The 144,179-nt window shown below is 36.5% G+C and overlaps 1 long non-coding RNA gene and 1 other non-coding gene across 2 annotated transcripts; both read right to left on the bottom strand.

Moving 5' to 3' along the window:
• Positions 1-54,005: 54,005 nt before the first annotated feature.
• LOC111756728 (small nucleolar RNA SNORD82) lies at positions 54,006-54,075 on the bottom strand. Its single transcript, XR_002791140.1, has one exon. It is a non-coding gene; the product is annotated as a small nucleolar RNA SNORD82 (small nucleolar RNA).
• Positions 54,076-67,042: 12,967 nt separating this feature from the next.
• LOC134475349 (uncharacterized) lies at positions 67,043-139,082 on the bottom strand. The gene is made up of 4 exons (XR_010046470.1): positions 138,905-139,082; positions 135,830-136,427; positions 97,725-97,829; positions 67,043-67,479 (listed from the first exon to the last, which is right to left on the bottom strand). It is a non-coding gene; the product is annotated as an uncharacterized LOC134475349 (long non-coding RNA).
• Between the last annotated feature and the right edge of the window lie 5,097 nt (positions 139,083-144,179).

Genomic DNA, 144,179 nt, shown 5'->3' with positions numbered 1-144,179 from the left:
AGGGGCAACTCTAAAGAATTTTTGTATCTCTGAAAAATTGGAGGCAAGATCATTTACTTCACTCAGTCTTTGGGAAAAAAAGAACAAATATTAGAATACAAGAGGAAGAAAGCTGACAAAACTGATTCCCTTGAGGATGTGATAAAATCTAGGATTGAGCTTTAGTGCAGTTTGATGTTATTTATCTATGTTAGGGTTACAAGTAGCAGGTGACAAGTTCTCCAAAGATAAGTTCTTATGAGAAGCTGAAACCTCAATTGCATCGTGAAATTTTTCTTGATTATACCCATCTCTCTATACATCAATTGGTCACTTGACCTTTGTGTCTTTACCTCTTCTTTATTTTTTTCCCTACGTAATCTGTGACTGATGGTGAGGTACAGTGGAAAGTGTATAGACTGTGAAGCAAAACAACAAAGAATTGTTCTTCCAGACTTAGCCTTGGCTAATGTTTTACCTTCATTATCCCTGTTTCTGCTACTGAAAGTACACACACAGAGCCAGTTGATGGGACAGAAACAAGATATTCTCACAAGTGGAAACTAGAATTAACACCATTAATGGTTATTTCTCTGCCTCCTAGGGAGTCCATGGCACTGACCATCTGCTTGGGACTTACTGCTGAGCACTCCAGAATAACTCGGTTTCTAACTCTTCCTACTGATATGATTTCTCCCCTGATGCTGCATATCCTGTCAGTCATGCCATGACTTGTTCTACCTGTCAGTTCCTGGGATTGGTTTGCCCCAACATTCTTACTGCACCATTCTCTGCAGCCAGTTCTATCTGACAGGTTCATGTTTTGTCCTAATGAAGTCCCACAAATCAACCTTCATTCCCACACTTTCCTTGACCCCACTAACATGAAAACCTACAAGATATACTACACAGAACAACTAATTTTCATTTTCAAATGTTTTCCTTCTGTAATATTCTGTGATCAAATTTATATTCTTTAGTTAAAATTTCAAATGGCATATGCCTTTAAAACTGTAAAAGTTTTCTTTTTGTTCTTGTCAAAGCTTTGAGGCAACCTCTGCTATAGTTGAAATTGCAAAAATATTAGTTTCTTTTATAATTACCAGAGAAGTAAATACCAACAACCATAGAGCCTCTGGGTAGTAAGAGAAAAGATCTGAAAACCACTTCATCAAATTAAAACTGTAAAGGGCCAGATTTAGAGTTGATGTCATGGTATTCCCTCCCCAACAAAAACCTTATAAATCTAGACTCCCTCATGTTTCTGATATTGAAACTATTAAAACTCCCTTTTAGAAACATCTGATCTAGATATAGCAGAGATGTTTAAACTAGCTTAACTCATGGAAATTATTAAACTCATCATGTTTTGCTAAAGAAAAGTATAAAGAGATCTACTGCTTTATGATGTCATTTGTATGAGTCAGCCATAGAACATACTAGGGCTTTGAAGGTGGTGCAACAGAATGGCACATGCTGTTGTTAAGGGCAATGTTTGGACCGGGAACACTCAGTAGTGAGAACTTCTGAGTTAGCAACCAGACAAATTACCTTGCCCAAGACATCACAGACACTGAATCAACCTGTACAGGTATTCTTTGCCAAGGAAGTTAGCTCTAGTATGTGGCTGTTGTAGTCAGGGATTGTGAGGAGAACAATTAAAATTAGGACATGGAGTTTATAATATTTTTTTATGATGGTCACCCAGAGTTAACACAAGAAAATGCAGGAAATCGATCTACAACACTAAAGACATAGAATATTCAGCCAAGGGCCTGAGTCCCACAGCATTGTCCCACATGAGTCCAGATGAATACCCAGAGCTCATGACAGTGCCTCCCACAAGTCCAACTGGAGGTCTAGAGCCCCAAAGAAGGACTCAAGACCAGTTTCTTTTACAGATCTGTGCTGGGAAGGCCCAAAGATCAGCGGTAGATGCTAGAAAGTCTATGCCAGCAGGGTGAAGGAGGAGGTTGAGGGCTCTATGCTAGAACCAATAAGTCATGCTCAGAACAAATACCAGGGTTGTCCTGGAAAGCACCATAGCCATCCTCCCCATGGCCCCAAGTTCCTGGATGATAAGCACAGTCAAGTACATGCCAGGAAGCCAGCGTGAGGAGCTCATCCTGGAGATTAAGTGGCACATGTCTTCCTCTCCAGAGGCAGGAAGTGATGCTTAATGTATGCCCAGAGCTCCTCCAGGAGACCCAACAACTCAAAACAGCAACATGTAGGAGACCCCTCAATGCCTCAATACCTCAATGCCTCAATGTCTAGCTTGTCCTTCTCCATGCCTCTATTTATACTGGCAACTTCCCTCAGGTGGAGCATCTATGCTCAGTGCCCTGCTGATTTAATTCAACTAGCTTTAAGTTGGCCACTAGTTTTTAATCCATGACAATGGCCAAGGTGAAAAATTTGTATGCATATGAATTTGCGTTAGCCAGATCCTGGTAGGTAAATTCAACCCAGATAGCTGAAATGAAAAGACTTTAATGAGAATTTCCTTGCAAAATTGTGAGCAGAATTCAGGGAACAAACAAGGAACACTGAGTTACCAAGAGATGAATAACAGCCTGAAGCCATTACTACTCCTAAGCCTCCAGCTCAACATAGCTGCAGCCTTGCAAGGAGGGGGCTGTCTGGTGTGAGCTGTCAGCCAGGAGAGATATTGCTGCTGTTAGAATTGAGCACCAAAGCAGGGAACTCCCGCCCTCTGATCTAACGTTGGAGCTTCTCACTCACCTAACCCAGATAAATATTTTAGGCTTCGTGGGCCACGTAATTTGTTACAAGTATTCAGTTCCATTATTAGAATATGAAAGTAGCTATAGATGATTCATAAACAAACAAAGCTGTGTTTCAATAAAACTTTGCCTAAAAACATAGACAGTTGGCTAAAGTTTGCTTGTGAACCAAAATCTAGCCCAAAGAGACCTGGGTGGAGCAGTCTGCCAGTCACCCTTTTGTGACGCAGAATAAGACAGAGAAGCAAAGAGTGAATGCACCTACTGCCAAGGGAAAGATACAAACAGAATAAGCAGCACGAAATTCTTCAGGAGGTCCATTTGAGATACAGCAACAACTCAGCCTTCACACTGGACGTGAAGAGTAACATTCACTGGCACAGGTGAAGGGTTAGATCCGAGAGGGTTTGGAAACGCCAAGGCCTCAGTCAGTAAAGTTGAGCTCTGGATGGCATCCAGAGCTAAAACAAAAAAGCAGCCTCCAACTCAGGAATCAAGTAGGAACAGCCACCCACACAAGGCCTACATGGAAAAGCTGACAGTAAAAGTTACTGCTGCATGAATCTAGGGGGACTTGGAACTCATGCCAGGCTAGTGCTTCCTAATACCTAACAGTTACTAGTTTCAGAGATTCAGAAATGAGAAATAAGAATTCTCAGGCATTCTCAAAATCCCAAGCTAGTCTTAAAATACTTCCATCATCCTCCAAATTCTTTATTCATTATTACTTGAGGAAATCTGAAAAACTTTAATATAAATATTAAACTGTATATTATATATACAACACTGTGGCCAATAGCAGATATTCAAACTGTGAAATGCTAGAAAATATTACTAAGCAGTGTTTAAACAATATTGTTTTTATCTCTTAGCAAGTTTAACAGCACTACATAGAATCACATACCAAAAATAGCCAATTTCAGGATTTGTTTTGCTCCCTAAACTTGTTATTTCTTGGAACAGTGCTCATGGGATTTATTTAAAGTGTGTCTATAAACTAATATTTATTTTATTTGCAAGCATGACTCACCATTGGCAGCAAATAGGCCCACAATACAGTTATCAGATAGCAAGAGTTACAAGCAAGACTGACTTATTGTGATGATTTCTATGTGCTTCTGACCCCAAAATGTTGACTTTTCCCTCCCACTCACCAGTACAAAATTTCTTCTTGTTTTCCATGTAATGGATGTGAACTCCTTTGCAAATCCAATATTTCTTTTTTTATTGTGAAACTTTAATTCTTGCAGGAGAATTGAGATATTATATTTCCTCATTTTCCTGATTCTCAACTGCCTTCTCTGTGGATGGAGATACAGAAAAATATGTAACTTTCTTGAGAAATGCAAGTAAAGAACTCCTACATAGAAACACTACCAGGCATATGCAGAGCTCATGTCAACTATGCTTGTTTCCACCCCACCTGCCTATGAGACAGGACTGAATGAATTGCCAGGCTGAACCTTGTGCATTTAGAACTTTCTGGAGCAGCCATGCAAAGGCTTGATTGGTTCCGGGGCTAATTACACTTTGGATATTAGATTTCTTGATGTAGAAAAACTCCTGAAAGGAAGATTACAGAATGTTGATTTTTATTGCTGATCATAAGGTAGAAATACATATGAGATATAGTGTTAAGAAGAATTCCTATCTGGACTCTGCCCAACAGTGGTTTACTGGACCTCAAATATATGCTCAATTCAACATTAGGAAAATAGAGATCTTAGAAAGGTAGAATAATATGCAATTTAAATTTCTGAATGGGAAATCATGTGATTCATCATCAAGAAACCAGCTCTACACAGTAGTTGAATGTGGATTTAAATGACATTCTATTTTTCCACTGATACCCTTCTCCCACCTCTGGTACTTCTGGACCCTATAGCTTTCAGTAGTCTTTTCAATCATTCACTCATTCATTCATTCAACAAATATCTATGGAGCATTTATTTTATATTAATGCACCCATGATGTCTAAAGATTAACTACATAAAAAGCTGTTCCATCGAGGTTATGGTACAGTGGGTGAGTTAATCCATACATAAATAATTACGCAGAAAATTTGACAAATAACCTATTCCTCTAAAAAGTACAAATTATAACCTATGAGATGTGCTATAAGAAAAAGAAGTATAGTGAAATCAGAGGGAGACCTGGAGAAGAAACACTTCAAGGAAAAGGAACAATAGGTGAAAAACTATAAGGAAGAGAAATACTCTGTGAGTCCTGAAAGAAGTAGAGAAATAAAATGGGCAGCATACAGAGCAAGGAAAGATATGTCCCAGCTGTCAGCTCCTCCAGCAACTGCCAGGGCTGCAGAGATTCATTTTGCTCAAGTTCCTTCCTGGAGTAATTTGTGTGTCACACTGAGCAGGATACAAAGGCCCAAAGCAGGACTACTCTGATGAGCAAAACTCAGCCTGGAACTTCCCGTAGAGCTGTCTGAGGCATTTTTGAATCTGCACCAAAGTTTGACTTCTTCTACTCCATCTTACTTCCTCTTTACTTTCACAAATACTGATGTCTATTAATACTGGTCTAGAATAAGGTCAACCTAGCAGAGAACAAAGAAAATTACATTGCATTTCTTTGTGATAATTTGGAAAAACACAGATTCAAGCAAACTTGACAATGTGGTCAGAGATTTTATAAAATGGTAACCCTTTATAGCTTTAAACCTCCAGAGGATTGGTAATTATATCATTTGTCGGTTTATAATTATGATTGGTGCTGACAGAAGTTAAGCTGTTTTGTAAGAAACAGATTGGTTATGATCTCAATCTCTCAGTTTGGGAGAAGTCAGCTGTAGCATAAAAGAATACTAAGGAAAGATTAACAGTGTTGCAAAGGTCAGTTATCAGGAGTGGACATGTCTACAGACCACTTCAAAAGTTCCACTGCAGAGGTGTCTAAAATCTGATTAACAGTGGCCTCCTGACTTCATCTTATGTGTCCAAACCAATGCTACTCCATTTTGCTTTTCCTTAGACCAGGAAACTTCATGTACTCCCAACTGTTTCTGTTGTGAGCTGCTGAAAAATCCAGATAGAGGAAGGTAGGCAAGCTTGCAGAAATCATCAAAAGTAACACATCAGTCAGTGGCTTAGAGTGCACTCTTAAAGATTTGGGTCTTTATTCTAAGGGCCACTGGAATCCATTTAAAGGCTCTTAGCAGGCGAAGAATCAGATCTGATTTAAATTTTTACTGTCTTTGCTTTTCAACTTTAGTTGTGGCATAAAGGTTCAGTAGGAAGAACAATAAGAGTGGATGTTTGGGAAAGGATACATCAAGATTTTTGCATTGGAGGTGCTGGGTTTGAGGTATCTTTGAACTATCTTGATAGAGGTACCAGTCTGGTTGATGGATCTATGGATCTAGAGTACAGAAAAGTCTAGGTTAGAGATCAGAAAAGTGCCTGGACTCATATTTGCCCACTTCAACCAAAATTATAAAACAAAAGTAAAAATGAGCAACAAGAGAAGACAGTAAGATGGAAGTACCACCTACTCATACTCTCTTTTACAGCTTCCTTCCTTCTTTGCCTGTGAGCCCACAAAATCTCCAGAATAAACCTTCAAAGTCTCCAATATTAAATTGCAGTATTTTTTAAAATGTAGAAAGAGAAGCTAAGACAGGACTCATAATCTCTTGAATTCATTATGTCTTTTATAAAGGATCAGATTACTTTTTATCATTCAGTGGTAGCAGTAGAACAAGGTGAGCTAGTACCCGTGTCTTTAAGTAAACATGGATTTTCATTAGCTGGATATAGGTTGTTTGAGGAATTTCCAAAGTAAACAGATTCCTAGAATAAATTAGAGACCAAAACAAGTCTTCAAGATGCCATGAGAATTGGTCTGCTCTGTAACTTATAGAAGCTTTGCTCAGGAGAGGCCCCGTTGAACCAGCTTTTGATTTTTTTGAGCCTCTGCAGAACCCAGAGCTGCTGTATAGTCCCTGTACTAGGGTTGCAGGGATCATCTCAACAGCCTTGAATGAGCAATAAGGGCCTGACCCTCCACTTTGGGTGGCTTTTCTTAAGAGGTGGCTTCATTTGCAAATGGATCAATTGAATACCCTAAAAGACAGCACTATAAGCCCTTGAGTTTACTATTTCTTCCAAAAAGGACCAGATTTTTCACCACCCAATGGTAATTTTTCCCTCTGAGTCCAAAATTTTGGGATGCCCCCTAACTTCTGAAATTCTTAATGAGAGTGTCAAATCTCACAGCAGATGAGTAAAAAATCTTCTTCTAACACAAGGCAGCTAGCCAGTTAGGAAAGCTATGGGCCTTCCCAATGAAGGGGAGAAAATATAATTTTTTCCTGAACTGTCGTAAATCTGTAATGAAAACAGATTCCTATAACAAAAGATAGATTAACTAGAGAAAAAACAAGCAAGTTTATTAACACAATGCAGTGCATATCATGGGGGAGAAAGTTTAGTTCAAAAGTAACACATCAGTGGCTTAGAGTCTGGCTTATATATTGTCTTCAACAAACAGCAATAAATTTGAGAAGTGGAAAGACAAAGAAAATGTAGCCCTAAGCTTCCAAAGGCAGAAAAACTGTGGCGGGGAATGAAGTAGGCTCTCAGCTTCCTCCAGAGTCTTCTCTGAGCTGATATAGATTGTGTAAGAGAATTTACCTCCTGTCTTGAGGGAAATGGGGGAGGGTAAAAAGATCTTTGGTCTGTATAAATCTCTGATCTGCTTTTAGGCAAAGTGAGAGAGAAGGCAGAGTTGCACCGCATTGTGATTATCTCCAGCTCAGAAGTCGTTCACATTTTGAGAACTGTTTCACTTTCCTTCACCACCATGAGGCAGCTTCAGCTCTCTAATAGAGACAAAAAGACCCACACCCCATAGACCTAATAGCACTGTGGATCTTCATGGTTCAGATATATCTCTGTCTCTGTCTGTCTCTGTCTCTCTCTCTCTCTCTCTCTCTCTCTCTCTCTCTCTCTCTCTCTCTCTCCTTCTCGCTCTCTCTCTCCTGAACCATACAGCTTCTCCGGTAGTAAATGAAGGCACAATTCGAGCAATCAGTTTTATAGTCATTTTGATTTGGTCCATGAGGTGATGAAGAAAGTCAAATCAATCATTTGTTCAGTTTGGTGTTTTTAAACTTACTGCAACTGCTTTTCTGTGAGAGGAAGGAAAATACAGTGGTTTGGTACTCATAACGAATTGCATGTACCTTCAGCCACAACCAGGATAATTACAACATCTTTCAACTCCTAAGGACTAGCTTTCTAATTTCATGATTTTTTCTTGTATCTTCATTTTTTGCTTCTAAGCTTCAGGGACATTCTAAGCATAACATATAGTTTGAACATAATATTGCTTTGAATCTCACTTCCCAATCTACCTTATAAACTACCACCATTCCTCTGTTAGACTGCTCATAAATATTTTTCTTGGGGCTTGAAAGTTCTTGTTTAGTCCTATCTTAAAGTTACATTTTGGGTAGCATAATCTGTGTTGATTGTGCCATAAATATATTTAGAAGTGTAAAAGAAGCTAGTGGTCCTTTAAAATAATTTAGTTTACTTTTCCTCTTGTAAATCTAAAATTAGTTTACAAATTGACAATTTTCCACTTTATTATTTCTTGATAACTAATGGGATTCTAGTGTTTCAGCTTATTTAGGCAGAAAACCAAATTCCTTCAAAAACTTAAAATATTAAATATAGTAATGCTGAGATTTATTTCATCTATCTGCATATTGCATTGATTGTGCCTATATTTGTTTTAAAACATTTAATACAGTAAGTCTCAGGATTACATTTTATTGCTAGATAAGTCTTGGAAAAGTCACCAAAGTCATAATTAGAACTGTCTTAAAAGACCATTGTCCAGTGGCCCTAGGTCCCCTAGAAAGGATTTCTGCAGGAAAAACAGAAAATTTCCTCAGGATTGTTATCTCTCTTGGTAGCACAAATCACTCCTATGTCTTACCAGTTCATCCTCCATTAAAAAACTTTTAGTAAGGAAATTTTATTAACACAAAGAGATCTAATCTGGAAGCCTTTGCACAACAAATGGTGGAACCGGGACTGGCACCAAACCAGTGTGCATTGTCCTGAGATAAAAGACTTTCAAAGTGGGTGCTGATGGGAGGAGAGAGCAATGATAGTCTTGCTGTGAATTAGCTGCTCCAAACGATGTAGCCTCCTTCCACAGAAAGTAAGAAAGAAGAGAGTGGAGGCGGCCATGGAGGTAAACATTGCACATGGAGAAAAGATTAAATCTCTCTGGTTCCTTGAGTTAGAAAAAAGCAGCAGGGCTAAGAGGGGTAGCAGAGCCTTTAAGTGAAGAAGATAGCATCTCATGATACATGCCTTGAAGGACATTAGGGAGCCTGGGATGAGACTAGCCAGGAGTCTTTACAGAGTCAATTTACATAGACAGAACTATGCAAAAAAAGAAAGTCATTATGGAAGTTTTATTTTTGTGGCCATGAATATTTTGACACTATTTTTTAAGCAGTAGGATGTTTCTCAAATCTGGACAGGATTGTGCCTCATCTGTACACTAAAGGATGTAGTACAAGATGCGATACAAAAATATGATGATTGTTTAAATTTTTTAAATATTTGCTACAGTAAAAGACATTGCCATTTATGTCTTTAAAGATACTCTCCCTTGCTTCAGAGGAACTTACCTTTGTTATTGCCACTTTCTGAAGCAGTTCTGGAAGTCCTGGGTTCTTCATCTTCTACTAAGCTTTCTTCTCCACACTTCCTTGATCCCATCCCTACATACTAACCTTATTCCCTTCCAAATCAATGCAACAAATATGAGAAGTGAAAACAACTGTAATAATAGTATCATTTATTAGGTTAATGGAGCACTCTTCTAAAAGATTTATGTGAGTTAAATCATTTAATTCTTGCAACAACTGCAAGAGATAAACACTATTTTTATCACTAATTTTACAGATGAGGCTGCTACTTGGAGGTTAAGATTCACACAATTAATAAGTGATAAAGTTAGAATTTGAATCCAGGTTATACGTTTGAGCCAGTATACACTAGTAATGATGCAAAAAAACATCAAGTCTTAAAAACTTTAAACAGAACTTTACCTAACAATTAGTATGTGAATTGAATTAGGCCCAAATCTTTTTGATTCAGTCTCCTTCATGACTTCACCATTTTTTTCCTCTGCTCAGAGGAATTGTACTAACTTTCTCTCCCACACTTCAAGAAGTTGCCATGTGTGCCAATAAAGCAGACCTAGCTCCTACAATGGTTTTCCTCCTCTCTCTTAGTGACTCTTTCAGATTGTCAAAATTCTATCAGTTAGAAAAAACAGAAACCCAACGCAAGCTAGTTTAAGACAAACAATGGGAGGGGATTCATTGGCCTGGTATCTGGAAAATCCAGGGAAAAGAGTTAGATTTAGGGGGCTGCTTTCAGGAGTTTAAACAATATTCTCAGCTTCTCTGTCTCTCTCCCCCTCTCTACTTCACTATCCTCCTAGTGATTTTTAGCCTTACTTCTTTCATTTGCTAGAATTTACTCTCATGTTCTCATTGATAGGTTTAAAACAGGTAACTGCTCTATTCCCATTCCTGCCTTATCAGCCATCAGAGCAAAAATAATGGCTTCTCCTCAAACTTCTGGAAGAACAAATACAGATAGAAATATAATTGTACTGACAGGATCTCTGGCTTGACAGTGAACCAACAATCACTGTAGCTTAGGAGGTGGGCTGGTTTGTGCCCAAGGTCTCCAGCAGTCAAGATCAATGCCACTAAAGTTGACTCTTGGCTGACCTACAGATCCAAAAATTGAAGACACATTTATTTTCAAGTGACTCAGCTTCAACAAAACTTTATAGAAACCATGCTCTGACATTGCTCCACAGGTCTCATAATTCTGCTTAATTTCTGCAAGCTGTATGGTATCCAAGTTTCCCCAGTTTAACTCAGTGACAACTGATCTTCCCACAGCTGGGAACACCTACCAGGAAACACAGTCTAGTGACTACAGAGCCTGTGGATCTGTGAGTCAGCCAAGAATCAACTGACCTCAGTGGAGCAGCTCTGCTCCACATATATACATTCTAACACAAGGCTACAGGAGCAAAGTTGCCCAAGAGAAATTTTTATCATTAGAGGACAGAAGCACAGGGAATTGAGCAAAAACCCATAAAGCCTCTTAAATTCTTGGCTCAGAATGGCAAACCCAAAGTCCAGGATGAGAAATCACTCTATGCCCATAATGAGACCATAAAAGCACTTAGATGCATGCAAAGAAGGGTGAAAAGTTACAGCTAACTGAATCCTTCATGATGAAAATATGATTGGTTAGGCCTGCTTTATAGAGTCAGAAAGAAAATGCCTAATTCCAGTCAATTATATGTGATCAGAGGAAAATTGGAAGCATCCTGTGAATGTAGGGTGAAAGGCTAGGGTGGAGTAATTTAATTAGAATACAATCTAATATTGATAAAAATATTACTGATATGATTATTATGGTGATTTTTACTTTCCATTGGACCAAATTCTTCTCCATAGATGAGTAATCTGTGTTTGAGCAACCAGAGGCTCTTTCATATTTCAAAGAAAAAAATCAAAAGGATCACATTCATTGTAATTTTACCTATTTATTTCTAAGTTCATTTTAGTTTATTCTTTGAGAGGTTGAATACTTGCCCTTCCTCATTCATGGAGCCATTTGAAGACATCTGTAAAGTTCTATTACAGATCCTTTGAAAACTTGATAACAAATAAATGAATATTATTTTTATTACCCAGATAAATATTGTCTTTGGCTAAGATTACAAGTGGACGATTATTGTGAAGCTGAATTTTTCCTCTGTGACATCATTTTTAGACTAGATCTTACCTTAATATTATCCACTGGTATGATATTTAACTTTGATAATTATCTTGATTGGGTTGAGACACACCTAGGAAATTAGTAAATCACACTTTTGGGTGTGTCTGTGAGCATGTTTCCAGAGACATTTGGTCTGTGGGACAGCAAGTTGAGGGGGAAGACTCACCCTAAATGTGTACAGCACCATCTAAAGATAGCACAGATGGAACAAAAACAGGATGAAGCCCACCAGCACAAGTTCTTAGGTTCTTGCCTCCTCTCTGCTTCCTGGCGGACGTGAGATGACTATCTCTGCTGTACTGTGCTCTCTCTCTCTCTCTCTCTCTCTCTCTCTCTCTCTCTCTCTCCCTCTCTCCCTCTGTCAATGTTTTGCCTCATCAGAGGCCCACAATAATGCAGGCCGCTGACCACAGACTGTGAGCCAAAATAAACTTTTCTTTCTTTAATCTGCTTGTGTCAGGTATTTTATCACAGTGATGAAAAACTGACTAATACAAGTGGTCAAATATGCTTTGTCTCCCAGTCATAATCTGGGGTTCAATGTAGATATCACTTCTTCTGCAGTCTTTCATAACCTCACTGTCAAGCCCAATTTGATTCTCCTGATTTGTGCATTTATAAACTCCTATATGCCTCTTTTATATGCTTTGGTATTCATGCTTTATCTATAAATTTTCCCATTCCAGTTCTCCAGTCTTTGAAGTAGGCAGTCTTTATTATATTGAGCATTGAACCTAAAATGCAAAAGTAGCCTAACAATTGTCTGAAGACTGAGTGATCCAGCCCAAAATGAAGTGTTCAATAGCACAATAAATAACTCATTCACCATGATCAACTAGGGTTAACTGAAGAGTTGCAAGAATATTTTAACATATACAAATCAATAAAAATAGTATCATCTCATTGACAGAATGAAAGGAAAAATCATCATTTTGTTAGATACAGTGAAAACATTTTACAAATTTCAACATCCCTACATGATAAAACCTCTCAACAAATAAGATATAAAAGGAATGTGTCTCAAAACAATAAAGGACAGACAAACCCACAACTAATAGCAGGGTAGAAAAAATTGAAAGATTATTTTCCTCTAAATTCTGGTACAAAACAAGGAAGTCCACTTAGCCACTTGTATTCAACAAAGTACTGAAAGTTCTGGCCAGAAAAATTAGGTAACAGAAAGAAATAGTTATTCTAATTGGAAAGGAAAAGGTTACAGTGTCACTATTTTCAAGTAACATTCTCTAATATGGAGAAAACCAAACAGAATCTACCAAAAATCTATTAGATCCATAAACACCTTCTGTAAAGTTATAGAATACAAAGACAATATACAAAACTCAATAGCATTTATGTACACTGTGAACTGTCTGAAAAATAAATGAAGAAAATAACCTCATTTACTACAGACAGACTCCACTAAAAAATGTATACTCACTTCAGCAGTTCACTGAACTAATAACTGTCTGGAATCTAATGGCTACCACTTTGAGCACCACTTATAACTGTAGAGGCCAAAGGTAACTTACATGAATCTCAGATATCTCAATAAATTTAGTATTAAAATATTTACACAAGTTGTATTAAAATATTTATACAAGTTTTTCTTTTTCCTGATGTATACATTTTTGGCAAACTGTACATATCTGTATATGAAATCTATAGATTTTATGTAATCTCTATAAAAACACCAAAGGCATCCTCACTGAAACAGAAAAATAAATTTTAGAATTCATTTAAAACTACAAATCACTCCCCAAGTACCAAGTCATTCTTGATCAAAAAAAGCAAATTTGGAAGTATCAAACTACTTGGCTTCAAAATAGACTATACTATATACTATGTACTAACATAACTGTCTAAACTATACAAAGTTTATTATCTCCATTTTTTGTGTGTTGCTAGAGATCGAACCCAGGGCCTTGTGCATGCAGGGCAAGACTCTAATACTGAGCTACATCCTCAACCCAAATTGATAGTAACTAAAACAGCATGTTGCCTACACAAAAAGCCAAACTTCAAACAATAGAATAGAACAGAGATCTCAGAGATAAATCCACGCATTTACACTCAACTGATGTTTTTAAACAAATATATCAAGAATATACACTGTAAGAAGAACAATCTCTTCGAAAAATGATGCAGGTAAAACTGTATCTACATGACAAAGAATGAATTTAAACACTGAAACTCATCAGCCACAAAAAATCAATTCAAAAGTATTAAAGACTTACATGTAAAACTCCAATCTATAAAACTAGTAGAAGAAATCAAACAGCAAATTCTTCATCATACTGCTCTGGGCAAGGAATTTTTTTTAGATAAGACCTCAGAAACATAAGCAACAAAAGCAAAGATAGGCACATAAATTACATCAAACTAAAAAGTTTATGCACAGCAAAGAAAATATCCAACAGAATAAAGAGACTATATATAGGATGGAATAAATATTTGCAAACTGTACATGTGACAGTGAGTTAATATTCAAAAAATAAATAAAACTCAAAAATCTACAGAGGAAAACAACCAAGTAAAAATAGGCAAAAGAACAAAATTGAATAGATATTTACAAAACCGAATAGGTATTTACAAAACTGAATAGGCATTTACAATAGTTATATAACAATGTTCAACATAATTAATCATCAGAGATATTCAAATCAAAACCAAAACAAGTTATCACCTTACCCTTGTTAGAATGTCTATTGTCAAAAAGACGAAAGATGGTTAGGGCTGGCAAGTGTGTGAAACAAAAGAAAGCCTTACAGTTTGTTGGTGTAAATGTAAAATATTAGTCATTTTTCTCAAAACTTAAAAAACAGAACAAATATATAATCCAGTGATTCTACTACTAAGTATATGTCTAAAGGATGTAAATAATAATCACTTTGTAAGAATACGTGCACTCTCGTGTTCATTGCAGAAATGTTCAAAATAGTCAAGATACAGAATTAACATAGTGTCCATCAATTTATGTGAATGGATAAAAAGGAGCAAAGTTATGCTGCCATTTGCAACAGGGAGGAATGTAGAGTACATTAAGTTAAGGGATATCTTGTAAGCTCTCATTTATGAACTCTTCAAAAGTTGGTTCCTTAGAACTAGAGAGTATAATGGTAGCTCTCAGGACCTGGGTTGGTTTAGGGCAGGGAAGGGCTGGGGATATGTGAATCAAAGTATACATAGCTAACTTAGAAGTAAATTTTGAGAGATCTGTTATACAGAAGTCATAGTTAAGGATGATATACTTAAAAAATGTAAAAATATTGTATGTGTTCCCACTACAAAATTGATGACTATGTGAAGTGAAGTACTGGTTAAGTGTATTTAACCATTCTACAAATCACATATTCCTTGAACTATCATTTACACATGACAGCTATATACAATGTTACCAGCTAGTTGAAAATAAATGAATGAATGAATGAATGAATGAATGAATGTCAAATAAGACATAGAACTAACTGTATCACAAAAAGAATGGGTTAATCAATCACATGTGAAGAACTCAGGCATCCCTTGGTTACCATTTCTCCATTTGTTTTGGCTATCCTCCTAGCTTAGATCTTTTTTAAAAAATGACATGCTTGCATAGACAATAATAAAACTGTTTATTCACTCTGTTTGACTATCAGTGCATCATCTTGGATATGATTTTCTTTCTCTTACTTCTACTGAGAGAAACACAGTCACATCATTCAAGTGAAAAGCATAAATGAGACACAGAAAATGAAAACTATCTTTCATAAAAATATTAAAATTAATCCCTTAGCATAAAACTGTGTCTAAAAATAGGTTTTCTAAAACCTTTGATTATGCCTGATTGACTATCTTAATATTGGTTTAATCTACTGGTTAGGATCGTGGAATAGGAAATCATACAAATTTGAGTCCAAGCTGATTTGTATCTTTGTGTCTGCATCACCTTACACAATTCTTCTCTGAGTCTATTTTTCTTCTTTTGTGAAATGGAGATAATGTTGCTCTCTTAAAATTACTTTGAAAGATATATAAAATTAAAACAGCGCAGTGCCTGGAGCTTAGCATATAAGGCACTCTTTATCCTAATAAATACCAAGTGAATCTAAACAAATTGCAGAAAGATGATATCACCAAAAATGACAAAGTAGGTAGCTTCTTCAACTGTTTGTCCCTCCACAAAGATATCCACAACTGAGTAAAACTGATCAGAATCACATTTATACACATCTATAGTCAAAAACTTATCTCAATCCCAAAGCTCTGAATTTAGAATGGACAATTTTTAAATTGTAGAAAAGCTGTGCAATGCTTTTATTTGCCCTTGTCCCATCCTTTCCCTGGCTCAGTGATATTTGTTAAGACAATAGCCTGTGGTCCCAGTGTGGAATACTGGTCACTTATTTCATTGAGACACAGCAGATGTTGTTCTCAAAGAATTGTGTTTTGTCTGTTTTGTCCAATAATTCTTCACAACATGACATAAAACACTTGTCTTTGTTTAACCAGACTCCAAACTTCCTCAGGAAGGAAAAGCAAGCATATTCTCTAAAAATGTCCAAAAACAAATGAACAAAACACTGCTACCCTACCCTGGGTGAAATATTACACTGACACAAACAATATGCATAGGAAATGACTGGGATGAAAGTCCAGCTAAAGAGATTCTCTGGAGAATTAAAGTACTGAAAAGGGGGCTAGGGATTTAGCTCAGCAGCATAGGTGCCTGCCTGGCAAGTGTGAGGTCGTGAGTTTGATCTCTGGTACCACAATCAATCAATCAATCAATCAATCAATAAAAAGTCTTGAAACGTTTCTGCGTATATTACAAAATTCAGAAACTATGCTTCATAGGACAAAATTCTTAGTTAGAAAAGAACTGAGAACACCGTAAGTTTTCATCTAAGGCTGATCCTTGGGATCAATATGAACAAGAAGTGAAGCCAAAGGCAGAGCTGTAAAGAACCTGCATAAGCATTGAAGAAATGCCCTGATAGAACCAATCTTCAAAAACCAAGAAAGATTTTTTCTTTTATTCTTTTTAAATACTATGGGCATTTAAGGAAATCTCTGTCAAAATACAAGCCATATCAGGCACAGTAGCACACATGTACAATTCCATCATTTGGGAGGCTGAGGCAGGAAGATCTTGAATTAGAGGCCAGCTTGCATTGTATAGTGATTTTAATGCTATCCTGGAATACATAGTAATATTGTGTTAAAAAAGTGTGAGAGGGAAATGGAGAGGGAGAGAAAAAGAGGGGGGTTAAAAATAAAGTAATACACAAGCTAAAAGAGCAGAAACTGCATAGATTAATCATGAAAAACAAAAGAGTCTTTGGAAAAATAGTTTAGAAAGTCACTAAGCAAAGAATCATCTACAAATCAGAGAAAACAATACAACAAACCTTGATGAGGAGGCAGATTCATTCTAGAGTAATTACATTATTATTATCAATTTTTCCAGTTTTACATCAAAGATTACAGAAAACTGAAAGAAGAAAGTACAGAAGAAATTAGTGGAAATGGTTCCAGGGGAAACAAAGTTTCCAGATCTACTAGAAAATTACTTTAAATCAGCTATCTTAAATATACTCAGAGCTAAATAAAATTAGGAAAATCTGTCAAACTTCTCTAATGGCCCCATGAAAATTGGCCTCTATCAAAAGGGGTTAGGGGCTGAGGATGTAGCTTAGTGGGAGAGTGCTTGCCTAGCATCTGCAAGGCCCTGGGTTCCATCCTCCAGCACTCCAAAATAGGAGTCAACCTCTAGAGGAAGTCTATGTGAATCAGCTGTAGCTCAGAAATAAGCACAATCAATTCTGATCAACTGCAGTGCCTAGACTCTGACTGAGTAGTTTTGGGCACTCCATCTGAACTGGAGCAAAGAAAATGAGAGAGATAAGAAGGAGACAAAGGAGGAGGCCTTTAATGTGGGCATGGGAGACCTTCACAGGACAGGGTACAGAGGCTCTCAAATGAGCATGAAGAAGTGGTACTACTTTTATCAGTTTTGGCTGGGGGAGGAGTTTGGGAGGTGGGGAGCATATGCCTGTATAAAACAGGAGATAGAAGGATTTATTGGAGGCTGGATGCGGAGGCTTGGGTGTTTGTGGTGTCTTAGGATTGGAGAGGACTCAGTGCACATGCAAAAAAGGAGCAGGAGGTCTATCTCTGGAATGAGAAAGAGAACATAGCAGTTACTCTTGGAGAGATAAGTTGTTTCTCTGGGTTCGGTACCAAGTTGGGAGAATGCACCTAAAACTGCAGCCTAGCGGAATCTATCAGACTCCATTTCTCTAATTATGCCATAAAAGGGTCTAAGTTTTCCATAATCATGAATAATAAATTGGTGAAGACTGGCACTAGTTTGTCATGCCATGAACCTCTAACTGCAGATCTTGGACTTCAGAGCTCTTGTCACAGCAGGGGAAAGACAAATATTTCTCCAATTGTACTAATCAGATCAGTGGCCAAACTGAAAAGAATTAGCAGGAGATGTTAACATACACTCTGTGTGTGTGTGTGTGTGTGTGTGTGTGTGTGTGTGTGTGTGTACACACGCGCGCGCGCGTGTGTGGTAGTGGATCCTTTTTATTCATAAATTCCATACTCACAGATTGAACAAACTGTGGATTGAAAACCATCAGACAAAATAATTGCATCTGTACTGAATGTGTACAAACTTTTTCCTTTGTAATTTTCCCTAAACAATTCAAGTAGCAACTATTTACATACCATTTACATTTATATCTAGAGATGATTAAAAATATATTTTATTACCGTATGTGAGTAGAACCTTTGTCTTTTCCCAATGAACTTGAGCATCTGTGGATTTTGATATCTACGGGGATTCTGCAATCAAATCTTCAGGAATAATGAGGGATAACAATTTATACATGAATTTATTACAAGGAATTGGCTTCCACAATTGTAAGAGCTAGTTAAGCAGTCTCTATAAAGCTACCTTTATGTCTAATGCTAGATCTTCATATCTTCAGGGAAAGAAGTTGGGAAGGGAAGAATACGACCTGGTTGATAATCCATGACCACAAGTCGTAAACATACAGGGAAAGACACAAGATAGGCTGAAATCGTGTTGCCTCTGAAACTAGGATATCCTGAACAAGCAGGGCTCTTCATCAAATGGTTAAACAGTCACACCTCATCCAGCTGCTATCATGTCAAGGAGATTAAGTCAGTAGATCAGCAAAAGTATGTGTACTTCAAAATGGCAGCTGCCTCCCTTTAGCCTTTCAAATCTCTCCAGAATCTCCTGTGTGGATCATTTTAATCAGAAAGATATAGGTAAAGAATTCTGGGACATGTAGTTTAGCCTAGCCAAGTTGGCTAAACTCTAACATTAATGCCTTCACACTAATCATGCAAGATTACACCTCTACAAACAAGAGTCAGGGCGCCTCTCTTGGAATTAAGTGTCTGGCTCTGCATGATCATCTTGCACCGCTGGAAACAAATGCACGATACAGAACCTGTAATCAGCCACTGATTCCAGGTTCCTGAGATTCCCCCAATTATCAGGAATCTAGCAGGGCTTAGCATGTATACTGTGTGAACACTTCTCTTTATCTGCATGACTACTACATTAATAAATTTGATGCAAAGATTAAGAATTTATATAAAGGCATGATACTGAGTTTGGCACATAGTACATGTTCAATTAAAGTTATCTGGGATTATTGTCATTTTTATTTAGCTTTACCAATATAGAGGCTTATCCAGGGCATATGGAATTTTAACTACTCTTATTCTTGGATCAGATTTTGTCCATTTTCAACTCATCAAGGTAATGTTAGTAAGTCTTATACCAGGCATTCAAAAGGTTTGTCATGAAGGCATCAAGTTGCAACATTTTCTGACATAATTGGGATCCATCATGTAAGTGAAAAATTGACATTTAGGATTTATAATGTCAAGATCATGGAAAATATAGATTCCTTGGCACCTGACTCATAAGCAATTTGAGAAATCTTCCTTTAAGAGGACAATACAAAAGAAAATAAAGTTGACATACAGCAGAAAATAAAGCATAAAAATACAATAAGATGTATATTTTAAATACCTAGAAAATATCATAAGTGAGACAAAATCCAGAACATCATGTGTTTGCAACTGAAATCCAGAACGTTATGTGTTTCCAAACTGAAAGCCTGACCCAATTCTCTGATACAGTTTTCTCACATTTTATGCACTTTGATTGCCTTTTCCTGGGTTAATTAGTTGGTGGTATTTTTCCAGTAAAGAAAATTGAAAGATAATTCAGTTTCCTAAAATGACTGTTTAAAAATTTTTGTTATTAACAGTTTGTAAAAGTTTTAGTTTGCAACTTAGTAATGTCATTTTTTAAGTAGGGTTGTTAGATTTGGGGAACATTCCTTTCAAGGAGGAAACTTCCATTTTTGATTAGACGTTAATAAGATTCAAATCCTTGGCTTCAATTTTATATATTTGATGATTAGAAGAATTTTCTACTGACTAAGAAGCAACTTCTGGACTATTGTGATGGATGTCAGTCTTTGAGGATTCTTAAGGGTCAGTTGGCCAACCGGCCAGCCTTCCTCTTCAAAGGAGTTCACAGTTAATGCTTGTTCTACAGCATTCTGTTGTGTTATGCAGTTTGCAAAGTGTCCATAAACATGTTATTTTAGATGTAACATGACTGGCAAGATGACAAATACCACACACAAAATATTTCCCAATTTCTCTTTTCAAGCATTTGATCATCTTAATGTCAGTGTTAAAGACAACATTTTGCTATATTGCTATTCTTCGTTTTCTTCAAAGTTCCAGTGAACAATTTATACAGATTCCAGAGAAATTGCTTGTGCTTATGAACTTTCATTCTTGCTGGAGAGACCTCAATTTATCTAACTTCTAAACTTCCTGACTGCATAGCCTTAACTTCCTGTAAATTCAATCAATGAAAATCTAACCCTTGTCTATCTCCTCTAGTGCAGCTCTTAATCTGTAAGTTCATGAGGTCATGTTTTTGTAAATTTTACAACAGTAAAATACTTTACATATAATCAAGATCATGGTGTTTTTCCAGTCCAAGGTCCTGACAGGAAGGGAGCTTTGCATGCTCTTGGAGTTAGTAGACAACAGAACCAAAATTAAGCAAGAGCGAGGCATACAGATTTCCTGTGTTCCTTCTCCACAAATTTTAAATTATCAGACCCCAAGTGGCAGGGTAAGTGCTTGTGCCAAGTGGCATGAGCCAAAGGCCTACCCAGTGAACTCAAGCTAGCCATGCAACCTCAGCACCTCACTCAGAACCTGGTAGGGCCCACCCAATGACCCCAAGCAGCTGGGGAGCTTTGATGTGCCATATGGCACGAGCTGAAGGCCTGCACAGCATACCCAATCTAGCTGCTCAGCCTTGGTATACCACTCAGAACCTGCTGGAGTCCTGCCCAGAAACCTCAAGCAGCCAGGGAGCTTCAGAGTGCCACATGGGATGTGCTGAAGGTCCACCCAGCGTAGTGTACTTCCCCCATTCCAGGACTTTTATAGGTAAATGGATATGACTTGCAATCATACTCATAAGTGAAATAAACCAAAGTCACTTGTGTAAATACCATGTTGTCTCCCTAGCATAAAAAACAGAAAGAGTAAATAAGATACAAAATCCTCAGTAAATATTGTGAAAGGGTAAGAAACTGCTTAAAGGGGAAAAATAACTCAGATGAGGAAAGGGAGAAAAGAAGGAAGGGAAAAGAAAAACGATATAAATATGTATATATACATTTAAGATAGCTTAGATGATTGTACTCCTAATTCTATTAGTTCATGGAGCAAAACACTTAACATTCATAGGATTTTATCAATTTTGCACATTTATATCTGATAATCTGAGCAACTCTTGAAGATAACCACAAATAACAACTTTAGTTATGCTCCTACCACCTAGTTTTGAAAGCCTATATTGTCAGTTTCGGGCTCTTTCTTGTGGTTATTTATTTGTCTCTTCTGTTTCTTGTTTTTCCTTTATTCTGTTCTATTTTGTTTTGGTTTTTTTGTTTTGTTTTGTTTTGTTTCGTTGTTTTTCCCTCTAATACAGAAAGGATAGATGTACATGTATAGGCTTACACATGCCTAGAAATTCTTCTAAAGAGTTGACAAGAATTTATTTTATTATATGTAATGGTATGAATAGCTACTTTGAAGAAAATGAGATATTATGTAGCAATTGCTGATTTCCTATCATCTTGTTTTGAAGACAAATAATGCTTTTATTCATTGTTTTGATTGGTTTTAGTCTGTTTTCTATTATTTGATTTCAATATGTGTGAAGGTATGGACAGCTATTTTGAAGATAACAAGAGACATTATGGTAGCCATTGTTGATTTTCCTATTGTCTGATTTTGAAGACCTGTAATACTTTCATTCTTTTGTTTTGATCAGTTTTATACTATTTTGTTTTATTTGAATTCATTTTGTGTGAAGATATGGACAACTATTTTGAAGAAAACCAGAGACATTATGGTATCCACTGTTGATTTCTTGTTGTCTTGTTTTGAAATCTTACGTTGCTTGCATTTTTTGTTATCTGCTTTGTTCTGTTTTGCTTTGTTTTATTCTCTTTAACATAAAAAATGAAAAACTTCAAATTATCTAAGATGGTATTTAGATAAAATGGTATTTAGTTAAAATTAGGTCAAAGATGGTATTTTACCTAAATAGCATCTTAGATAATTTTAGTTATAACATCACTTTTTTAAAAAATTGCAAAGCCTCAAATCATAAGAACAATATTCTCCTCGTAACTAACAACTTAACCATCTCTTTCCTTTCTTTTCTGAAATTATGAAATATTTTCAAAGATATCAGAAATATAAAAAGTTCAGTGCATAAAGTAATGAATACTCATGATACAGACTAATTAAAACATAGCAAATGAAAATTTAAAGTGCCATATGTAATCTTTCTCCATTGTTTCCTTCCTTCCAACAAAGGTACGCTCCAAAGTTTGGCACTTACCATTCCCATGAGATAAGTATTTCTGCAAAAGGTTGACATCATCAAACAAAATGTAGTATGTTTTAAAACAATGTAATCTGGTCTTCTCTAATTTATTTTTTTCCTTAATATCGTACTTTTTTGAGACACGATCTCACTATGTAGTTTAGTTGAACTTCCTTATGTAGCCAAGCTAGCCTTGAAATCACAATGGTCCTTTTGCCTCATTTTCACAAATTCTGGGATTACAGGGATTTGCCACCATGGCTGTTAACATTGTATTTCTAAGATTTATTCAGGTTAATATAGATACGGATACTTCACTTATTTAAATTGTCATAAAATACTACATTATATGAATTTATTATAAATTATCCATTCTCTCACTGATGATTGAAAGCTGTATGATTCATGTCTTCAGAAATATAATTAAGTTCTAGGTATATATGGTTTCAAATATATTAGAGCCAAATTGCTCTCCAAAGTGATTATACCAATATGTACTACAAAGTACTGGTAATCTCAGGCTTTTTGGTCTAATGTTACAAGTCCAATGTTAGTTAAGTGGAATTCTGTCTTTTATTGCTATTTCATTTTCCAAATCCTAGTGAATTGGAATAGCTTTTCAATGGGTTATTACCTCTTCTGTGAATTATATGTTCTTATGTTTTCTCATCTTTAAACTGTTGTTTCTATTCCATACTCTGTACATATTTATTACCAGTTATATATTCATTGTAAATGTATTCAATTTGACTTGTTTTTTCATTACTTATGCTAATTTTGAATATAGAAGTTAGAAATGTAACTAAGTTCACTAGTTTTTTAGTATGTCTGTGTTTTGGGGTCTTGGGGTCTTTGAGGTCTGTTGATTTTTTTCTTTACTCTTTCTAGTGGGTCAAGTTGTGACCCCCCCCAAATATGCATAAGTTCTAATCCTTAGTAGCAGTGAATGTAATCATATTTTTTAAAAAGTTTTAAATGATGGATCTTAAATAATAGAGATATCAACCTGGATTAAGCTTGTGAGTCATAAAGGCAATATTTACTGTTACTATGAGAAAAATACAAGATGCAGACAAATAGGAGAAAGACCATGTAGAGACAGAGGAAAAGATTGTTATTATGTTGCCATTAGTCAAGGAAGGGACCAGAAGATCCAAGAGACAAGAAAAGATTCTCCCATAAAGTCTCTGGAAGGAATGTAATTGTGCCAATACCTTGGTTTCAGATTTCTGGCTTCCGCAATTGTGAATTATTAAATTTATGGGCTTTTTAATCCCCAAGTTTGCAGTAATCTTTTACAGGCGCCTCAAGAAACCAGTACACTGTTACCAGGCAGGTATTGCATCCAGCACTTGGTAGGCTGAGGCAGGAGATCAATGGGAGTTTGAGGCATAGCAAGTTCAAGGGCAGTCTGAACTACAATAATGATACCTTGTCTCAAAAAAAAATAGTGCACTGTTACCAATCTGTGGCTTCACCTCTGTCATGCATTAATTTCTCACACATGTGAAGGCTATTTCTGCACTCTTAATTTGTTGCAATGCTGTATTTCCAAGACAATATCATGTTATTTTAATTACCATAATTTTAAAAAAAATCAAGTTATCTGGTAAGACAGGTCTTCTCAATATTTCTTCCTAACATTGCTTTGACTATTCATGAGTCCCTTTTATCTTCTTGTATCATTTTGACAAGGTTGTAAAATTCCATGAAAATCCTCTATTCTATTTGAATAACACTGAAGTTATCAAATAGCTTGGAAAAACTGATGTCTTTGAAATATCAATTAGTATTATCAGTAGTGCCTCATTTATTTTGGTCGCCTTAGTTTTCATTAAAGTTTATATAATTTTCTTAAAAATACATTGCATATTTAGGGTAAATTTTCCACTAGATATTTTCTTTGTTGTGCTATTTTTGAGGTTGTTTAATTTAATTAATTTCTTTTAAATTTAAAGAGGGTAAAACCAAGGAAAATAAAACAGAATAAAACCAATCAAAAAACCAGTGTAATTGATACATAACTTCAGAACAATACAAAATCAACAATAGTTACCATAATACTTCTTGCTATCCACAGTGAAGCTGCAGATACCTTCAGACATAAAAAATCAAACAAAATATAACAGAATAGAACCAATAAAAACAAAACAGTGAATGCAACAAAGGACTTCAAAATAAGACAATAGTAAATCCAAAATGGCTATTATGATATATCTTTCTATCTTTGAAATAGCTGCCCATGCCATCAGATGTAACAGAGTCAGACAAAACAGAACAGAATGAAACCCAACTCAACATGACAGTAAACATGATGTGAGACTTCAAGGCAAGATGATGGGGAATTTACAATGGCTACCACCTTCAGAAGGAGATCACCCATAGATGCCCTGTGTACCATGATCCTCTGAGTAAATGGTCAGAGTGCTGGCCCTAATCCTGCAAAGTCAGTGAAACACCAAACGACAACCATCAAATTGCATTTCACCTCCATAGCTATCATTACAGCCTGTGTTTCTCCATATCAGCCAGTTGCTTGAAGGGGTAGTGGGGTTGGCTCTTTTTGTTTTCCGGCCCATGTGCTGGAAGGGGCTGAGGTCTGTCCCCCCCGCTGGCAGCAGCCCACACATGGCGCTGGTCTCAGGAAAGGCTTGCTTCTTGGTAAGTCCTTGTTCTTTCCCCACATCATCCACAAATGGTACTGACTCACAGGGAAAGGCTTGGGTCGCACTGTCCCCCACCAGTAGTGGCCCATGCATGGCACTGATTCAGAGGGAGGGCTTGCTTCTTCTAATTTAATTAATTTAGAAATTCAATTTTTATTTTATGATTTTATTTCAAACAATATTGCTGAATTATTTTAATTCACATAATTTGTTCACAGATTATCTTAGGTTATTTATATTAATATATATTGCCCAATTTGCATTTTTCTTTTAGATTCATGTATGACATTGAATAGAAGTAGTGATGGCTATTTGTCTTTTTCTTGATTTCAAATGGAATTCCTATGATATGGTACCATTAACCCTTTGGGTTTTCTAATTTTTTTTTTTTTTTTGCTATGCTGGAATGGAATTTAGGGCCTTGTGCAATGTTAGACAAGCACTTTACCTCTGCACTACAACTCTAACCCTCTTTCTTTTTCAATCTGATAACAATCACTAGCCTGAGTCATATGAAATTTCCCTTTTCATGATTACAAAAGTTCTATGTCAACCTTCTCATATGGTACAATCTAACATAGTAATAGTTTCTATTGCTAAGCATCCCTTTTATTCTACCATTTCATGAAGGTAACTTGGTTAAGCTGGGTTTATTGACGTTAGTTTGTTGCCAAATTAGCCTGATGAAAAAAGTTGCAAAGTATGTTCTTTCTTCTTGTGTTCCCATATTAGTTTGTTTAAAATAGGAATTGTGTGGTCTTTGGGAATTTTGCAGAAATTTCCCTGTAAATTGATTTTTGCCTGATATTTTTTTCATGTAGTATATTATGGTTTAGATCTAGAATGTCCCCCAAAAGTCTCATATGTTCAGAGGTGGGGCTTTTTGAAGGTGACTGGATCGTGCAGTTGCTATACTGACTACTGGACTAATCCACTGATGAGTTTGTAATTAAATGTGATGCTAAAGAATAGGGCCTTGCCAGAAAAGATAAGTTACTGGTAGTATAACCTAAAAGTGCATATTCCCCTCCCTGGTCGTCCCTTCTTTCTCTACTTCCTATCTTCCACCGGTTGAGCACATTTTCTTATGCCATAACCTTCCACCATCCCATTTCTACCTTGAAGCCAGTTCACAATGGACTGAAACTGTAAGCCAAAATATACTTATCCTCCTTGAAACTGTAGGTGTTGGGTGTTTTCTTACAGAGATGAAAAAGTGCTTAAAACATGTAGGAATGGGGTAGATTTTTCTTAGTTTCAATTTCTTTAAACTTATAGTCCTGATTAAGCTTTAATATTGATTTAGACTTGATAAATTATATTTTCTTAGAAATTTCCCACGTTGTCTAAGTTTCCAAAATCATTGACATAAAGGTTTTCATAATATTTTGTTGCATTTTAGTCTCTGTTCTATTGATGAATATGTCCTTCTCTACCTGCCTCTAGTTATTTCTTTGTGCTTTTTTCTTGACCAATATTTTCAGTGATTTCTCTGTTTATTTTGGCTGATCACATCTACTCATGTCTTTGTTCTCCACTTGTAAAAGTTTTATTCTCGTTCCCTTAATCCTGTGTGTATATTCTTTGGGCTTGTACTAATTTTTGTAGTAATAGTAGTAGTTATAGTATTTGTTGTTTTTGTCTTATAAATTTCTTGAGTTGGATACATGATACAATAATCTTTCTTTACTAAATTTAAATTTAAAAAACTAAATTTCTTTTTAGCATTGCTAAAGACCATATTTCACAATGTTTAGTATTTAATTATCTTTTAGTTCATTTTTTAAATTTAATTTTTCTTTGACTCATGAATTACTTGGGAATTTTCCAATATCTGATTATTTCATTTTTATTAGGTTTAATTCCACCTTATATATTCTACTTTAATGCTGCAGACACCAAGGCCCCAAGATAAACACACATCTCTTCAATACCACTTGTTATATAGTATTAAAATGATGCAGGTATCTTTCTGTGTCCTAAGTAGATGGCTGTCACCCGAAGTTAGGGACTATGCCTTATATCACTCCAACACTATACTTATCAAATGACAGTGCAGTGAGCATTTATTTAATAAATACATTTTTATAAAGTAGTAAGTGATTATATAAATTGTTACTAAAGTATTACACCCATTTTAGGTTCCCCAGGTTCTATTTTTTACCAAAAAGAAAATTGTACATATCATTAAATTGTTTTACAGTAATCTAGACAAAAATGTCTATCTTAAAATTCAAGCAATCTTAGAATATTCCATTATTTAACTATAATTATTAAATAAGAAATGATTGATGGGGTAAGAATGCAAGAGTTTCTTACATATACCACATTGGCACTTTTGTCAAGAATTACTTGTCCAATCAAGCAAAAAATACTTTAAAAATCATGATCTTCTGAAAATAAGATGTTACTTAAGAATTCTCAATTGTTAGATGACACCATTAAGAGAAATGGTACAGTGGCATTAAAATGAGAAAAGAGAAACTTCCAGATCTTTAGAACATTAAAAAAAGCATTTGAATTAGTAGACTGTTTTCTTAGTTCTAAAATACATATGAACAAAAATATCCTAGTGTCTAAATATGTGTTCTATAAGGACAATATTTTAAAACTACAGAATAACCTATTTAATGTGCATCACTGTATTAGTCACCCTTTCATTGCTAAGACGAAGTACCTAATTTCAAGAAAATAGAATTTATTTTGGCTCATGGTTTCAGAAGTTTCAATTCAATAAGGAAGAAGAGCTGTGGTAGAAAAAACTTGCTCAAACCAAACGGTGCCGGGAAATGCGGCAAAAAGGCAAGACAGTCAATGGGAGGTAGATCCTCCAAAGGCACGTTCGCAGTGACCCACCCTGTTTCCCCCAACCCCTCTTTCTAGCAACATATTTAGCTCGTCAATGGATTAGTCCCCTGATGAGTAGAGCACCTCCATGATCTAATCACCTTCCAGTAGCCCCACCTCTGAAAACATGAGATTTCTGCAGGACATTTTAGATCAAATCATAACAGTTAACATAAGACATTATAGAACAAATAACTGCTCTTAAGTATCCAGAAAAAACAGTTATGAATAAAAGACCATTTACTTCTTCAGTTAAGAAAAAATGCATCATCTATCAAACAGGGAGATCAAACACTTTCCACACGTAAGCTAGAATCTAACACATAATTAAATTTCAAAAGTTTTTATACATGCAATAATTTCCTTCTGTATTAAAATTCTTCCAGGCAACAGTTTTCCTTTTTAATAAGTGTCAAAACCATTTGAAGTTATTATGACACAGAACTACCCCTTTCTACTGCTGGAAACAATAAACAGCTCTGAAAACTGAGTAAGCAGTGTAATTCTTTTTAATGATCTATCTCAATTCTAAGATATTAATGGTAGACTCGCTGGATTCTACTTACGTTTCCAATTATTTCCAGTAAAATATTCATGATTGAAATGGGCCTAAAGGAAGTAATCATCAAAATATGTTTTTGTGTTGGGGAGTTACAAGGTCAGCATGTGTGTATGTGTGTGTGTGTGTGTGTGTGTGTGTGTGTGTGTGTGATCTAATCCACTTACAACTATTTCAAGAAATTCATGGACAAATTTTCATTTTGAAAAGTTATCAGATTAACGGGACCATTTCTTATTGTGAACTACATTTGATCATAAAACAACTAATCAACAAATATTTTGTGGAATAAATGCAATGTACTGTAATTAAAAACAAGATAATGTGAATTTGTAACATACTCAGTTCACGAGGTTACTCATTATTCTTCACTGTTCCTAATCTATATGAACATAAGCAATAATTTCAAGAAACATGAAAAATATACACTGCAGTTGCTGATTCAATTATGAATGAAGAAATTGATGTTTTCAACAAGCATTTCTTGAGTTCTCATGGTGACCTCACCAGAGTGTGAAAATGAATACTTTTCCTTGAAATTTTATAGTACAGGTGCTGAACAACCCTGAGCTTGGAATGTCCTATATATTTTTGCATGTCATTCCCTACCAGGAACACACTGTCTGGAATATCCATGGAATGGATGTCAGATAATAAATAGTTTAGATACTATGGACATGAAGTTGCTGTTGAAATTATTCAGCTTTGTCCTTGTAACATGAAAGCAGCCATGTACAGCATTAAAAATATAGATGTGGCTCTGTTCCAATAAGACTTTACACAAATTTATAGGAAGTTCTATATGGTCTGAGGACTAACTTCTTATTTAAAGTCCTCTGCACATTGCAAAGAATGCAATCGCTAAAACATGTTTTTGGAGGAAGAAAATCTGATTTCTAATTTGGATTTGTCACATAGAATTTTGGTTACCTTGAGAAAATCATATAATCCTCTACATCTATTACTTCATTTGCAAAACAGATTATAATACCTATGTGTGTATGGAGCTTTTGTGAGCTGTAAATAAGTTAACAAGTATTAATGAAGTTACAATAAAGCCTGATATATAATAAATAGAATATTGCATATGAGTTAGCTATCATGACTAGCATTTTCCCTGTATTTCTTAGATTTCATTAACCACTTCTTTAGGACAGGAATGCAGCATTGAACACATGACATAAAAAGAGTTAACTTTAATTTTAAAAAGCATTAAAAGGTTTTAAAAGAAGAACACTCCGCTTAATCTAAATAAGTATACAAAAGTGTAACAATAAATAACCAAACATTCCATGTGGAATGTTATAAAAACAGGATAAAGAATAAAAGCATAGGAAGATAACAAATGCCAAAAGTGACTGAAGTAAAAGAAGTGAGAAGAAGCAAACAAACAAACAAAAAAACAGTAGGATAGAATGTAAGATAAGTGGTAATGTAAAGTCTAGACCAGCTGTTGAATTTAGGGTTTCACTGGCAAGTAACCAGTTGTTCTAGCTCTACGAAGATCTGCTTGGTTTCCTAGAATTCATGCTGGGTGTAAAATTTACAACTAACAGTCAGGCCTTGGAAACTAAGACTTAAATTCCAAAGCAAAGCATAGACAACTTTAACTTCAATGAGGAATGCCTAGATAGAGAACTTACAATTAGCTGGGGGCAAATCAAGAGCTGTGTCTCTGCCCTGGGATTCTTATTTGAAATGAGTAAGAGAAAATGCTCTTTAGTATGATGCTAGATAGTACTCCTCCTGTGGTTTCTGTGTCATAAACTAGGCTAGGTCAGATAATGCTTCACCAACAATAAGTCCAAACTTAACAATTTAAACCAACAGAGATTTATTTTTCACTTATACTACATAGTTGTTGTAGGTTCTGTTCCACATGGTCATCACTCTGAGACTTTGTTTGATAGAGAAGCCAGGATATCAAACATGATAAGTCATTTTGAGAGAAGGAAAGAGATCTCTAAGAAGATTCACAATAACAAGTTAATGTTCCAGCCTATAAGTAATGCTCCTCACTTCCAACTCAACTTATACACCAGAAGTAAACACATGACCCAACCAAATCACAGGAGGTCCCATAAGACAATCCTACTAAGTGCTAAGAATTTAGAGAGCTTGATGTACTTGATGAGCAAACACAGGAGATGACATTTAAAAACACTGAAAGAGCCAATGTGGAGAGTCTACTAAAAGAATTATAAGTACTACCAAGAAGAAACCTTGGAAAATTGAACAAATACTATAATCAAGAGCTGCCATGAAGTCACCACAATTGGATATGACAATAGCACTAACTACACTCCAGAAAGAATTAACCTACAGTTATCCAACACGCATCAATAACCCATGAAGAAAATATATGAATTAAGTGCAATGTGGAGTCTCAGCATTTCTCTTGGTATGACATTGAAGCCACTGGTACAATATTTCATCCATGTTCTTAAGGTAGTAGATTCCTAGGAAAATGATTAGTTTGTTAATGCTCCTTCTTAGTAGACACAAGACTCTTATTTGTTCAAAGAGTGTATATTGCCTAAAATTTGGCAAGTGACAGTACAGCAAACATGAAGTCTCTGTTCTCTTCTTAAAAGCAACATGAAGAGACGTCCAAACCAAGATGGACTTAACTACTGGTAAGCACAAAGCAAACAAACACTAACTAAATACTCTGCACAAAATAACACAGAGCAACAATCTGAGGACACTGAAAAGTAAACAAAATCTTTTAAATTGGAGACAGAAATCATATCTTGAAGAAGTAAACCATGGTGCAATGTTTTTCAGCTTTTTTCTTAATTTTTTTTCATGACACAAAAGTCAACATTAGTTGAGATCTGTGGGCAGAGCTATGTAAGTAATGACATTTCCAAGAGAAATATCTTCCTAGACATAAGACCAAGAAAAGAGGCTATGAACTGATATGTGTGTTTGGAAAGGGGCAGATGAATAATTCCAGAGGAAAAAAACTGGAGAATATGATTTCTGAATTTTGTGTATCATCTCAGACAAGATTTGTGCTCACATTTGATCTGTGAATGTCTGGGACAGACCTAAATCAGTATAGCGACTATTTTGAGAAGTGAACTAAGATATAACTCACATTTGAGCCTGAGAATAATCCCTGAATGGCTAACACATAGGAATAGAACAAAGCCAGCATAGCAAAAACACTTTGCAAATTTAAATACAATTGAATCATTTCCCAATTTCCAGATTGGCCCCAAAGTGATGCATTCATGAGACTGACCCGAAGAAACAGAAAAAGACTTTGAAAATAGGACAGGTATTATAACTACTGCTGACAGAGGATGAGACAGAACTTATGGTCTAAGCCTGAGTCAATTTCCTATTAAAATAGAAATTTCTCTCACTCTCCCCCTCCTTTCTCTCCCCCTCCCTCTTCTGTCCTCTCATCAACATTTGCTGGATAAATTTAAAATAAATCAGTTCCAGAGTAATATTCAAGATGTCAAGGATGTTTTCCCAAATTATTTAGTACGAAAAGACCTAGAAAAATATGACCAATTATCAAAGGAAAAAACAAGCAACAGACATTAATACTAGGTTCCATAGAGCAAAGGCAAGCACATTTGCTATTGAAATATTTTTTAAAAGATAGACTTTGGAACTTAGAATATAATACCTTAAAAAATTCAGTGGTTGAACTCAACAACAGAATAAAATAACAAAGGAAACAGTGAACTTGAAAATGACTCAATAGAAATTGCCAATTTGAATAAGAGAAAAAGATTTGAAAAGTGAACAGAGACTTAGGTGCTTATGGGCAACAATGAAAAAAAAATTCCAATCTGTGCCAAATAGCTCCAGAAGAAGAAGAAAATAAAGAAATTGGTGCAGAAATAAATTTTTAAAAAACAATTACCTAAAACCATACTACTCATACGAAAATCAAACTTCTCCAAACCAAAAATAGTAAAGACTCATTTTAAAATCCTATTTTATTATATACTAGTAGATATCACAAAGAAAATACAAAAAGCATTTTTCCTACTTCTGTGAAAAATTACGTAAAATTCAATAACAAAATACAGAATAACAAGAGTTCAAAAAACTGAGAAAAGTTCTTGAAAGTAAGAGTGAAACAAAACGCATCTAGGAGAATAAGTAATCTGAATTACTACAGATTTTTCACTTCAAACAAGGAACTCACAAATCAGTGGAACAAGATTTTAAGTTCTAAAAGAAAATCATGCCAACCTAAAAATCTGTACAAAATGAAATCAAAATAAAAACATGCTCAGAGGAAGGAAAACTAAGAAAATACACACAAGCAGACCTGCTTTTAAACGAATGTTGAAAGGAGATTTCTAGACAGAAGTAAAATGACACATGAAGGGAACTTGGAACTTTAGAAATGAAGAAAGGTAACAAGGATCATAAATACTGGTGTCATCGTAAAATACTATTTTTCTCCTCTTAGACTGCAAAGTATATAAGACTGTGCAAGCAAAAATTATCATATTGGTAGGATTTTCAATACGTGCAGATAAGATTTACAAGAACTATAAATTATAACATAAATGGGAAAGGAATATATTATGGTTGGAAGGCTTTTACATTTTACATAAAGAAGTGAAATATCTTAAATTCTAAGTAGAAAAATACATCTTGGTGTTTTCAAAGTGTTTTGTTTTTGTTTTGTCTTTTTGAGACAGAGCCTCTCTATGCAGTTCAGGCTGGCCTTGGGCTCACTTTGTAGCCCAGGCTGGTCTTGAATTCTCCTGCCTCAGCCTCTCAAGTACTGGGATTACAGGAGTGCACCACCACACCAGGCTTTGATTTTTGTTTTGTTTTTAAGAGATAAAGTCTTACTCTGTTTCTGAGGCTGTCCCAAAGTGTTGGGTTCAAGTTATCCTCTACCTCAGCCTCCCAAATAGCTCAGACTAAGGCATGTAGCACTAGGCACAACCAGGGGAGCAAATAGTTGGGATAATAGGCATTTACCACTGTGTCCTGCCTGTCTGTAGCACAGGCATTCTACAAAATATGATACAAAGAAGCAGAGGCAAAAATACATCCAAATGAGACACCAAAGAAAGCTCAAGTAATCCAAAAGAAGTTAAGAAAGAGAATAGAGCTAGAGGAACAACAAAAAGGTAGTGAACAAGTAAAATAGAATAAGCCTGTGCCTCATTGTATCTATATATTAAATTAAATTCTAGAAAACAGCAAAATATATATGCCTTTAAAGGAGATGTGTAGTTGAGTATTTTTGCCTCTGCTTCTTTGTATCATATTTTGTAGAATGCCTGTGCTACACACAGGCAGGACACAGTGGTAAATGCCTATTATCCCAACTATTTGCTCCCCTGGTTGTGCCTAGTGCTACATGACTTAGTCTGAGCTATTTGGGAGGCTGAGGTAGAGGATAACTTGAACTCAACATTTTGGGACAGGGCAGACTAGCCAGAACAGGGCACTGCAGTGACTTTAGTCGCATATTCCCCTCTCAAGTGGGATTGGTGTGGAGTGCTTGGCCTGGATGACGCCACTGACTAAGACCCAGTAGGCTAGCCCAAACCTGATCCCAGCACCTGGCGGTGCACCTTAGCAGTGAAGCCTTCACTAGGTTGACCTGGAGGGGCGGGCCCAGCAGAGGCTGCCCAGGTCTGTGTCTCCCTAGTACACTGCAGTGGGCGGGAACACCTAGCCGGCAGATTCAAACAAACTGTAACCAACAAAGAAAAAAGCTGGGCCTCCTATATACGCTTGCATGGAAGGAAAAAAAAGTATGGGAAGAAGGAGCAACAAGAAAGGGTCCTCAGTCCCCAATCATGAGAACACTGATCCAGGAAAGGTAAATGCAAAGGAGAAGGAGGACAAAAAACATGCAATATCAGACACGGCACCAATAGACCTAAAGCGATATCTCCGGGACCTCATAGACGAGTTCAAAACTGAAGTATTTAATGAAATAAAGCAAGATATAAGTTAGAGAAATGCTAAGCACCACCCAAGAAAAAACAGATGGTGGAATGGAAGAACAAAAAAAAAAGGGGAGAATTGTTTGATGGAGAAAATAGAGAAAACATAGAATATATGAAGCAGGTTCAAAGAGATTACCAAGAAACTAAAAACTCTATCGAAAGCTGGCATAACAGCTTGAAAGAAACTAAGGATAGATTGTCTGAACTGGAGGGCAGATTTGTAATGTGAGAGCATGACATGAAAAACTTCTTAAAAATAACAAGAAAACAAACAGCAATAATACAAAGGCTAAAAGATGATAAGAGGATCTATAACTTAAGAATTAAGAACATAAATGAAGAAGTAGGGACACAAACAAATGAACTACAAAAGCTATTCACAGAAATAATACAGGAGAATTTCCTTAATTTAGCAAATGGTAAAGATACTCAGATGTATGAGGCATACAGGACCCCAGCCACCTACAATCCAAACAGAGCTATACCCAGGCATATATAAATCAAAATTCCAGAAATCCAATATAAGAACAGAATATTAAAAGCCATCAGAGACAAGAAACAGATCACTTACAAGGGAACAACCATCAGAATTACAGCAGCCTTCTCGGCACAAACCATCAAATCACGATGAGCATGGAGGGGGAAATAATTCAAGCTTTGAAAGATAATAACCTCCAGCCAAGATTGATATATCCTGCACAACTGTCCCTAGAAATTGATGGAGAAACAAGGTGCTTCCAGGATAAAGAGGAACTAGGGGAATTTGCAACCACCAATTCAACTCTACAGAGAATACTGCAGGATATTCTAAAAAAGAAAAATACCAAGATTCCAGAAACAGTGGCAGAGAGGCCACAATGAATGGAGCAGAAAGCAAAATGAAGAGGACAAACTGACAACTAATGACGAAAAAGAGCTCAACAGATATTAAGCAGAGAAGGTTGGATGGTAGGAACAGCTGTTTTGGAGAAAACAAGACATCATAATAGCTAGTACTGACTTAGCATCATCTTGTTTTGAAGTCCCATCAAGCTTTTGTTCTTGTGTCTCTATCCATCTTAACAGGTTGTATCTTACTGGATTTTATTATTTGTGATAATAAAAACAAAAACTTTTATAGACAAGGAGATTATACAGAAACTGTTGTTCATTTTCTGATAGTTGGTTCTAAATACCCTGTAATACTGTCATTCTCTTGAATGGTTTTACATTGTCTTGATATCTTTGGTGCTACAGTATATGAAGTTATACTCAAATATTTCAAGGAAAGAGACACTATGGTAACTACTTTTATGTCGGACTATCTTGTGGTGAAACACCATTTTGCTTAAATGGTTATGTTTTGTCCTGCGCTGTTTTGTTGTTATACCCTCTTTTATCTCAATGTTATTTTTTTATTATTTATTTTTTTATTTTTATCTTTTTAATTAAGGTAACAATAAATTAAAAATAGCAGGATATACTATAGTAACCCACTTTGATTCCCTATTAACTTGATTTGAAACCCTGTGTTGCTCTCACCATCTTGTTTTGACTGATTTTCCTCTATTCTGCTTTGCTTGATAGTACCAAGTTTGAAAGTATAGGCAACAACTGTGAAGACAATAAGGTTCAATATAACACCCATTCTAGTTGACTATTATCTTCTTTTGAAATTCTGTAATGTCTCCAATGTTTTGGTTTTATTCTTTACTGTTTGTTCAATTTTATTATAACTGATGATATAGGCAATTCTTTTTAAGATAGCAAGAGGCAGTATGGTAACCATTGTTGATCACCTTGTATTTTGTTTTTACATTATGTATTATGTCCATCCTTTTGATTTGACTGACTCCATTCTGTTATGTCACATTTGGTTTTACTCTCTTCAAAAAAAAGTAATACAAACTGTGGGAGTAATACAACCCAAAATGTGTAATTGGCATTGTACAAAAGAGAGGAAAAGAAGTTCTGTTGGATCATTGAACAGAACTGTTTGCAGTCTCACTGTTCGAAAGTCCACTTTATATGCTTTAATTTTGTAACTTGAACAACTATTTCTAAGGTGACAAATGTAATCTATTAACTAGTGATTTCCTACTGTTTATTTTTTCTGAAATTCTGTATAACTTGTACCCTTTTTCTGCTTTTTTTCTTTTTCTCCTTAAATAAATTTTTTTAAAAATCAAATGACATAATAAAACAGAAGTTATACTATCTAATGGAAATAAAATTCAACTAGAAAGAAATAACACAGTAAACACCCCACACCTAAATAAGGTACGAAGGCCAGACTTCATGGCACATGCCTGTAACCTCAGTACTCAGGAGGCAGAGGCAAGAGGGTCATTGCAAGTTCAAGGCCAGCCTGAACTACAAAGTGAGTTGTTGAAGGCCAGCCTGAGCTGCATAGTGAAACCTTGTCTCAAAGAGAAAGAGACAGAGAGAGAGAGAGAGAGAGAGAGAGAGAGAGAGAGAGAGAGAGAGATGAAGGAAGGAAGAAAGGAAGGAAGAAAGGAAAGAAGAAAGAAAGGAAGAAAGGAAGGAAGGAAGGAAGGAAGGAAGGAAGGAAGGAAGGAAGGAAGGAAGGAAGGAAGGAAGAGTTAATGAGCAGAAAACATGTTAGAATGAACAAAACAAAAGTGTGACATAATCAAAATATGTGGCATGTGATTGGAACAATGTTTTAAAAGACACATATAGCATTAAGTGCATATAATGCAAAAATTGGTCTCAAATCGATGCAAACATCAACCTTAAGAAGCAAGAAAAAGAATTAAATCCAAAGCAAGCAGAAGGGGAAAAAAGCAAATCTAAGAGCAGAAATCAATGAAAGTCAAAACAAAGCAGTGACAGAGGGAAAAAAAACAGTGAAATGATTGGAAGAACTGTTAAAATTTCTCAAAAAGAAAAGAAATTATATAAGTTATAAAGAATGGAAGACCTTCACAGGAGAAACAATTGAAGGTAAAAAGCACTTGCCTATGTATGAGTGCATCCATTTCTTAAACCTTTATTTTGTTTCATTGTCTATTTCTATGTCTTCATGTCAGCTTTGAAATTAAGTAATGTTAGTCCTCTAATTTTGATTTTCTTTCTCAAAGGTATGTTTGCTATTCTTGATCTTTCATATTTCCATGTGAATTTTAGGATTGGTTTACCAGTGATTACAAAATAGTTTGCTGTGATTTTAATTTGAATTGCAGTAATAAATAAGTTAATCTTAAAAAATTGATTTCTTGCCAATATTGAGTTTCCAATGCTTTAGTTTGTTCGTTAACTTTTTATAGTAATGCTTTCATGTTTTTCATACATAAGTTGTAGTTGCAATGTTCTAAAGGGGACCTAAGATTTCCACTTACTTGTTTACATGCCCTGTATAATTTTCTCCTCATAGCTGAGTTTTCACTCCGTATTTGGGTTAATAATCAATTTATTTTGAATTAATACCAAAATAAGATTATATTTGGTGGACCTGGCTTAACTAAGGGGAATGTTTCAAAGAAGATGAAGCATCAGTAAAAGTCTCCTGCTGGCTTCAAGAAAGACAAATGCATCCATGAGTCTTATACCTTCAAGAAACTAAATTGTGTCTATAAACTGAATGAACTTTGAAAAATTCCCAAGCATCAGCGATCACAGCTCCAGCTGACATCTTAATTGCAGCCTTGTGCACTGCAACCTCTAGGCAGAGAATTCAGCTAAGCTATGTCAAGACTCCTGAAGCACAAAAAAATGTGTATCTTACTCTATTCAAATTTCTCTAGCAATACTATAGATAGTGTGTCTTATAAACAACAGAAAGTCATTTTTTACATTTCTGGAGGATAAAAAACCAAAGACTAAGCTGCCAGCAGACTTGGAGTCTGGCAAAGGCCCACTTCCGGGTTCACACAGGGTTATCCTGTTTTGTCTTCACACTGTGGAAGGAGTAAGGAAGCTCTTCAGAATCTTTTTCTAAAGTATATTGCTATTTTTAAGTGGCAAAAATAATACATTTATGGGGTACAGTGTGGCATTCCAATACACATATAGAATACGTAACGATTGCATCAAGGTAATTGCCATATTTATCATGCTGACTTTTATCATTTCTTTGTGTAGGGAACATTCAAAATTCCCTGTGTGAGCTATTTTGAAATTCTCAGTTAATCACTGTCAACCATAGATAACACAGTTGTCCTACTGTGCTGTGTAACATTAGAAATTATGTCTCCTATCCAGTTGCACACCTGTATCCATTAGGTATTATCTCTGTACCCCTCCCAGCATGCCTTTCCTAAAATCTGGCATTCTGAGTTCAGTTTTTTACCTTTTGGTCTTTTAATTTTAAAGACATTAAAAGAAAGCAAAGCAATATAAGATTTTAAAACAAATGATAGGAAATTAACAATGATCACTATATTGTATGTAGTTATTCTTGAATTAGTTGCTCAGATTACAAGATCTAGGCATGAAAAACAGATCAAACAGTATAAGCACTGAGTTGCTTTCCATAAACTCTTAGAATTAGTAGTACAATTATCTTAGCTATTATATATATATATATATATATATATATATATATATATATATTTCCCTTCCTTCTTTTCTATTTTTCCCCATCCCAGTTGTTTTTTTTTTTCTTTTTAAGCAGTTTCTTTCCCTATTACAATATCTATTGTATCTTTTGGCTCTTATTTACTCTGTTAGTTTCTTACATGAGGGAGACAATATGATGTTTACACATGTGAGTCTGAGTTATTTTATTAATGAGTATGGTTTCTAGTTGCATCCATTTACATATAAAAACCACAAATTTATCTTATTTATACCTGAGATGAGAACTTGCAGTAGTTGTCTCTCTTTTCCAGAATTATTTCATTTAACATAATATCCTTCAGTTCTATACATGTTGCTACAAATGACAGAATTTCATGGTTTTTATGTTTGAATAGTGTCCCATTGTGTGTGTGTGTGTGTGTGTGTGTGTGTGTGTGTGTGTGTGTGTGGTGTATCCTTTATCCATTCATATATTGATGGACAAATAGGTTCATTTCATTTCTTGTGTATTATAAATAATGCTGCAATAAACATGCAATTATATATGTTTTACCGACATATTTATTTCATTTCATTTGAATATATACCCAGTAATGGAACATCAAGGTCATTAACCCCATTTATGAGAGCTCCTCCTTCACAGCCTAATCATCTCCTGAATGCTTACACCTCCTAATACTGTGGTCACATTGGAAGTTAGGATCTTAACACATGAATTTGGTGGGACGAAGAGGCACAAACATTCAATCTACAGTACTGTGAGATAGTAAACGAACACCTTTACAAACCGAAAGAAAAAGTCAATGAAACGAAAAACTCTTGAAAAGTGAAGTACAAATAAAGCCCACACACTGGTTAGGGAGGTGTAGAAGGTGGTAGGGACTTACAAAGAGCAGTCCTTGACTGGATTCTGTTACTAACTTTGTATCTGACTTCATCAGATCAAAATTTCTTAAATTTTTAAATTATTATGGTGTCTTATAAGATGAGATAGCAATCAATGTGAATGGTTTGAATACAGTAATGCTTTACAAATACAAGGCATTATTAATGTCTATTATTAATATGTTAGCACATAACAAAGAGAAATCTGAAGAATAATGTTATCAAAATTAATTCAATTAATCTCTGTTTGGAGCATGGTACAGATTTTTTTATTTGCATAAATTTTTTAATTGCATAAATTATTACACTGAATTCAGAATTATTTAACTTCCAAGTATGGCTTGGTGTTTTTTACTCATCTATTAAATAAAATTATAAAAAGAAGCCAGAAACTGTATATTATTAAATTATACAGCTAATTGGACAGTACTGAAGGCAATTCACCAACCACTCTGAAATAAGAACTGAAAACCCTGTGTCACTGAAAATAAAGGTTTCAGTGAAGCCTTCCCTTCTGGTCCTCAAGAGTCTCACATGCATATAGCCCCACAGAGTGCAAAGAGTTTGACTTTTCTTCTTTCTCAGTAGTGACTGGTGATATCTGAAACTGTAAACAGTTCCACAAATGACTTGCAGTTGTAGCCAAAGAAAGACAAACACAAGGAGTATTTCCTGGGATTAGGGTCATCCAGTGTTAGGCTTTGTCAAGAGAAAAACACTTCAGAACAAATAAGACGAATACAGTATTAGTTGCTTCCATTTGAGATGACAGTGAGACAGTCAATGAATAGATTGCTGAAAGAGCAAAGATCTCAGGAAGATCAGTAATAAAAAAGTATACTTGTGTGCCATCTGCACAGGAAAATTTTAGCTTAGTGAAAGATGACAAATGAGTAGTGTTTGTGCTAAGCCAGCCAATACCAAGAAACGTAGCACACACACTGTGTCAAATATAAGTCATGAAAAGCCCAGGCTATTATCTATTAAACAGTGAACTCTAATCATGGATAAACATTATAATTGTAAATCTTTGCTAACAAATCCAGACAGTGAAGATCGCGTAATTCATCACTAAATATTAAGTTAATATTCAAATTTGCTATGAAAGTTCCCAGGTCTAATTGATGATTTTAAGAGTAAAAATTATAATTGTGAAATCACAATATACACTTAGAATCCTTAAATATGACTCGTTATATTAGTAACTTTTGCAGAAATTAAGATGTTCATTTTTCTCCCTCGTTTTTCTTGTCCTCATTATTCTTTCCTTTCTTTTGTCAGGCGAACTAGGATGTCTGCCCCAGTATGCTTCCTACAGTCCAGGTTTTGTTAATTGTATCTCATGGTATTGTTTCCTCTTCCCTTGTATTGCTCATAAATTGGTTATTAAAATTAAAGTCTTGATTGTATTTGGTTTCAAGGTTTTTCAGTTATCTTTAATAGTAATGCTGTCAACATCCATTAAGAGGCCAACAAGGCTGGTTTTCTCTCTTTTTGTGATGCTAGACTAAGTCACTAGTAATCATTGTCCAGATCTAGTATCATACTAGAAGTTGCAAAATGATACTGTTACACTTCTACATTGCTTATTCAGTTATCAACAATATGCTTCTTTAAGGAGAAAGTTTCACTTATCAATTATTTGATTATCATGATATAGTTTCTAATGTAGGAAAAACAGAAGAAAAGCTAGGGTTATTTTGTCCTTTATATTTCAGTTCTCAAAATATCTATTGGTTCTTTAAGTCATATAAAGAAGATTTGAAGGTAAGCAGTGTGCTATTTTTTTAAATCATAATGAGCATATTATTAAGCATATATAAATGTTTTAACCCATTAAAATTTTTATTCCTATCAAGAGTCAAATTATCCCTCTTCAAGTGGTTCTTGTATCTTTTGTTCTTGTAGTCTCTGAAAGCATCCTTGCTTCCTAATATAATAAGAAATTCTAGGTTTGTGCTGTACCCTTTTGCCTCAGTTCTGATATCAGCTTTGTTCTAAGGAGCCCATTTTCCTTTAATGGCCCTTAAAAACCATAACACAGACATGAGGGATGTTCCATGCACTGGATAAGTCATCGTTTCTCTCTTTCAGCGAATACATTAAAAAAAGAAACACAGTATGAGTTTATAATGATACTTCCTCTTCAAATTCAAGTGCAACTTTTTATACCGTTTATATTATATCCATGTCTTTGTGTATGTGCATGTGTGTGTGCATGCACTGAACATGGATCCTTTTAAACATCCCAACCCTTTTTGAATTTTTATTTAAGACAAGGCCTTAATATACTGTCAAATTTCCTGGGCTGTGCTCAAACTTGTAACCTTCCTGTCTTAGCCTTTCAGAGTGCTGAGATTAGATGGATGGGCCACCATACCAAGCTTCTTTTGATACCAAAAACCCCAATTCTTCCAAATATTGGCATACTCAATTGCATTATCCCAGACTACACACAGTGTTGGAATCATAGCATCAATATTACAAAGATATTTTTATGGTCCTTTCTGTCCTTAACATACAATCCCTTAGGACTCTAAAATCAAATTATTGTGTTTAATTGAAATCATATGGAATAGTTCTCAATATGGTTAAGCCAAAAACATGTTGTTTGTTTCATCTGTTTCATATTACTATTCATTTTTAGGGATGGCTTTTTAAATTTAGTTTTGTAATATAATTATGTAAAATAATTGCACGTTTCTAAGTTTAAATCCACAAAATAAGGTATATTCAGAAAAGTTCCACTTTCATCCTATTTCCACCACTTTATTTTCTTGTTTCTTGCTACTCATTCTCATTGGTAACCTACTTTTTTCTATAATGTGTCACAGTAAATAACATACAGGTCTTTACTTGTTTTTGCCACTATATCTTTGGAGTAGAAATCTAGAATCTAGTAACTCAAAGATAGATACATATGTAATATTGTTAGAAATTACAAAATTCTCCTTCATAGTTATCTTCATGAAATATAATTGGCAAAATCCAGACTTGTACTGTTTTGCATCCCCAACAGCAATGGATGAGAGAAAAGTCACACATTTTGTGTGGCAAGAATCTGTTGTAGGGTGTAGACAAGTACTCCCTTTTGAATGAAGTTTAAGTTGAAAAGTAATGCCCCTTGTCCTCTCCTACAATCTAGTTACTTTCATACTTTCCATTGGCTGTATCTGAGAATTACCTACAAAGCCAATAAATTGCTCATTTTGGTTCTATAGAGAGAGAGCAGTGGGAACTAATTATTTCAAGGGGCCAGAATTGGCACATCTCAAACCTGCCCAGTGGGGCAGGATGTGATACTTAGCTGCACAAGCTGCATACAACTTACGCAGCCAGACTCCAACAGGGCAGAAGCTTAGCAGGCGTACTCTTATGATCAGCCTAGATGATGGCAGCTATAGATACACATGGGCAATAAAATCATCTGCTTTGAATACCCTCATCTTTATATCACTTTCCTGCTGAGAAACCTACTTGGGATTTTTCCCATCTGTGTAAACTTCAGGCTTGCCTGCCCAGTGTCCGGGCCTTCCAAACATATCAGCCTCCAGTCTGTCCTCCCCTGCATGGCTCCTTTGCTCTTGCCAAGCTAAGCTGCTTGCCATTCCTTACACTTGTAAAGACGTTTTCTGCCTCTGAGCCTATGAGTACAGCACCACTTGGTCTAAGGATGCATGCTAGAGTTTAGACAGACCACTCTGTTTTCTTCCTTAAGAACCAGCCAGTGCCAGACTTTACTGGAATTCTTTATTTTCTTAATAATTTTTTCTTGAACTCCTGATTCAAAACTAATGTTTCTCTATATTCATAAGAAGCTCTAAAATAATTAGCATCATGTTCTTCACACTGCATGGAATTAATTCATGTCACAAACCTGACTGCCTACCTCTTAAGTTTATAGACAAATACATGTCAATCTTAGAGCTAAATCTAAATCTAAAATTAAATTCATCATTTTCTCTAGAAAGAGGAGTAAATAAAAGACTTTAACTTGCATGCACATAGTAGAGCCCAACTCCATACACTTCAAAACTAGAGAAAAGAACTGGGCTACAAACAGCTCCCTACCCAAAGCACCAGTGGGAAAAAGAAAAAAAATTTCATGACAAACACAATAGATATGCCCGATTAAGCATCATCTAGTTAACAGAATGATAGATAGCACAGTTTTAAAAGATAAAATTCAAAACTGTATGTTTGAACCTTTTCATAACAAAATATTTTGAGAAAGTGCCTAAAAAAACTGTTTAACCAGTGTGATAACAAATTTATAAGGAAAAATTATATGCATATTCAAGGCAAGTGTCCTTTATCCAAAACACTTGGGTTATTTGGATTTCTGATTTTTTTTCAGGTTGTAGAATTGATTGTAGGTTGATTATACATAATGAGACATCTTGGGAATGGAACCTAAATCTAAACATGAAATTCATTTTTGTTTCTTCTAGGCACAGTGTGAAGTTAATTTCATACAATGTTTTTAATAATTTTGTACATGACACAAGTTTCATGGTGTGGAATTTTCTACTTGTGCCTTCATGTCTGTACTACCCAAAGTTTCAGATTTTGGGATATTTGGGTTTTGTATTTTCAGACTAAGAATGCTCAACATGTAAATTATTTATACATATACATATTTATAAAAATATATTAATTCTAACACTATTCCTGACTGGTGAGTTTACAGATATTAATTTTGTTCCTTATTTACATTTTTGGATATGCAGTACAGCTTCATGATAAGAATGTACTACTTTTATAATGTGAAAAACACTGAAAGATAAAATATTTACCTGATATACAGTATAGCATTTGTCAAACATACTTCAGATATATGGATATAGTATAGAAATTTGAACCTGATCAGCATCTGATACGTTTAAAGGAGGAAAGAGAACTTTGAAAGTGAATGATTTTAAAAACAATCTAAAAGAAGCCAATGTTTTTCTTGAGCCAATATTTGAATAGGCATCAATTTATAGCCATAATGTCTCAAGATCAAAGCAGCTTTCATTCCCCCATTGTCAAAGAGAAGAGATGAACTTGCTGAATCCACAGCTTAAATGCACACAGAGAATGAGCACATAGTGTCATATCTCATCTATAACGGTATGTTGCTGACTAGAAGGAAGACAAAGGCAGAGAAGTGACAGAATAGAGGCATGATGTGGATCTTTAATCTCTTGCCTTAAGGCTGAGGAGAGGTATTGCCATGTGCTCCCATCCAAAAGCAACTGAATGATTCCAGTGTTTCAGAGACAGAGAGAGAGAGAGAGAGAGAGAGAGAGAGAGAGAGAGAGAGAGAATTTGGAAACGGGGCTTTTTGAAGAATAAACTGATTTTCCCTCTGAAGCTGATAGAGTGGTAATGGTGGGACGTGCTGGAAATTATAGGGGTTTTAGTACTGTAGTCCAGTGCTTTTTAATGAGTTGCCCTGGGCAAATGTACCTAATCAGCCTCTACAATTCATTCTGCTACTGCCCACATCAGTGCAAATTGGTTCTCATTTTTATGCCATAATAAGCTAGAAACATTGGAAACCCTTTTCTATTTTTAATTTTTCAAAACCTATCTAGCCATATGTCATTTCTAAAGACAAGCTATTCTTGTTTGAGTGGTTGGTTCCTTTAGCAAAGATAGAAACAGCTCAGGGGCCTCCCAGGTTTTCCTCCTCTGCTTTTCCACTGTATTCCACTTTATTGCCTGTTTATCTAAATGGATTTCTGGAAAACATGATGGATGACTCCAAAGTAATCATATTTCCTTCTTTTCATGGAATGGGAAAACACGTTCTAAAACAGGATCTTACCCCACCACCAACACAACACATTTGGGCTGCATCAACACCTCAAAGTAAAAAAAAAATAATAAAATAAGATGATCTGAAATGTTTTAAGGTTTTAAGAATCTGTTTCCTCTTGGCCATTCCTCATTCTCAATCTGTCACTATCTGAGTCAGCTAATGCTACAATAATCTTGTGTCACAAACAAGCCAAAAATGCAATACAATCACATACATTTATCTCTTCTCTACAGTCTGTAGGTTGACTGTGTTTGCTGTGATCATCTGTGATTTGCTGGGCTTCGCACCAAACTGTGGGTTGGGTTCATGTGTCCCCTCATTCTGGACAAGCACCCACCTAGAACACGTTCTCATGAGAAACGGTAGACATGAAAGAAACCAAGCCCCAAACAGCATATTTAAAACCTCTGCGCATGTCTCCTTTAGTTTGCCACGAATGCGTTAACAAATACCATAAAAATGCTGTAATGAAAACTGTAGTGTTGACTAAAATAATAAAATACTCTACTGAAGATCAGAGGTCCAAAATCGAGGTGTCAGCAGGGCCATGCTCCGCTGAAGGCCCTAAGGTAGAATACTTCCTTGCATCCTCCTAGTGCCTCGTGACTCTTAGTGGGTCCCTGACTTTTAGTTGCATCACTCCAGTCTCTGCCTTAACATCACATGTACTGTGTGTGTGTGTGTGTGTGTGTGTGTGTGTGAGAGAGAGAGAGAGAGAGAGAGAGAGAGAGAGAGAGAGAATCCAAACTTTCCTGCCCTTTCTCTTATAAAGACACCAGCCATTGGCTTTAGGGCCTACCTGAACCCAGTTGGACCTCATAGTAACTTGATGCTATACCTGATGCAAAGGCCTTATTTAGAAATAAGATCATATTCACAGGTCCCAAGGAGACAGGAATTTCAGGGAGATGTTTTTGCTATGGTTTTCTCCTCTGTAACTGATACTGAAATTTAATACCCATTATGAGATATTAAGAAATGGGACCAGGTAAAAACTTGTAAGAAAAGACTAGGGCTCTGCCCCTCAAGATTGGAGTAATCATTCATGTGACTGATTGATGTTACAATTTGAAGCCAAAATGTCCCTCAAGAGGCTCATGTGTTCAGAGGTGGGTCTATTGGAAGGTGATTAGATCATAAAGGTGGTGCCACATCAATGAGTTGACTAACTGATGTGTTTATAGCTGAATTGCCATTAGGAGATGGGGCTGCCTGGAGGAAGAAGGTCACTAGAGGAGTGCATTGAAGAACATATCTCTTTTCTGGGTCTCCTTTCTTGTACGCTTCCCAGATGTTATGAATCAAGCAGCTTTTATCTTCCAAGCCCTTCCTCCATGATGTTTCTATCATGGAGCCAGGTAATCATGGACTGATGGACATAAGACAATATCCAGCCCACTATTAATACCACATAAGCTAGCATTCCATTGGCCAAAGCAAAAAGTGCAGGGCCACAACAAAAGGGAATGATGTAAACAAATACATTCTGCATATTCATATGGTGGGAAGGTATTCCAAAGTCATAATTCAGTGAATATAATCATTCTGCTGCACGATTGGAAATAGTAATCCAACCTGCCAGAGTTTGTGCTGTTTTGTTTTTTGTTTGTTTGTTTGTCTTTTGTTTTTTGGGGAACTCACGACCTTGTGCTTGCCAGGCAGGCACTTATGCCTCTGAGCTAAATCCTCAGCTGTACTGTTTTTTTAAACATTTCACATAAACATGTCCTCTTCTCATAGTTCATATCTGGATTATACATGTGTGTTGAGGAAAATGGTAAGCTACTGAGGGAGAGATTAACATCATTCTATCAGTTTACCAAGGGACATAAAGTATAATTAAGGTATTTTTCTAAACAATCATCACAATACTCCCCAAGGTAGATAAATGTTCATATGTTCTTATTTTCCAAAGAGGTCACTGAGGTTCAAAAAATTAGAAAAGTTGTCCAGGCTTCTTTTTGAGTTAAGACTCAAATTCAGTCTGACTGCATTGCCCTGGACCTTGTCTTTCTTTCTACCTATTCTTCCAGTATAGGTGGAAATATGATGATAAGTTTATAGTTTTCTGACCACTGATTTTGAATCACCAGTGACTGAAACAGTGCCTGAATATTATATGTGCTCAGTAAGTAGTCTTTTAAAACTTTTCAATAGAATAAATAAACACTTCATAAAATGTTCAGGCCTAATTATTCCCTTGTGCTAGTATAAGGAGGATAGTGTCAAGCATAGACATTTTGGGAGACATTAATTTAATCATGGCAGCCCATGGTTGTAATCTTAGTACTTAGGAAGCTGAGGCAGAAAGATCACCATGGGTTTAAGGCTACCTTGGGCTATATAGTGAGTTCAAGGCCAGTTTGGACTACATATTTAAATCCTATCTCAAAAAGCAATCAATCTATAAGTGGTGATAGTAATGCTAGTGCATTTTATGTTAATCTTGCAAGCACTGTATCTCTATATGAGGTACTGAAGGTTGAATGTTCACAGAGTTACAATTCTCAAAACTGGATCTAGCTGAGGAAGAAAGCAACACTGTCCTTTGTCTTAAGACTTGATCTTGAAAATCCCAAAACGTCACTGCTGTCACATTATATTGATGCAAGCAAATCACAAGGCTAGCTTAGAGCCAAGGTGTAACAAAGATAGGTGCTTAATGTAAGGAATCACATGCACACACAGGGAGAGGAAAATTGTCAGCAGTCATATTTGGTATAAGTCAGAGTTTTAAAAAATACTGGAGGGCTGGGGACTTAGCTCAGCAGCATAAGCACCTTCCTGGTAAGTGCAAGGTCATGAGTTTGATCCCTGGTACCACAAAAAAATATTGGAAATATACAGTATTATTTGTCCATAATACTCAGCAATATCTTGAAAATTTCTTATTCAGTATAGTTAGCTTCAGAATTGTTGTTATCATTTAAACAGTATCACTGTGTTATATGACATTTTGGTGTCCAGCTCTAAAAGATGATATAGAAAAGCCAAATCAAAGACAAATATGTTAGAAATTTAACATTAGACCTCTAATTCTTAAGGCTCTACCATGCGTTGGATGGTGGCCCATGGTCACAAGGATGAGGTGTTTCTAAGAACGTTGAAGAGAACTATACATGCCCCTATGTATCAGATATGAACTCCTAACCCTCCATCTTATTCTATGCTTACCAAAAGATCCTTTGTTAACCAAATTTATGAAGTACTTGTTGTGGCTGACTCTCCAATATTGATTCCACCTCTCATTTTTATTGAGTAGATTTGGATGAGGCTGGTGAGCTGGCTTGAGTTCCATGAGCTTGGTTTAAGAATAATCCCATTTTCCCTGCCAATTATTGACTCAGGAATTCACCTATCACCAAACTTTGACCAATGAGATATATAAAAAAACATGTTGGTAACAGTTTTTGGAAAACAAAACACAGGCTTTTGTCGTATCAGTCCCTCTTGAAAGGAAACAAATCAGTCTTTACCAGTCACGCCTCTCCTAAATTCAAGATCCTTGACTGACAGTGCATCTTCTTCATTACTCAAGCTGTAGTACTTGGAGATCCAGCAATATATAAGTATAAATAATTCATTTTGAACACAGATAATGTAAAAATGCTGATAAAACATAGAAGCCCTAGTAAAATCTTCACTTCAGAAAATTTAAAGAATGACAACCAGTTTCACTGGCCATCAATTTATAAGTATATGATATATTTCTGGACAGGGTTACAGTTTTAGAGCCAGGAAATCCCACAGATCTCTCTAATAAAACTCCATTGTCTTCCAATGGCAACATCTGAGATGAATATTAAAGCTTATCTTATTTTTATAAGACCTTCTTAGAAGATGTAAGAACCCGTCAAGATCCTGAATTTTTTCTGGCAAATTTTTTAATGTTTTAATTTTATTGGGTGCATCATATAATTGAAGAATGACAAGTGTTTCACACTAGCATGACAAGGATAGAAAGATCAAGTTTCCCTCTGACTTACCTCGTCCACATAGTTGATTCTGTATCATAAGATTTATTACTTGATGTGCCTCAGTGCTGGTACAAAACTCAGTTACAGTATTTTAAGCTGTACAAAACTGAAAATTCTATTGAATCTTCAACAATAATAAAAAATATTGTCAACTGAAACTAAAGTCCAACTGTAAAATAGACATTATGGTTAGTTAGTCAAGGATATCATAAAGGACACAGGTCACTGCCATCTCTCCACTCAAACACAAAAACTGACAAGTCTTAAGCTATCGTAAGGCTAATTGCAATTAGGGATAATGGTTATTTATTCATAGCCAGTAGGAGTCTGACTTCTCTTGTCTGTGTTTAACAAGGAAACTACATTTCGAAGAGCTACCCATGGATTTTTTTGTTTGTTTGTTTCTCATTCTATCAAGTCAGCTTGTACCAGATCTTCAAACTAAGATGGACTGGCTAACATAATTACTTTAGATTAATAAGGGTTTCAAACTCTGTGGTCAATAATCTTCCCCTGAGGCATATGCCCATATGTGGCAGTACATGATACACAAACCAATTAGAAAGTTTAGCAATGACAAAAAGAGGGCATAAATAGAAGTGAGTACCGGTGAGTGGAGGATAGGATCATTCTGTTCACTGGAGAATAATATTTCTCCATATTAACATAACAAATGGTATATATTTTGTACATCTGTCTTCAAATAATACCCTCACATTAGAGCCATGTCTGACAAGGATGAAGACCAATCCTGCTTATCAAATCAACTTACATTCACTCAGGGTGGGCTGTTACTCACCATTGCACTCTTTTCAGTCTATAACACTAAGAATTTATTGAATTGGAACTAGAAATAAAATAAAATGCAAACTGCATCCACAAACACATACCTACAAAACACAGATTCATCAAATCAACATTGGTAAGTGATTTCTAACATGTTTTGCTTGTTCTGTCAGCAATCACATTTTTGTAACCAATTTAAATTCCTCATACTCCAATTTAAACTTGTTTACTCTCACTACTGTTCCAAGTCTATTGTCAGATAGGATGCACACTATCATCTGTCTCACATATGTACAAAAGGCCCAACTGAAAAGAAAAAGATTTAGTCACCATCAATAAATGAGCTCTCAAAATCCCTTCAATACCTAAACACTCATGAAATAATGTTACCTTGACTATTAGAAGTAAACTTAAAATATCCTGAGTATAAAAGTCAAACATTAAGCTTGTGGGTGATTTCCAGTCTGCAAAAGGTCATCATTCAATGACACAACTTCACAGAAAATAGCTTTATTTCACTTGGCACTGTTTAAATGAAATATTAGTTAAGCCTACCAAGATTTTCATGGGGGAAAATTGGTCCATGAGTAAATTTGAGTGGACACTCTTGTCCCGAGAAAACAAAATGGTATTTTTGAGAATGTAAGATTAATGCACTAAATGATTATTATTTATCCCAAACTAAGCCTTTGGAAATTTCAACAAAACTGAGGCATCAAATATCAGAAGCTACAAAATTCAGCTCAGAGCAGAATCTGTGTGTGTGTGTGTGTGTGTGTGTGTGTGTTTGTGTGTGTACATGCACACACTTCCTGAACAGCATAATCTAGCCACACTGAATGGTATCATATTCTTATCCTAAATTTTTCAATAAGCTCTTTATATCATCTTACTCATAGTTTTTGTGAAGACTTTTAAGCTAAAACTTTTTAAAGACACAATTCAAATTGAAGATTAATTTTTGCATCATGTCATCAAAAAGGTAATGTCACTTTATTTTCTCTTCCTTATCTTTAGAAAAAAGGACACTAATGTTGGATTTATTGCACACCTTACCATATAGATAGTATCTATAGACTTAATCTGAAGTTACCAGTTGATATATTCCTGGGAATGCTGAATTAAGCAAAAATTTTGAGGACAAGATCCATAACTCATGTGGGAAATTATCACACATCTTCTTTTCAAAGCTATTCTATAAAATATTACAATGGTTATTTTTAACATTAATACCAAATTATAGCCTTGTACTTAATTAAAAGGAAACTAATCAAAATTAAGAATTCAGTATAAATTTTTTAAATAAAACTCAAACCCTACTCTAAGCTTTTTAGTTATAAAAAGTGTGTATCATTCACTTCCTCGTTCCTGGAACAAAACTGTCAACACCCACAATTTAAAGAAGGAAGAGTTATTTTAGATCATGGTTTAAGGCCTTGATTGGCTGGCTCCAATGCACAAATGGTAGAGTAGAAGGTGGTAGAAAAAAGAGGTGCTCAACTCATGGAAACCAAGGAAAACATAGAGAAGCAAGGAGCCAAGAACAAGAACACACTTTTTCAAGTCATGCCGGCAGTGACTCACTATCAATCAGGCCCCATGTCTTTTTTGTTTTTCACCATGGACCTCAGAGTTGCATATGGGTTAGACCCATGTCTTAAAAGCACATTCCGCTATTGAACTCATAAATGATGAATCCACTGATGAAAATAGTATCACCCTGATCCAATAACCATCCATACACATGAGAATTTTGGGGGACTTTTCAGAGATGAGTCATAACATTCTGCCTCTGGGCCCCAAAGACTCATGTATATGTCATTATACAAAATGCACTTAATTCATCTCTACAAGTCACAACAGTTTTAATAGTTCAAACATTGCTAAAAAATCTAAGTCTAGTCTCTTCTGAGATTAAAGGAAAATACTTAACTGTGAGCCCAGTAGAGTTTTTTAAATGTTAAGTACTCTAAACCACTCTAAATAACTGTCTTTAGGGCAATGCTTATTACAGCTTTCATGGCCTTTTCATGGGATAGATACACTTACAACTTACAGCTTTCCTTAGCAGACATTCTACATTCCAATCTGGGTGGCAACCTCCATGATTCCATAACTCTTGTATTCTCTGTGTGAAAAAACTACCACTACAAGGATGAATCCAAGATAGTCCACCAGCTTGAGCAGTAACCAGTCCCTCTTAAATCATGGCTGTAGAGACCTCTGAGTGGGTGACTGAACTCTGGGAAACTTTCTTAGTTGACCATAAATTAGCTGGGCTTTCTTCTCAAAGCAAAGTCTTCCACTTTTGCACCTTTGGTACTGCAAAGAATGGGAACTTGCTGAATTCAGAGATGTGCTCAAACCATCTCTTCTATTGTTCTTATAGAGAGTAATAGCTTCTTTTTAGTAATGCTAATCTTTTTAGCAACCACACTCTCCATAGCTCCAACTTTGCAGGCTCTTATTTTTTGTTGAAACTGCAAATGTTTCACATCTTTTGGCTCTTATGTTTGCTCCTGATTCTCATGGTAAGTCTAGATAAATATAGCTAGCAGTTCCCATGCCACAGTCTAAACATTGGGCTGCTTTTAAATTTCACTTCTCATATTAAATAATTCCTTAATCTCAATCTCTCACAAAGTTTCAGGATTTATGCAAAATGGAAACAAATTTTCTGCCACAGCACAACATATACAGCCTCTAGTTCAATTGCCAGTGGAATCATTACTCCCAAGTAAAACCTTTTCAACCTGGACTTTACCATCTACTTTTCTATAAGCATTCTTGTCTTCTGAGTGCTAACCAGAATCTCCTGTCTAGCTCAGTTTATCACATTTTGGGCTTCTCTAGCCAGCATCTCTAAAGCTTTTCAAGATTATCCTATGAATGAGTTCCAAAGGCTTCTTACCATGTTTTGTGTCTCAACATCCTCTCAAAGTCTCATGTAGCCATAGAACATTTTTGGAGGTGGTTTAATTTAGTATGTGTGATGCTGGGATTAGAGGCATGAGAGCTATACCTGCCCTTGGATGAGTAACTTGCATACAATATAAGGGAAAGAAGCTTCTACCTCTGCTTCTTGCTTTGGCTATTTTCTGCCTTCATAAACTGTTGCTCCTTTGTAAAGTACTACTCTACCTTTGAGTCAGCTGATTATGGACTGAAACTTCTACAAACAGCAAGTTAAATAAGCCTTTCTTCCTCTAGATTAGGGTGTCAAATATTTTGCCTTAGCAGTGAAAATAATACACTCTTCCAGGTCAAGCTTCTAGTGACCCATCAGGTCCTACCTCTGAACAGCACACTCACATACTGAATTTGTTAATGGATATATCCACTGATGAATATAGCACAACCACAATTCAGTCACCTTGTACACACACTTAAGAATTTGCAGAGATGCTTTAGCTCTAAACCATAACAAGGTGTGTATATTTTAATGTTATATTATGTTCACCAAACACATCATAATAGCATAATGTTATATTAAGTTTCAATATTAAGTCCCTTTTTCATTCATCATTTCAATATAATGCCATCAACTGCTCAAGTCAATCATAATTCAAATTGCTAGTGGCCAGTGTTTTAGGAACAATATATCTATATACCAATGTGACTAGAAAAGCACACAGAGTGGCAGGAAAAGGCCTTGAGGCAAGAAGAGAGAGAAAGCTTGGCAATATTTAAAACGACAATAGTAGCAATTTATTTTTTCCAAAACAGTAAGAAAAATAAATAAGCTACTGTATATTTTAAATGCTCATATTTTGAATTGCCTATGTTTATTTAATCTGAAATGTTCTCCGTGTGTCTTAGTCATATTCTCATCACTAGCTCACAATACCCAAAACCCATAATTTAAAGTAGGAGAAATTTATTTTAGCTCACATTTTTCATCTATTTCCAGGGTAGAAGACAGCATGGTTGAAGAGACTAGGGGAAGGAAAGATGCTCACAGCATGGCAATCAAGAAGAGAGTATAAGTAGAAACTGGGAAGGGAAATATACTCTTCCAAATCACACCCTCAGTAACCCACATTTTCCAAGTAGCCCCTACCTCCTAGAAGCACATTTAGCCACAAACACATCATTAGATTAACCAATGGGTGATTTTAGCACAACTATGATCCAGTCACTTTCCAAAAGTTCTACTTCTGAACACATGAGACTTTGGTGGAACCCATAGATCTAAACCATATCACCAAGCAATACATTTGGTGCAGTCATGATCAGTTCATAATTGAGAAGCATGAAAAATCCACATATAAACTGTAATCATGGAGTACATGGCTAAAGAAGACAATGTCAACCTCTGCCAGACACTATGCCAGCATGACTCCTGGTTGGACTTTAGATGACGTGGGTCCATTAGCACTTCTCTGGAAAAGCCCTTTGACCAAGGACCCAACAATGTCATTAAAAAATACAAACCTAAAGGCCATGACCTAAAGGTTAGAAAATGTAGATAAAAGCTAGAAGGAACCTAAAGTGCAATGAATAATCAGTGTGGGGGCCTGGCATTGAAACATGGGCTAAGTGGAGGCATGCAGCACGTGAAGAAGTGAAGCATATGAAAATGTCTGAAATTTAATCACCTTGAATGGCTGAATATCATCTTTACCACAGAATTAGTAATTGAGAAAATCCTAGTTATGGCTCCATTTATTTAAAAGTCAAGGGGTCAACTTGGCTCTACACTCCTGTCTCATGAACTGTCACATTTGCCTCTAAGAGCAGAGAAGAGCTAGGGTTTTCCTGAACTGGGTCAAGATCAGGAAGACATTTCTTGAAGAAAATTATCTCCACCCACAAGTTACAATGAACCTAGAAGTATGGGTGAGATGCTTACATTTTCTCTGACAAAGTTCTGATATCTCAAGCAGGGTTTACTAGAGAAATATATAAAACACAAGGTATACAACTGTATAAGAAATTACAAGATTGGCTTACAATGGTCAGCCACAAAGTTGAATAAAGAATCATGCAGATGATGCTTGCATGCTAGTGGTTGAAGGGTCCTGCCCAAATGCTGGGGCTTACTGCAGTGTCCTGTGCAAGTCCATATCAGGAGGCTGATAGGTCTATGATGAAACACTGCAAAATCTATGATTGAAGGCTGAAGAGTCCCAGGCAGAAACCAAACACTCTGTGCCAGAAGTCAGGGAACAAAGTCCAAGCTGAAAAGGAAGACTGGCCTTCCTCCAAAGAAGTAGCAATCAGTCCCTCCTCATTTGTTTTTCAAATGTATACAGGCCAGTCCCCCGGAATGGGTGTAGCAATCACACCATCGGCCTACCCTCCTCTTGCACAGGTTGAGGATGTTACAAACTAGGGACCCTGGCCCCTACTGAATCACTTAAAGTTCCAACGTTTTCATTTGACACAATGAACAGTATCCTAGAATGGTAACTGCTTGTTCTCTACACCTCAGGATTTAGAACTGCTGAATCACTTAGTTAAGTTTCTATACTTCTCAAGTTGACACAATGTATCAGCCATAATACCTGAATTAGTTACTTACTGCTGAATTAAAACTAGCTAGGGAATAAGTCCAAAAGGAGTGGTTTTCCATGATAATCATTTACTTTTGATTTACAGGTTTGTGGATTGTATTATGATGTTGGCCTTAGACCTAGGCACTGAGTTGAATTCAGGAATATTTTATTTCTATACAAGATCAGTGATTACCTTTATCTAACAAGGATGGCAGATGCCCAAGAGGTATCAACAGAAATGTACAATCCTTAACTCAGAACTGGTACACTGAAACTTCTACTCACATTTTGTTGATTAAAGCAAATGGCAAAGCCATTAGTCATATGGCAAAGCCCATAGTCCAATGAGTGATGAAATGTACTCTACTCATACTGGACCATGGGAAATGTGAGGAGAAAAGAAAGAATCATAAGCGAATTCAATCTACTAAAGTTGAGGAGTCCTCCTCCAGAGAATCCAAGGTAAGCTTTCTGAACACTTATATTCAAACTTTTAACAATGTAACACAAATGCCCATCAACAGGTAAACAGAAACAATACAATATTATTCAAAACAAAACAATATTATTCATCTTTAATGAGAAATTCAATTCTGATACATGTTATAACATGGGTAAACCTTAAAAACGTCCTGCTAAATGAAAAAAAGCAGCTATTAAAGCATCAGTGTTGTATGATTCTACTTATATGTGGTACCTAGAGGGAGATTCAAAGACACATAAATTAGAATGTTGGTCATTGGGATTTTGCATCGGGAGTCAAATGGGGAATTATTCTTCAGTCGATATAGTTTTGAAAGATTAAAAAGTTCTGAAGATAGATGATAATAGACAGCAATGTGAATATAATGAATACCTCTGAATTATATATTTAAGATGATTAAAATGTTGTTTATATATACATATATACACACATACATATATATATACATGTACTTGCATATATACATATATATTTACCATGATTTAGAAATGTAAATAAGAGGAGATATTTTATGTGATCCAGGAAACTGTGGCCTCACACATGGATTTTTCCCATATTGTACTCACAACTATCTTAGAGTAGAATTCATTCTCCATTCAGGAAGAGGCCAGATGTCAGATGGGTCATTTGAGGAGTAGCAAAGCAGAACAGGTCCTTCTCACTTGAGTTTTAAAAGGTCAAATGTCAGAGATTCAGATGACTTTGAGTGAAGGGATGTTTTGGTACCTAAGGGGATAATTATTCACATAAGCATTCAGCAATGGCTTTGTAAAATAGTAGAACCCAACCTACACAAATCTAGGATGTTATTGTTATAAACCTGATTCTAAATTAACTGTTTTCAGAGCCCTTAAAAATAACTTATACCTTAGGCATAATGAGTTGGACAAAAGATGTAATAGTTTATTAATTCTAAAGATTATTTTCCAGTCATGAAGAAATTGGTGATCTTCTTAAGAAAGGAAAACTGCTGTTGAATTTTTTTCTTCTCACTTCAGTGTTAGAATTATTAGCAAATATTCTGTATTACCTTCATATTTCAACCCTACTGTGTTACAAAAAAGCATTTCTTATACAGGAACAATATCAGGGCGTGATGTTCTCTGGGCTGGCTCTATACCTACTTTTCTATTTAAAGGTTGCAGTTTTGATTCTGAGACACTATAATTCATAGCAGAATTTGTAATTCCACACTTTATAATAATTTTCTATACATTCCTTCCACAGCTGGCACAAAGGAAATGGAAGACATTCTCATGGGAAGGAAAACAATAAGAAAGCAGGGGACGATTGCTCAGATTTCGAGATGAGCTTGTATCTTGTTCAACAACCACTTGACATGGTTTTAGTGCCAGACAGCTGGGCAATCTTTCTATTATCTGTCCTTTTCATAACAGACACCAATGAAGCACTGAGCTAATTCCAAAATATGCTGTACTGTAGGCCTGCAAATTGAATGAGTGCTTCACTGTTCAGTTATATCAAGCAATATGCCAACAGATATCCAAATAACGCAATAGCCAGTAGACATAATGAATGGAATTTGGTGTCATTTTATGAACATCTGTAATACATTTTTAGTATGCTATATAAAATTATGGCTTTCTTCATTAGAGCAACATGGTAACACTGACGTCTTTTTTATTTTTTTTTAATTTTATTTAAAGAAAGACTAAACAAAACAGAAAATAGGTAGAAATAATACATACATTCAGAGAAAAAAATAAACATTAAGAAATCACTAGTTGATGTTTACATATTGTCGTTTTAAAAATAATTGTTCAAGATACAAAAATGGAACATGTAAAGTGGGAATTCAAACAGCAAGACTGCAAACAGTTCTGTTCAACTGTCCAACAAAAATTTAGTAACATGGTTGTCAATCCTATACACTTTAACATACATGCAGTTATCCATATCTTCAATTATGTTTATATTAAACTAAAGCATGTTAAAATCATTCTGAACAAAGAATAATAGCATTGCTGGATTTCACATCATGACACTCCATGATCTGTACCGGGTACTGTAGTGTCTTTAGTTTTTAATTTAACATAAAGAAAGACTAAAATAACAGAAACCAGTAGAAATAGTACATAGTTTCAAAGAAAAAAATAAACAGTAAGAAATCACTAGTTGATGACTACAGATTGTCTTCTTACAAATCATTATTCCAGATACTGAAGTGGAGCTTATAAAGTGGGGATTCAAACAGTGAGATTGCAACCAGTTCCATTCAACTATCCAACAAAAACCTAGAAATATGGTTATCAATCATATACACTTAAACTTACATGCAGTTATCTATCTCTTCAATTATGTTGACATTGAATAAACCAAAGCAGGCTAATATCACTCTGAACAAAGAATAACACTATTGCTGGGTTTCACATTATGACACTCCAGGATCAGCACTGGGTATTTTAGTGTCTTTTTCTTCAAAGCATCTGTTCATTTCATCATGTGTCATATGATCAGTTCTCATAAACTGTTTATAGATGCTACACATGCATGAGCCTTAACATGTATTTCTATCCTTTCTATATTAGAGGGAGAAACAAAACAAAGCAAGGCAAAACAATACATATTCCTATAAACACATGAAATGAAATAAACATATAAGACCGTTATACAAATCGTTCTACCACAGTTCCTGTGTTGTTTCTTGTTATCTACAATATAATTGGCTATATCATCAGACATAGTATAATTGAATATGTCAGTACATAACAGTATTAATAAAAACACAACTTTGTATATAGTATAGAAGTTCAAAAACTGGCAGTTATCAAACCAGAATGTGTATCGTAGGGTCTTGTCATCTTCAATGTAGTTGCCTATACTCTCAGACTTGATACTATCAATCTTATCAGTTTTGAATAAAATCTTCTCTGCCTCATTTCTGTTATGCTCATTTTTACCATCAGTTGTCTGCTTATCTTCTTCATTCTGTTTTCTGATCCATTCATTGAGGCCTCTCTGCCACTGTTCCTAGAGTCCTAGTACTTTTCTCTCTCTCTAGAATGCCCCGCAGTATTCTCTGTAGACTTTAATTGGTAGTTGCAAATTTCCCAAGGTCCTCTTTGTCTTGGAAGCATCTTGTTTCTCCATTAATTTCTAAAGACATTTTAGCAGGGTATATCAATCTGGGATGGAGGTTATTTTCTTTCAAGGCTTGTAATATTTCGCTCCAGGCTCTTCTTGACTTGATTGTGTCGAGAAGTCTGCTGTTATTCTGAAGGGCCTTCCTCTGTAGGTTATCTATTTCTTGTCTCTAACAGATTTTAATATTCTGTTCTTATATAGAATTTCTGGGATCTTGATTATTATATTTCCAGGTGTAGCTCTGTTTTGGTTGTAGGTGGCTGGAGTTCTGTATGCCTCATATATCAGAATATCATTTCCTTTTCCTATGTTTGGGAAGTTTTCCTTAATTATTTCTGTCAATAGTCCCATTGTTTGTCTCCCAGCTTCTTCATTCAGATTCTTTATTCTCAAATTATAGATCCTTTTGTCATTTTCTAGCCTTTGTATTGTTACTGTTTGTTTCCTTGTTATTTTTTAAAAGTATTCCCTTTCATACTCCCACATTGCAAAAGTGTCCTCCAGTTTGGATAATCTATCCTTAGTTTCTTTCAAGCTGATTTGCTATCTTTCCATAGAGTTTTTAATTTCCTGGTACTCTCTTTGAATCTGCTTCATGTATTCTATATATTTTTTTATATTCTTCATCAAATGGTTCTCCCTTGTGTTTGAATTCCTCCCTTCTTCCATCTGTGTCTGTTTGAGGGGTGTTTAGTATCTCTTTTATTAATCTTCTTATATCTTGCTTTATTTGGCTAAATATTTCACTTTTGAACTCATCCATGAGGTCCCAAATATATCTCTTTATGTCCACTGGCACTGTGTCTGATATTGCATGTTTGCTGTTCTCAGTCTCCTTTGTATTTACCTGTCCTGGGTCAATGTTCTCAAGGCTGGGGCCTGGGGACTTTTTGTTGTTGCTTCCTCTTCCCATCTTTTTGCTTCTTCCAGGAGGCCCCAGTTTCTTTCTTTGTTGGTTACAATTCTTCTGAAGCCTGCTGGCTAGATGACTCTTCACACTGCAGTGTGCTAGTGAGTTGTAGACAGGGCCAGTGTACACCAGTCCCTCCCCTCCAGATCAGTAAAGCTGCTGGGGCCTGCACTACTGTATTACTTTGCACCACCTCCCCTCCGGACCAGCCAAACCTCCGAGGCCCCACTGGGACAATATGGTTAGTGTGAACCACCGCTGCAGGGACTTGATTTCAGATAACTTTTTGGGTCTCAGTTGGGTCACGTGACCCAGGCCTAGCTCACTCCCCAATCCCATTTGGGAAGGGAACAATTAACTGAAATCACTGCTTCCCCTTGTACTTGCCAGTCCTGCCACTCACTACAGGTCAATGTAGGCTCCCCGCCAATTCAGCTCTCCATTTGGCTTGCTGACCTTCAAACTCAGTGTGACTACACCTTCAGTGAGTCGAAGTGGTGGGGCCTCAGATGGCTTGGCAAGTTGTGGTGGGACCCTGGCCAATCACAGCGGGACCCCTACAAGTTGTGGCGGGACCCTGGCAAGGCATGACATGACCCCAGCAAGGTTTAGCAGGACCTCAGGAAGTCACAGAGGGACCCCAGCAAGTCATGGCTTTGGCCAGTCGCGTTGGGACCTTGGATGATCAGCAAGTCACCTTAATTTCTTCTTGGGATGAGAGAATTCATCTCCCTCTGTTTGGGGCTCTGCACTGGGTATTTTTTAACAGTGACACAAGTCAGACAGGAAGGAATAGTGGCAGTGAAGGCAGTGAGGGGATGGTTAAAGGAAAGGCTGGCTTATGGCAAGGGCTGCTGCCCACCCCAGTTTGGCACAATCTCTGCTCTATGGCATTGGAACCACGGCCCCTGAGCGATGTAGGGAAGTGCACATCATGCACCAACATCTGGGAGATCCTGCCATGCACCATGCTGCCTGCAATCTACCAACACTGATGTCGTGGTGCACTGTCAGATACTCTCTGCTTACTCTCTATCTTGTCCATCTTCGCTACTCAAATGAAGCATAAAAAACACTCCAAGATTCTGAAGTTTTCTCTCTATAAAGGCAATCAACCAAAATGAGATATTTATATAACTATGCAACACTACAGTTTAACTGTAAAATTAATGATGTGGTCATAGAAACTGAACTGACAACAGGATCACAATGGTAATATGTACTGGCTTTTTATCATGTCAGGTATTGTTCCATGTACTTTTAAAACTATTATGTTACTGAATTCCCACAGTACCCATTTTGTGTAGGTATAACTCTTATCCACAATATATGAAAACCAAGATACAGGGAGATTGGGTAACTTGTCTAAGGCTACAGAGTTATTGAGTAGCCCATCTGTAATCCAAACTCAGACAGTCCAGAAGCAGAGGCCTGCTCTAACATCTACGCATACTGAGAAGAACTGGATTCTGAGACTCTTCTGCCTTGTTTAGGTTACCATCAAGCACAGCTTCATGAATGAAAAACAGTATTCCACAGCAGTATATTCCATTACCACTGTATCACAAGTCAACCCTTCATATATACATGCAAATTTATTAAAAAGGAGAGAGAGTAAACTCATCATCACTACTTAAGTGTAGAGTGACTATATAAATACTTCAGTAACTCAGTGATCATCTATCTAAATATGAATACCCTCTCTGGACATTACCTAAAATGAGATGGAAACACTTAAAAGGAAAACTATGGTTTCTTTATGGTTTCATGAACTTTCAAAAGTTCTCTGACTTTCAACCAACACTTTCAAGCCAAATATAAATATGAAAAATATCTATTTGATTTCTTCCATAGTCAATAATCATGTTTGATTCACAAAACATAAGAAATGGTTGTATACCTGAGCATAGTGATTCACCTGTATTTCCAGCACTCTGAGAGGCTAAGGCAGGAGTATCACAAGTTAAAGCACAACCTGGGAAATCTTATGACTTAGTGAGATTCTGTTTCAAAATTTAAAAGGAAATAATGAAAGGCTATAGATATAGCTTAGTGTAGTGATCCCAGGGTCAATCTCCAGTATCACACACAAAAAAGAATGATAGCATAAGGGTAAATAACTTCATAAACTTTCAATAATTAAAAACATACTACCTTTAAAAAAATAAATTTCCTGTAGGCTATATTTCTGTGACTTTAAACATCCAGTAATAAAACCTTTAAATTACAAGACTTCTGGAAGAACATGGCAGATAGATAGCAGCAGCTATGGAGGCTCTCTGAGATACCGTGCTTAGAATACAGGAATGCTGCGGTATGAGGAGTCCTAAGCAAAGGGAAATACACCCTGCTGACCCAGGAAAGAACTAAGCTAAGAGAAACCAACTGGAAATCCAATTCTGGTGCTATAACAAGAACAGATAAAATCTCAGCACAGAAGCTAAACCTGTGCCACTGGAAGCCATGATTTGAATTTCCTGCTGCCGCTGCTGTGTCCAAATCTGCTGAGCAGGGAGAGAGACGCAGGAAAGCTCTGAGAGTGGGAATCTGTGAACAGAGTTGAAAGCGGGACTAGCAGGGAGCCCTACATCGACTTGCGGTGAGTGAGCGGACGGGAACCCTTTCATAGAGTAGGAGGCTCCAGCAAAGGACATACTGGGAAATACCGGCCAGACATGCTGGAACAGGGTGCTGTAGTGACTTCAGTCACATATTCCCTTCTCAAGTGAGATTGCTGGAGAGTGCTGGCCTGTGTGATGCCACTGACTAAGACCCAGTAGGCTAGCCCAAACCAGGTCCCAGCGCCTGGAAGTGCACCCTAGCAGTGAAGCCTTTGGTAGGTTGACCTGGAGGGACGGGCCCAGCACAGGCTGCCCAGGTCTGTGTCTCCCTAGTACACTGCAGTGGGCAGGAACACCTAACCAGTGCAATTCAAATAAACTGTAACTGAAAAAGAGGAAAAAAATGGGCCTCCTACATTCACTTGTATGGAAGGAACAAAAAGTATGGGAAGAGGAAGGAACAAGAAAGGGTCCTCAATCCCCAATCCTGAGAACACTGATCCAGAAAAGGGAAATGCAAAGGAAGACAGAAAACACGCAATATCAGACATGGCACCAATAGACATAAAGCGATATATCCAGAGCCTCACAGATGAGTTTAAAAATAAAGTATTTAATGAAATAAAGCAAGATATAAGTAGAATAGTTACAGAAATGCTAAGCACTGCCAAAGAAAAAACAGATGGTGGAATGGAAGAGCAGAAAAAAAGGGGAGAATAGTTTGATGGAGAAAATAGGGAAAACATAGAATATGTGAAGCAGGTTCAAAGAGATTACCAGGAAACGAAAAACTCTATCAAAAGCTGGCATAATAGCTTGAAAGAAACTAAGGATAGATTGTCTGAACTGGAGGGAAGATTTGTAATGTGAGAGCATGAAATGAAAAACTTATTAAAAATAACAAGAAAACAAACAGCAATAATACAAAGGTTAAAAGATGATAAGAGGATCAATAACTTAAGAATTAAGAACATAAAAGAAGAAGTAGGGACACAAACAAATGGACTACAAAAGCTATTCACAGAAATAGTCCAAGATAATTTCCCTAATTTAGCAAAAGGTAAAGATACTCAGATGTATGAGGCATACAGGACCCCAGCCACCTACAACCCAAGCAGAGCTACACGCAGGCATATAATAATCAAAATTCCAGAAATCCAATATAAGAACAGAATACTAAAAACCGTCAGAGACAAGAAACAGATCACTTACAAGGGAACACCCATCAGAATTACAGCAAACTTCTCAGCACAAACCATCAAATCACAAAGAGCATGGGGGGAAATAATTCAAGCTTTGAATGATAACAACCTCCAGCCAAGATTGATATATCCTGTACAACTGTCCCTAGAAATTGATGGAGAAACAAGGTGCTTCCAGGATAAAGAGGAACTAGGAGAATTTGCAACCACCAATTCAACTCTACAGAGAATACTGCAGGATATTCTAAAAAACGAAAATACCAAGACTTCAGAAACAGTGGCAGAAAGGCCACAATGAATGGAGCAGAAAGCGAAATGAAGAAGACAAACTGACAACGAACGACAGAAAAAAGAGCTCAACAGAAATGAGACAGAGAAGATCAGATGGTAGGAACAGCTATTTTGGAGAAAACAAGACATCATAATAGCTAGTGCTGATTTAGTATCATCTTGCTTTGAAGTCTCATTAAGCTTTTATCCTTCCATCTCCATCGGTCTTAACAGGTTGTATCTTATTGGATTTTATTATATGTGATAATATAAGCAAAAACTTTTATAGACAAGGAGATTATACAGAAACCATTGTCCATTTTCTGATAGTTGGTTCTAAATACCCTGTAATACTGTCATTCTCTTAAGTGGTTTTACATTGTCTTAATGTGTTTGGTGCTACGGTATACCAAGTGATACTCAAAGATCTCAAGGAAAGAGACATTATGGTAACTACTTTTATGTCGGAATGTCTTGTGGTGAAACACTATTTTGCTTAAATGGTTATGCTTTGACCTGTGCTGTTTTGTTGTTATGCCCTCTTTTATCTCAATCTCCTTTTTTTAATTATTTACTTTTTTATTTTTTTTTCAATCAAGGGAAAAATAAAAAAAGCAGGATACATTATAGTAACCCACTTTGATTTCCTATTAACTTGATTTGAAACCCTGTATAGCCCTCACCATCTTGCTTTGACTGATTTTCATCTATTCTGCTTTGCTTGATAGTATCAAGTTTGAAAGTATAGGCAAAACTGTGAAGACAATAAGATTCATCATGATGCCCATTCTGGTTGACTATTATCTTCTTTTAAAGCTCTGTAATGTCTCCAATATTTTGGTTTTATTCTTTACTGTTTTGTTCAATTTTATTATAACTGATGATATAGGCAATTCTTTTTAAGATAGCAAGAGGCAGTATGGTAACCATTGTTGATCACCTAGTATTTTGCTTTTTACATTATCTATCATGTTCATCCTTTTGATTAGACTGACTGTTCTGGTATGTCATATTTGGTTTTATTCTCTTCAAAAAAAAGTAATACGAACTGTGGAAGTAATAGAACCCAAAATGTGTAATTGTCATTGTACAAAAGAAAGGGAAAGAAAGTGCTCTAAAAAATATAACCACATATATATTTAAGTGTATAAGATAGATAACCATATTACTGAGTTTTGTTGGATCATTGAACAAAACTGTTTCCAGTCTCACTGTTTGAAAGTCCACTTTATATGCTTTAATTTTGTAACTTGAACAACTATTTCTAAGATAGCAATATGTAGTCTATTAACTAGTGATTTCCTATTGTTTATTTTTTCTAAAATTCTGTATAACTTGTACCTTATTTCTGTTCTTTTTTTCTTTTTCTCCTTAATAAAAAATAAAAAATCTTTAAATTACAAATTCAAATTTTAATCCATATGAAACTATTTCACTGTAATTACTGTGCTTTAAAGTTTTTTTTCATTTAAGGACAGAAGGAAAAATATCTATATTTTATAAAATTTTAGTGTAAAGATCCATTGTAATAACATTACTATTAATTCTCTTTTTATTTTTTTATTATTTTGTTTTAAAGAGATTAAGATAAAAGAGGACACAACAAAGTAGATCCAAACAGAACAATTTAAGCAACACAGTATTTCACCACAAGACAACTCAATATAACAGTAGCTACCATAATGTCTCTTTCCTTGAAATAGTTGAGCATACCTTCATACACAATAGTATCAAACATAAAAAAAAGTATAAAACCATTAAAGAGAATGAAAGTATTACAGGGCATTCAGAACCAAATAACAGAAAACAAACAATCGTTACTATAACTATTGATGCTTATAATAATAGCTTAAATGTATTGAGCATTAATGTATCAGTTCCTAAATTGAACTCTTTTTCTATATTATTCACATAAATTGCACAACAGTCTTTTAAAGGAAGCAGAATTACTGCTACTTATAGAGAAATGTCTGAAAAGTTAAGTCATTTGCTCCACACTCTTTGTAGTGGGATCATAGAATCAGAAATCAAGACCAATTTTTTCTAACTCTTAAAAACCAGATATTAAACATTTTACTACTTCAGAAACCATAAGAGCACGATTTGATGAATTGCTCTGAAAATTAATATTAGCTCCAAACCCCAAAAGATCATTAAGAAAGTTAAGAGAGAAACCACAAACTGAAAAATGTATGTTAGTGAATTAATGTCCTTAACATAGTAAGGGAATTCTCACAAGGCAATTTATAAAAATGAAAAAATATAAAAGGTAAAATAGTAAATGTAGTCATTGAAAGGTTTGAAAACCCAAACAAAAAAGTAAATTATACTGACTTATCACTCTCGTCTCATAATATTATCAAAAATTTCAATAATTGATCTGTCTAATGTTGTTAAGTATATGAAGAAATAATTGTGTTCATAGATAGATAGGGAACAATATATGAAACAACCATAAATATAACAGATACACATAATTTATTAGGATCTAGTTTATGATTTCAGGGTCTCATTTCAAATAGTATGCTTAATGTGAAAAAAAAATAGAACATGTCCTCCACACATACAGTATGTTCTCAATTTGAGAGAAGAAAGAAAAAGTACTTTTTAAGCACAAAAATTTCTAGTTGGCCATATGCCAAAATGTTAATCAACAGTGCATGTTTTGGGATGAGTGGAATTATAAAAATTTTTATTTTTCATTATATCTTTCAATATTATGTAAATTTTTAATATTATCAATTAACTTTACAATTATACACACAAACACACACACATATATAGAAGCCAGTCAGTATAGTTACTGAGGCAAACACTCTTGCTTGTGACCACTCTAGGAGCTTCCAGGTCAAATATTATTCCACAATTTTTCTTGCCATGTCTTTTGGGACAGCTGTGTGTACAGTCCTATGAGACAAAAAAATGATACATATAAGCCAGTTATGCTAGTAATTGGTCTGTAGGTAGACATGTAACCCAGTTCTAGCCAATGAGATATGGAACTTTGTTGATGATCTCAGGCTGGGGCTTTTGCCTTGGCTAAACAGACAGCACTTTAGTCACTCATACAAGACATGATTGAAAAATACAGTGAATAGCTAAATATTAAAAAAAAAAAACTTACGATGGTAAAGACAAATTGCCAAGTCAATGGTATTAGTGTGTTGGAAGTAAGGTGTAGCATTTTGAGGGAGATTAATGAGAATGTATAATTTTCTGTAAAAAGTGTTTTTTAAGTTTAAACATTCACTCTACTTTTTTATTGCATCCCATTGAACTACTGTTTGTGACTACTGCTGTCAAACAAAATTACTATGGTGGATCCTCATCCATCTTATTCACCAAATCTAACATCACGTGACTTTTGATTTTTCTCCATAGTCAAAGTGACCATAAAATGTAGATGTTTTGAAACTAATCAGGACATCAAGGCAGCAGTGATGGAACAACTAACAATACTCAGAAAAGGGAACTTCCAGAACTGCTTCAGAAAGTGGCAAGAATAGTGGGACAGTTGTATTTGAGGAAAATAATTTGAGAAGGATTAATGGTAATGTTTTTCACTGCAATGAATTTTTAAAATTTGAACTTTTCACTATATGTTTTCGGTTTTCTTTAGTTTTTACATTTTATTAGTACATGTTTGCAGTACATAATTATTACTGGAAAGTTGGTACATGAACATGATACATTTTAACTCTTTTTCACCCTCTTTCCCCCTTCCTTCCACCCTCTTTTCATCTCTTGGTCTTTTTCCCTGTTGCAAAAGATCTAGCTTTTGGTTTCCTATTATCTGTCTTTTATTTTGCTTTTTATTTATTTATTTATTTATTTATTTTATATTTCTCTTATAAGAAAAACCATTCAATATTTAAGCTTGTGTGTCTGATTTATTTCACTCAACATTATGGTCTAAATCACATTTTGCATCTGTCCATTTGCTTTTCTTCTTAAATTGCTATTGTAATAGATTGAGATATTTAAATCTGTGGCAGTCATTTGGATATGATGAAGGGGGATACCAATGGTTCACTGAAGAGGCAGAATCAAAAAAGTTCAAAAGAACCAAGCCCAGATGTTGATGATATTGTGAGTCACTGAAACAGTCCTGATCAACTTCCAAGCTTTGTGTTACAATCATTAAATGTGTTTATTATTCAATAATTTGTTGGTGCAGTATTTTGATCATGGAAATTGAACATGTTCTGTTTCAATGGTTCATATAAAATAAAAATGTATAAACATACATTTGAACTAGAGAAATACATACAGATGCAGATATATATCTTGTAACTTCCTGTTTTCTCAAGTCTTCATCTTCATTGTGCAATCTTTCTTGAATATAAAACCCCTTCCTTTCAAATGTACACTTCTCATAAGCTTTAAGCCTACTTTTGTCTCCCTACTCTCCCTTACTTGCATTTTCAATTTTATATTCTTTCTCCTTCAAATACAAGCTTTTAAAAAACTTTCTTCTATCTAACATACCCACTTCTAAATTCTTAGTCTTCTATCTACTCCAATCCAACTTCCATAGCCATCATTTAACAAAAACCCACTAGTTAAATTATGACCCATGACGTCTATGGTTTTACTAAAGAATATAATTTTTTTTAAATTTCTCTTCACCACTCTCTTTTTACTAAAATGTTCTGTTCCCTTAGTTTCTGTTCTTTCTCCATTGGATTTTTTCTTTTACCTCTATGACGATTGACCTTTCATTGCTTCCTTTGCCAGCTCATAAGCTCATCCTCCCCTACTGGCCCAATAAATGTTGCTATTTCTCAAGGCTAGCTGTTAGACACTTCACATTTCCACCTATTAATTCCACCTATTACTATTCCACCTATTAATATTTTTGGTAGCAGCTTCTATTTATGAGTGTAATATAAATAATGCATAATATGTAAGATATATTAAGTCCAATATTTCTTTGTAAATATCTCAGATGCCTGTCAAGTTCAATGTCTGCACTTGTGGTCTTCAAACTTAAACCTCTGTCTGTATTCTTGTCATAGTGAATGGCATCAGGATTGAAACAGTGATATAAGAATAGTCCTTGATACCTTTGCCTATCTATCACCGGCACCAAAACTCAGTTTATCACTAAGTGCTATAAATTTTACTTCCTAAATTTCTCAAATTTAGTCACATCTTCTTCATATCTCTTCTTTTAGCTAAACTGCATCATAAATTTCCAACTGATTTCTCTACATCTTTTCTTACATTTCTTTAATTTATCTCCACACTTTAGCTCATGTGGTCTTTCCTTTAAATTAAATTCTGATTATATCATTTTCTTGATTAAAACTCTTTAGTGGCTTTCTGCTGCTCTTAGGATGCAGAATAAGAGCTTAACTTGATTTTCAAATCTGCACAAGATATATCTTTTAAATTCTACAGTCTCATTTCTCATCATGCTTTCTACCACATTACTATCCTTAAGACCTTCGTACTCATTCCAATTGGGTTTATTGGCATGTGCCTGTAGCCCCTGCACTCTGGGGACACTGAGGCAGGAGAACTACAAGTTCAATCTCAGCATGGCCAACTTAAAGAATTAGGAAATCACTCTCAACAATAAAAAAATGAAAAGGGGTAGCTGAGATTACAGATATGTACCACCACCCCTAGCTAGACTGTTGAATGTTTTCCTACCTGCCACATCACCTCATCTTAATGTTAACACACTGTCTTTATGGTTAGGTAACAGACAACTATATTTGGAGAGCTCTTTCTAGAACCAGAAAGTGAATAGTTTTTAGTGTAGACCAGTCATGTCAATTCTATTCTCTCTACTGGCAATGAAGGTAGGGATGTGAAACAATCTTGCTAACAAGAAGTAAAATGACAAGGAGAAGGGGATTGAGACTCCTAGGAAGGAAAAGTTGGACTCATTCCTTCCTATCTTGTAAAATGATATGATGTTTAAGAATGTGCCTGCCATTTTGTAACCATGAGGATAAAACAACTAGTAAATAATTCTTGTGATATTATGTTCTGCATTATGTTGAATTTTTATTACAATCTTTCATATTTCTGAAATCACATACCCCTGCTAGAGCTTCCCCATGTGTATAAGTCAGAGTACTCTAGAAGAACAGAATCAGTAGACAATCTATGTATAATTATGTTAGGGCCATTTATTAGGTAGATTTGCAGGGTTGTCTGTGTGCTGAACAGACACAGGATCTAGTAGATGAAAGATAGAAGCCCAAGAAGACCGAAGCCACAGAATGAGGGATCAAGAATGCAGGATTGGCTGGAGGTTTAGCTCAGCAGCACAAGTACCTGCCTGGCAAGTGCAATGTCCTGAGTTCAATCCCTGGTACAAAAAAAGAAAGAAAAAGAAAAAGAATTTAAGAAGAAAGAAAAGAAAAAGTTAAGAATGCAGGGCTAATCCAAGGTCAAAGGCTTGGAAGCTCACTATAGAGATGGAAGGCTAAAGAAATGGAAGAATAATGTCCACAGACAATGAAAAAGACTGGAATTCTTCCAAAACAGGGACTCTTCCTTCTTCTTTCTCTTTTTATTCAATCAGGCTACAGCTATTGGTTGGTACCACACATATCTGACGTGGATCTTGATCCATTCAAAGTGACATGATTAATGGTCACATGAAGGGAAGAACATTCTTCCCTACCACATTGTATTGGCTTGTTTTAATCATTAGGATGTTGCCAAACATAATGAGATGAAAAGTGAGATTTTTAATTGCACAGCTTGGTTAACTTTCTTCTCTCCTTTCCTCTGTACATAAGATCATCCTCAGATACCAACTTTTCCTTCAGTCTGAACATCAGAAGGTAGATAAATAGATAGATAATTAGACCACCTTCACCAATTCATAGACCCACAACCTAAAGCAGAATTGAACAAGCTCACCTCAGACCTGTGAGTGTGAGAGTATTTATTCTTTTGTATTCCACTGAGTTTTGGCGTTGCCTATTATGAAACATTACTATGGTAATAGCTGGCTTACAAATCAGTAAAAACATTCTAATTGTTGCAGACATTAGTTAAGTAATCATGTAATTAAATATAATTCTCCCTAACTAGATTACATGGTCCACAGGGTTAAAACCATGTCTATATTTGCTCTTCATTGTTCCAGCACCTACCCCATTAGATTGTATAATAAACCCTTATTGATTTAATATTTTAATGTGAAAGAAAGGCTGAAATAATATGTGCCAAAATATTAAAATCGGATAAGATAATAAGTAATATTTATATCTTCATTCCTTTCTGTAGTATAATAATAGTTTTCTTTATTGAAATAATGCTTTTGCATTATAAACAACAGTTGCTTTTATAATCAGAGGTAAAAGAACAAAGCTATTTGTACTAAGAAAAATATATATATTTGGAAAGAAATATACTCATGGATCAAATAAGATATTATTTGCATCACTTAAATCTAGACATGGTTCTAAATTCAGGAGGCTTTCAACTCATACAAAGGAGATGAATATTTAGTTGTCAGTACAGTAAATAAAGTGTTAGGCCAAGATTTATGACCTGGCTGAGACACACTGTGCTTTGCTTTGCTTTGCTTTGCTTTGCTTTGCTTTGCTTTGCTTTGCTTTGCTTTGCTTTGCTTTGCTTCTTAGAATTAGAGAGAAATGTCTAAGGTAAACCAAGAAAAGGCAAAGAAAATTAGAGAGAATAGATTAAACAAAAATGTCGGTAAGTTACTTGTTATTAATGAACTCATTAGATTCATTTTACAAATCTTTTATTCCTAACGACATCTTGCCAGCCACATCTCTTCACCTCCTACCTCCTTTCACCCCTAATCTCCCTGCTTTCTGCCCTCATCTCATTGTCTATTGGAACAGACTATGCACTCTTCTCAAAGACCTCAGGCCCCCTCTCACATCCCTTCATTTATTTTATGTCTGTCTCAGCCACTTTCTTATTCCTGGGGAAAAATACCTAATCCCACAATTTAAAGGAAGAGGGATTTATTTGGGCTCACATTTATAGGCAATAGTCAACTGGCTCCATGGCAGGACGGCATAGCACAGGAGTATGACAGAGGAATAGCTGCTTACTGCACGGCAATCAGGATGCATAGAGAGAACAGAGGAACTAGGGAGGAAGATACACCACCTTACTGAGTCATGCACCAGTGACTCACTTCTGACCAGGCACCACTTCTCTTGCCCAAGCCAGCTGTAGTACCTGTATATATAATTTAAGCACCTTCCATAAGCACCACCTCTGAGCACATGAGGATTTGGGGGACTTGCAGGTCAAAATCATAACAATGCCTGAATCTCAGGATTTAAGGATGCAACATTCAAAAGCAAAGAACCTGGTTACATATAGCTACACAGATCATTTCTGAAGATATAACATCAAGTGTGAACTAAAAACTAAAAAATTAAAAGTATTTACTATAGAAGTTATTTTATGTAAATTGAAATGTACACATCCACAGGCATTTTTTAGGTTACTTACATATACAAGGTCATATATTAAACCAATGAAATGGTATCTACTGGGAGATAACAATATGTGCAACCATGTAGAATAAGTGATAGAAGGGAGGAAGGAAGACCAACCTGGGAGTGTACACTTATAAGGCCAGAAATGTAAATTTGTTTCTAAATATTTTCAATAAAGGTATATTAACGAAGGGACTGCTTCCTCACAGTGGTGTGGGGAAAATGAAAGTAAAAGAAAAGCTGGATTGTACTTTGGTTCCCTGTTGCTTGATTCTGTAAGTAAAATGGTTGATTTTATGTGCTAATTTGACGAGCCAAGGAATGACTAGATTGCTGATAAACATTGTTTGTGTGTGTCTGTGAAGGTGTTTGCAGGCCAGGAAAAAATTATATTCTCTCCCTCTCCCTCTCCCTCTCCCTCTCCCTCTCCCTCTCCCTCTCCCTCTCCCTCTCCCTCTCCCAAGCTGTGAGGTATCACATGCATTCTTTTTCCTGCTCTTCAACACTGTAAGCGCTGATCCTCAGACCTTCTAGCTTGGACTAATTACACCACCAGATCTTCAGTTATTTAACTTGAAAATGGCAGATTATAGGACTTCTCAGCCTCCATAATACATGAGCCAATTCTCATAATAAATCTCCTATGGTGTGTGTGTGTGTGTGTGTGTGTGTGTGTGTGTGTGTGCATGTGTCTGTCTGTCTGTCTGTCTGTCTGTCTCTCTGCCTGCCTGTGTCTGTATATATCTGTGTCTTACTGGTACTGTTTCTCCAGAGAACTCTAATACAGTAGATGAGAAATCCGACATGAATTTCATTGAGCTTAAATCAAGTTTTTGGCACTCTAGATTCCTTCTGTAGTCCTCAGGGAGAAAGTTGTTTCCTTGCCTTTTACAGATTTCTGTGGCTGCCCACATTCCCTGCTGCCTGGCCCCCTTCCTCCATCTTCAAAGCCAGCAACATCTTTTCTCTTTTGGGCCTTGCACCACTGTCACATTTCTTCCTAACAGCTTGGAAAGGTTCACTGCTTTTCATGATCTATATTATCAGATGTGGTTCACCCAGTTGGGAAGAATGAGGGGGAAAATATTTCTTGTTTTTGTTTCTTAAAATGAGCAAGGAAAGATTTGGACTGACACAAATCAGTATGCAGGTAACATCACATTTGCTCATGTCTCCCCTTCCACCTCACCTTGCTGCATTGGAAACAGGCAGAAATCATCAAAGTAAAGGAAAGTAGAAACATGGTAAGAAGTGCAGAAAAGAAAATGAAGACATAACGTGATTATTGGCAAGCCAATAATTTCATGAGGGGTATTTTTGAAACAATTCATTTTCAAAGTGGTGTAACTATTAGAAATTTTCCTTCACTGTGTGTGCTTTTAACTTAAAGTATGATGCACATTAATTTACAAAGTGCTGACAGTCCTTGTAGATGGAACAGGATCTTTTACTCAACAAACTGTTAATTTAACTCTGAGCCAAATTCTACTACGACTCTCAGAGTCATTTCTTTTACACTATAATTCCTTATCCTCTGATTCTCTTACTTTTAGAGAACACTTGGACCCCTTTGATATTCACTTCAATTTGTATCAAGCTGTAAATTCCTCCTTAGGCACAGCTCCTGTCTGATTATAAAATTCTGAAAAAAAATTCCATCTTGATGGCCAGAAGGTAAAATTTGATAGGCATTGCCAAAGTTAAGCAGAATCCTCTCTTGTTGCATATACACCACAAGTATAAAACCATTTTTAATGCTACACCAGCTTCACCCAGAGGCTCCAAAGGTTTGGAACTGCACCTACATGCAAGGCCTTGACTCAGAGAGCATTCTTCCTCTCCAAGCTGAACCTAAGACTTTTATACACACAAACAGTTCATGATATTCAAATAAAGAGTACGTAGAAGAAAAGAGGAATTGATAGGGAAGCCACTGTACATGATGAAATATGAAATAAAACAGAGAGATCTACCAGAAGACCTTAGTCCTAGTTCAGTCCTAGACTAAAGCGAAGAAGTATTATAATTAGTAAACAGCTTATTAGTTTATATCAGGGTGTTTAATGTTCATTCCACATAGTAGACTGCATTTATTTTGACTGAGCACTTTCCATACGTCAGATACTATTTTTAAAAAAAGTTATTTTAATTATTCCGTATGCATTTGAAATGTTTCTATTTTTACCTCCTCTTCAAAGATGATGAAGAATTTAAGAGTTTAAGCGATTATGTTCCACAACTAAATGATGACGGGGAAATCCTTGGACCCCATAGTCTAAGTTTAATCAACATGCAGTAAATATAATCCAGTTGACTCTGAACAAGACTCTCATGAGCATTTAGTGAAAAAAATAACCAAGAAAGAAAGAATGAAAACTCTACTGCCTAATTGGTTTTCTCATATGAAAAATGAAAGTTTAACATTCCACAAGTAAAGAATTTTTAAAGTTTGATCTGCTATGGAAAAACAGTTCACTTTCACAGAAATAGTACTGATAGAGGTACTGCTAGAAATTTATTGTTAACATTTTTATTGAGATATAGTTTAAATAATATAAAATTTACTCATTTATGTGTACAGTTCAGTGACTTTTAGTAAATTCATAGAGCTCTGCAACCCTCACCACTATCTAATTCTAGAATATTTTCATCGCCCCAAAAAGGAAAGTCTTACCAGTTAACAACCCCCATTGCTCACCTCACCTTGCTTTAGTGTTAGTGTCTAATGCAGGATTTAAAGATGTATCATTGAAGAATAGGCTGACTTCACCCATGACAAATGCCAGTTTCCCTGTCATTTCCTACATACGGCAAGTCATACATGGTTCTTTAGGAAGGGTGTCTTTTCTGTATCACAGTGAGGAAGAAAAGTCTTTCTCAACAGAGATTGATAATGGGGCTACAATAACCTGAATACATAAACTTACTAAAATCACATTTATCTTTCAGTAGTTCCCTATTACCCCCAGATATCTCTTAACGATTTCCCTAGAACTTGCTGTGCTAATCCAGAGTTCTCTTAGTCCTATTTCTTCACAAATTTGCCATTACTAATGCAAAATTGTATAACAATATCTTGCTTTGTCCATTTATTTGAACTAAACTGTCTTAAATACAGCTCATGTACATGTAGCATTAATAAATCCTGTATGTTTTTCTTTTGATAATCTGTCTGGTATTAAGTTGGTTCCTAGCCTCAGCGAAAGACCCTGTATAAGAATAAAAGAGGGAGGGCTGGAGATGTAGCTCAGTGGCATAAGTATCTGCCTGGCATGTGCAAGGTTATGAGTTCAATCCCTAGTACAAAAAAAGAAGAAGAAATTAAAGAGGAAGAGGGTACAAGGACACTGCCTATTCTGGACATCGCGAACAATTTGAATCATATCTGTGACCTTTTATATCTGGTTTACTTCACTTAGCATAATGTATATAAAATGTAGCCATGGTGGAGCATGTATTGATATTTCACTATTGTTAGTTTTCCAATGATGCATTACATCTACACAGTATATGCCATATGGCTGAAAAAAATACAGTAAAGGTTTATACTTTTAAAAATATATTATAGTAAAAGATTTACGGCCATTAACAACCCTCAAAATATCCCCCTTCACTTTGAACATAGTTATCCCATCTTTCCTGCCATTTTCGTGCTTGTATATCCCCTTTATCTGGCTGAGGAAGTTTCTTTCTATTTCCAATGTGGTGAGAGACTTTATCACGAAGCGAGTAGAATTTTGTTGATATTTTTACACATTACTGAGATGTTCATGTGGTAAGATATGTCTTTCTTTTCTTTTTGAGTGCTTCCACTGTAACGTATATAAGAATTTCCCCTATTGTAGTTACAAATAAGGTTCATTTCATAAAAGCTGGGGGAACTTATCAAAAATCGTCAATTTATTCATGCTACTGTCTTTATTGAAAAGTTATTTGAGAGGTGTATGAAAATGTCTTACTCAGTAAATGCTTTCAATTTTTCTGGGTTGTATTATACATTTAGTATATTCAATATAGCATATCACATATGAATACATAGCATACTTTATGTAATACTATATATAATATACGGTCTGGATAGGGTAATTTGGCTGCTGAGCCAAGAAAATATAAGTTTTCACATTCAAAGAAATTTGGCAAATTTGACATTAAGGCTATATTTATTTTGTACAAATATCATTGAATACAAAACAGTTTAGCAAATGTCAAAAACTATAAAGCTATTAAGTAAAATCAAATTACAATTTCAGAAGATATTCATACTTTTTATGCACTGAATTACACTTTAAGTCTCTGCTTTTCTGAAAGGTAGGCCTCACAATATGTCTGAATTATTAAGTATCTGTTCTGCATGTGTAGCTCAATTTCAGGAGGATCTGTTTAGGCTGAACATGAACCATCCTCTTCTTAGAACATGTATGGTCCCTTGAAGATGTATGTCATTTCCAAAGTTAAGGTAAAATTTCAGAGTATGTGGTCATATTCTGGTAATGCTTTCCCCATGAGACATGTAAAAATACATTAAGTTTTAACAAAGTATAATAGCAAATAAGTGAATTACAACAAGTCATGCATTTATTCAACAAATATTTATTGATCACCCACCACGAATAAAGTACTGATATGTGTACTGAAAATACAATGGCAAGAAAAATAGAAATGAGCTTCATTTTAAGAAGTTTACATACTAATGCGGGAGATAGTTAATAACCACACTAATAATTGTAGTTATTTTATATGATAAATTCTATAAAGGAAATGTGCAGGGTACTATGAGAGAGAACAACTTAGGGGAATCCAACCTAGTTCTGAGTGGCCAGGCACAAAGTCCCTCAAGAGTAGGCAATTAAGCCCAGAGCTGTGGCTTATCGAACCTGTGATTATTGCACTAGGGAGGCTGAGGTATAATGATCACTGACTGAAGCCTTGGCTATGTTTTTCCACTCCAGAAAGATATGCAAAAGTTCAAGGCCAATCTGGAATATATAGGGAGACACTCTTTCTCAACCCCTTACCAAAAAAAAAAAAAAAAAAAAAAAATAGATCACTAATTTGAGAGATAAGTAGGAGGGTGTCTGCAATATTCTTCCTCTTTCTTCCATTTCCTATACTCTTTCATTCCCCTTTCCTTCTAGATAAGAAATATATAACCATGGAAGCCACAAGACAGAGAAGTATGGATTATTTAAAGAACTGAGAGAATGTCATTATGACTGATACATGTAAGACAGCATTTTGAGAAATTCCAGCATGTAAAGAAAATAAAAAGGAGGAACCACAAAATGTCAGCAACAAGGAATGGCCAAGGAGAATCTAGTGTCTTATAAGCAAAGGGAGACAATATTTGAAGAATGCTGAATGGCAGACTGGATTGAATTTTGCTGAGAGGTCAATTAAAACAGAGCTGAAAAGTATTCATTGTGTTTAGGAGGACGGAGTCATTAATGAGCTTATCAAAAGCAATTTTGGTAGATGGTAGTCTGGCAAAATTCCAGAGTGGATTGAATACGAGTGAATTAAGGGAGCACTTTGTCCACTGTAAAAGGAGGAAACAGTTAAGGAGCAATGAATTAAGACACAAGCGAATTTTAAAAGGCAATGAGCAGCAGTTGAGGAAAATCCTTTCCAATAGTATTCATTTCACTTATAAAGTGTGAAATACAGTTAGTTCTCCACTAAAAATGAGAAGAGAATGGAAGAGATAATCAGAAGTTTGATGAAGACAGAAAAGAAGGGAGAGAGCGATAGTGAACCACAGAGTAGAGGATGAACAAGTAAGTTTTCTAGGCAGTGTTGAAGGCTGGGTCAGGCTTGTTGACCATACATTTACCATGATAATGTAGTCTGTTTTGTAAGTTCTTCCAGCAATAGTGAATTGCACAACTAACCCATATGGAGATGACAAATGTTTAAGTTCACCTAGGAAGTAATTTTGCCATGTAACAGTAAAGGAGAAAATGATGGTCAATAATATTTACAAGGGAATGACTGTAGAAATGAAAACCATCTAGCCTATACCAGAAAAATAGGAAAGTGAGATCAGAAGGCTGGTACATAAAGAACAAGTAGAGGTTTCAGTGGAATGAGGGATTTAATGCAGTAAAAGCACCATTATATTTGATGTTTTTGATTAATAAACTAGAAAGACAGAAACTTGTGAATAGAGGGAGACATTCAGAGGATACTCATGGGAATACTAAGGTTTTTTTTTCAATGATGATGATGGCCAGTGTTTGACTGGAATTGGGTGCCTGAGGAAATATGTGTAAGAAAACTATTGAAAATGAAGAGGCCAAAGAACTGAGCAGCTAGGATGCTCAACGTTCTTCTATGGAGACATTTCATTTATCCCCAGAATAATGTGGTTAAAAAACTGTGATATAGGATCTGAAATTTTAATAAATGAGAAAGAAAGTAGAGGAAAGATTAACAAATGATTCCAAGGGGGGAAAAGGAAAGAATAATATACTCTCAAAAGAGATGGGGAGGAAGCAATGGTCTATAAGTGACAATTGAATCAAAAGTACTTTAATCAAGCTCTTCAGAAGAAATGTAGATTCCATTCAATCTGTAAAATGTCAAGATTCACAGCCACTTTCTTGAAAATTAATGACCAACACTTGACCTGGAAATACGTGAATTTGTATGAATAAATTCAATTAAACTACTTTTGGACTGCTGTAGTATTTATATCAAATCTACATTTTATAAAGCTAACAATCTACATTTCAGTGTTGTTACTTAATTTTTAAAAATCATGCAGCTGTTCCCATGTGGAATTCTGATCACATGGGTATCACATCCCTTATCCAAACTATTCGTTTTTCCACTCCAGAAAGATATGCAAAAGTAAGGAATACCATTTATCCATTTCACATTTAGTAAATAACACTTCAAATATTGATCTTTTGTTATTTTAATCTAGCCAAAAGTGCAATCTAGGATCCCTGCGTGTAGAGATCCTGAAGTTTAGCTACACCCCTCAGGCTATTCTCATGAAACTTTTTCTCCACTTCAAATTTGCCTTTGTTGTTCCTATTGCCCAAAATGAAAATGAAGTTGGACAAGTATAAAAAGTAGCACACAGCTAAACTTCCACAATGTTATCCTTGTTACCCCGAGCTGGCCTTCACATGCTTATAGTTAATTATTTATAATTACCATTTCCTTATCCTTGGATATAATTCCTTTCAGGAAACTCAGAACTGTCTCTCACTTTGGTATGTTTTTCAAATGTGTCATCCAAAGCTCTGCCATTTTATTTTATTTTCATGGGAAAGAATAAATTAGATTTAACATTATAAATCCTAGGGTTGTAATGGCTTCCTGTTACTGCTATTCTTCCAGTGCCTCCTCATCCCTTGGTGGTTTCCATAAGCTTGCTCTCATGTCCACAAGCTCCGCTAAATTCTCACAGTTAAATCCCTTTGCAAGGGCTACATGTTTTCTTCTGGGACCCTGGCTCTGCTCTTACTAAAGGATTCAAGTAATGATCAAACTTCTGTATCTATAGGTTTTATATCTGAATATAACCAGCCATGGATGTAAAGTATTCTTTTAAAAGGAAAATTTCCAAAAATTTCTAAAAGACAAAATTTGAGTTTTCTGAATGCAAATATTATATAAGCATACCCTATAACATCAGGCCATTTCACAGATTCTTAGCCATTCTCCAGCATCTCTTTAAGCATTGTGCACTTCACATCTCTTTTGTGTACTACACAGTTAGCCCTATGGTTGTTGTGCCTGTACTGAACATGTAAAGACATTTTTCTTGTCATTATTCCTTAAACAATACAGTATGGAAACTATTTGCATTGTATTAGATATTATAAATAATCTAGAGATGTATTAATGTGTAAGGGAGAATATGCATTAAGAACTATGCAAATACTGTGGTATTTTATATATGGAATTTTGGAATCCACGAGGCATCCTGGAGTCTAAGGGACAATTGTACATTTCATGCTCTCCAAGCTCTATTGATCCATACAGTTAAGGGGATTGGGAACCAAGAACAACAAGTCAAAATGTTCTCTACCCAACACTAATCATTAGGGTTCTTCCTGGTCAGCTCTGTGCACTAAATTCCACTTAAACTTCACAAGAAACTGTGTATGTATGCTCACAGACTGATCTTCCTTATGTAATTACAATGTCACCGCACCTGGTTTATGCTTACTCATCATACAGTGGGTAACAAGGCAAAAGAAAAAGATGGCCCTAGTGCTATAGAAAGAAATTGTAATTGACTAGCAGATCGTTGTGATATGGTTTCATAAAGATAGTTTTGCAACCATATGTGTGAAGTGACATCATAGGATAATACACTTAGGAGCATGAGAGGCTTGATTTTGTAACCTAGCAGAATCTCTTGAAAGAGACAGAGTATTATATTACCACCAACCAGAGCAGGTTTTCTGCAAGAAACTGGGGCAACTCAGACTTTGTGTAAGCAAACATCCCTCCTCAGTCTGCTGTCTCCACATAAGCTCTGCTGGGAATGTATCCTTTGAGCTTATCATAAGAAACCATGACTTTTACAAGATTTATGTGTCAGAGAGTTCATTTTCACAGAGCCTTCAACCCAGTCCTTTGTGAGATATTGTAAGCAGCTGCTAAAGGTTATTAAGGGAAAAAGGTAGTATAGTCAAACGTATCTAGAAAACACTGTGTTAAACACAATGAACCAGTTTTCTGCAGAAAAGCTCAGGTTTGATATGCATCATGCACCTCCAAGCGTGAAATATGATATGCAGGCTTTCAAACCTGCACATAATAGGGAATACTTTTGTCAAAGACATCCCATGAGACTGGGCAATGCTGTCCTATGGTTGGAAACATTAACATGTTGGTGGAGGGCAGAGGGGTACTCTGGAAATCAGCTAGGTTGTAAGGAAGTCCTGCAGAGAAGGCATTCAGTCCTTACCAATTCCCTGGCTCTTGCTCAAACAGAAACACAAGTCACTCTGAAACTGACTAAATTGAACAGCTTATTGAATTTACTCTGCACACTTCATTTGAAATTTGGCAACAGCTCTGATTGTCAGAGGTTTTTAATCTGGTACAAAAGGTTACAGAAGAACACTCCTGCCCAGATCTGGCAGCCCATGGAAGGTTTTTTAATTAACTTTAAAAGGTCTGTGTGAGTCCTGTGCATGACAGGATATATAAAACACACACACACACACACACACACACACACACACACACACACACCTAACATGGGAGGAAACAAAGCAGCGGTAGCGCATCCAAGGCCATTTAACTAAAATTTGGGGATAAGCTCATTTCTAGTTTAGAAATTCAAGTTTACAAATATTAGATTTTTAAAACAAAAAACCTGACTAATATAAACTACACTGTCAGAGGGGCTTTTTTTCCAGTAAAGTTGCACTTTCAGAAAAACATCCACACTCAGTCTTTGTTCTTCAAAGGAGCCCTCTTCTCCATCAATGTATAGGTGACAGAATAAAGAGATCACCACAAGAGAGATTATAAATAACTTTGGAAGAACGTGATCTTAAGACTTACATAAGTCTCCCCAAGAAAGAGAGAACAGCAGGGGTTCATAGTGAGCAAAGTCTGGTGATCCTCTGGCAATGTTATGTGTATATAACATGGTGATAGTAGGCTTAAGAACTTGCACAATGATCCCAAATTGGTCCTGCTTTCTCCCCTTTGCCACAGACAATCAGGCTCCAACAGTCATTGCAAAGATTAATTTTTAATCTTGTCTCTCCCTCTTCCAGAATGCTAATTTGGGCATTTAACAAACTTTTGAGATAGAGGCCTATTAGATGCAAAACAATTCACTTTGAAATCCCATCTTATTCTAAATTTCAACCTCTGGCTGTGGACTTCATTTGGAAAAATGAGAAAGAAGACTATAAATCCAACTATGAGCCAGTTAAATTAATTATTTTAACTCAAATAATTTTCACATTATTTTGATAGATGTTGTTTTAATAATTGAAATTAAGTGTATGTAAGTAATGTTTTCAAATGATCATAACTATTGTATTTTCTCATTAAATGGATAAAGAAAGAACAGACCAGTAATAGCACCCTTAGATATTTATATTTTACAAAGTTCTACATGAAAAGACTGAGAATTGTTGGTCTAATCTTCCCAATGTTTTAAATCAAATCTGGTCTGAAATGTACCACACACACACACATACACATTTCCTTAAGTATCCCTCACAAGGGAATTTTTTCATGCCCAAGACCAGGGAGCATCTTTCAGTGTTGAACTGTTCATCTTGTATTGTGTTAAACCCAACAGTTAGAACCCTACAGTAACACATTTTTCACCAATTTCCCACAAACCTGTTGAAAGAGTGTCACAGGCTGAATGTCTGGCAACATATGGAAACAATAACCTTGCCACTATGGTGAGATCCAAGATTGCCTTCTAGATAGCTGTCAATACTGATTAGAAGAGTTTTTCCTATGCCTAATATACTGAATAAATCATCATCTCTGACAAACTGGTTAGAAAATAGTGTGCTGAGGACTGCTACTTCCAAGGAGAGATGTGTTTTTCTTTAACTTAATCAAGACATTTAGTGCTGATGCAGAAAAGTCCAAAGCTGCACATCAGCAGGCTTCAATCACAGTCACTTGAAGCTCTCCTGTAGTTATTACGAGCCCAGCTTTCTGGCTACAAATGCCATTTGCCTTGATGTAAGGAACTGCTTGATTTATTAGCTTGGATGATATTATCCACTCTGAGATCCTTCCTAATTTTCTTACATAATCAAAAGGAAAGTATTGCCATTAAGACATCACATTAGTTGTTCCATGGGGTTATTTATGACAGGAAATTATTTGAACCTAAAGTAAGAATAAAGCAAGTTGAAGTCTCACATATTTAAAGTCACAAAAGGAAGGGAATGTTGAAGTAGCTTCACCCCCTGTCTGTAATTTCTCTTGTTGGGATCACTCACACCATGACTTCAGATGGCCCTAAAGCATTTTCTATAACCAAAGGTTTGTTACCAGAAGAAATGAGACTCATCTTCCTCTCACAGTTCCTTGCCTCTTTAAAACTGTAGTACAGCTTTATTTATATTGATTTTTTAAATCACTTTAAAGATACACTTATAAATTCATACAAATAAAAATGGACACCAACCAACTTATACATGTGCATTTGCATCTGTGGTTAAAGGGATGGTGGTAAGCCTGTCTATAATATTTGGATATGGTTTGAATGTGTCTCCCAAAGGTTCAGGTGCTGAAAGCTTGGTCCTCACTGTAATGGGATTAAGAAATATTGGAATCTTTAAGAAGTAAGGCTCAGGGAAAGGTAAGTAGGTTATGGGTGAATCACCTTTGGAAGGTATTAATGTTTATCTAATGAAAGTCGAATATGTCACACAGGACTGGACTGGTTACCAGAAGGATCGATTGTGATACAGGAAGGCAATCCCACATGTCTGATTTCTTCAGCATGTTTTGCTCCTTCTGCTCTTGCATGCAGTCCCACCATGTGTTGTTTTTTACTATGCCGTGACACAGCATGAGACTCTTATCAGAAGTATTCACCCAATCTTCCTGTCTCAACTTTGAGCTAAATAAATCTCTTCTCTATAAAGTAGCCACTTTTAGGTATTTTGCTATAGCAACACCAAATAGTATAGAGACCATCTCTCTCTCTCTCTCTCTCTCTATATATATATATATATATATATATATATATATATATATATATTTCAAATGCTTTTACTTTTGAACTAGCCAGCGCTTTGTTAATAATATTCTCCGGTCACACAGTATTTTCTCTGTTCATGGGTTCAAAGCCAATGTTGAACACTAGAGCACTAGAGGCACACTCCCACCTCAGGGCATCTGTTTGATATTGCTCCTTCGCTGCCTGGAACATTTTCCCCTGTCTGTACAGATTCTTCCTGTATCTCCTTCAAAATTGGTTCCAATGTCACTTCAGTGAAGCACCCCCTCATCCGCCCCGGCTCCCTACTTAAAATTACAACCCATTCATCACTATTTCTAGCACTCCTTATCCAGCTACCCTGCTTTACTTTTCTCCACAGCACTTCTAATCCCTCAATTTGGCACATCATTTCCTCAATATTTAATGCCTACTTTCTCATTTCCCCAGATCACATACGTGTGCACGCATGCACACGCACGCGCGCGCGCACACACACACACAGCAGAATTCAAGTCCCACAAGGATAAGAATTTGCATCTGTTTCACTCATTGGTATATTCATAGCATATATAGGAGTACTTAGCACACTGTATGATCAGTCAGTGTGTCTTGAGCAGGCAGGAGAGAAGGAAGTAATGCCAGACTATAAAGATATAACAGTCCAAACATTATCTTTTAGATGTTTATTTAAAATCTTTAAAACTTTCCTTCATATTATACCTACTCAACCTAGAGACTAAGGGAATGCTTTCTGCATAACTTTTCACTTTATTCCACATTGTTTTGAGGCCAGGCCAACTTGGAGCAACATCTGTGGATTTGATTTATTGTTGAATTTCTGAAATCATAAGTACAAAAAAAAGTTCTAGAATTAGACAGTTGATTCTTGGACTTTAGCTCACATCAGAATTCCCTGGAACTCTTGTTAAAGCACAGAGCATTGGGTCTACCTCTCACAGTGTCTGATTTTACAGGTCTCAGGAAAAGCCCAAGAATGTGCATTTTTAACAAGTGCCCAGGTGGTACTGCTCATCTGGTTAACTCTCTGAGAATCACCAGAGTGAGCATGGACCATTCACTGGTGTTTTCTCAATGGTTTTACTTTCCTTTGTATTTTCTGCTGGAGAAAATCATTTTGTTTTACACTTCATCTCCATATTTAATTTTTATATATCTAGCTTTGCACTGAAAGAAGAATAATCAGTAAAATGTTTGATCAAACATCTCAGCAGATAAGTGAAGGACATATTCATTGGCCCCCTTTTGAATTGTCTGCATCCTTTCTTTCCACTGCTACTTCAGTACCACATACAACAGACTTACTAGTTTATGCTAAAACTCTCACCTGTATTATAGGCGCTTCTCTGACTCCTGTCAAAAAAAAAATCTAATACTGCTTCCCCTGAATAGCAGATCCTTTTGGCATCCCATGACACAGACCTTCAGCCACTTCTGATTTTGGTTGTTTTTGATAGTGTCATTGCAAACTTATAAGCATCCCATCTTAAAGCCTACTGTTTTCCTCTGATTTTCTGCATTGTGGTCTATCTTAGTTCCTTTTCTGTTGTGGTAGCAGATCTCATGTCAGGTAATTTAAAAACAAAAGAGTTTTACTGGGATTATAATTTTGGAAGCTGGAAGTTCAAGATCAAGTCCACAAGATCTGATGAGGGACTTTTGCTGACTTAATGGATAGTGAAAAGCAGAAGGTAGATGTGTGCAGAACACAAAGAAAGCAAGAGGCCAATTCATTTTATAACAGTCTGATCTCATGGTAATTAATCCCATTCCACTATAGCAAGAACTCACTCCCACAAGATGGCTTAAATCCATTCTTGAAGGTAAATCCTTCATGACCCTATTGCCTCTTAAAAGTCCTACCACGTTTAACATTATAAAATTAAGAATAAAGTTGAAACATGACTCTTGGTGGAGATGAACCACATTGAAACCATAGCTGGAACTCTCAGAAACTCTAAGTTTTTCAGTTCGTACATAGAACAGCCAGAAATCTAGAGGCACTAAGTGTCTTTGGGATAATCTTAAAATAATTGGAGGGAACATATATGAATACATGCCCCAGGTTGTCATCCTTTGGTGAGATAAGTCTGAGTTTCACTCTACACCATCCTTAAGATATTCATAGCACAGATCCCTAATTGCCTACAGCAATAAACAGCTTGATGATATACTTCTCCTTGACCTTTTTCCTTTTCCATGTCACTCCTCCTGCTATATATCTCTCTCAATAACTAGAATTACCCCCCTAATAAACTACTTTTATTTCAATCTTTCTTATAGATTCGTTTTCATGGAGTTCAATCAAATGTGCAGTCAACTTTCAGTATCCATGAGTTGCACATTTGTGGATTCAAATAATTACAGGTCAAACATATTTGAAAAAAATGTGTCTGTACATAACACGTGCAGACTTTTTTCTTGTTATTCTTCAAGCCATATAGTACAAGAACTATATACATAACAGTTACCTTTCATGAAGTATTATAAGTCATCTAGAGATGATTTAATGTATATGGGAGAAGAGACACAGGCTATAAAGAAATACTACATCGTTTTATACAAAGGACTTAAAAATCCATGATCTTCAGAGATCTCTAGAACCAACCCTTCATAACTACTGAAGGACAAATGTACTGTCTTATCTTGGGTTCCTTAGGATTTAACTCTGAGATAGCTATTGGGAAAAGATTGAGGAGAGACCTCAGAAGCTTTGCCTGTAAGGTGATGAAAAAGGTGAAACTGCCACAAGGTTGCTACTGAGACCTCAGCCAATCTTAATTGGGCTCTTGAGGTGGTATGCCCCTCAGGGTTGTCGCAAATGGAGCCAGAAAGCTCAGCTGGTCATTGGCCATCAGCAGCCAATGCGCCTAGCACCTGAAGTATAAGTGGGTTGGCTCTGAAGAAGGGCTTAAGACAGGCAGCAACAGTGTCCACTAGAGAGCCTCTGCATCCTTGCCATCCCTTCTTGGCAACTTTCAACAACCCAGCAATTTCCATCATCTTTGTCTGTCTCCTGCAGATGGTTTACTCTGTAGAGTGAACATCTCTACAGATATACTACAGTGTTTAGAAAAAAATAAGTCACACTTGGCATAGTGAGGAAATACATTAATGAAATCTAAAATCATAAGTGTAAAAATTGACTACAAGGTGCTAACTTAAGTGCTCATATATAATTAAATTCCATCAGTGATGTGAAATTGTATTCAAAATATCGCTTCCCAGAAAGGTTTTTATTCTCAGCTGTGGCATTTCGGGTTGTGTTTTTTTTTTTTTTTTCACACATGGAGTGAAGACAAAAATGTCTGTCAAGGCACTTGTTATAAAAGGGCAATTAAGACATCCTGGATCCGGTATGACTAAGGGATAAGAGCCCTAGTGCTCCTGAAAATACTTCACTAATTACAGTCTCATTTAGTGGCAAGACCAAAAAAAAAAAAGCAGGCTACTTTATTTTTTCAAGTTTAAATAAAGTGGATTTAGTACTTACAAACTCTCTTCAAGAGTGCAAAAGTGATGCTGCCCGCATCTCACTTTTTGTCAAGGAAACTCCCACAGTCACTGCCCTCTCTAGGAGAAAAGAGCAGCATGGCTCTCAAGAACACCTGTTTCTCCTAGGATAGCAGTATGTGTACACCATGGATCTCTTTCTTTCTGAAATGCCCTCCTGTTCCCGTGAACCATTTCTCGATGTAATTGCAGACTCACATGCAATTTTAAGAAGGGAGACCGACTGAGAGGACCTGCGCATCCTCTACACACTTCTCCCTGGAGATAACATCCTGCTAGTCTACAGCACAATGTCACAACTAGGGTGGTGATATTGATTGAATTCATTCACCTTACTCAACTCTCTCCAGATATACTTGTACTTGTGTGGGTGTACTTAGTTTTAATATAATTTTATCACCTATGTAGGATCATGTTTCCACCATCACAGGTCAAGATGCAGGAAAAGCAAAAACCACACAGAGCTTCAAAGAGGGCTCTTTGTCTTAGGTACTTTCCTAAAACCTGGGACAAAACACCTAACACCTGCTTCTTAAAAGAGATGAGATATTTCATGGCACAGTTTCAGAAATTTCAGTCCATGTTCAGGAGCCTTAACATAAAAACACATGGAAATGCCTGAGTGGAGGAGAGCTGCTCAGGTCATGGTGGCCAGGAACCAGAGAGAGAAAATTGGAGCTGAAGAGGGAGATAAACCTTCCAGGTCACACCTCCAGTGACTGGCGTCTTCCAGCTAGGCCCCACCTCCTAATAGCATGTCAGCTATGGTGGCTCAGAGTCCAATCGCCTTCCAAAAAGCTCAGTCACTGAGCACATGAGGCTTTGGGGGACAATCTTGATTAAACAACAGCACTCTTATTACTCTTGCATAATTACATCCACCAGCTTCTAGCCCCTTTCCCATCTCCTTTGACACCCTTCTCCATTTCTAAAATTTTACCATTTCATATATGTTACATATATAAAATCATACAAATATTTAATCTTTGGGTACTGCTTATTTCATTCAACATAATTCCCTGGAGGACTCACCTAAATTGCAGTGTGCATCAAGTTCATTTCTTTATTATTACTGAGTAATGTTCCACAGTATAGATGCACCACATTTGTTTAAACATTTGTCCACTCTGGTGACACCTGGTTTATTTCTTACTTGGAGCCATTGCTAATAAAGCTGCTGTGAATATTCATGTATAGATTTTTTTTTTTTTTTTTTTTTTTTTTTTTTTTGCGGCACATAACATTTCATTTCTCTGGGACAAATGCCCAAGAGCACAATTTCTGAGTAATATGGTAGTTGCATATTTAAGTTTTTTAAGTTCTTCAAAGTGTCTGTATGTTTTTTCCACTTATTCTAGCAATGTGAGTGATTCAGTTTCTCTGCATCTTCACTAACATTTTGTTTGCCACTACTTTATTGTCGCATTCTGGTAAGTATGTGGAAACATCTCATCATGGTTGTAACTGTGATTCCTTTGTTGGATAATGATATGAACATTTTTAATATGATTTTTCATTAGTTGTATATCCCCTCTGTAAAATGTTCACATTATTTATTTACTGAGTTACTTGTTTTTGTTTTTTTTCATTTGTATCTTGTCAAAGGGAGCAGAGGGGATTTTCCCCAAACTGGGTAGCCCGGTGTCCTGGATGAGATTAGGAGTTTTAGGCTGACTGGGTCATGAGTATGAGTCTTTAGGATTCCTTCAGAAGGGGAGAAAAGTCTCAGGCCAGACATGGAAGGAGAATTCTTTCCTTGATCATGTATCATTTGCTGTACTCTTCATCGATTCCTCCAGAAGGCTTGTCTGGTGATGCCAGAGGGATTTCCATCTGATCTAGGGGTTGAAACAGCCTACTCAAACTACCTTTTCTTGCTAGGTTAGGAATCTGGAAACCCCACATTTGGTCACCTTCTTCTGTTGTTTGGGGGAACATACAATGCCTGGAAACTATGCAGTTCTTCAGCTCCAGGATCCCAAACTAGTTCACTTTCCCCTTACCACCTTTCAGGCTCCTCTTTCAGCCATCTCTTTCAGCCACCTCGTGAATTATTTCCTACATTTATAGTTGTATGTAGCTAGGAAGAGCTGGGAGAAGTAGATCTATACCGTGTTATCTGGACCAGAAATCTGATATGCCTTTTTGAAGATTTATATTAGCTATAGTTACAGCCTAGTTTCACCTTCTTCCATATATAAAAAGAAATAAGAGGTGATTTTTTTCATACAGGGTTGATTGCTCTTCTATGACATTAGATCGTGTTCCCAAAGCATTACTCATAAAAGTTTAGAAGGCAAATTCTCTTATAGATTCCAAAATTTTACAGAGTCAAAAAAATCTTAGAGACCGTCTAAGTCAATGATTTTTAAACATCCAGAACACTTTATGCAAACGGACACCAATGGGGAAAGATAAAACTAGAAATCAGTTAAGCTCCCTTGGTGAAGTAGACATGGTGACTTCAGTCTTTTATTTTTTATTTCTATCCATCTACTAACTGACTTGGAATATAAAGAATTTAAGGAGCACAGGTTCGAAAAGAGCCATCTAGTTCAACTCCTCCCTTTATAAATGAAGACTCTGAAGCCCAAAGAGGGGATATAATTTGCCTAAAGTAGCAAAAAATTTGTGCAGAGCTGATATTAAAATTTTACTTCCTTTAGTCGGTAAGTTTATCCTAACATAAGTGTCCAAAAGAAATCAAGCTCTAAGTCTGCACAAAGTTTTATGCATGAATACTCCTAGTAGATTTATTCAAAATAGTCAAAAGCTGTAGGCAACTCATATGTACATCAACAGGTGAACATGTACTACACCTAATATGATCCAAAAAGACACTTCTTAGCAATGAAAAGAAAACTTACCATTGATTCATGCAACAACATAGATGGTTCTTCAAAATATTTTCTGGAGCTAAATAAGCCAAACATACATACAGTACACACTGCATCATTCCACATTATATGAAGATCTAAAACTAGTATCTTTCCTCTTTGAAATTTCACCAAAACATTTCTTTCCCAAACTGTTTAGTTCCCAGAATTATTTTATTCTTTTATGAAATGACCTCAGGATCCTAACTCACGTAGTTCAATCTTGAGCTCTATATATTGGTATTTTTTCTATAAAATGGAGAAGCTGATCTATATGACTTCTGTGACTCTAAAACTGTATTAAACTATGATATTTAAGTATACAGGAGGGGACACTTTGAGCTGCTAAACAGCCAAGAAATATAATACACAGACTGGACTGAAAGTACTGGTGCATTTAGAACACATGGAGATAGACTGCATAAAGGGTTAGGTCTTGAGAACCCATGAACCCTTTTGGCACCTAAAGAGAAAATCAATCCTAATCATAATTTCTTGTGTCTGCTTATCACAATCAGAACATGTGTTCTATGTGTTCAGGACCCAGATTTGAGCTAAAGGCAACCATATGTGGGATGAGCAATGAATTCAGGGAACCCTCAGTACAGGAACATCCTTGGGAAAATAGAAAACATAAATCCTCTGCCCATTCAAATTTTATTCCAGAACCTCAAGAAGAATAAAGTGGTTTCTTCTGCTCATGGTTTCATATACAGATCATTCAGCACTACCCTCTATCTTATCAGTAAAGTTCCTAGCTCATATCTCAGAACAGACATTTCAGAACTCACAGGGTTATATTGCTGAAGGGGAAACTTCTTATTCACCACAAATTAATCTGCACTCTCAGCCACAGATTATTTTTGGTGATAAATATTTATTGTATCCTTTCCCTGGGAGCCTCAGAAATTTGATCAACTAGACTGAAGAAGCCCAAAGTCATAGGAGAAATCCTCCCTCTATCAGGCATGGAAAAGCAGGAAGGTGGAAGGAGGAACTGAAGGGTGGCCAGTGGATCCAACTCTCTAGAGCCTGTTTTCTGCCTTTAAAAGGCAAGCAAGTCCTCCATGTCATCCTATCCTTCATCCATAAACATGGATTGAAATTAAGACCTTTCATTGTACCAAGGATGAGTACAAATCTGTTTGGTCATATTGTAAGATTATATGGGTCATATTTTCTATCAGGTAGGGTCACTGGGGTATTAAAAGGTATGCTGTTCCTTGCAACACTCAAAGAATGAAGCAAATCAAGGCCAGCTCAGCTTGGAAGATGGCATGAAAGGGAGAGTAAGCCAGCAAGTCCTCTGTTTTGCATACAGCAGGGAAATAGGGACAAGAAAGCTTTTCCCTGGGTCTTATTTTCTACAACGGCCTTTCCTGTATGTGAGGCCAAGTATGCCACCTCAATGTGAAATTAACAACATAGAGTGGGTTGTGAGGTGTGGTATTGGAATCCCAAATACTGTGTGAAATTACCCAAGTATTGTAATCCTCTTTCCAGTTTTCCTCACAATCTAAAGGGTTGTATTTGTAATCCCACTGAGACATTACTGGAATCTCAGCAAGTTAATTCCAATCTACCTTCACCAAAGCAACCCACAGCAAGAATAAAGACACCAAGACAATCCAAGTTAAGGGCATCCAAGGGGTCCTAAGTCCAATCCCCATGAGGACATGTGGACAAAGATCCTAATCCTAGGCCTCTCCCAGAATGTATTATCTTGTGAAGAAGGGCGGTGGCTCAGGGATGAGTGACAGTGAGGATGGCGGGAATTACTTGAGTAACTTGAGCTGACTAGCCAGGTGAGAGAAAGAGATATGCAGAAGGATCAATTCACATAATCTAATTAAGGTAGCAACTGAATTGTTTTTGGGAGGCTGTCTCTTTGGTTTCTGATATGTAAACTCTTGTGCCCTGGGGAGTCATAGCCTCTTTACCGTGAGGCTCCTATTCAGTTGACATTCCCAGAGCTACTGGCTCTAACATCTGCTGTGCTCATATCCTACATATATCCTGTATAGACAGCACCATGTGAGGAAACAGGAGTGTCTGTTGACTTTAGAGATTACATACCAGCACCTCGGCTAGCCTTATTTGCAATGCTTAGAGACAATTGAAGAGAGAAGGAAATACCATAGACAGCTCGCATGTATGAATACCGAATAGTCTCCCTAATGTAAGTAATGATTCAAATATATAAAAATATGTGGTAATCATGATTCCCCATTAGGTGGCCTTGGAGCCTTATAAAGTTTTCACTCATTAATTAGAAAGGCTTTATTCTGGGCTTCTTGATTTGAAAATATTTGAAGCTAGAGTATATGAAGTTTTATCCAAATATATCAAGGAAAAAGACACTATGGTAACTACTATTAAGTCAGGTTATATGGTGGTGAAGTACTAGGTTGTTGAAACAGTCATGCTGTGACCTCTATTGTTATATTGTTATGTCCTGTTTTATCTCAATCTCCCCCTTATTGTTTTAAAAAAATTATTTAGTCATTTATGTTTGTCTTAATTAAAGAAAAAATTCAAAAAATTAGGATATATAAATAGTAACTCTTTTTGATTTCCTATTAACTTGTTTTGAAGTCCTGTAGTACTCCCACGATCTTGTTTTGACTGATTAGACTCTGTTCCATTCTATATGGTAGTATCAAGTTTGAAGACATAGGCAACTACTTTGAAGACAATAAGATTCACTAAGATACCCATTCTGGTTTGACTATTGTCTTCTTTGGAAGTCCTGTAATGTTTACAATGCCTAAGTTTTATTGGTCTTGTTCTCTACTGTTTTGTCCAACTTTATAATATCTAATGAGATAGACAATTCTTTTTAAGGAAACAAGGGACAACGTTGATAACCATTGTTGATAAACTTGTACTCTGTTCTACATCATGTGCTATGTCTATCCTTGGTATTGACTGACAGCTGTGTTTTGCCATATTTGACTGTATTCTCCCCCCCCCAAAAAAAAAGTAATAAGCACTAAGGAGTAATGAAATCCAAAGTACGTGAATTTTGTTGTAAAAAAGAGAGGGAAAAAAAAAAGAAAAAGAGCTCTAACGGATATAACAGCAAGTGTGTTTAGGGGTGTTAAATAGCTGACTGTATCAATGTTTTTGAACATTGAACATTGAACACAGCTGTTTGCAGTCTACCTGTTTGAATGTCCACCTTGTATTCTTTGATACTGTGATTTGAGGAACTATTTTCAAGATGATAATATGTAATATACTAACAGGTGATTTCTTACTGTTATGTTTTTTTGTTTGTTTGTTTGTATTGTTTTTTTTTGTTTTGTTTTGTTTTGTTTTTATAGTTCTGTATTACGTGTATCCTTACACCGCTTTGGTTTGTTTTGTGTTTTTCTCTTTTTCCTCTTAAATAAAAAAAAATAAATAAGTATAAGGAAATAAGTCTCCAAATAATCAAAGCCACAGTAATTCTTTGCATTCAAGGGAAGTCACTGGGGTTGTCTCCCACAGTATAGGAGAAACGACAAATAGAAGCATGAAGACCACAGTGATTCTTTCAAATAAATTAGATCACATCTGGTCCACAATAGCCTTTAAAGGACAACATCACTGACAATCTAATCTATTTTGATTATTGCTGATTTGGAATTTTATCCTCTTTACCTCATCTTTCAGTCACAAACAACTGAAATAAATCCTGGCTAACTTCAGCCAACAAGTTAAAAAATAGCTTGAAAAATTGAAGGAAAGGCTCAATAAATGGGCTTTGGGATAGGCAGCAGATGTAGTGACTTGAGATACCTTCGTCAGAAATGTAGAGGAGAATCTCTATGTGAAGCCATCATAACCACCCAGTCCTAATGATTCTGTCCCTGGATTGCTCTTTTTAAGATTTGGATCCTCAGAACTCACACTGTGACTGGCCTAGCTTGTGTGACGTCCCTGCCCTTTGGCAACTGAGTTAATATTCAGTAGGGGAGGAGAGTGGATTAGGTTATCAAAAAGAGGAATGACCTGTGAGAATTAGAATCTGAAGCCTCACTCCCCATCATCAAGTGCCTAATACCTCATATATTTGTCTTCCTCCAGCACTCAAAAGTCATCATACTTTCCCTTGACTCCAGACCTCTACTTACTATTCCCTCTGTAAGGACATACCAATCATCCCTTGAATGGATCCTATCCATCTCTAAATTCTCAGAATGGGCCTCTGATGAACCATTCCATCCATACTCCAGTTTCACTCCCTCCCCAGCCTCCACTCCAATCTCAATCAAAATAAAATTCTCTACTTATTCGTTAGAACATGTGTTTAATTTCTCATCATTGTGTGCAACCCTGTTTATTTAATGTCTATGTCCCCAACAAGCTGTAAGCCTGAGACACTGCATCTATTGGGGTTTAAATATTTTCCCACTGCCTGGCAGATCAGTGGCGCTTGGCACATATTTGTGAAGGAACACAGGGAAAGGGAAGTTTTGTTGTTTCCTCTGTATACAAGGTAGGAGTTTAGATGCCCTTTGTCCCGTGAGGAGTGAGATTCTGTTTGAGAAGGAGATTCTTTAGGCCTCTAGTCCACTAGCTGATTGGAATTCAGCCCTGAGGTATGAAGAAAAAACCACAGCTCATCAGAAACTACTGATTTGTCACTATTTGTCATCCTTTCTTTCAGGCATATAATTTCTCTAGGCATCTCATAAGTAGGGATAAGAGACTGGGTAGGTCTGGGATATCAAATTCCCACTGTCATCCCATAACATACCAAATCACCACAGTTTCTATCATCTGACTTATTTTTTATATTAAAAATAAAGGTGAAGTAAAGGAAAAATTCACAGCCTTTGTGGTACTGACTCTAACAGAGAGTGAACCAATGTATATATAATTTATCAACCAGAGAGAAGTACAGAATTGGCTAAAGACATCAGTGTTTAAAGAGATAACTACAACTTTAAAAGCAGTGATACTGTCATTTGTCAAGTGGGTGGCCCCTGTACCAAACTTCTCTGGTTTCATGTCCTATGTCAGTTACCTAATTATGTGACCTAAACACATGACTTAACTTTTCAGCATTCCAATGTCTTTGACCTTTGAGCCAGGCAAAGGAAGACATATTGTGTGATCTCAAGTATATGTAGTAGCTAAAATAGTTGTTATAGATGTGAAGAGTAGTAGTTACTAGACTGTGGGAAGGAGAAGGAAAAGAGAAGTTGATCGATAGCTATAAAATTACTTGTCAGGAGGAGTGATTTCTAGTGTTCTATAGCACATAGAGTGAGTATAGTTAATAATGATTTATTGCATATTTCAAAATAGTTAGAAGACATGACTCCAAATATTCCCGACACAAATAACAATTGTGTGAGGTAATGAATATGCAATTGACCCTAAGTAGATAAGTACATATTGTATACATGTTTACCCCATAAATACAAATAATTATTGTGTATCAGTTAAAATCTTAAAGCAAAGAAATATGCTCCAAAAATGAGACCAAGGGTATTTTTAAAATCGACATTATGAAGCAGACATTAAATTACTTAAAACATAAGCCTGGCCACTAGGGAAAACCAGTGAAATTAACTGATCATTATCATCAGCTGAAAGTGGTATGCATGGTCACATGTTTATACCTTTATGAGTTTGGAGGCCTATAAAGACAGGCTGGACAGTACTTTGAGGTGGGGAAGAGGATCTGACTTCTACTTGGCACTAGGTAGAAATGTGGGTGTTCAGAGACCCGACATCAGAGAAGGGAGATGAAAGACCAGCCAAGTAAGAATTACCATCCCAACCACTGAAAATTTGTCACTGGCTGAAAGACATGGAAGACTGTGGATTTATAATAGATTTTAAATTGTTTTGTGTGGTGGCTGAGATCACAAAAGACTGTTATACACAGCTGCCTTGGATAGATGATGCTTTGGGGAAATCATAGAGAGGAATTCTTGTTTCTTGGGAGATCCAGGCTGGAATATCAAAATAATCAAAGGCCAGAGAACATAGAATGAAAGTCAGGAATCCAGTCCTACCAAGAATTGGAACATTGAAAGATAAGTTTCTCTCTCCAGAATGGGGCTTTTGGACTTCTGGCCATGTAAAGTGTGATCAGTATACTTTGATAAAACACAATTCCTGAAATAATCAAAGTTTTCCTTTACTGTTATCTTGTTGTTTTCCTGCTATACTTTTAATGTTAGTTAGTTGGGGATTACTCTCCCTACCTTTGAATGGTAGTGTCTGCAAGTCTCTGAATTTTCTCCCTGCTCTACAGTAAAAGATAAACTTATACTCACTTTGTACCCCAAGATCATCTCAATTCAGAATTTATAATGCCCAGTTTGAGGCAGGAAGCAAAACTGCACTTGATTTAATCTTGTAACTTCTCCCCTTCCCAGCTGTGGCTTCTAATTGTAATATGACAATTTTAGGATTTTCAAGGCTGATTTCTGGGTTCACCTCTCCACTTTCATGTGGCCTCTCCTCTCTATCACTCCTTCTCCAGCTTCCAACAAGCTCACTAGCCCAGTTCCAACCAGTCCAGAGTGGTTGTCTCAGTAATATACCACTGCATTAAAAAAATCTTAAAATTTATTGAGCTTAACATGATGATGATTTATTATAACTCACAATTCTGTAAACTGGTCTGGGTTAGTTGAGCAGATCTGCTTCACATGGGGTCTGTTGAGGCTGGAACATTCTTCTTTCATGTGCCTCTCACCTGAGCTGGAATAGCTGGAATAGAAGTGGAGAGGGGTGGTAAGGGATATGTTTCACTTTCCAGAACTCCAAGAGATTGATTTGAGCTTTCTCAATGCATAGTGATCTCATATTACTCAGACTTCTTTTTCATTATTATTTATTTTTTAAAAATCAAAAGAGAAAAAAAGGGTAGAAACGATATAGAATTTCAAAAATAACATTCAGAAACCATCACTAGTTGATATAGTTGTTGTTCAAGTTACAAAATCAAAGCATTAAAAATGAACAATCAATTATAGCAAAACTATTCTCTAAAGGAAAGAACAACTTGTATACACATGTAACTGTATGTATGTTTATGTGTCCAAGATAGATAACCATACTACTAAGTTTTTGATAGTTCATCAAACAGAATACTCAGACTTTTTTCCTAACTGCTGGCTTCATCTCAGATTCAAGAAAAGGAGAGACAAGCTTTTGGTGGGAGAAGCCACTTGTATACATAGCCAAATTTGAAGAGTCTCTACCACAGATAGGAAAATATGATTTAAACAACTGTCACTCTACTCTCTGGTCCTGACAGATACTTGAAAATGACTGTTGTATAGCATCTACAGAAAGTCCAATCAAAAGGTATTCTTCCTTACAAGGCAAGTTCTCATCAGGCAAGTTCCTTGTTGTGGTTTAGATCTAAAATGTCTACAAAAGGTCTCACATTTGGAGGAGGGACCTAGTCAGAAGGGACAGTTCGTTTGCGACATGACTTAGAAGAGAGTGTTCTCATACTAGACTTATCCCTTCTTTCTCTGCTTCCTGGTCACCACAGGCTGAATAACTTTTCTTTCACCATGCATTTCCACCATGGATTTTCTGCCTTGGAGCTTGGCTAAACATGTACTGAAGAAAACTATGAGCCAAAATAACCTTTCATCCTTTAAGTTGCAGACATCTTGTCCCATCAGCAGGAATGCTGACTAATACCTTCCTTTTATTCAGGTAAATGTGACCCTGAACCCCATAATCACTTGGAATTATTTTCTTAGTCACCAGTAGTCTCAAATTAAAGAAAACTTGATTCAGTGTTGGTCTGAAACAATTTTTTTACAGAATTTAATTCAATTACCTTCTTGGAAAATGCTTAATCAATTTTTCTGACAAACTCAGTAGGATTAAATCTTGGCTTCAGGAAACAATTACTCACCCGCTCAGTTCATCTGCAGCTGACTATAAGTCAAGATTCTGGTAATATTAAGCCAGCTGGTCATTGAATTTTGTACCAACAATTATTTTTAACCATCTTATTTTCCTATAAAATGCTCTGCCAAGAGTGAATCTCCAAACTGATCCATGAAAGTCCTCTTCCTTTACATATACTATTGCAATAAATGCTTGAACTATGCACACAGAAATAAACTGAATGAAGTTTCCTTTAATATTATCACATGTATTCAAATTGTGCTGCTAAGGACTCTATTGGAAAAAACATTTGGAAAACTTGATGTTAGCTCTCTTCTCAAATAGCCCACATATGTTTGGTTCCTAACAAACTCTATCACCAAAAAAAAGAGACTACAGATGTAGGAAAAGAAAGTACTAGCTCTTTTGTATTATCCCAAATTGTTGTGTTTATGACAATTAAGGCTTCCCAATACCTTAACCATTATCTTCATTTTGATCTCATTATTCAAAATAACAATAGAAGACTCCATGGGAGAAAGAGATATTCTACAAACTGAATATTCATCTCTAAATAATCCAGAAACAATAATAAGTCTCAGTTTCAAGTTTCTTCTTCATTTTCATTCACTGAGAAAATCATGAAATTTGAAGGCACTTGGCAGATTATGTAGTTTAAACTTCCTTTGATTCATCCCAATTACACAGTTCCTCATCAATGGTTGTCCTGCCTCTACAAGAATACTTCTAGGGACAGTTATCTCACTCCTCACAAAATAACCCATTCAGTATTGACATGTACTCATTGTCAATTCCCATATTTAACCAATAGTATTCCTCCATGTAAATTCTGCTTAGGGGTGGCTTCTAATTCTTCTCTTTAGAGCAACATAGGATAAGTCTACTCCTGCTTCTTTGTGACAACATTTCAAATGAAGACAACAGGAATTCCATCTCCACATTGCTATATATATCAATTATGTTTTGCTTAGTAAGTAACTATCCCCAAACTTAGTGTCCTAAGACACAGCAGCCATTTTATTGCCCATTATTCTATGAGTCAAAAATTCAAACAGGTCAATGGGCCAAATCATTATTGTTCCACTGGGCCTAGCTGATCCTTGAGTTGTTGCCGTTTCTCTCTCTCTCTCTCTCTCTCTCTCTCTCTCTCTCTCTCTCTCTCTCTCTCCTCTCTCTCTTTCTCTCTGGCTTCCTCCTTCTTTCCATCCCTCCCTCCTTCTGTCTTCACTTAGTCTCCCATCATTTCGTCATCAAGCTCCAACTTCATCATTTGGTGACTACTTTCCAAAAGGGAAAGTGCACAAGCTGTAAGACCACTAGATCACCTAAGGTGTAGGCTGGGGAGATATGTTGTTAGCTCTGTCATATTCCATTGGTTGATTTTGGTAATAGACTTTTATTCAAGATTACAACTTTTAATGGAGCAATACATTCTTTGTCATTCAACTCAACAACCTCTAGAAACCTCTGGTTTAGGTACTGTATTTTATAAATTTATCGTTAAGTAAGAAAATCACAGAAGAAACATTGTAAATGATCAATAAACACAGAAAATAATGCTTAATACCAACAGCAAAGAAATTTTAACAGCACATTTCATTCATTACCTAAAGTGGCAAAGAGTTTAGAAACTATAAACCCAACAACAAAAAAATTTGAGATTCCCACTGTTTGAAACAACTCAAAGGCTAGATTTTACTCATAGTTAGTTGAAAGTGTGCTGAGGCCCACATTTGAATATCACATACTAAGAATGCAGAACTGGGTAACTAGAACTAGAAATGGAGCCCTAGATAACCCACCCCCAAATAAATCTCAATCTCTTATTTTCTGCTAATTCTGCATGTTGGTCTATTTACAAGATGGAATAAGTACGCAAAATGTCAAAAATACTTGAATAGTGGATGATTTATACAGTCTTTAAAAGTTTTTCACCTTTAAAATTGTTTTTGAGAAAATTGTTTTTCTCAAACATTTTACCTGTATACTCAGTTTAAAAGAGCAAGAATGAGGTCTAGACACAATGGGCCTATTACAATATTTCAGTTAAGACTTCCTTTTTATGAATAAGACAGGTGCATCTGCATCAAAATCTTCTCATTTATAGTTTTCTTCTACCTAGAGCACCCCACCTCCACCGCAGATATCCACCTATCTTCTTTAATGCCATCAAACCTTGCCCAAATATCACCTTCTCAATGAAGTCATCCCTGGATGCCCACTTAAAATTGCAAATAACTCCTATTTATGACAGTGACAGTCTCCCTGTCTAGCTTAATTTTTTCTATAGCTTTTATTACTTTCAAATGACTCCTAAAATTTATATATTTGAGTGTTGCCTCCCCAATCCAACCCAATAGAATTTAAACTCCAATGGGGCAAGGAAGATGTATCCCTGGTGTCTAGAAGAGGGCACATAGTAGATCTTCAATAAATGTTCATTGTATGAGTGAATGAATTTTTAAAATGGGATTCAGTCCAGGGCAGAGCACAGAGAGTCTGACTTCATGAGATCAGCATTGTACATTTCTTTTAATTCAACCTCTGACCACATCAGCTTTCTGAACAGTCACAGCCACTTATTAAATTTTGTCTATGAAACTCACAGACCTTTTTGCACAGGAGCTACTCTCATATCTTGTGACTCTATATGTTTTGTTAAATTTTAAGTTCAAATCCTTGCACTTATCTGGCAAGACTTGGCCATTCTTCTAGCTGACCAAAAGCTCCCTTGAATTTAGATTCTATGGTCTCTTGTGTCCCCTACAACTCCCAGTTTAGTAAATGTAGTTTGATGATTATCTCAGATACCTTCAGTGGGATTTTGTGGAGAAGTGCTTAATAACTTGGAACATATTGAAGAAATGACAGTTTGTTCTCTTGCTTAATTCTTTCAATAACCCTGTTAAATAGATGTTATCTCCAGTTTATAGGCACAAAGTCTAGGATCAGACAAGTGAGCAGCTTGTTCAAGGCCTCACATGTAGTAAGGGGTAGAACCAGGGTTCTGACTTGGCTCCTTAAAATTCATACACTGCTATCATCTAAAGACACATCTTTATAGCCACCAGGAACCATTAAATTCCAGAATTAGGTTGCTGGATTCATCTCAGTTGAAGTCACAAGCACCACACTTATAACAATATTTCTATTTCAGCTGTTACTTCTCAATGTATAACAGGATCTACTGGAAAAAATTACAGAGACAGACAGACAAAGACAGAGACAGAAAAAGACAGAGAAAGGCAGAGAGAGAGAAAGAAAGAGATAGGGACAGAGGCAGGGAGATAGAGAAAGAAAAACCCAGATTCCAGCCTAAAGAATTCCGGATTTAACTGTTCTGTATTAAGCCCTGGCAACTTATCTTTAACCCCCCACCCAAGTGATTCTAATATGTAGCATGGGATGAAAACTACTGTGTATACATAGAAGTAGAGGAAATGCAAAACTACCAGAATTCATTTACTTATATGTAAAAAGCACTACATCTGAAGAATCTTACAGATGTTCTAAAACACCTAGGCATATTTTTTTTGTCTTTTTCTTTTTTATCAGTAGCGGGGATCGAACTCACGACTGCCTGCTTGCAGGCAGGCGGTTATACTGTTGAGCTAAATCCCCAGCCCCCTACACCTAGGCATATTTTATATGGGTGTCTAGAACCCAAAGTCAAAGCCTTTCTTTTCTTCCCTCTATTTACTCCACTGGGTTTTCACCAGCACCTCCCTGGGCTGATTGGGACTCTTCTCATCTCCTTCCCTTCCTACACACGTTTCTGTTCAGGTCAGTTATGTATCCACCTGTCAGCGTTAACTCTGCGGGGAAATCCTGAGCCAATTCCTTTGATGTTCTTGAAATGTTTTCTTGGTGAAAGCCCTAATATTCCTTGAGTTTCTTCTAAGACCACATATAACATACTACACTTCTGTATCCATATTGTATAGAAACCAAACAGTAAACCAATGACAAATGAGCAGATCTAGTTTTTCACTGATCTTATATTTCTATTTTGCTTTCCTGCACAAACGTATTTGCTCTTCACATGCTTAAATCTATTTATTTCTAAAATGCCATTTGAATTTCAGTACACTTAGCAGTTTTATTTTTTGTTGTTCAACTCCTTAATTTTGTTTTCGTTCCTATGTTACACAGCCCGTCTCTCCATTTACACTATGATTCTCACAGTCAAAAATCTAAAAGAACAGAATTAAATTTGGGGGAACATTCAACTGCCCCAGCTATAAAATAATGCAAAAATCAACAATTTACAATTCCACATCACTGGGATCATATTCCTCAGAGGATTGTTTGGTTTAGTTTGGTTTGGTTTTCATTTTTGTTTTATTTCCTACCCTTATGAAGCATCAAATCCCCAATCAGGTGATTGTTAATAGGTCAGTCTAAGCCTTCTGTAAACACATTTGTTTTTAATGTGAATGGCTTCTGCCTTTGTGGAGTGAGCAAACAAAGGCCTTTAGTGAACACAAAAAAATACAGCGGACATGAATCAAATTCTTCCAAATAGTGGCATGCCTTTAATTTATTTTTTCTCTTCCAGATATCAAACTCTAATATTTTGTAATGTTGAGAATGTAGCTAGGCCTCTTCTGTGCCATGAGGATTGTAGAATATAGATTTTGCCTCACATTACCAGCTGATTAGCACAAACTATTAGCTCAAGTATCATCTGATAGAAAAAAGGATTAACTATATAAACACCTTTTCCTTCGGCTTCTCTAAGTTTCCATTGGAGATCAAGCACAATCCCTGTCAGATTTTTTTTGTTCAAAAATGTATTTTTTCAGGAACTTCTCTCTTTTCCGTGTCTCTCTCCTTATCATAGTTATTCATGCCATAATTACACATCATCCCTGGTTCTCAAAATGTTCCCTTGCCAAAGTCAAACTGGTTCAGGTTATTCTAATTTATTCATTTGACCCATTTGTTTAGCTATCTGTCACTGACCACCTTGTAAGTATAGAGAAATGGGTTAGGTACAAAACATCTTCCTTCTCTCTCTGCTCCCTGACTGCCATGGTTTTGTCCTGAGACTGACAATGACTGAACTTCCTGAAACTGTGAGCCAAATCAACCTCTCCACCTTTTAAGTTGAGAGTATCAGATACTCTGTCCCAGGGACAGTAAAACTACTAGAATAACAAGTAACAAAGATAGGTTTCAATCGTAATTCAGCAAATACTGGCAGTATGATCTTAGACACATCACTTAACTTCTTTAGACCTCACTTTGCTCATTGTAATTCTTATACTTCTATTTTGGCTTCCCTGTTTAAAGGAGGAGAGCAGTCCCTTTTTCACAGAGCTACTGAGAAGATTATAGAAGAAAACACGACTTAAGCTCCCTGAAACAATGCCTACAATGAAGTAAGAGCTTGTTTACTGTCAGATGTGATGGTATGCTAAGAAAAGGGAATGGAAGTAACTGAACCAACTAAAAAGGAAAAGCTGAGAACATTGAATAATTCAATAAGTGATTAATGAGAAGCTTCAGGGAGACAAATCAAGCTGTGAGCTTTAGTGAACCCCACATTAATGACACATTGTACTAACCAATATCACAATACTAATCAAAAACAGGTTTGCTCACCTGTATAGCACTTTGGACTTTTCAAAAGTCCTTTCAGATTCTTTATTTTATTTTATTATAATGTTGTAATCAATACGGGCTTAACAAGGTAACCTTCTCTGGGAAGAGCTTGGGTAATATTAACACATTAATAAGATGTCTGAAATGATCTCTAATATTCCCTTCATTAGTCATCACTTTCAATCAAGATATATACATTGTGGTAAAGAGTCACAGTCCTTTGAGAACTCCAAAGCCATCTTATAATGACAGGCAGCCCAGTAATGTGTCCAAAAATAACTGAATACCGTATAGACTTGTTCACTATAGTGTTGTTTATAGTAAAAGATAAAAGGGAAATAACCATCAGGAAGGGACAGATTAAATAAATTATGGTATATCCACATCTGGAATATATGTCAGCCTTGTAAAGAACAAAATGCATAAATATGTTGCCAATATGAAGATACATTACTGGAGAAAAACCAAGCTACAGAACAATGTGATTCTACTCAAGTTTTTTTCAAAGAAAAGATAAATATATTTATACATGTGTATGTATGTGCATCAACAATTCTTAGAAGGACTCTGAAAATGACTGACAGGGTTGTTTCCTAGGAGTGGGGAGTGGTTAGAGAAAAAAATAGACTACATGGTTTCATTTTAGAAACTCTCATTTTTCCTAAAATATTTACTGTGTAACTGTATTATTTTTATGCTAAAAAAAGGAAAGTAGTTTCTTAAAATTTCTATGATTCTGTCAAATCCTGCAGGCTGAAAACATTCCATCAAATGCAACAGCCTAAATTAAAGAGACAGATGCACTTCTAGCCCAAATCAATGATTGTGTTTGTATTCTCTGCGCTACTAGGAGGTGGTTTTCCTCCAAAGGAATTTATTTGATTTTGAATTAAAGATAAGTGAGCTATGTTCATAGGTCTATTGTATTGACATAAAGTGCTAGAATTGAATGCCTATTGGCAAAGGCAGCTTCATTGATAGGTATCATGAGAAAATTTCTGTCAAGATGTTTGAAGCATATTTCCAAAAGCAATATTACTAGTGACAAAGTCAGTTGATCTCTGAGTATGCCCAATGTATTCTTAATAGAATTCTAAGTGTTTTTCATGCATATTTTTATCCAACAGTCACAATGCCCCTACAATGCAGGTATTATTAAAGTCATTTTAGAAAGACAATAGTTATTTCCCTAGCTTAAAGGTTTCCTTCTGAGAATGTTCAAATATTTTAACTCATAATTTCTCAAACTATATTGAGAAATTATACTTTATTCTCGTATAGCTTTGAGGACTTGGTACTTCATATGACCCCAAATCCTAAGATGTAAAAATATGTTCAGGAGGTCCTTTCTCTAAAACTCTACTCACAGGGGCCCTGAAAGTCTAATATGGTATTTGAGTGGATCACTAAACCTCTTTTGGCCTCAAATTCTTTATCTCTAAAACAATAATAAGAATGCTCTCCTAATCTACTACAGAAGTTACTAAAAGTATTAAATATGCTAATTACATGAAACTCCAAGTCTAGTGCTGGAACAAAGGAATGTTTGGCTTGTTTCCACACACAATAAGATTTGCAGTTAATAATAATGAACTCTGTAGTTCATTCAATTCAGAAGTTGGAGACTTTCAATGCTAGGAAGATCCTGAAAACCCTAAATACCTGACTTTAAAGATGAAAAACCTTAGGTTGAAAAGAGAGAAAACAACATACCCAATATCACGCAGCAGAGTCAGCCCTTAGCCCATGTCTTCCAAGACCAAATCTAAAACACTTAAATTTGCGGGGGGGGGGGGGCTTTCTCCCTTGCATTCTCTGCCATCTAAATCCTTTCCAGGTCACATGCTGTTTTAGCAAGCAGATCCCAGCAAGTTGGAAATGCTTCCTTGGTCTTCAGTTTTATTCTCTGCCAGATAACCACTGAGCAATAAAAATTTTCAGGGTCGTTTCATTGTATGTCCTGTAGTTAGCAGCAGACCTTAGACTAGAAATTGGGTTTTCATTTCCTGGGTCTCTTTTCACTATCCCTCAATAATCATTGCTTCCTTAAGTAGAGTGAGTCCTGTTTCTAAGCTAAATAGGTAGAGGACAATCTAGAAATTGATTGAAATTTTGCCTCCTGAGGAAGCATCTCAGTACCAACTGCACCAAAACCTTTGAAATCCCACCATTAGAGATTCCTCCATTTTAGTTATAGTTTTGAGTCTTGAGAGTCTCTGTTAATATGCAAGTGTTCCTGAAAAGGGTAGCAAAAGTGGTCACTTTAGGCCCTTAACTCTTGAACCCAGGAAATTGGGAAATGTGATACTAGCTTGAAAGTTTGACCACAAGTGGGTTCACTCTATGCCACATTTTAGTTATATGAATTTGGTAAAGATATTGAATCATTCTAAGCTTCAGTTTTCACACCTATTAAGTGGCTATAAAAAGACTCAGCAGGGTAAAATGAGGAAGGTAAAATGGGTTGGAGTGCATGATGGCTAATTGGCACTCGGTTAATGGTTGTTGTCATTACTATTACTGATATTATATTTTAAATTGTTTCTAAAAGCATGGCAGAGCATGTGAAAGACCTTAAGAAAGTATATTTGGTAGTATAATGAGGATCAAGATATTACAATGCACCAAGGCAGCAGGCACAAAAGTTCAAGATTTTGTTAAAGAATAATTTTTAAAAGAAGATATAAACACAAAGATTTTGCAGATACAAAGTGAACACATGTCAAAGATTTCACTTAGCTCACTAAGTCACGAGGAAACCAGTTATATGTTTTAACCTGTGCAAGGGAGAATTCAAAGCACCACACATACATAGGCAGGTAAAGAATGCTGATATGAAGCTACAAATGCAAGTAGATACAAACTAAGTCAAAACTCAGTTGCATTCTATCAAACACAACTGATTTCCATTGCTACGGGCAAAACAATTTGCATTATCGTCCATTTTTAACAATGTACAGAATTATAACAAAATTCAAAGACATCAAATGATAGCGATAATAGTGAAAGATATGCTAAGCTAAACGTTCAGTTCTTTTTTATTTCAAAAACACTGTTTTTCTTCTTAAGTCTCACAAGGTGGCCTGGGCCCATAGTTATTCTATGAGCTCACATCACTGGAAAAGGAGGGCAAAGATGGGGGAAGAGACATGATAAAGACAAAGAGAGAGATAATGAAAATTTGTAGGCTTTCCCTTCTTCCGAAATCTAAGAACACCTGTAATATAATATAATACCATTCTTGCTGGAAGTCTGTTTTGCCCTTAATAAAAGGTAAGCAGTGTGTGACAGACACAGTTAATTATCTCTTGATATTTGTTCTCTTCTCTTTCCTTAGTAACAGAATCCTCAATTTTAGCTGGGCAAAAAGCCACTCAGAATAAAGACCCCTCAGCCTCACTTGTAGCTAGATATGGTCACGTGACTAAGTCTTCTGACAGATGGGATGTAAGCCGAAGACTTCTGGGCAGCTTCCAGGGATGATCCTTATAGAGAACAGACATGCCCTTCTTTGACCTTTCCGGTTTTCTGCTAGCCAAAGATGGATATGGTGACTGGAACTTGATCAACCATCTCAGTGGAAACCACCTGTTAAGTATAGCAGAGCATCAAGATCGCAGGAGCCTGTGGCTGTGATAATCTCATGAAACGGCCTTCTACATAAGAAATAAATGGACCCCAGCCTTTTTAAACTCTACTCTTTTTACCCACTGTTATTTTGGATGTTTTGTCACATGCAGCTGGACCTAATCATAACCGATGGGGCAGGGGCCTTGAGAAAAGCTTGAGTTGTTTGCCTGAGGAGTCTCAAATAAAGTTCAACCAGGTATCATCCTCCACTACTCTTCTCTGCTCATTCATAAGTACACAATTTCTTTGGGGCAGAATTACTTTTGCCTGTGGCCCATAAGAGCCGTTTAAAGACCTCAACTGAAATTGGCCATAGCAATTAACAGTAGCAGTGGTGGGGTAGCCTGATATGCTTGTAAGTGCGTTCTGCCACAGGGTGCATGCCTGTGCATACATGCCAGTACCTCTCAGCTCAAGAAGCTTGGGTGGCCTTTAAATCAGGAAGGTAGCCTGCTGCAAAGTAAGGCCATAGGAAGATGCTCAAGAGGAAGTTCTACATGCTGGGAGGAAAAATTTCATTTCATTCCTGATTATCTGCATTTTTATAGGCTGAGTAATCCAAAACCACATTCAATATAAAACCCAGTGGCATCTGGCTTTGGGACACATTCATTCTTGCAGCAGCTGCAGATTTACCTTGGTGATTATGTTTTCTGGAGCTAATATTAGAGTTGTTTGGCATTCTCCATGCACATAGTAACTAATTACAAGCAAAGGAAGCTAAAGAAGTCATACTGGGATTAAAATTTTGTCTCCAATAATCAAAAAGCTGAATAATTCATTCATTGATGAACTGACCAAGCTATATAATTTTCAAACTCTCCTATGAGACACAGAATATCAGCCCCGAGATTCTTATGTCTTTTTTACAGGCTCAAAATTTCATCCATTTCTTTAAATGTGTTCTAAAAACTTCATTTCACTTTCCATCAATGTGTAAATTACGGCTTTATCTTTCAAGCTCCATTGAAAATCTATATTTTGAGGAATTGTTTGAAGATTTTTCCCAAGGAGTAAGATGATATCTTTCACAAAGAAGCCTAACCTTTCTACATACACTGCAACCCTGGGAATCACATTTCCCTTTGACTAATGCTGGAAGGCTCATGTTACAGCCTTCCATAGAGATATGAGCAAAAGATCAAAATATAATGTAAAACTATTCATTGTTTCGCTTTTTTAGCTCTCATAATTTAAAATATTGCTTTCTACACTCTTCTCTGCTTTTTCAGAAAGCAGAACACAGAAAATATATATGTTTTGTTTCTTATACCCCGTCTCTTTTTTTCTTTTAAAAACCACATGGAGGGATGAAGAGGCAGAGGTCAGGATTTTTGGGGCGATGAAAGTATCTTATGTGATCCTATCATGGATGATACATGTTTTGAAACAGTTGTCTGAACCCATACAATGTATAACACCCAGAGGGAACCCTAATGTAAACAGTGGACTCAGAGTGATAATCATGTATCACCACAGATTCATCAACTATAGAAAATGTAGCACTGTAGTAGGGGATGTTGACAATGAGGGAGTCTAGGCCTATGTTAGGGAAAGGAGAGGAAACTCAGAAATCTTTTTATTTTCCTCTACTATTTTGCTCTGAATCTAAAAATGTAGTCTATTAAAGTACAAAGTCAAAACACTTAAGTCAGAGGGGCACCTCATCTCACATCACTACCATAAGAGGGTATGGGTCTCCTCCTCCTCCTCCTCCACCCCGTCTTCTTCCTCCCCCACCTCCTTCTCCTATGCTATGTCTAAAATCTGTGGGTCCAGTCAAGAGATCAGAGACAAATGACCTGAGAGGCAGCCTCCCTTTCCAGAGATGGCTGACCTGATGTTCTCCCCAGCCATCACTAAAAAGGGGCAAGTTCTTTGCTAATGCTGGAATCAGTCTCATGAACTAACTAGCAAATATCTACATTGTTGAATTTAGTCATTTTCACCTCTTAATCTTAGCATTCATGGGTTTTGCATGATTGTTTTCTCACTTTCTGTAAAAGGTTGTCTTTGAATTTATATATATATATATATATATATATATATATATATATATATATATCTTCTTCCACAGATTTGATTCTTTTGAGTCAGAAAGTACAGTACCATAGTCCCCCCTTATATGTGGTTTCATGTTCCACAGTTTAAGTTCCCCATAGTTGATTATAATCATAAATATTAATTAGAAAACTCCAGAAATAATTAATAAGCTGGACATGACTTTTATTACAGAATATTGTTATAATTGTTCAGCTTTATTAATTATTGTTAATCTACTACTGTGCTTAATTTATGTTTCTATCATTATTTTTTCAGAGAGGACCTCACTAAGGTGTCATGGCTGATCTTGAACTCCTATCCTCAAATGACCCTTTCTGCCCCAGCCTCCCAAGGAACTAGGACTAAAAGTACATACTGCTGTGACTAATTGATGAATTAAATGGTGGCTTGATAACTGGTGACCTTTATAAATAATACTATAAATTATGTGTCATCATGCTGCCATGGGCCTAGGAGCTGGCAGGATTGTCAGCCTTGTCCCGCTCCTCATCCTACCTTGTAATAACAGCTAAACTGAATCAATGTGGTACTGAGTATGGATGGCCTGCCTGAGGATTGTTGCTAAGACAAAAAGGAGAAGTGGAGAGGAAGAAGTTGTTGTTTGGAGCTGTTGGTTCTTTCAAAGCTATTGCCTCTCCTGGAGGAGCCTGTCATATTGGCTTCACTGTGAACTTGGCTGTTATCATCAGAGGAGTTTGGGATCTTGTCACTGAGAATGGCTGCCGTTTATTTGGTCCTTTGAGCATCCGCTCCTGGCTCTGGAAGGGAAGATGGTGTGCTGCTCAATCTCCAAGAGAAGTTTGTCTTGCTGGCTTCCTGATACGAACTCAACTGTTCTCATCGTCTGAGGAGCTTGTGACCTCATTGTCACTGAGTATGGCTATGGTACTTTCTGGGGGAGCTCTGGTTCTTACTTTGGGCATTGCTTCTTGACTCCAGTGCAGATTCCTCAGCCTGCTGGCAAATTCTTCATCCTACTGGCCCAGACTTTATAGCCTCCACCACTTACCTTTGGGCCTTCCCAGCTCAGATCCATGAAATAGAGTTGCATGAGTCATTGTCAGGGGCTCAGGCCTCCTGTCCAACTAGTGGGAGGCATTCTCATGGGCTCTGGGTCTTCAGCTGAACTCATGCAGGTTATTGCCATGATATTCAGGCCCTGAACTGGGTTCTCTAGGTCTTTAGTGTGCGGACAAATTTCCAGCACTTTCTTTGTATTTGAATTTTTGGGTGACCTTTGTAAATAATACTATAAATTATGCGTCCTCCTCACCCCATTACTGGCCTTGCCTCTCTGCTTGCCCCATGGACCTGGGAGCCAGCAGCCAGCGGGATTGTGGGCCTTGCCACTCGTCCTCACTCCACGGACCTGGGGACAGGCAGGATCATCGGCCTTGCCTTCCCCTTTGCTCCTTGGATCTAGGGGCCAGCGGGATCATCAGTTGCCCCACCCCCACCCCATGGACCTAGGGGACCAGCAGTACCATCAGTCGCACCTGTTCCTCACCCCACTGACCTAGGGAGCCAGTGGCCTCCCCTTCTCCTTGCCCCAGGACCTCAGCTATAAAAAAAGATAATCTCGAGGCTTTTGTAGGTAAATAGAGGCAATGGTAAATGGAGACCATAATCATAAGTGAAATAAATCAAACTCACATTTATAAATATCATATTGTCTCCCTAATATAAAAAATAATAAAAAATAAAATCTGAAAGAGTAATAAGATCCAAAATATACAATAGATATTGCAATAATGAAAGGGAAAGAAAGTACTCAAAAGGACAGAACAATTAGGAAAGGGGAAAGAAAAAAAGGAAAAAAAATGAAAAGATTTTTTGTATGTTGGTAAACATATAAATGTATGTACGTGTATATATATGCAAGATAGATAACTGTACTACCAATCTCTGTTAATATATCAAAAAGAACAGTTTGCACTGTCATTGCTTGATTGGTCACTTTTGTGCCTAGATTTTATAACCTGAACAACTACTTCTAAGATAACAATATGCAATGTATTAAGTACTGTTAATTCCCTACTTTTTGAAATTCTGTATCATTTCTATCCTTTTTTTCTATTTTGCTTTTTAAAAGAAAAAGAAATTATATGTCCTGTATTGTCTTGCTCTACTTGCAAACCTTTGAATATAACAACCTTATCATAATTATACAGGTAGAGGAAAAAATTAGTATATTTAATGCTATACTTTGAATCTTCAATGTTTCTCAAGGGCCCATGTGTTAGACACTTGACCCCTAGCCCATGATGTTATGGGAAGCTGGTAGAACCTTTAGGAGGTGGAGCCTATTAGAAGGAAGTTAGGTCATTTGGGGTATGCCTTTGAAGGAGATATTGGAACCTTGGCCCTTCTTCTCCACCACTTCCATGAGATGGTCAGATCTTGTCCACCACATGGTCCTACAATGATGTATCATGTTACCCCAAAGCTCAAAATGACAATGGACTGAAACTATGTGCAAAAATATTCTTTTCCTCTTCTGAAGTTGATTATGTCGTGTATTTGGTACAGCTGTAGAAAGTTGACTAAGTTTAGGGATTAGTGCTATCTGTACTTTTAGTATCCACAGAATAAATTGGACCATATTCCCCAAGATAAGGGGGCATACTGTAAATGGTTTAGAGTTTAGTACAATTGAGTTCCTAGTTCATTAATGCAATAGGAACCTTTAAATCAATGGTCCTCAAAGGATAAGCTCTAGATATGTGGCACAGGCCCCACCAACGTGGCATTGCTCACCTTGCTAGAAATAGAAATTCTCCATCTCCACCCCTGACTCACAATATCAGAGTCTAGGGGAAAGTAGGATAATGATAGCAAGCCCTCCAAGTGAGCATGAAACATGATAAAATTTGTGAAGAATCTTCTAAATCAATAATTATTATTGGGAGCAACAGGGGATTTTCCTAGTGTTGACTCCCAGGCCTAAAGTAAGCAATTTCCTAGGTCTAAGCTGAGAATGTATAGTTCTAAAATATTTTCAGGGGATTTTTAGACAAAGTTCTAATAAGAATTACTAGGGACAAATCCATTATGTCTCGAAAGAATGCATCTGGCCAACTACCTTATTTTTACAACATTTTAATTTTAGTAAATATCTCTGTTTTTTTGTTTTGTTTTGTTTTGGTATGAGGCATCAAACTCACAAACTTGTGATTACCAGGCAGGTGCTGAACCACTGAACTATACTTTACTTTCAACAAGAGAATTTAAGGAAGGAAAACTGAGTAATGAGTGAACATAATTATAAAGGAAATATCAAAGGATTTGGCTTTGCCTATATTTATAATAACCAGTGCATTTTATTTTTTTATTTTAAAAAGCAAAACAGAAAAAGCATAGAAACAATATAGAATTTCAAAACATAATAAAAAGTTAACATTAATTAATATATTACATATTGTTATTTTAGAAGTAGTTGTTCAGATTTAGGAGTAAAAATCAAACAATCAAACAATGAAAGCACAAACTGTTCTTTCTCATGAGCTAACAGAGATTAGTAGAATAGTTATCCATCTTGTGTATATATACATACATATATATGTATACCTATATACGTATAATGTTTTTCCTTCCTCCTTTCCTCCTTTCCCCTATTCTAGTTGTTCTTTCCTTTTAAGCACTTTCTTTCTTTTTCATTACAACAGTATTTATTGTGCACTTTGGATCTTATTACTCTTTCAGTTTCTTTTTTACTCTAGGGAGACAATATGATATTTACAAATCTGAGTTTGATTTATTTCACTTATGAGTATGGCCTCAAGTAGCCTCCATTTACCTATAAAAGCCTCAAGATTATCCTTCTTTATAGCTGAGTAATATTCCATTGTATAAAAAATGCCACGTCCTTTTTATCCATTCTGCGGATGATGAGCATTTGGGTTGTTTTCAAGATAACTACTACAAACTGTGCTGTTACAAACTTGGATGCACATATATCACTGTAGTATGATGTTTTCAATTTTTCTGAGAAAATACCCAGAAGGGAAATAGCCAGTATGACGTTTTCAATTTTTCTGGGAAAATACCCAGAAGGGAAATAATATTTCCAAAACTATATTGAATAGGAGTGGTGATAGTGGACATCCTTGTCTTGTTCCTGACTTTAGAGTGAAAGCTTTCAGTTTCTGTCCATTTAGAATAATATTGGCTGTTGGTTTGTCATAGAGGGCTTTTATTAGATTGAGGTACATAGCATCTATTCCAAGTTTTTGTAGGGTTTTATCATGAACAAGTGTTGAACTTTATCAAAAGCTTTTTCTGCACCTATTAAGATGATCATGTGATTTTTGTTTTTGTCTTTATTAATGTGGTACATTACATTCATTGATTTGTGTATGGTGAACCATCTCTGCATTCCTGCAATAAATCCCAGTTAGTCATGATGTAGCCAATACATTTTAGAATGAAGTTTGGTATCTCAGAAGCAAGAGGCAATTCCATAAATAACCAAAGACCAAGGTCACTTCAGCCCCAAACTCTTTCATCTTCCGTTGATGTACTGCCCTCCTTTAATGCATTTCCTTCTTTATATATTCTTATTCTGGGTAATAGGAAAGCTGAGAAAGGATGTAGACATTATAAGCCATGTGCTTTATAGTGAGCATCTCATTTAATCAACACAATAACTCCCTCAAGAAACTATTGCTATGCCCTCTCATAGAAGAAGAAACTGAGGCTCAGATATTAAGAAACATGACCAGTTTCCAAAAACTTCTAAGTAATTAGCCAGAATGAGACTTGAACCTAAATTTGTATGGCTTCAAAGGCCACAGTGGTGCTACTTTTTCCACAGTACTATCCACTTGTATTTTTTGGCTGTTGGAGTCATTCCCAACTAATGTATTTTCCATGCAAAAAATGCCTTGGTTTACCGCTATAGCAAACATAACTTGTTTCAAACGGATAAGGGTTGGAAAAGTTGAAAACTCAGACCAAAAAGGAGAGATGAAAGGCATCTAATTTCATTCATGCTGCAAAAGAGATTTAGATGGAGAGCACTTTCATAAGAGTTTCTGAAGGCTCAAAAGGATAATTTTCCTTCATAAAATAGAAAATAGAATCAGAAATTCTCCCTTCTACTGGAAACTGAAACAGAACTATCCTGGTCCTATCCTATGTAAATTTTAGGTTCCAAATAGGTATACTTGCTACATGGCCTGCAAAGTCCTGTTGGGAGAAAAAGTGAAGTTCAAACAGGGAAGGAAAATATTATTATCAAATCCCTATGTCAGATAGCACCTTCTATATCTGAGACATCATTGCTGCTTTCAATGTACCTATATTGAGTAAATATGATTGTATTCATGACCAATTGTTAAACAGAATGATGTAGGGCATCTTTGAAAGTTGAGAGTGACAAATTAATCATTCTGTAGATAGTTCTCTATCCAAGTCAGCTAGAATAGATCTTTACAATGGTAGAGGCTGAGCTTCACTATTCCTCTAAGTCAAGGCTGGTAATACATCTATTTACTCATCTTGATTTACTCCTTCACAGTTAGCTAGTTGCCAGATGAAAGTTTTGCCTTCTCCTCTGGGTAAACAAAGTAGCCAATAAAGATAAAAGCATACAAGCAGGAGGGTGAATGGTACACATTGAAAAGGCAATGATCACTACATTCATGTCTTGCTTAATGACAAAGATACAGTTTGAGAAATGTATCATTGGGCAATTTTATTTTATGGGCATGTGATAGAGCATTTAACACAGATTCAGTGAACACATCACTAAGTAATATAATCTAATAGGACCACCATTGCATATGCAGTCCAGTGTTTATCAGAATGTCACTATGTGTCACATAAATATTTTCAGCAAGAAATTCATTATTTCCATTCTTATAAATTAACATGATATCTTCTCATCCCATAAAAAAATAAAGATTCCTAACAAGTTGAGAGTACTTTCAAATTCATGAACTCATGAAGATGGCTTGCTATTCTTCTCAAAGGGGTTTCATGATGACTCTACTTCCCTCCCCTCCTAAGGACATGCCATTATGAGCTATCCCTGGAAGTGTCAAGCAGAAGGAAATTGTAACTCTTTCAGGATGCACACACTAATTTCAATGACATGTTTCTGGTAGATCATTTGCCAATTGAAGTAGTGAATTACTAGCAGATGACCTTGTTTCTGGAGCTAGGGAATATTACCCTGACAGACCAGAGAGCAAACACAAAGCATGTGTGTGGCAGATGCTCAAATACAAAGACCCTGAAAAAGGCAGAATGCACATTCTTCAGCAATGTAGAGGGGCAGTCCTGGACAGTGAAACAATAGGCACAAAGCACTTTCTAGCAACATCATTTCAGCCATACCTAAATACTGGCTACAGTCTTCTGGCAATGTGGTTGTGGGAAATCTGAATGGCCATTAACTAAAAAAATAGTAAAACAAGCAATTTCACCCTCATACTTTATGAGTCAGAATGTTTAAGGCTGGGGTCTGAAGTGAGTATTTCTAGCATATACCTAGATGATTCCTCCTGTGGCACACCAATTGCTTCTGGAAGAACTGAAGAACTTCCATTCAGCTGACCAAGAAAGCTCCATTGCCATGGCAACGTGCTTTTCAGTCATTTAGAAGCAACTTGCTGTAATGTCACCACTGCGTGAGAAGCATGCTACTGCTGGAGGTGATTAAGGAATGGTCCAGTCTCAGTTTGGCTAGAGGTTCAATCAGCCTCATTTTGCTGAGCACAGAGAACACAGAACTGAGCAATTTTAGGAGAATGAAACAATACAGGACAGAGGATTTCTGAAGGTGAAAAATTTCAATCTGATGATCAACTTAAACCTATTGTAAAAAACAAAAAGAAAATTCAAAGTATTAGCTCTGAGAAGATCTATAATGGAATAAAAGTAAGAAGAGAAGACTACAATTAAAACTATTTTCAAAAGACTAAGAGCTGTTTCTTTTTTTCTTCCTATGCTTGGAAACTTTGCCAGAACTCAGTCTATTTTTAAAGGCTCTGGAAACCCACTTAGAGCAGTTCTCAGAGGATGTGGCCACAAATGGTACCCACATTTCATCAGATCCTGAATAATATACATGTAGATCTGGCAGCTGAAAGAGGAAAATTTTTATCATGAAAGAGCAAATGAAACTCTGGAGTGTGTGAGGTAACAGCTTTAGCAGTCATATTAGTCCCAGATGTCTTTCCAAAGGGAGTGAATTTTATATAGAAGCTAACACAGATTAAGGTTTTTATTCCCTCTAACTACATTCTTAATATATAAAATGTGTGCCAATTAAGTAATAACACACATGAGTTAATTACTATTTTAAGACTCTCTTAAATAGATCAACTATCTTTTCAATACTTTAGGCCCTCAATCATTTTAAATAAGTTCATGACTTTTTCAGAAAAAAATTAAATGAGTAGAAGAAAATGCAGAATAAACGTCTCACTGTATTTTCCAATAATAGTGGGTGAGCAAATTTGTAATACAGAGCTATAGATTTTAAAATAAGAATACCATTTGAGTTCTTCAATCTCTCTGTACTGGTTTGGGTAGAAAAAGGGAAGTGTATTAATTGATTTTTCATTTCTATATTGAAATACCTGTGTCTCAGTTAATTTCATGTTGCTGGGACAAAATACCAGACACTGACAAGTTAAAAGGGGAAATGTTTATTTTAACTCACAGTTTTAGAGGTTTCAGTCCATATTTGGCTGGCTCCATGGTAGGGCAATAGGGCAGAGCATGGCAGAGGAATAAAAGTTCATGACAAGGCGGAGAGAGGCAACAAGACTTCCTTCTTATCTTTTTATTCCATTGGGGTTACAAAGTTACTGACTGGTGCCTCTTACACCCAGAGTAGTCTTTCCTTTTCAGTAAATCCATCATCCATACCCAGAACTGTGCTAACCCAACCAGTGGACTAATCCAGTATCACACACCCATGATTCAGTCACTCCTAGAAGCCATGCCTATAGGAGTGCACAAGGTTTGGGGGGAAATTTAGACATAAGACATAATAACCTGCGATTGGTAACTTCATAAAGAAAAATTCACATTTCTGCTCCAAGACTAAGGGGCCACATCTAATGAGGGCCTTCTTGTTGGCAAAGTCTCAATGCAGCAGAAAGCATCAAATAACAAGAAACAGAGTGGATGAGTGTATGTGTCCACATGTATGTGTTTGCTCCCTGGTCTCCTGCTAATAAAGCCTCCAGGATTCGATCATGAAGGCTCTTGATGATTTTAAGGAATACTAGTCACTTCTCAAAGGCCTCACTTCTGACCATAATCAGATCAAGTTTCCACCCTCTTACTATCTCACAATAAACATTAGATTTCAACAGATGAATTCTTGGGGGACAAATTGAAGCCATATATAAGCCTTAGAAGAATCCAACAGTTAAACTAGAAGAAATCTTCACAAATCATGGCACCTTTCAGTGTTTCCAGTTAGCATGTACTCAAGGCACTGTAAGACAAAACTGTGTTTTTCCTTTCTGATCTTTTTTTTTTTTTTGCTACTTCTCTGACATCTAACAAATTGACCTCCTCTGAGCCTCTCCACCAAACCTGAGCTGCACATTGCTCCCAGAAGAGACCCTTCTGGCTTCATTTGGCACCGATAAAATAATCTCTCTCTCTTCCTCTCCTCATATCACCCTTTCAGAGTGATTCAATTCTCTTTCTATATACTCAGCTTTCTGTCACTACAAGAAATACCTGCAATAATCAGTCTAAGAGGAGGCAAGGTTTATTTTAGCTTATGGTTTCAGAAGTTTCAGTCTATGGTCTTTTGGTCCTGTTTCTTTGGGCCTGCGGCAGCACAGAACAGCATGACAAGAGCACATGTCAGAAACACTGTTCATCTCATGATCATTAGAAAGCAAAAAGAGACAGAGAAGAAGATGACAAGGTTCCAATATCCCCTCTGAGGGTACCTATGTCTGATGAGACCTGGAGGGAATAAGTTACACAGATACCACTGTCACAGAAAATGATTCTATTATCACCACAGCTATTCTTGCTCTTCAAACATTTGTGATAAAAATTTATCACCGTAATTTTCCTTGCATTGTTTTTTCATTGTTGTTCTTTTATGTCAGCATGGTAATAGACACAATGCAAACTGAATTTTAACAGAAATTCACTGTTTCTTTGTTAGTTTGAAGGGGAAATGTGTGGAAAAATAAAACTACATTTCCATCAAAAAATGTTTAATAAAATAAGATGCATTCACAGTGTGAAATGTCATGGAAGTACAGGATATGCCACATTATATATAATACTAATAATTATGAAAATAATTAGATAAATCTGCAAATACTGATGTGAGATTTCAATATCTATTTGTATTTTTTCAAATAAAATATAGATACAGATATATAATTTTATGTAGAGCAATTTCTTGTTATCCACAGGAAATTGAGTCCAGGAATGTCCATGAATACAAAAAATCAGCTGGAGCATATTCTAAAATAGTATAGTAGTGCTTCTATGTAACCTATGCACATCCATCCATATACTTTAAATGTGCTCTAGATTATTCAGAAACTGTAAAAATTATATAAGTACTACAGTTGTTATACTGTATTGCTTAGACTATATTAATATGAAAAAATCTGTACATGTTCAATACCAATGTAGTTTCTTTTCCTGAATATTTTTGATGGGTGATTCATTTAATCCACAAGTATGGAACCTTCAAATACAAAGCACTGTCTGTTTATCTTAATGTGCAAACCCCAAAACAAGGATTCAGGCCTCAGCATTTAATTTGGGATGTGATCCTGGGAAACACCAAACACAAACAGGAGTGAAAAGATGAAACGAAGAATGGAAAACAGTCATAAAAAATACGTATTTGCTTTCAAACAACTTACACTGTAGCAATTGTTGCTTAATCCCTTTGGAGACCTCCGGAGCCACACTTCACAATTAACTCTATTGAGAGGTGAAAGGGCTGGGGTATAACACACTAATGTTAATCAGTTATTGGTCAAGGGCTGCCTCTGGGGCACATTAAGTTCCTGGGACTGCCAACTTGTCTCACATGCTGACAGAACATGCTCCAATGTTTGGAGAAAATCCTCGAATATAGAGCCACATTTGTTGATAGTTAGAAATCAAGCCAGTGTGGACAAAATTGATAAATACCCAGACCATTTTCTGTAGCATATCTACATTTATTTGTCTTCAAGCACACAGAAAAGATCAGAGAATGCCCAATAAGCTGTTGACAACTGCTGATGACCCAGTTATACTGCAAGAAGAGTTCATGGCCACTTCGCTCCATGCTACCTTTCTCTAAAGCAGACAACTGAATGACACTTCAAAGTTCTGACTGAAAAGACAAAAACTAATTGTATCTAGGTCTGACATGGTGCATGCCTGTAATCTCAATAGTCAGGAGGCTGAGGCAGGAGAATTGTGAATTTGAGGCCAGCTTGGGTTACAAAGTGAGTTCAAGGCCAGCCTGAACTGCATAGTGAAAACTTGTCTCAAAAAATAAAAAAAAAATTTATTTGTATCAGCTTGAAGGCCCCACATCTCACATTCTGCTCTGCGTGCAGAAGCATACTGCAGTGGTGGGATGCTGTCATGCTAGATGCTTAGTAGCCATGATGGATTATGTGACCAAGGAAACAGACCATTGCTTGGCCCCCCCCCAAGTAATCTATATCCAGTATAGCTTGAACATTTACAGTATTTTTGAATCAGGAATCATTTACGTTAATTAAAAGTATGCTAAGATGCCATTATCCTCTATTCCATCCTGTGGTAACCTCCCATTGAATACCATTTTCTATACTTAGCCTCAATAAATTGACCACAGTATACACTGGCCATCCAGGTAGCTAATTAATTACTCAAGTGACAAGTGTCTGAATATTAAAACTCATTTTTGCTGTCTTCCCAGGATTCTAAGTCAGTTGGTAACATTTCCTGGGCCTGAAGCATTTCAAGAGTTCTTTCTCACATTCACCTAGACTCACAAGAGCATACATAGTATGTCAGCTTGCTTTTCGCCTAATAACACCAAAGAAAAATGGTCCAAACAAAGCATAATTCTCTAGATTGCATTTTAAGAAGTCTAGCCAAACCAAGAAAAGATATGAAAATATGAGGTTTCTTACTAGAGAGAGCTCTTGGATGTTCTTGGCTTTGTTTGAATATTGGTCTGTTTGTTCACTCATTCATTTTATTCATCGAAACACTTATTGAGGGTTTGTGAAGAGAGAGACATTATGCTGGGCATTTTGCCAATTCACGGTCCACACAGAGGAATGGGCCAGACCAAAGGGCAACTTAAAAAGGGCACTTTCTAGACTAAGTTCTATGCCAATCCTATCTATTTATAATACCAAGCCTTGCTAGTCTCCCTCCAATGTATCGTGATTCTGTATTTATCAGGCAATATACAGTTTTTGCCTGTGGCTATATCCCAAAAGCCAGAGTCCAGAGGACAGGGAATGTTCCATGAGTGGATCACCTACCCTTGTGCCTGTAACTGGCACAGAACTGCATCTAAAGTAGCAGTTAGCTTGTCTCGGCCTCACCACTCCTTCACTGTCACTGGTGGGGTGGAGTTTAATCATATGATCTCTACAGCTTCTTGCATGACCCTTCTTTATCTTCCAAAATACATTTCAAAACCAGCTCACATATTATGCAGTAGCCTCACACAGGCCAGAGGTAGAATTACTTTGTAGGCTGCCCCTCTCTGTTTAAACACAGCCCTGGATAAAATGGGAAACAAGCACAAATTGAATTTTAGGACTTTTGCCTAAGTACCAGCCCTCCCCTCCATGTGATTTATTGCAGAACATACAGTAGCAATGCTTAGTTGAGCCATCATAGCCTTTATCTCCTCTGGCTTTCTAACAGTATGATTCACATAGCATCCTTGGATGTGAAAAGATCCATTAATTCATACAGCCCCCATATCACATCTTGCAGTCAAATGTATACTTGGGGGTTAGGACAAAACAGAGCCCGTAAACACTTTATTCTAAAGGAACAATGTCTTTTAATAGAATGAGAGCAAAGAAAGAAAATTGATATAATTTTCCACACTTTGTAAAGAAACATATAATTTGACATCCTTTATCCACTGGAAATCTGGGAACTAATCGCTGCTCATTATTGGATTTTTCTTTGATGCACCTCACCCACAGCTACACTTTGAATTACACCTCTCATTCCCTATAAGCAGGAGGTTGCCAATAGGTAATGAAAAAAATAATTTCCCTGATTAAAAGGTAATATTAAATTGGAAACTGAATTTAAAGAACCGTAACTCTGAATTAAGCCAGCAAAAGCACATAACACTCTCAAAGGTCTTTTTTTTCAATTCTTGCGTCATTCAAGCCACTGCTTATCAAAAAGATGGAGAAAACACCTTCAAGAATTTTTCCTTATACTATACTATTGTTCACCAACACCTATAAGTGAAATTTCCAAATACAAGAGTAAACCAGGCTCCAAAACCCAGACATGTAAATAAAAGTAAATTATTTTTCAAAAATAAAATTGCATCTAACAATGACCTGGACTGAAGAAGAACTCATGCACTCATTAGGAATTATCCTCTCCCTGGCTCCTAGAAACTCCCCCAAGAATTCGATGAAGCATCCCAAGGCCAGGGAAGGCTCTCCGGTCTTCAGTCTACACTCATTGTCACCACTGTCAGAACCAGTGTGTTTTTTGGATTGTGGAACTGCTGTACCTGTGCCCACTTAGGCAACCCTGTGCCTGAGGACCAACTTCACTTACGTGCCTCCAAGCCATGCCCATCTTAGGCTTTGCCGTTCTCTCCCAACCGCTATGAAAACCAGGACCATGAGCCTCTATTACCTATGAAGCCACAATCACTGCCCCTTTTCCAGTCTTGAAGCGGTTTTCTTCTTTTCTTTCTGCCTTGGGATATCTGTCTCTAAAAATGCACCTCTCTGAGTGGATAGAAAGATGGATGAATGTGATAAAGGAAGAATGATAGAAAATTAATGGCAAAACCTAGATGATGAGTAATGGAAATTCACTATAAACCTCTTTCAATTTTGCCATATGTTTGAAATTTTTCATAATCTATGGTGAAGAAAACACAACTCTCTCCCCAACCCTTAATATTCTGTGCTGTAGCTTTTGAAAACAAGAGCCTAAAAGGAAGAACACAGTGGAGTTCTTAGCCCTATGACATAAATCTCCCCCAAGGCAGGGGAAATGATCTGGCCAAAAAACTTCCTTGGAATCTGAGAGGCGAAAATACAGCAAGAACAAATCACAATTTGAAATCTCAATGATTTTTCCGCTAGACTTTCTAAATTAAATTTGAAAAATTAACCAGGTGTGAATATCCTTTCCCATTCCTCACTACCACTTCTCTCTGAAATCTGCATAGCCACCTTCTTTATACTTGAAGACATTTAGAAAGGAAGCAGTAGCTAACTCTCCTCCCTTCTGCAGCCCATGGCCAGGCACGCAAAAGATAGATTCTTGGCTGCTGGGCATGTAAATTGAAGACATCCCAAATTTTGACGACCAAGAATGCAAAGAAACTACCAAGTAGCTTTTGAGCTCTGAAAAGAGCCTAACAATTTGTTGTTGGGACCCGGCTGAGAGGATTTTAGCATTGCCTTAAATGCTGAGAAATGACAGGTTGCAGAGGTACTTCTTATTCTTTCTTTTTCAGTCCTAAGTGGTTATTTGAAAGCTCTGAACAGTCAAAGCATAGGTAAAAACAAGAAGTTGATTGGCTAAATGAATAAAATCAAGTCTCTGTTGCCACATTATGTAGAAATGACTGAATGGATTTTAATCAAATTTGGAATATATGTTTTCAATTGCCTGCTAAAATATAGTGCTGAGTGGTATATAGAAAATACATATTGAGTTGTCCATTAGATTTCCCCATGTGCTGTAGTTTTGATATCATTTCATTTGAATGTCTCCCAAGGGTATACTATAAATGAAGGCAGGTTCAGAGTGGTGTGGTACTACAGGGAAAAGGAAGCTTTAGAGGTGGGGCATAGTGGGAGGTTCTTAGAATACTGGATCATCAGAAGAGGGCCCTCAAAGGAGATTCTGGGACTTGAGTTTCTCCCTTCCTCTCTGTCTGTCTCTGTCTCGCTGTCTCTCTGTCTGTCTGTCTGTCTCTCTTCCTCCCTCCTGTTCTCTCTCTCTCTCTCTCTCTCTCTCTCTCTCTCTCTCTCTCTCCTCCAACTCAAGATGTAAGCTTTTGTTCTTGCGCACGCCCCCACCATGGAGGTACTACCATCTGCTGCCCCCACTAAACTAAGCTCATGCACACACCAGGCCTTAGAAACTTCAAAATGTGAATCAAATAACCCTTTCTCTCTTTATAAGTTGTCTCAAATATTTCCTTGTAGTAATGTGAAGCTGACTAGGACACCACGACAGAAAGAGTCTCTAGAGTAACCAAAAATTAGATATGGCAACTATTGGGCCTCCCAATGAGAAGGTAAATATCTGAAAAAAGATGGATTTCAACTCTGAGTCTTTTTTAACTCAGAGTTTAACTTTAACTAAGTACTGTGATTTGCAAGCACTGACTTGGGATTGGTATGTTTCTCACCTGGGCAGTTCTAAAAAGAAGCTTCGCTGTTAGTTACTACTAGCAAGAATTTGTTTATTTAAACATGATTAGTATGTCTCCTGAGTAATGCTGAGAGGCTGGGTGGTTACCATGACCAAAGAAGACTGTATTTAGAGTAGCAGTAATAAATACAATTACAGCATCCAAAAAAGTATTTAACTTATATCTAGGTATTTTATGTACTCTTCTTCTCAGCTATATTCCTGTATTATATTTGTTAATTATATGTAATATACTCACTTTACTGAGTATATTACATATAATACTGAGTATTTTAATTAAGATTAAAATGCAAGCTCTCTCCCTTCCTCTCTCACTCTCTCCCTCTTGTTTTCATACACACATATGCATACATACACATACACATACACATACACATACACATACACATACAGCTGTTTGACAGGTACTATAGCAGTCATCAGAATAATATCAAAATCCTGTGATGAAATATCTCCACAACTCCATTACTATGAATTTAACTATCACCTCTTATCACAATTTGTTCCTTATCTAGAAAGGATAGGTACTTTCACTTCCAATTAGTTCTCTTCCTGCCACAGTTTCATATCTTGCCCCAGGTTGGTTTTATATCCATCATTATTTTTTGAATGGACAAACATTTCAAATCAAAAAGGGAGACGTGTGATTCAGAGAAAGAGGAGAACAGATAATGGGCAAACAACAGTTTCCCAGTGCTGAATTACCATGGTAAGATTTTCTTTTTATGATGAAACGAATGTTGGAAAGATACATTCCTTAAATTGATCACCCTCTGAGCAGGTACAGACAGAGTGAAATCACAAAATATTCTACTATTAAGACAACTGAATGACCAAGAGATATATTGGAAAATAATCAATGTTATTGATTTTCAGAGAAATTAAAATTAAATTTATAATGAGATATTACCTCATATCTGTTAAGTGGCAATTTTTTTAAAAAAACATAACACGTGTTGGTCAGCATGTGAAGAAAAGGGAACCCTAGCATACTGTTAGTGGGAATGCCAATTAGTATAGCCATTGTGGAGAACCATATAGAAACTCCTCATGAAAACAACTAAAACATATATCATAAGATTCAGCAATCTCACTTCTCTGCACACTTTAAAATATAAATGAAATCAGTTTGTTGAAGACATGCTGCACTCCCATATTAATTCACAGTAGCCAATTCTAAGAGCAACCTAAATTTCATCAACAGACGGATGAATAAAGAAAAGGTAGTATATATACCCAAGGGAATATCACACAGCCATCAAAAAAGAAGAAAATTCTGTCATTTGCAACAACATAAGTAAACCTGGAGGATATTATGCTAAGCAAAATAAGCTGCGTATGGAAAAACATGCAAGAGACGTTGCATGAACTCACTTGTATGTGTGGAATCTAAAACTGTCAAACTTATAGAATTAGAAAAAAGGATGATGGTTCCCAGGAATGATAATGAGCAGGAATGGGGATCAGTGAAAATGAGATGTTAGTCAAAAGTATAAAGTTTCAGTTTGACAGGAGGAATAAGTTTTACTGCTCTATTGCATAGCATGATGACTACTGTTAATAGTAATATATATTTCAGGATTGTCAAGAGTAGACTTTAAATGTTCTTAGCACAAAAAAATGGTAAGTAGAAAAAATGATAATTAGATGAGGTTAACTAGCTCAATTCAGTCATTCCACAATGTATGCTTTGTGTATCACAGTGTAACCCTTAAATATATATATATATATATATATATATATATATAATTATTATTTTGTCAATTAAAAATTTAAAAACATTTAAAAATCATCATAAAAATATACAAAAACTTGCATACAAGCCTTGTTTATAATTGATGCTCCTAGTTCCCAGTTTGCTCTCTTGAAATAGGCTTGCTTAGTAGGCAGATACCTCTAAGACCTACAACTGATCAAATAAGATCTTGGCGTAAGAGACTTAGACAACAAATCAGCGGTTAAGACTTCAGTTTGGAGTGAAGTAGTAGGGTTTGAATCCTATCTCTGTCTGTACATCCATAGACAAGATATTTAAATTTAAAACAAATAATGTTAATGTTATATCAGGTTAGCATCCAGTTGCAGAGAAATTTATTCTATCTGGTGTGGCTTCTCTTATACTGTATTAGGCTTATACCTACCTAGTATATTAAGGTGCACATGTAGATTTCTTTTCTGTCTACAATTCCCTTGTGCTTGCTTCCATACATAGAAAGCTCTGAAGGCCAACAGAGAAAATAAATCAGAAGGTGAAAATTCTTAAACCGGGTCAGTGAACATGTTAGAAAATTTGAGATTATAAGCAACAGTTGTCATTGTAAGAATACTGTTTCAACCAGCAGATCAAACCTTGGATATGAATTGTAATAAAAAAAAAAAAACAAGAACCACCCTGATGTCAAAGACAAGTTATTACCTTTCCAGAGATAAGGATTTTCTAGGTCCTGAAGGAAGTAGGAATACGTTTGCATTCTTTAAAAAGCCCACCACCTGGCTCCAGTAGTAGAACTGGATGCTTCTGATTCAGCCACTGGTGATAAAGGCACAGCTTCCTTATTGCCCCAGTCTAAGACATGGTATCTCTGGGAGAATTAGCAGGACCTTGTTAGTTGCAAGCTTCATTCTCAGCATCTAAATAATAAGTACTAAATGTATTGAATGAATGAATGAATGAATGAATACATGAATATATGAATGAATGCATGAATGATGAATGAACATGCACTCCAGTACTAGAATATATCTGAAAAAGTATATGAAGTATATATTCTACCAATGAGCAATCCAGAGCTATGAGAACATGAATGGTTCAATAGAAAGAATTACAGGACAAACTATGCAGTTAAAAAAAAAATCTGAGGCCAAAACCCAAACCCAGAGACTCAGTTCAATACTTAAGTCCACCAGATTGAGTCTAATGCCCTGGTGCTGACAGCCATGCCCATGTCCACCCTGGCACTGCTCTGCTTTCTTACCAGAAGCCAGACTGAGTAGCAAAGCTGGGCCTCTCACTTTTACTCTATATCTGTGGCTCCTTCTGGTTCTGGCAAACTCACTAAACAGGAACACACCCTGGCTGGCACCCCAGTGTGGCTCTGCCACGCCCCAGGCCCTCCACGTGGTGAGCACATCCTCCTGCAGGACTGGAGAAGGAGACCAGTCAGGAGATAAGGAAAAACCCTGTGTAAATATTCAGTCTGCCCAGTTTGGCCATAAAGCTGAAGAACACCCGCCTGACATCAGCACTGTGATTTTACATAAATGACATTCAGCCTGGCTAACAAAACCCCATATGAGTCTCAACAGTAAAGGGCCTCTGGGTAATTCACCAGCTGGCTAGCTGATTTTAGCACAGTTAGTAAAACACTGCATTAACATTTAGCTTTTGTGTGTAGAACAAGCTGTGCAGTAATTTTTTCTAAATGTTACTGAAATATATTACCTGCAAACTATAGGCTAAGCTGAGGCAGCAATAGGAAAAGTCTGTTCTCAGAAAGCCCCAATTTTAGAACAAGTTTAAAATGCCTTCGGGAGGTGCACATCTGACCCACAGGAAATAGTTCTTAATAGTGGATGATTAGCAGGCCTGGGATGAGGGTTCAATCTTTGCCAGGAGAAACACACTCTCTTGATCCATTGCCTCCTATGTACTATGTGCCTATTGCCAGCGAAGCCTTTATTACAGGCCAGATAGCTTGAGAAGCATCAAGATTTTCTTTCTTTTTTTTAACACTCTAAAGTAAGGAAATTTGTGCAAGGAAATCTGCCCTACAGACTCTGTTCTGTATCAGCTGCCATCAGTCCTACCTAAGCTCCTCAGCACACATCACCCATTCCCTGGACTGCCAGGAATTTCTTACTGCAAACACCTGCAACTTTTGCCTGGGGGAATTTTCTGGACTCAGATAAAATGCTTCCTTTAAACACTGGCAAACTGGAAAAGTATGTGTGATTGCAGAGGTGGGGGTGGGGAGCGGTAATATCCCCAGAGGCAGATCCCAGCCATTGCAGACTGGTAGGAGAGGGGGGATTCCAACTTCCTCGTGTCACACATGTGAGGGTAAAACTGAGGCATGTTGCAGTCACCCACCATGGTAGATGACTCTAAAGTGTATACATCTTACAGATGCTCCTCAACCTAAAATAGAGTTTTGTCCAGATTTTAAAAACACACTGTATATTGAAAACATAAATTAAAAATGCATTCAACATACATAACCAGCCACATATCCTAGCTTAGCAATACAGCACATTGTAGGGTGTCCTATTATTTTTCCTTCTAACCATGGGGCTTCCTGGAAGCTGTGACTTGCTACTGTTGCCTAGCCTTTGGAGAGAGGACCACATAGTGATAGCCTAGGAAAACATCAAAATTCAAAATCAGAAGTGTGATTTCTACTGAATGCATACTTCTGTTTGTTTTTTTGTTTGTTTGTTTGTTTGTTTGTTTTGAGACAGGGTTTCACTGCAAAGTTCAGGTCAACTTTAATTCACACTTTGTAGCCCTGGCTAGCCTCAGATTCACAGCAATCCTCCTGCCTTGGCCTCCCAAGTGCTGGGATTACAGGCATGCACCACCATGCTCAGCATGTGCATCAGTTTTGAACTATCCTAAAAGTTGAAAAATTATAAATTGAACCAGCACTTCCAGTAGGAACTATCTAAACGTCTGCTGTCTCAACACCCAACCCCTAGCAGTACCTCCTGGGAGCTCTGGCTTTCAAATAAGCCGCCTGTTCTCCTTTCATGCCATTGACTTGGAGACAACTTGCAGAGGACTCTGTCCTGACACAGACCCCTTCCTCTCTCTCATTTAATCTAACTCTTTCATCCCTTCAAAACAAATCAGTTTAGAACCCCAACCATGTGCCAAGTCTTCTGATAATTTCCTAACAGTCCCTACTAAAATCAGTTAATTGAATAATTAAACCAACTTTCTTTTCTCAAAAGAGTTCCAAATTCATTCATACTGAGGTGTAGCTAACAAAGGGAGTTAAAATAATGAGTCCTTTCCCCACTAGGCCAACAGTGGTTCAAGGACCACATGCAAACTGCTGACTGCCTGATGAAGCCTGGCATCTGACACCAGAGAATTCATACTACAGGAGACACCTGTTGGCTCAAACTTTCAGAAAAATGGCCCCAAAAGTTAGTGTTTTAGTACATTTTCAGTTATTATAACATAGTACCAGAGGTTAGTATGCAAATAATAGAGGTTTACGTTGGTTCACGGTTCTAGACCCCGGAAGTCCAAGAGCTTGGCACCACCATTGGCTCAGCACCTGAGGAGGGCCTCATGCTGCTTCCACTCATAGTAGACAGTGGGAAGGAAAATAACCATTTGCAGAAAAACCAAATTCTAAGGAGTGCCCCTGCTTTTGCAGCAGTTAATTCAGTACCCCAAGAATGAGAACTCATGAATGAATGAAAGGCATCAATTCATCTATGAGGATTCTGTCCCATGATCTAAACACCTTTCATGGAGCTCAAATTCCCAATACTCCTACACTGGGAAGCAAACCTCAGTATGAGTTTGGGTGGAGACAAATCATACTCAAATGATAACAAGTAAAATGGGGCATATGCAAGGGTGCACAGTCAAAGAACCTTGTATAAGATGTCAGCCTTGGAGATCTGCTTCCAGCATTGCTGCACATGGCTTTGCTGAAGGTCAGATAACTCTTCTAAAGCAGTTAATAGTAGCCAGGAAACAAAAGAGATACAGAGGCACAGGGTCTGACCTTCAGACTGAAGAAACTGGTGACCACAGGTAGGAATGGATGGAGCTATTGGGGAAATTTAAGCAAGAGAGTGAGTGGGGAAGATGCAAAGCGATCTTTTTTTTTTTTAATCAAAAGACTCATTGTCCAGAGAAGAGGGAAGCAGTGTAAATATTTATACAAATAAACACCAGGAAAAGAAACTCAGAAACATACATCCACTCTAAATTCTCAGGTGGAAACCTGGTGGCAATTCTCCTCAGGTGGCAAATCTCAGGTAGGCAATCAATAACATAATTTCCACCTGAGCCTGTCTTTCCTCTTGCACCCACCCTGTACCTACTGACTTCCCTGAATATGAGCTAATATAAATTCAGAAAGTATAAGCTACTTTAAGATAAATCTGATGAGGAGATAGAGATATTCATGTGCATGCAAAAACTGAGGAGAAATGATTCCTGATTATTCTCGGTAGTTTTAATTATTTGGGCTCACAGCTTTCCACCATTTGCGTGGTAACTCTGAAAGTAACTACACAAATGGCTCTGCCAAGAGACACATACTGGTGGGGAGGGTTGGCCATCTTGCCAAGGCTTCCCACCCAAGCCTTACTGCAAATAAACAGCTGTAGTAATTTAGAAACAACAGCCTACATAAAATAAATAGCATATATTCCATACAGTTCCACCAGCACACCAGGCTTGGCTGCTTGACCAAATACCTCTTAAACATCTACTGTGTTTTAGGCAAGGGTCTTTAACAAGACTTCAGTTTAGTAAGTTTTGCCCTTCATTACTAAAACAAAAATGCAGTCTGTTTTTCCACTGATGTTTTTAAATTCAATGTTCCTACCAAAAATGTATTAAGGAAGGGTAACATACTATTCAGGGATTCCAAATTAAGAGGAGGAAAGACCTTAGTTAAAAAACTTGACTTTGTCACTTAGTTTTCACGTGAGCAGAGGTGAGCTCACTGGTTATAGTTATTCTTAGCCTTGGTTTTACCACTTCAAACTGACAGTTGTAGTAGGGCCTACTACTTGGAGTGTTGTTTGTAAGGTTAAGTAAAATAATAAATGTAAAGGGACTGCTCATATGTAGTAAGTGCTTGTGTTAATTTCCTATTGCTACTGTAACAAATTACCATGAATTTAATGGTTTTAAAAATACATATTTATGATATTATAGTTTTGAAGGTCAAAAGTCCAAAATGGGTCTTTACCAATACCCTGAGAATTTCTGTTTCCTCTGAAGGGTACAAGGGAGAACCCATTCTTTGCCTCTTACAAGTTGCAGAGACTATCTGTATCCTTTGCCTCATGGCTACATCAGTCTAGCCTAGTCCTCTATCATCACGTCTCCTCCTCAGATTCTGATTCTCCTTCCTGGCTCTTTACATGGCCTTTTGTGATTACATTGGTTTCACCTAGATAATCCAGAATAATCCCCCTCTCATAAAATCTTTAACTTAATCACATCCTCAAAATGCCTTTTTTCATGTAAGGTAGCAAATTCACAGAATCTAGAAATTAGGACATGAATGAACATCTTTGGGGGCCATTACTCAGCCTACCATAGTGCTTATTATTTGTTAGGCAAAAAAGTAATTTTTGCTCCTAGAAGCCTATTAGCAATTTTGTGTATTTTCTAACATACAGGTATGTGTGGCAAAGATGAAATGCAGTCATTGGTGGTTGTTCCACTACTCCTTCGCCCACCTGATGCTAATTCTAAGAGGGTATATATTTATGTAAAAACTTAAATTTCACATGGGTCTCATATCCTAAAAAGAAATTATATGCAGTATCAGTGGCTTTGCTCCACTGAAAATAAAATCGGAATTGTGGTTTGTGGCTTTTTTTATAAGATGAAGTATCACCTTACATATTTTACATACACCTTACTTGTGATACATGAAGTATCACAAGTACATATTTGTCATGGTAATTATCTACTTCTCCCCCTTGAGTGTAAGCTCCATAAAAGCAGATGTATCTGTCTTGCTTGTTCATTTCTGTGTCTCTACATCTAGAGAAGTACCTAGCACATAGTATGCACTCAACAAACAAATGACTTCAGGGAATTAATAGAATGAACTGAGGCACTTCTGGAATAACTTTGTTGAATAGTAAAAATATATACATGTTTTAGAGTTGGCAGTTTGGCCTGGCATTCACTTGATCCTAAAATACAATGTAAAGCATCACATGCAAATTGGATCGTAATTTGAGGCCCATTTATTCGCTTGCCTAAGAACTTTGATCATGAGCTTTTAAGAAGCAAAATACAATGGTTTTAGGTAAGGCTGTGCTGGAAGAGAATAATTTTCAATATTGGTTCCAACTTTTATATTAGGCTGTGCTTTTCCAGTGAAGAAATAGGTGACATTTCAGCAGTGCTGAAAATTATCCTCTGTTCACTGGCCCACCCAGATGCATTCATTTATTCTTTAATTGTCTGAATAAAATAAACGACAAGCCTGCTATCACAGATTCTTCATTCTACTGAGAAACATAACTAATAAATGAAATATATGCAGTATAATAAATGGTAACCAGTGTTAAGGGATTTTTTTAAAAAATAAAAATAAAAGGCTTGGAATTTAGCTCGGCGGCATAAGTGCCTGCCTTGCAAGCTCATGGTCTTGAGTTCAAGCCTCAATACTGATTAAAAAAAAGAAAAAAATAGAAATGATAGGTACAAAGTAGGACACAATGTAGGCAAGGGAAACAAAAGTTCAAAAGCAGGGGCTCAGGACTGTGCTTCTCATGGTCCCTGTGAATAAGGGCTGAGTAGGAAGAGGATGTGGTCAAAAGGGACATGGGGACCTGGAACATGGATAGTCTAGTAGGCCTGGATGCATCTGCAAAGCAAGCCTAGGGGAGTTTTGCACAGAGCAGTAGCATGCTCTGATCTGCATTGTAACAATGCCTGCATTTGGCTAGTGTGTTAGGGCTTTCTTAAAGAGTTCATTCAGAGTTTGAAGTCCTTGAAAGCAAAGAAAACACCCAACACAACCCTAAACTTTCAGCATTTTTCCACACCCAGTTGTTCTTCAGCATATGTTTATTGATTGACTCATGTGGTTACTGGGGCTGGGCTGTACACTGGCTAACTGATACCAGCAGAAATTAATGAAACCAACTAGACAGAGAGTTGGCAGAGCTCCAGCATCCACTCAGTGGCCCACTGGGAAATTCTCTTTCTTTGGGCAGAATGTCATGCAACACTCACCCCTCACAAAGTTAAAGAGCCCGTATTCCCCATATGCCCAGGGATTCTTCACACCAAAAATGCCACATTTAAGAAGTGTTTCTATTTTTGCATCATGTACTATGCCCATCCTTCTGTTCTGACTGTTTTGCTTAGTCACGTTTGGTTTTATTCTCTTCAAAAAAAAAAGTAATAAGAACTGTGGGAGTAATAAAACCCAAAAAGTGTAATTGTTATTCTAAAAAAGAGAGGAAAGGAAGGTGGACTAAGGGATATAACTGCATGTATGTTTGAGTGTGTAGGATGGAAAACCATATTACTGAGCTTTTGTTGGATCATTGAACGGAACTGTCTACAATGTCACTGTATGAATGTCCACTTTATATGCTTTAATTTTATAATTTGGACAACTGTTTCTAAGAAAACAATATGTAACCTATTAAATAGTGATTTCTTACTGTATTTTTTTCTTGAAATTCTGTATTACTTGTACCCTTTTACTGCTTTGTTTTTTATGTCCTTTCTTTTTTCTCTTTAAATAAAAAAAAGAAGTGTTTAGATTATGAACACTCTCAGTACCAAATACAGTCTATGTGGTTCTATCATTAAAGGAGTAGGGCAAGTAGATGAGACAGACACCAAGAGAATAACTCAAAGTTATCAAGTATATCACAAAAAGGAATGTGTGGTCTTTCTGCCTCATTGAATGGTTTTGACTCAACATCTTCTGTAACCTTAACATCAAAGAAAATAATCTTTAACTTGACATTTAGCTCCATAAAGCACTACAACTTATAAGGCACCCCATTCCCTATGTCCCTTTTATCTTTACCAGAAATCTAGTAATGATGCTTCATTGCAGCTCAAATGGTTTTTTTTTATTAAGAAAGTTTCTGGAGCCAAGGAAAATATGAGTTGTTCATGGAACAAAAGCTCACCAAAATTGGCATTATTAAAAATCTCTCAAGTCATCAAGCCTGCAGATCCTTCTTCCCCCCATACCATCCACTTTCACCCACTTTCACAACTAGATGCCAGAAGAGACAAAGACAATCTTAGCAAGGGGAATACTCATGACAATTGTGCCATTTTCTCTAGATGGAGTGTTTCTTCTGATTTTTCTTTGACTATTGGTTTCCATTTGGAATAGAAAAAAGCACAATGGTATTAGAAGCAGTGATCACAGATCCTCCTAAAGCAGTGTTTTTCAAACTTGGCCATGTAACAGAAACTCAGGGACAGCTTGTGAAAGCACAAAATTCTGAGCCTTGTCCCTGGAGTTTTTGACTCAGTAATTCTAGAGTAAGACCTATGAATCTTTACTTCTAACAAGTTTCCAATGATGCTAATGCTGCAGGTCCAGGAACCACACCATGAGAAAACATAGCCTAAACACAGAAAATTCAAAACATGTAGCTGCAGTTTAGAATACCTAGTCATTTGGAGATAGATGATGTTTGGGTGAAAATATGAAGAAGGCTCAACACTGTCATTTGTCACTAAAAGGCAGAAATATGTTCTGATAAGTTCATCATTAGATGATTTTATCATTGAGTAAACATCTTAGAGTATCTTTACACAAATCTAAATGGCTCGGCCTGCTTCACACCTATGCTCTGGTGTAGCCTATTGTTCCAAGGCTATAAACCTGCACAACATGTTATGATACTGAACACTGTAGGCAATTGTAATATAATTACATTTATGTATCTAAACACAGAAAAGGTACCATAAAAATAATAGGAATATTTAAGCCTCACCACAGTTTTATGGGGCAACTGATATAGATAGATAGATAGATAGATAGATAGATAGATAGATAGATAGATATAGATATAGATATATATGTAAACTTTCATTGACCAAAACATTGTTATATGTACATGATGTTATACATGTGCATTTTAATACATATGTAAAAGGTCATATTCTAGAAGAGACAGGAATGTCATATCTTTCTGCTTTAACCTCCTATGTTTTCAGGTCTCTTTAACATACCTACCTTGCTCCATACGATATCCTCAGCAGTTAGCCCTCTCTCAGGATTTTGGCACATGACGGGTATTCTTGGTCTCACGGGCCCGGGATCAGAAAAAAAAAGAAAAAAGAATGCAAGATCCTTCATAGACTGACAATATCTGCTCATTATTAACTTGCCCAGCTGTAAGCAGGAAAAGATTATTATTTCCAACTATTTTATTAAATCAGTATCTGAGCACTTGTTGATAGGATGTTGAGATCAAAGGCTGAGCCCCATGTTCTGAATTCCCCTAACAACCCTTTGGAAAACATCATAAAAAACATGTATTTGTTGAAATAGGTTTAGTATCACGTCCCAAGCCCTCAAGGACACTCAAGAACACATAAAGAGTGCAATTCAAGGATAGCAGTTTTTCCAAAGTTGTCTTGTTTGCCCTCCAGTGGGAAAATACCCTTGGAAATACCCTGTAGGAACACAGGCTCTGTCCTTTCTAGGTCTGTGGCTGCTACATTTTATTCCACAGTACCTGGAGGTCTAGTGCATGCTCTGCTTTCATTGCTTGCTCTGGCGTGAGAGAGCAGATTTATATGCCAATCGCATCTTCATCACAGTGTCAGAGCTGCACAGGAAAGAGCAGAAAGCCTGAATCAGAAGTGCTTCATGAGGGAGACCTGCAGCTCACCACAATTAATGGATTATCTGAAAGGCCTCAGTGCAGTCAGCTGACAAAGCGAACTTAACAAGAAAAATGCAATACTGGTCGGAAGTAGGCAAATCCCCTAGTAGTAGGTATTGCTGCTGTTTGTATGGGAGTTGTTATGGTTTTATGTACTCTTAAGGGAAAGTGGAAAATGCAAATGAGTTCTTCCAGGCTGGGAAATACAGCAGCAGCACTCTCTGTGGTTGGGAGAACAATACTGAGCAGCAGGTATAAACAAACAAAACAGAAGCCTAGATATTATGTTGTTTTCTAAAATCAAGATGCTTAGAAATGTGGAGGTATCGAGAGATCTGACTTGCTCTTCTAACTCCCTATTGAGGTATGGAAAAAGGGCTGAGCAGCAGGTTTTCCAAATGCCACAGGAAGGCTTCATTTTACTTACTTTGAAACTCTAGAAGGAAAAGCTACAAAATCAAATCAAAACTCTGATGGAGAAAGAATTGCCTTCAGTATCTGATGTCCCAAAGGGACCAAGAAGCATTATCCATGCTATCTTGCCTGGAATCAGTTGGGCCATGGAGGAGGTAGAGGAACATGATCATTCTCTTTCACAAAGAGCTCTTAAGGGACTACAATCTTTTACAGCGGCAAGCACTGAAAACAGAACCCCAGGGGAGGCCTGGGGAAGCTTAGCAAAGATGAGGCTGAAAGTTAGTTCAAACCACTGGGGTCAGCTTGCTTGTCTAACCCTGTTTTTGAAAGACCATATGTGGCTGAAACTACAGCCTCCAAACTGATCCACCCACTGCTGCAGTGTTGGCCGTAGTCATCAGATGAGCATCCGCTTCCAGGCCTGGATCATAGCATGGCAGTGAGTATTGTCCGTGCTCAGGGAAGAAGCTCAGGCAGCACACAAGGGAGGAGTAGAGATTTGAGCTATCCCTCAAAATCTTTTGGTGAGGGTGAAACTATATCTAAAGCAAAAGAGCCCTCATCATTCATGAGATCAATCCTGCATCCCTATCTGCCCCACAATGAACAAAGGACAATGGCCTGGCTCAAGCTCTAAGGGGCCTCAGTCTATAGACGGCTTGAAACCATGTCAGGCTCTAAGCATCTGCTATTATAGAGACTTTCAAGATGAAGAACAGCATGGTAAATAAAAGTTAAAGTTGATTTTGGCACGAGAACACTGGATTTGAGTTCTGGACCTGCTTTTTTGGCACAATGGACTTTGGATACATTGTTTTGCCTTTCAGGAGACCAGATCCCTTCTTGAAAATGACACCTGATTAAAGACCTTTGTGGTCTCTATTGCCTCTAACATATTACAGTCTTATAATATATAGTAGGCAAGATCATGGGAGGCTACTGTTGTGAACAGAGCTCTACACTAAGCCCTAACGGACCAAATCAAACCAAAATGGAGTTATTCATGGTAAATGCCAAATGATTAAACTGAAACTTTAAAAAAGTAGATAGAATACAAAACAAAACAGTCCCCACTACCTTGAAAACAGGAGATTCTAGTCTACCTTGGTCACCATAAGGAAATTTCCTCTGCCTTAACCCTTACAAAAAGGCTCTTCTTTAGCTATTTACAAAAACACAGTAATTTAAAGGTCAACGTGATATTGACCAGTCTTTTTCTATTGTTCTCTCCCCTTGTGACCATCTTACAAAACCCATCATTCTGCTACTGTGAGATGGGAGATGAGAGCAAATAAGCCCATTTGTGATTGTGACAGAGAGTGACATTCGAGAGGCTGACCAAAAGGATGCAATTGTAAAATTGGAATAGTTTTGACCTAAAACATCATACATATTTTAAGTTTGCCCTAGAGGTTTCTGTAAACACAGTGAATTGCAGCCTAACTTGATGTAGAAACAGTCTATAACTACTCTGATAACAAGTAACTATATAACAGTCAATCATAAGCAGCCAACTCTCTTCAAACTGTGTTCAAATAAGATAGATGCAATCTGTAACCAATTGGGCTATCTCTTCCTCACTTCCATTTTCTATATTTACTTTTAGTTTGCAAGCTAGAAATATAACCTGCTCATGTGGTAGGCCACAGTTGCTCTGCACCTATTCTAGTTCTTGGTGCTACCCAATTCACAAATCATTCCTAACTCAATTAATTTTTTTGAATTCAATATGTTTTTCAATTTTTAATTTAACAAATTAAGTCGTGAAAACACACCTGTCATCCAGAAGGGACTAGAATTCAGTGGTGTCGAACCTATGGCATGCGCGCTGCAGCAGGCTGTTTGTATCACTGAAAACTCTAAAAGGTTCACCATTTGACTAGGTAAACTAGATAAAATGGCCACCTTGGTGAATTTAAAACCCCTATGCTTTCTGTATCCTACCTCTGTCATCCCTGAATTCCTCTTTTCAAGTTCCCTGAGAAATGACTCCTGCTACTTACCTTGCTCACAGTCCTCTTGGCTCTCAGGAACTTCATTTCAGCCCACTAAATAGTGGAAGTACCTATGTGTCCTGGTTCCTCTACTCTTGCACAACTCTTGACAGACACTGTTTCGGTCAGTTTTTCTTCCTAAATTTTCCAGTGGAAAAATAGGTATTTGTTTCCAAATCAGTCACCATTCTTGTCACTGAAACACAATGTCTGATATGCATAATTTAATTATTATTTTAGTTTAATTTGATTCATGGTTTGAGGGAGGTCAGTCCATGATCACTGGCTTGAAAGAAAGAACATCATGGTGGAGGAGTGGGGTAGAGGAAAGTTGCTTATTTCATAGCAGTCTGAAAGCCTAGAACAGACAGAGAAGCTGGGAAGGAGACAGAACTTCCAAAGACACAGCCTGAACTCTTAACAGCACATTTAGCTATGAACTCAACAATGTATCAGTCCACTGATAAGTATGGTGTTCCAGTGATCCAGTCATCTTCCAAAAGATCCACTTTTGAACATATGAGACTCCAAGGGAACATTTTAGGTATAATCCATAGCAGTCTCTTTGATTCCAAGTACAGCTCAATTCCAAAGAATGCATATAATTTTTTTGCCAAGAGTTACACCACAATGCTTTTTTTCTATCATAAGAAGATCTCAGGAGGTCTGCAGAAAAGCCAAGAACTTACTGTTTATTTAAATCCTTCTTTCTGAATTTCCAGTCTTATCTTAAATATACTGCTGGGCATGATAGATACTCATGTTTTTAGTTAAATTTTAATGCATTTTGAGTATGTTCTTTGGAACAAGGGCCTTTTATCACCTATTTTACTTGGCTTTGGATCTTCAGTTTTATTCAGGCTCCTTATACTATTATTTTCAACCTCAGTACTAAACAAAACTGTTATTAAAATTAATCAGAGTAGGTTATTCCATGGTATAATTTTAGCAATACTAGAAAGGTCTGTCTGACCAAATATTTTTCTTCTATGATGCCAATAGACTACATTATTAGAAATAACTGATTTAACAAATTAGGACTTTAAGGATCCTTGGGCATAAAACTTTAAACTATTATATGTACCAAAGCTTTGTCTTAGGTAAGTTAGACATATTTTATTCCAGAGAAATAATCGGTTAGTTAAGCAGTAGGTAGGAATGAAATTCAACACAGATGTCTTGGCAATCTCAGGCTGCCATAATGGAATGCTATAGACTGAGGAAACTTAGAAACAAAAATTTATTTGCTGAACTCTGAGATCAGAGTCCCTACATGGTCAAGAGCTGTGTCCAATGAGGTTTTCTTTCTGGTTTATAAAACTCTATTGACTAACTGGAAAAGGGTCAAACATTCTCCCTCAGGCCTATTCAAATGTGCTGCATCCTCAAACACTTCTACTCTACCTCCTCATAACATCACCTAGAGGGTTAAGATTCAATACAGGAATTAAGGAGGGACCCAAATATTCAGACCACTACAACGGATACATTTTGATGAGAGAAAATTAAGTTTGTAGCACAGGTTGTTTGGGGTGCCAAGAGAGACTAAGGCACCAGAAACTAGCCTGATGTCCTTAGAGGCAAAGTTATGAGGACAAAGAAGATGGCTGAAAAGATAAAAAGAAAGTTAAGTCTCCTTCACTCACATATTTAGGTAGGTTTGGGTGCAAAGAATACAACGTATTCTAAGTAAATGCTACTTAAATTGTCAATTGCTTAAAATCATAATATCCCTTTAAACTTTATATCTATAATTTATCTCCCTCCAAACCAGTATTTGTTTCTCAAAATAATTCCATTACCTAATGGACAACTGAACTAAAATACTGTAAATTTAGACAACAAGCTTATGTGATGTTGGGGTAGAGGGAAGTTTATAAGAAATTTTTTTCTTAGGGGAGCTCTGCTTATCTTAGCTGCATAAAGGAGAAGTTGAATGCACTGAATAAGTTTTAGATACATCATGTTATCTCTTACCCATCATTTCCACTAATATTAAGGGAAAGAGAATTATAAGAAGAGAACAGGAATCAGGGTAGTTTTCACATTGCAAGTTTGTTAGAAATACAGATTCTGGACTCTGCACACAAAGATTCTGATTTAATACACAGGGACCATGCTTTGAAAAACTCTGACTTAGAACTTACAAAGGCAGAGCCCTATATTAGCCCACTCCACCCCCTGTCAATCTCACACTCGTAGTACTCAGGCACTTTGTTGGCTGTTTAACTTACACCACTGGGTGTTTGCCCATACATGGCAACACTGCCCAAAGTTTGGGTCTTGACCATTGTCCTTACTTCCATTTGTCATACCCAAAGCTATTTGATAGCACTTCCAGAAAAGATTTATGAATTTGTCTTTCTAGGATATAATCGCATTAGCCAAATCTTTTAATAAGTTTAGTATATAAAACTGGAATTCCAGATTATTGATTTTCAAAGAATTATCTATTAGCAAATGGCACTGACCACTTCCATTCACTGCACCCCTCCCTAGCAGAAATCTGCATGAAAGCAGGTTACAATCAATAATTTTCTTATTTGTCATGAAATCAGGCAAAGGTTTTGAATGCAGGTATGGCTATTTGGTGCTAGGAGGTTCAGTGTGTTAGCGGCACCTGTTAGTATACTCAGGGCCTACATTTGTCCAGGACCAGATGGAACAGGGTAACTTCTGCCCCGTATAACATTTAAGTAAGAACTTTTATCCCCACCCAGTAGTATTCCCTTGTCTGTGTATGTGTACATCATGGGACCACTTTTTCCTCTCCTGAGTACATTCCTTCTTCAGATTCAAAAAATAAATATAGTTAGAATTATTGACTCATAATGATGGAAACTCTTTGATGAAGATACATTACATGATGCCTTATAGACCTAGAAGCCATTCTGTCTCTTTAAGGGAATTTTTCTCTTGAGACTTAAACCATGTAAAGAATCAGGGGGAAGAGACACATCTTTCATTAATTCTTGAGGAACAAGCCTAAATTTTGGTTTAAGGTAGTTTTGAGGTCGTAGTTCTCAGAACATAGAAGGAAAAAGGACATTTCGGTAAGTGAGGAAGATGGACAAAAGTAACCATTGTTCTTTTTTAAAAAGGGTAAAACAAAATTTCATAACAAAATAATAAGAGAATAACAATAGTTGATATATTATGTATTGTTATATTTAAAATAGTTACTCAGGATATAAGATATAGGCATAAAAATGTCTCCAATTGACATTAGCCCAAACCTTTCTTTTTAATGAAATGAGACACTAACAGTATAACTGACCTACATTTTTACCTTTTCTCTACTGTCCTTAGAATTATTTAAATTTTATTTGTACATGTTTGTAGTTCATATAGTTTATAATCATTTGGGCAAATGGCCACATGTACATATTACAGGATGTTTCTTTCTTTTTTTCAATCCCATTCCCACTTCCCTCTCCTTCCTCTGTCCTCCTCCAGTTCTATCTCATTTTGTCTTAGCTCATGTTATGATATATTAATGTTTGCATTAATTGAAGTTATTAGTTTCCTGTATGGAACATCTTTATTCTTCATATTTCCCATTCTCCTCCTCACCCCTCCAACTTGTTCCCTTGGACCACTTTCCTATTGCAAGAAATCCATTTCCTTGTCCCCTTCTATGCATCCTTTATCATTGTCTTCGTCTGTACTTTGCCTCAATCAAATGAGAGATACCATATGGAATTGAAGCCTGTGTCTTGTTTATTTCACTCAACATTATATTTTCCAGGTGCATCCATTTTCCTACAAATGTCTAAAATTTATCATAAGCACTGAAATTAGAAATTCCATCTGACCCAGCTATTCTCCTGCTAGGTAATCATCCCCAAAGATCTTGAGTCATCACACTACAGTGGTACATGCTTACTGATGTTTACAGCAACACAGTTCCTAATAACTAAATGTTGAAAGGAGACTGTATGCCCATCAATGCCTATAATTGGATAAAAAAGGAATATCTATATATAATTAAATACTACTCAGTTATAAAAAATGATAAATTTGAGAAATTTTCCTTACATGAGAAAACTATAGGAACCCTAAAGTATATTTCTAAACCTTTCATAGGACCCTCCTGAGGGTCCCAAGAGAAACAAAAATCACACATCCAAATTATTAGACTGATTTTGAGTTTGCTTTAATATTTTTCAAGTTTGTCCAAAATGGTATCTCATCTCAAAATTATAACTTTTGGATTTTCTTTTCAAATTGTTAGATTATTATAGTTATATAAGAGAAAATTCATTATTTAATGCTGCAGATAAGATACACATTTATAGACCAAATGGATAGATATTTTGTAAATAATTGATAAGGGCGGATTGGAGCCTTTCTTCTCTGTACCTAGAGTGCCTTCAACCCTCTTTTATAAAGATACTAATCTCATTTATATGGGACTAGTGTGCTTTTGTGGTACACGAAACTCCCTAACTCTAGACTGGAGCTCCACCCATTTCCTCCATTACTATTCACAAGCCTCACCCAGGGACCACAGACACAAAAATTTGTAGTTGTATTGGTGGTGATGATTTTCTTTTGTATCACCAGAAAATACCGAACAAAACTTGAGTATCTGAATCATACTAGAAATTCATCTTCTCCAATGTGAAATAGGAACTAGGGCCAAAGACCAGCTACAGTCAACAGGACCTGATATCAAGAATTTTTAAGGCCATAGCTGCAGACATAATCCTTTTTGGCATATGCTTTCTCTCCCCACAGTCAATGCCCTGGCTTGTTATGGTGTACTAGAAACTACCCCACAGGGACCTAATTCACATATTTAACCAGAATCCTATAAACTGCACTGGCACCTGGGAAGGCATATCACGTGGCACCATTTCTGTCCATGGTCCACACAGAACAACCTTCTTTTGTCCAGACCAATAATAAAAGTTCATCTTGCAATTGTAGGGCCAAAAGGATGAATGATTTCAATGCCAACGCCTCTCTGTATTTGAATCAGATTCTGCCCCACTCTTTCAATAACCAAGCCATATCTAAAATTGAAACATACAGAGCAACAGTTGCAGCAGGCTTCTCTTTGGCACAAAGGAAGAGCCTCACTTGTAATTTGTACTCTGTCATCAACTTTCTATGTGATGCAGACAATTTCCCATTTCCAGGGCTCTGTTTCCTCACCCACAAAATATAGAGATTAGCCTGGGTGATCTTTAAAGCCTCTTTCCAACTGTAATAATATGTGTTTCCATAAAATCAATTCTAATACAGAGGATTTGTAATATTAATGGTAGTAGAGTGCTTG

The sequence above is a fragment of the Cavia porcellus genome, unplaced genomic scaffold, assembly GCF_034190915.1.
Source record: "Cavia porcellus strain 051 isolate PalLab524CR breed Dunkin Hartley unplaced genomic scaffold, mCavPor4.1 scaffold_3, whole genome shotgun sequence".
Taxonomy (NCBI): domain Eukaryota; kingdom Metazoa; phylum Chordata; class Mammalia; order Rodentia; family Caviidae; genus Cavia; species Cavia porcellus.
The sequence above is the reverse complement of the archived record's forward strand: the minus strand, read 5'-3'. Positions and strand labels throughout refer to the sequence as shown.